The sequence below is a fragment of the Leptodactylus fuscus genome, chromosome 10, assembly GCF_031893055.1.
Source record: "Leptodactylus fuscus isolate aLepFus1 chromosome 10, aLepFus1.hap2, whole genome shotgun sequence".
NCBI lineage: Eukaryota > Metazoa > Chordata > Amphibia > Anura > Leptodactylidae > Leptodactylus > Leptodactylus fuscus.
Window position 1 is genome coordinate 33500332 of NC_134274.1, and position 104029 is coordinate 33604360.

The 104029-nt window shown below is 42.1% G+C and overlaps 1 protein-coding gene across 7 annotated transcripts; it reads left to right on the plus strand.

Moving 5' to 3' along the window:
* The first annotated feature begins 16664 nt into the window (after positions 1-16664).
* Positions 16665-77471, plus strand: PCGF5 (polycomb group ring finger 5). 7 transcript variants are annotated; one of them, XM_075258412.1, is made up of 10 exons: positions 16665-16784; positions 59023-59342; positions 62175-62271; positions 64692-64747; positions 65380-65439; positions 68215-68354; positions 68852-68950; positions 71249-71338; positions 72522-72599; positions 73933-77471. In XM_075258412.1, the coding sequence occupies exons 2-10, from the start codon at positions 59156-59158 to the stop codon at positions 73978-73980; spliced, it is 855 nt and encodes a 284-aa protein (XP_075114513.1). In that variant the 5' UTR covers positions 16665-16784; positions 59023-59155; the 3' UTR covers positions 73981-77471. The 7 variants fall into 7 exon arrangements, with proteins under 7 accessions (XP_075114513.1, XP_075114515.1, XP_075114520.1 ...); XM_075258414.1 differs by having other exon boundaries at positions 59026-59342; XM_075258416.1 differs by lacking the exon at positions 16665-16784 and adding an exon at positions 40938-41135.
* The last annotated feature ends 26558 nt before the right edge of the window (positions 77472-104029 follow it).

A 104029-nucleotide genomic window follows, 5' to 3' on the forward strand; every position in this document is an offset into this window, starting at 1 on the left:
ATAGCTCCCAGGCATCCAAATATTTTTGCCAGTGCCAGCCACGAAGCCAGATGGACTTGTGCTGAATTTGGTGCCCAAATTATTATTACAGAAACTGGAATAAGAAATAAATGCTCCACAAAGTCTAACCAGAACCCATGATAAACTTCAAGGGAAATTAATCAGGAGAATGAACATGTTCAAACAAAAAAATTGTCCAAGAGGTAATGTCAGAGCCAAAATTAGAAGACAAGCGAATTTCTAGTAACAATTAGAGATGAGCGAATGGCGTTCGGGAATATCAGGCCGTTCGAGGTATTCGATTACAATCGAATACCATGCGGAAAACGCACTAAAAATTCATATCCCCTCCCACCTTCCCTGGAGCTTTTTTTGCACCAATAACTGTGCAGGGGAGGTGGGACAGGAACTACGACAACAGAGGCATCGAAAAAAAATTAGAAAATGTAATTGGCTGGCGTTGATTGGCCAAATGCCATATAGTGTACAGCATTCAGCCAATCAATGCTAGTTCTGCCGGAGGAGGCGGAGTCTAAGATCAGTCCACAGCAGTCTCCATTGTGGTCCGATCTCAGATGTAGCAGAGTTGACACAGCTCTGCTACATCTCAGGTATAGCAGAGTTGACACAGCGCTGCTACATCTCAGATGTAGCAGAGTTGACACAGTGCTGCTACATCTCAGATGTGGTAGAGTTGACACAGCTCTGCTACATCTCAGGTATAGCAGAGTTGGCACAGCGCTGCTACATCTCAGGTATAGCAGAGTTGACACAGCTCTGCTACATCTCAGGTATAGTACAGTTGACACAGCGCTGCTACATCTCAGGTATAGCAGAGTTGACACAGCTCTACTACATCTCAGGTATAGCTGAGTTGGCACAGCGCTGCTACATCTCAGGTATGGTACAGTTGACATAGCGCTGCTACATCTCAGGTATAGCAGAGTTGACACAGCTCTGCTACATCTCAAGTATAGCAGAGTTGATACAGCTCTGCTACATCTCAGGTATAGCTGAGTTGGCACAGCGCTGCTACATCTAAGGTATAGCAGAGTTGACACAGCGCTGCTACATCTCAGATGTAGCAGAGTTGAGACATCTCAGCTATAGCTACATCTCAGAGGTAGCAACATTGAGTGCACAGCAGTGCTACATCTCAGGTATAGCAGAGCTGAGCGGGAGCTGACTTTTTCTGATAGGAATGTATTGACCAGCGTTGATTGGCCAAATGCCATACAAAGTACAGCATTCAACCAATCAACGCTGGTTCTGCCGGAGGCTCGTCTGTGAGTAGGCGGAGTCTAAGATCGGTCCACAGCAGTCTCCATTGTGGTCCGATCTCAGGTATAGCAAAGTTGACACAGCTCTGCTATATCTCAGGTGTAGCAGAGCTGTGCACTCAACTCTGCTACATCTGAGATCGGACCACAATGGAGACTGCTGTTTACCGATCTTAGAACCAGCATTGATTGGCCAAATGCTTTACACTGTATGGCATTCGGCCAATCAACGCTGGTCAATGCATTCCTATGGGAAAAGTCAGCTCCCGCTCAGCTCTGCTATACCTGAGATGTAGCAGTGCTGTGCGCTCAACGCTGCTACATCTGAGATCAGACCACAATGGAGACTGCTGTGGATCAATCTTAGACTCCGCCTCCTCCGGTAGAACCAGCGTTGATTGGCCGAATGCTTAACAATGTATGGCATTCAGCCAATCAACGTTGGTCAATGCATTATGCACTATGGGAAAAAGTCAGCTCCCGCATTATTAGTGGTGTAATACAGGGACTTGGGCATGTTAGATGCCCCCAGGCATGCTTCCCCTGCTGTCCCAGTTGCATTTCAGAGGTGTTGTCATCATTTCCTGAGGTGTCATAGTAGACTTGGTGACTCTCCTGAGTCGAATAGTGGTTTCCCTTGAAATGAAGCATTTTCCCCATAGACTATAATGGGATTCGATATTCGTTTGGATATTGAGGGGCTATTAGAAACGAATATCGAATATTTCACTGTTCGCTCATCTCTAGTAACAATCCAAAGGTCAATAATACAGCAGTCCAGCACAAAAGTTCAGGGTATGGGAGCTTCACTAAAATTACAATCAAATATGGTTGGCAAGGAACAGGGTTTAGATTTTACAGTATATTCTTTTTCATGCAGCAGATTTCTCGTACAAAATTCTGTGCCTGTTTCATTCAGATGAATGGAATGGAAATTTCAATCACAGAAATGTTTGCAGTGAATCTGCCGCTGTGTATTTAACCTACTGGTTTCAGCATTTAACACTTATAGCCATGGAGCATCACAACGTGTGGTGTACCCGGTAACATTGACTGTCACACAGCCCTAGTTGGCGGTATTGCTACATATATTCATGTCACACATAATCATAGCACTTAACATTGTACACACTAAACACAATAGATACGGTATTAGCTGGCAACTGGTTGTTACCATAACTGACAAACCGGATAGCACGGCACCTGTTAAATCACTGCGGCTCCTCACAGTTTACAAACTGTGATATTTCACCATCTGTGAAATGTAGAAACTTACCATGAGCTTAACAATTGTAAAATATCTGTATAATAATATCCAAAATGGTATAATACTCTGTTATCAGCTGTTAAGCACATACAGGGGTCATAGGCCACACAAATGTATATGAACCTATTAATTCGCCACTTAACATACACGTCATGGAGATGGTCGGGGAGCTAATGCTTACGCTTGTGTATGCTTAGATGGGGGGTTGTATGGCCAGCTGTTTGATTTTCAGGATACATATCTTATTTCCTAGATTACACGCTGTTCCCATTCATAAACTATAAACCATTAGAGAGGAATTAGACATTTTTAACTCAGGACTGAGCTAGAACATAACTCCTACTTTATCCATCTATTAAAGCAACTTCCTAGTAATTGCTATTGATGGAGATCCAAGGTTAGAGATGCTATGAGACAGGAGAAAGATCACTAATAGGGTAAGTTCACACGGGGATTTTTGGTCAGGATTTTGAGACTGTATCAATGAGAAATCAATGGAAGCCGGTCAGTTCTTTTCTCCGGGAGCTGAAAAAGAAGCGAGGTGCTCATTCTTCAGGCCGTTTCACCTCGCAATTTGGCCTGAAGACACTCCTTCCTCCCGATTAGACCCATTCATTGGGCCTAATCCGGAGCGGAGTGCGCGACTGGACGCCGATGCAGTGCACCGCTCCTGAGGTGGGAGTAATGTCAGGATCTTGTTTTATTGAACTCTTTTTTGCCAGCAGTCAAAATGGAGTCTTTTGTGTTTCCTGTCTGTGACTTACCCTGATTTCTCGATTATTTAGCATGTGTGTTCTGATTACCCAGTTGCCTGAGTATTGTTTTCAGAAGCCTGTCTTCTGCAAGGACCTCAAGCTTAAACTGACTGTTCCAAGTTGGTTAATTACCTGCAAGATTGGTTGCTACCTGGAACCACTACCCTCAGCAAGTCCTCCTGCTACCTAAGACTTGCTATCCACCCGGTCCACAGGAGCCGTGAAACTACTGACCCCAGCAAGTCCTCCTGCTACTAAGACTTTGCTATTCACCTGGTCCACAGGAGCCGTGGTACTACTGATCCCAGCAAGCCCTCCTGCTACAAGGACTTAGCTACCCACCCGGTCCAAAGGAGCCGTGGAACTACAGCCTCCAGCAAGCCCTCCTGCTGAGTATAGGACCACTGCTTCCGGCCAAGCCTCCCTGCCTTCCACAGAACAGACTGTAAGTCAATTTGTATATTACTATTGCTAGACTCACTGTTCCCAGCCATTGGTCTCTAGAAAATAGAAAGGGTATTGTGACACGTAGTTAGTATGCGTGTTACGATAGTATCTCTCGAGCAAATATCATAAATTGCCGGAACTGGTTTACAACAGAGAGCAGTAGAACATAGCACTGAGTGATAGCTCCCAGGCATCCAAATATTTTTGCCAGTGCCAGCCACGAAGCCAGATGGACTTGTGCTGAATTTGGTGCCCAATTTATTATTACAGAAACTGGAATAAGAAATAAATGCTCCACAAAGTCTAACCAGAACCCATGATAAACTAACAAGGCAGATAAAAACCAGGGAAATGAATCAGGAGAATGAACATGTTCAAACAAAAAAATTGTCCGAGAGGTAATGTCAGAGCCAAAATCAGAAGACAAGTGGATTTCTAGTAACAATTAGAGATGAGCGAACAGCGTTTAGGAATATCAGGCTGTTCGAGGTATTCGATTACAATCGAATACCACGCGGCAAACGCACTAAAAATTCAGATCCCCTCCCACCTTCCCTGGCGCTTTTTTTGCACTAATAATTGTGCAGGGGAGGTGGGACAGGAACTACGACAACGTAGGCATCGAAAAAACATCAGAAAAAGTAATTGGCTGGCTAAATCAGGTGACCTCCACTTTATACGAATGGTGGATTTCAGATTCGGTCCATATGAGACTGTGAACTATGTGACTGTGAGACAGGGATAGATGTACAGGCAGGGTTAGCTAGGAATTAGCTTTATTTAGGGGGGAATGTTACTCAAACAGCTCTTTGGGGCTCTATCTCGTGGCAGCCCATTATATGCTAGTCAGGATCCCTGTCAGCTTACGTTATGTGGGAGCTGACTTTTTCTCATAGGAATGCATTGACCAGCGTTGATTGGCCGAATACCATACAGTGTACAGCATTCGGCCAATCAACGCTGGTTCTGCCAGAGGAGGCAGAGTCTAAGATCGGTCCACAGCAGTCTCCATTGTGGTCCGATCTCAGATGTAGCAGAGTTGACACAGCGCTGCTACATCTCAGGTATAGCAGAGTTGACACAGCGCTGCTACAGCTCAGGTATAGCAGAGCTGAGCGGGAGCTAACTTTTTCCCATAGGAATGCATTGACCAGCGTTGATTGGCCGAATGCCATACAATGTACAGCATTCGACCAATCAACGCTGGTTCTGCCGGAGGCTCGTCTGTGAGGAGGTGGAGTCTAAGATCGGTCCACAGCAGTCTCCATTGTGGTCCGATCTCAGATGTAGCAGAGTTGACACAGCGCTGCTACATCTCAGGTATAGCAGAGTTGACACAGCGCTGCTACAGCTCAGGTATAGCAGAGCTGAGCGGGAGCTAACTTTTTCCCATAGGAATGCATTGACCAGCGTTGATTGGCCGAATGCCATACAATGTACAGCATTCGACCAATCAACGCTGGTTCTGCCGGAGGCTCGTCTGTGAGGAGGTGGAGTCTAAGATCGGTCCACAGCAGTCTCCATTGTGGTCTGATCTCACGTATAGCAGAGTTGACACCGCTCTGCTACATCTTAGGTGTAGCAGAGCTGTGTGCTCAACTCTGCTACATCTGAGATCGGACCACAATGGAGACTGCTGTGGACCAATCTTAGACTCCGCCTCCTCTTGCAGAACCAGTGTTGATTGGCCGAATGCTGTACACTGTATGGCATTCGGTCAATCAACGCTGGTCAATGCATTCCTATGGGAAAAAGTCAGCTCCCGCATTATTAGTGGCGTAAAACGGGGATTTGGGCATGTTAGATGCCCCCAGGCATGCTTCCCCTGCTGTCCTGGTTGCATTCCAGGGTGTTGGCATCATTTCCTGAGGTGTCATAGTGGACTTGGTGACTCTCCTGAGTCGAATAGTGGTTTCCCTTGAAACTAAGGATTTTCCCCATAGACTATAATGGGATTCGATATTTGTTTGAATAGTCGAATATTGAGGGGCTACTCGAAACGAATATCGAATATTTCACTGTTCGCTCATCTCTAGTAACAATCCAAAGGTCAATAATACAGCAGTCCAGCACAAAAGTTCAGGGTATGGGAGCTTCACTAAAATTACAATCAAATATGGTTGGCAAGGAACAGGGTTTAGATTTTACAGTATATTCTTTTTCATGCAGCAGATTTCTCGTACAAAATTCTGTGCCTGTTTCATTCAGATGAATGGAATGGAAATTTCAATCACAGAAATGTTTGCAGTGAATCTGCCGCTGTGTATTTAACCTACTGGTTTCAGCATTTAACACTTATAGCCATGGAGCATCACAACGTGTGGTGTACCCGGTAACATTGACTGTCACACAGCCCTAGTTGGCGGTATTGCTACATATATTCATGTCACACATAATCATAGCACTTAACATTGTACACACTAAACACAATAGATGCGGTATTAGCTGGCAACTGGTTGTTACCATAACTGACAAACCGGATAGCACGGCACCTGTTAAATCACTGCGGCTCCTCACAGTTTACAAACTGTGATATTTCACCATCTGTGAAATGTAGAAACTTACCATGAGCTTAACAATTGTAAAATATCTGTATAATAATATCCAAAATGGTATAATACTCTGTTATCAGCTGTTAAGCACATACAGGGGTCATAGGCCACACAAATGTATATGAACCTATTAATCCACCACTTAACATACACGTCATGGAGATGGTCGGGGAGCTAATGCTTACGGTTGTGTATGCTTAGATGGGGGGTTGTATGGCCAGCTGTTTGATTTTCAGGATACATATCTTATTTCCTAGATTACACGCTGTTCCCATTCATAAACTATAAACCATTAGAGAGGAATTAGACATTTTTAACTCAGGACTGAGCTAGAACATAACCCCTACTTTATCCATCTATTAAAGCAACTTCCTAGTAATTGCTATTGATGGAGATCCAAGGTTAGAGATGCTATGAGACAGGAGAAAGATCACTAATAGGGTAAGTTCACACGGGGATTTTTGGTCAGGATTTTGAGACTGTATCAATGAGAAATCAATGGAAGCCGGTCAGTTCTTTTCTCCGGGAGCTGAAAAAGAAGCGAGGTGCTCATTCTTCAGGCCGTTTCACCTCGCAATTTGGCCTGAAGACACTCCTTCCTCCCGATTAGACCCATTCATTGGGCCTAATCCGGAGCGGAGTGCGCGACTGGACGCCGATGCAGTGCACCGGCTTTCAGTCGCGGCTACCCAGTTTTTGGTCTGGAACCTGGGCAACCTCCGCCTCAGGTTCCAGACCAAAAAACCCCGTATGAACTTACCCTTTGAGTACACTGGCATGGAGCTGGTATGGGAGTGTATGGAGCTTGTGTAGCCCCTATAGAATAGAGTGGATCGGAGAGAAAAAAACATAGATATGTTTGCGCTCCTGATGGGTCACTAGTAAATTGTTCAAAATGATAGCTCCGTCCAACCCCCCCCCTCCAAGTTAGACTGGAAGATAGCCATCGTCCCAAATCTGGAGAGTCCACAGTCCAATGGAGAGACGTATTAGTCTGAAATGAGGGTCGAAAAACCCCTGGCGAACCGACTGGCAAACTGCGGCCATGGGTAGTCGTGTCTTGCAACCTTCATCTGTGTTTGTGCCATTGAGGAGAGCGCCACCCCAGTTTTTCCATCACTGTGTCCCAGTGTACTCATCAGCCCTATAGAATACATCCATACAACTGGTATACAGACTTACTTGGGCTTTTTACATGGGGTGATATTCATTGTTTCCAATAATGTGCACAGCTGCAGGCCTCATCCTTACTTTACCTTTGGACAGTCTTCCAACTTTTGCAGGCTGTCCCAGCAGAGGCATAATGAGCTTTTCCAACAGTACTTATTGGCATGAATCTTATGGGTGCCCCAAAAACAGGCAGTGAGCTGGACTCATTAGTTACCATGTTCCCCTCTCCTACATGGAAACCAAGTGCTGCCACAACCCCAGAGCAGAGAGGAAGCATGTAGAAGAGTGTCGAGTAACACAAAATCCAACTCACTGCTTACTCCTGATTACTCTGTATTGGAAACTAGGGGTCTATTATACAGTGTGCAGAGGTAGTATTGAAGGGGGCTAATATGCTGTGTATGGGGGCAATGAGGGATCCAATATAGTGTGCATGGGGCTATTATACTGTGTGTGGGAGCAAAAAGGGAGTCAATATACTATGCATGGGTGTACTGAGGGGTCAAAACACTGTGTATGCAGGCACTGAGGGGGCCATTATATTGTGTGTGGTGGGAGCACTTAGGTGGCCATAATACTGTGTGGGGGCATAACAGTGGACGTTTACGGTATGTGGGGGCATAAGAGAGCATTATATTATGGCACTGAGGAGGCACATAGTAGTGACAGGGTGAAGTGTGAACAGGTTGTGTGACACTCTCCTGCAGACTGACTATAATTAGAATTTTGCAGCTAATTGATAGTTAATATGGAAGCAATTGACACAAATCATACACATAGGTTAACTGGCTTCCTGTCTCTTATATTGCCTGTATCTGAAAAGGCAGACAAGATTGTAAAGCCCACATGTAATGTAATAATTACAATCTGTGTATACTATATTGAATAAGAGTTACATCTATGAAGTAAAGGCAGTAAATACACGCTCCCTACAATGATGTCAAATTGTTAGCGATGGTAGAGGACACACAGGGCAATTCATGGGTTCACTTCTTTTTTTTTCAAAAACAGCTCCATTCTATCTTGTTCATGGCCTATGTCTGCTCTTGCACTGATGATGTGAATAGGGTTGAACAGTAATACCCATCTATGGACAAGTTGGTGTTGTTTATCTTGTCTTAATCCCATTGACATCCCCTTTAATCAGAGTATAATGAAAAGTTATTAATACTTCATACAGACATTTGTCATATGCCAGGTATTTTATCTGTGTATTTCCATATATCTGAATCTTAGAAAGCTGTGCAGACATTTCTTACTTTTCCCCTTAGGCATAAAACTCTTGACTTACAGCAAACCATGAATGAAGCTTAGAGAAATTCTAGGCATTAATTCGAGTAAATACAAATTAAGTAAACGCTAATTATCTGCTTTGCTGACTTCACAGAATAAGTGTTTCTTAGAATGAGAGCGAGCACTGTACTAAGACGCTGCCCGAGGAGATGAAAGGGATTATTATTATAACCCACTTACTGTACTTCCACAATAACTAACTGGTGACTTCAATCACTTCCTAACAGCACCGTCTACTCTCTGCTCCACTAAAAGAACGAATAAAGTTTATACACAACATATGCCTGCAAAAATCACAAAATTTTTAAAATATTCTGTATTCCTAGAGGGAAGACTCTACCTATCCTATCATAACCTATACAAAAAAAGATACAGAAGGAGTTTTATCAACTTCCAAAAAGGCCTCTAAAACATCAAAGATGGAATCCTACTGGATGTTGCTGCTAAGGACAACTACTGGACATTTGCTCCAGTTTTGAGAAATATCTTCTAAAGATTTTATTTTTCAAAGGCTGGCACCATGCATATAGTCACCCAAGTGCCACAAAAAGAAGAAATAATATGAGGCAATCTTCTAAGAAAACGGAAGGCCCTCTCTTATTATAGTCGGACCTGAAAAACGAAAACCTGAGCACAGGTGTAAACCTAGTGTTAGACCCGTTTTACGTTTGCGTTCAGATTTCTGTTTGGAGAGTCCATTTGGGAACCCCCCAAACAGACATCCAAACGCATAAAAAAGCGGTTACTTAGGAAACCCACGGACCATATAGACTATAATGGGTCCGTGTAGTTTCAGCACGAAACATGCAAGCAGGACTTTTCTCTCCACATGTTTTGTGCGGAAATCGAGTAGAAACCACACCGACCCCATTATAGTCTATGGGGTCCATGAGTTTCCCAGGTAACCGCTTTTATATGCATATAAAAGTCCCCAAGTGGACTCCCAGAATGGAAACCCGAATGCAGATGTGAACTGGGCCTTACAATGTTTTGAACTTTTGACTTTCAGAATGATAAGCAGAGACTTTAACCCGTTTATACCTAATGTTCCATTAATGGAACTCAAAACCAATATAACCTCCGGCATAAATGGGATAAGCACTGGGTGCAAGCAACATGTGAAAGAGCTGAGTGATAGCAGCAAATTTCTCCAAGTGAATATTAAGACCTAATGATACAGGACTCAACAGAATGCCTCAACAGAAGATGCTGGAAGAGCACCAGACAGCCAGCAGAGGTGAGGAATGGTTAGTATCAGTGTTTTTTTTATTTTGCCTTCACCTCTCCTGGGCCTTCACTTATTATACTCTAGTCTGATGAGACGCTACATTATAAGGGTCCATTCACACGGAGGAAAATGGTGAAGAATTTGGTGTGGAATGTCAACACTGAAAAAAAGCCCCCCACTGACTTCAATAGGTTCCTTTTTCTGTTCAGTCCAAACAACACCACTGGGCAAACCTTGCAAGCCCACTCTCATGAGGTTCGTGCACCACATGGAGAAAAATGCATATGTGAGCAGTCAAATCTATGTGCATTTGAAAAAAGTGGAACCTCCAAGAAAGGTGCCTTTGCAAAGATGTGTAACTGCCAAGCCTGTTGCTCTTTCTAATGGCTACTTTAGTTGCTTCCTCTAAGACCCTTGTAGCCATGTCTAATGCCATTTGCAAGCGTCTTTCCACAAATCTGAGTAAACAACTGTCCCTATTAACCTGCAGTGTCTGAGTTTTTGTGACCCTAAAACACACAACTTACAGGACCAGCAATCCTGGTGAGAATGGATTTCCTTACAAGTAGATCCAAAAGTAAGAAAAAGTGAGAGAAAAAAACTGAAACTTCTCAGATACTTCACTCTTTTGTAACCACCCCTGGGTTTGTTTAAAAAAACGCACGAAAAACTGCCGCAAAAACTACATATGTGATTTCGCCCTAGGTCAGCAAAATGGAAAACACATTGAAAGTTAGCAACGAATAAGAATAAGGGAAGAGATAAGTGAGAGGTGCTAGTGTTACAGAGACAAATTTACCGGAGCGGAGTCTAATTTAAAAGCTAACATTCCAGTATGGTGCCAGTCCCGGGGTCTGACCTGCCAGCTGTCTGGTGACTTTGCTCCAATGACTAGTTTGTAACTACACCTGGAAGACATTTTCCATTGAGATGCCCAATATATTAATGAAATATCTGGGAAATACCGACACAATGTCAGAATAAAAAAAATATAAAAAAAGAGTTCAGTCCAGGTGGTAGAGATTGTCATCACTGCGGTGATTTACTTCTACAGACATCAGCTTGGTGACTGGATCCAGTTTCATTGCAGAGGAAATTTTTACTCTGGCTCGAGCTGTGCAGATCTATTGCTGATAATTTAATGCTGATGATTTTTACTTCTGTTCCCCTGATTTCTTCAGGAAAAATTACAAGTATTAATAAAAACCAACACTGCTTAGATTGTATAGTAACATGCTTTAAGAAATAAATAGATAGATAGATAGGTAGATAGATATGAGATATAGATAGATAGATAGATAGATAGATAGATAGATAGATAGATAGATAGATAGATAGATAGATAGATAGATAGAAAGAAATGTTGGGACACCTGCAGGAGATTTTATGACATCCCAATAAGAATCCATAGGCATTAATATTGAGTTGGCTCCCCCTCTATAGCCAAAATTCTTTTAGGCCCAGGCCCCACATAGCGAACCCAATCTATGGAAAAACCATAGCAGAAGTTTTCCCTGCAGCGCTTTTCACAGAAAGTCCATAGAGTTTTCCTCTGCAGACTTTCTGCTTCAATTATACCTATACAGAAAATGCCAGCATTTATGTTTGTATAATTCACATGCTGCGGCTTACAAAAATGCGATAATTTTTAAAATCAAAGCATGTCCAGTGTTGATGTTTTTCTGCCGTGTGTGTTTTTTCCACACCGTTTTTTTGCTGCGTTTCGTTATGGCCTTACCCTAAAATGTGATCAAAACATCAGACATTACCCAAAATATTATGAATAAAAAGGACCTTTGCCCCTGCAAGAAAGAATGCATTATACAGACACATATAGAAATATAAAAAGTTACAGTTGTCAGAATATGGCAATTCCAAGAATTAGTTTTTTCAAAGTATTGGATTTTTTTAAGGGGCAAAATTGTACCAAAAACTATAAATTTGTGATTGCTGTAACAGTACCAACCCATAGAATTCAGGTAACAGGTCATTTTAGCTGCAAAATGAACACTGTAAAAACGAAGCCCGTAAGAACAATACGCAAAAGCAGTTTTTCTCTAATGCCATCCCATTCAGAATACAGAGTACATTATATGGAATATTAAATGGCACCATTATGAAGTACACTTTGTCACGCAGACATTAAGACCTTATACGGTCATGGTTTTTTGAAGGTGGTTAGTTAAAGACAAAAAATTGAAAAATGATTAAGGCAGGAACGGCTACTCCAAACCTAAGCCTACCACGTGCTGCCACCATATCAGTAATGTATACCCCCACAGTCTATCTCCCTCCTTTTGTGGATTGTTAGCTCTTGCAGGCAGGGTTCTCTCTTCTTCTGTACATATCATTCACTGTGAAGCTGTCATGATCAGGCTCAGGTTCACATCTGTACATGAGTCTCTGTCGTTCAGGTCCGCCAGAGGACCCAAACGATGAAGCTCTGGACCACTGAAACACCATAGATGGATAGTTCAAACCAAACTGAACAGGGTGTAGGTCTCAGAATAATGAATATAGGAGCATACCTATCATTGTAAAAGTCATTGGCTGCTATTCAGATTCTGCTTCTGTTTGACTCTTTGGTGTTTTACACTATTGTCCCTGATCTGCCTGGTCAGCTGTCACCACTGTCAACGCCGGGACCAAGAAGTATTGACCTGATGGCTTTTCAGGTGAACTATTTCATCATGAACTATTTTCACGCTAAGTTTAGGCTTGTCAGTGGGGTCCATGGCCTGAGCAAACTGTAGAAGAGAGTAGATTGTAGACCCCTTGTGCCATTACCAATATTGTCTAACAGCTAGACAGTGCAAATTTAGACTAGACAGTCTTAGGGTGCATGCACACTACGTAACGCCGGGCGTGTATGAGAGCCGTACACGCCGGCGTTACAGCAGGGCTGCCGAACACTTCCCATTCACTTCAATGGGAGCGCTCGTAACAGCGGCGTTTACGAGCGCTCCCATTGAAGTGAATGGGAAGTGTTCGGCAGTCTGCCGTAATGCCGGCGTGTACGGCTCTCATACACGCCTGGCGTTACGTAGTGTGCATGCACCCTTAAACTGCAAATAAACAGAAAAAACGGAAAAGGAATACTCAAAATACAAGGAGATTTTTCGACTTTACTTGTTTAATTCTGTAACACTTACCTAATTTCTGCTTATATATAGGAGGAGATTATTTATTACACGTTATCTCGATATTATACTTGCCCATTAATTTTACTGACCTCCAGTTTGGTGGCTTCCCCTGTGTCTGATGGTATTTTGACTTTTTACCATAATAATAATAATAATAATAATAAATTTTATTTAAACTCTGCGAACTTTCTGTTGAAAGAGCTGGGGAAAGAACCGCAGTGCATTCACACCACGGTCCTTTTCCCGTGGGGCCTTAGCCTTAAAGAGGATTTTTCATGTCCTCGTCGATGTGCGGTATTAGAGACTGCTAGAAAGCCAATAGTGCAGTGAATTCAGCACACTGTTGGCTTTCCCAGTATGCGCTCCAGTGGTGGAGATATCGGTGCTGTTAGTTTCAGCACCAATGTCTCCCTACTGTCATAAATGCAGGCCTTACAGCCTAACATCATTGCTGGGTGGTAAAGAACACCCCCTCTGACAGTAGAAGGCTATGGAAGAATACTGTCAGGGGGTGTTCCTCACAGCCCAGCTATGACACTAGGCAGTAAGGCCCACCCTTCTGACAGTGGAGAGACATCAATGTCAAAATTAACAGCACCAATATCTCGTCCACCGGGGTGCGTACCGGGAAAACCAGGAAGCTGAATTCAGTGTATTTCTTTCTAGCAGTACATTATACCACACATAGATGAGAACATGAAAGTTCTTCTCTAAACAGTGCAGACAATTCACTGGTAAACTGTATTATTCCTGGATCACTCTTTAAATATTAAAAGGACAAAACACTACACTATAGTGGACATTTGCTTTTTTGCCGTTTTCTCCGTTTTTATCTCTTGCTCTTTTTTTCTGCTCTACTATTCATTCTCAGATTTTAATATTCATTCCCACCAGTAAGTTAGAAATCCCTGAAGACAACTATCCAGGTGCATTGGGATTATTCTAGCCAAGGTTCTGAGACAGACATTCATCCTATGGTTAGTTTCTATAATGGTGTCTTTGTGTATTGCACTAGTCATACCCTTGGGCTGAAATATTATAGGAGACAGGTAGCCTATTATTAATACAGCAGGGCAGACCAGACTCTATACAGATATTATAGATATAGGAGAGGTCTTTGCATATCTCTAGAATGCGGCACCAGTTAGTACTTGATAAAAGCCTCTGTATAGGGGTCACAATCTACATAAAAAAAAAAAAATGCTACTAAACTGACTCATCAATTGCATTCATGTACCCAATTGCAGATATCTATGTTGGCTACTGGGTTTAACACCCCCTTGGCAATATTAGACAGTACGAGTCTACTGTCAAATGGGCATGCTCTGCTGTCTAGCAAAGGTACACTAATATCAGCTGTGTTTAGCACAGTGTAAGGAGGCAGAAGAGCATGGCTCAGTACACTGTGTAGTGGTCCAGATCCAAAAGTTACCATTCTAATAAATGAGGAAAAGGGTTATTAGAGGGGTTTTCTTGGCTCTCATTCTGAATGGTGGAGGTCTGGTACCCAGACCTCGCACCTATTAGCAGATCCGGCTCTGCTCCTATTCTAGTAATGCATGCAGAGCTGCAGCCCCGTCCACTGTATAGTGGTGGCACCGAGATACTGTATCACTGGTCCTATTACTTGTATGAGAAAGAGTATATTCCAGCTCCGTCCAACACTATACTGTAAGTTCCATCGCCTGTAGGCAGCCAGATCAGCAGATTGACAACTTTGCTGAAGTCTTAGTAAATGATATACTAATTCCCAATAGAATACTGAAATATTGTTTCTAAGAGTTCTGTATTGTGGCTTTCCTCTGTAGGGGCCCCAAAAGTGATTGACAAGAGAATTGTCAATTTAGCCATACATTTCCAGGAGGAACAAAGGAAAGGTAATATACAGAGTGCTATACAAAGGGAGAAAAGAAATATTTACTATTGCTAAGGCTACATGACAACATCTATCACTCAATAGCAAGTGCTAGAAACATTGCATAACAATAAATGTTTGTTAAACTTGCCCATGACTTACTGTCACAAGACTATTTCGGAGTTGTTGAAAAGTTGGCAAAGTCACATGTGACTTGTCACCCAAAAATACTACAGGTTTGGATTTATGCAACAGTAGTGTCGCAATATGACCACCTAAACAATCATTAGATGCAATGGGATCTTCACATCAAGTGCTACTTGTGTAACCCTAGCCTTATACATACATGTTAGGAATGATGACAGGTCCTCTTAATGGTTGAGGCCATACTTTTTCAGAAATGCAGTGTTTTTGACCTATATATAGGACCGCAGCAGAAAAAATATTGTGTTTAAGGTTGAGGCCCTATCATATTGCAAAAACACAGCTTTTTTTGGTTGCAGATTTTGTTGCTGTTTTTTGATCCAAAACCAAGAATGACTACAAAAGTAATTAAAAATATATAGGAGGTTCTTATACTTCTACCTTTTGATCAATCCACTTCTGACTTTTGCACAAAAAAAACGCAACAAAATTTGCAACAAAAAATGTTGCGTTTCCGCAACGTGGGGCCTCAGCCTTAAACACAGTATTTTTTCTGCTGTGGTCCTATATAGGTCAAAAACACCGCAGTTTCAAAAGAGTTCCAGTGAAATAGATTTTATTTCACCTCATCCACACATTGCTGTAGAAATGCAGCACTTCCAAAAACGTATGTTTTTTGAAAACGCAAAATGTTAATGTTACCTGAGAAAATGCTGCATTTTACCCATATACTTAGGAGGCATTCACACGATGTAACGCGTAAACTCGTGTCAGAATCAGCGCTGCAAAACAGAATCCCATTGACTTCAATGAGTTACGCGAGCTAAACGTAACCCATTGAAGTCAATGGGATTCTGTTTTGCAGTGCTGATTCAATCAACGCCGCTTTACATCGCGTGAATGCCCCCTTAGGCCTGGATCACATCTGCGTTCGGTATTCTGTTTGGGGACTCCGCTTGGGGAACGAAATACCAAAGGCATTGACAAGCGGTGAGCAATGAGCGTACACAAACCCCCTAGATCATAAAGGGGTCCGTGTGTTTTCTGCGTGGTGTCCGCACGAGTCATGCAGAGAGGAAAGTACTTCATGCCCGGACACCGCGCGGAAAACACACGGACCCCATTATAGCCTATAGGGTCCGTGTGCTTTCATAAGATCACCGCTTGTCAATGCGTTCGGTATTCCGTTCTCCAAGCGGACTCCCCGAACGGAATACCGAACGCAGATGTGATCCAGGCCTTATATTGGGCAGATATGTAAAAGCAGTGAAAAAAAGGTCTGATGTAACCTGTGCTAGGCATTACTAGAATTAAAAAATTGGATGCAGTTCTTCAGTAGAAAAAAGAAGCGCTGTGTAAACACATCCTCAAAGAGTTTATGTATCATATATTCCCTTTCCAAAGCTATATGTATAATGACTACGTCTTAGCTACTGCGGTAAGAACTTCTTGATGTATAGGGCTTGTGCACACTCAGGATTGAGATAAACAGTCCCTGTATCTTTAATACAGTGCACGCCCACTAAGAAGTCACACTGATCCAGCCCAGCAGCGTGAATTGTGTGTGTGTGTGTGTGTGTGTGAGCTGCAGGGTCTAATGAGGAAACACCATGATTCACTGCACACTTTCTGGCTTTACTAAAGATTCTGGTAAGTTTCCGGATGCTTTCTACCCCCTACTCTTACCCCAAGTTCTGCTATGCGGTTATTTGACATTCCAGTACACAGGACAAGTTCACACTGTGTCTGTGAGGATGGACATGCGCCCCCCCCCCCCCCCATCCCTATTTGCTCTGCTCATGTTTCATAACAAACTGCTGGGCTGACATTAGCCTAGGATGCTGGCTCAGAGATGGGCGCAGAAAGTAGGACAGCCAGAGTATAACTTCTATATATACCGTATAATATCCAGCTATATATTACATTGCAATGGGATCTATTTCTGTGGGAGGAGGAATAAAGCTACTAAGTCTCCTTCTAAGATGCTGACGCAGATCCTAATGTGTTGAGCTCGCTGAACCCACACTGACTTAGCAGGCAGCACAGATCAGTCTATGCTGCTGGAGGCAGAATACAATGGGCCGGCTTATCATAGACTGAGGTTTTATTAGCCTGAGATCTGTTACGTAAGATGTCAGGATGGCCACAATACCGGATCCATGATTACGTTGGGATGGCGTGTAATGATGGGGTGGAGGGAGGCTGCTCGTTGTCACCTGTGCCATGAAAGGGTGTAGTGGATGTCACTCACTACACGTTTTACGTGGGAGGTCTACACTACAGGAGAGTACCATCTATCTGCATGTTTCCTGCACAGAGGGGCTTTCCATACTGCAAATGTTAAGAATTTGTGATGAATCATATCCTAGCAAAGTTCATGAGAATTCAGTTGTCAATATCTGGTGACTAAAAATGAGGATTAAGGAGCCATCTTTAACACTTTAGTTGCTGAATGTAATGTTACGAGCGGATGAGTTGTAAAGCAGGTTACAAATTGCAGAATGACACAAAGTGTCACAGAAGTGTTATTCAGTTTACATAGGTGTCAGCTCCTGCTTTGTATAGTTTGACTATGAATCCTGTAATATTGCATAATGTTATTGTTAAAGGGGTTTTCTACCACTGTGTTTTTCGTACTGATCTGTCCGTGGATAGGTCATCAGTATATGAGTGGTGGGAATTTGACCGCCAAACCCCTCAACAATCAGGTGATCCAGATCTGCCTGGGTGCTAGAAGTTATAGAGATGGATAAAGTCAGTCTGCTCCTATTGATGTAAGCGGACCAGAGCTGCAACCCTATCCACTGTATAGCGGTGGGGCTAAGGGTACTGCGTTTGTGGTCCTGTTACTTCTCTGTTAGATCAGCTGATGAGTGGTTGGGCCATCAGTATAACAAAAGTCTGCATTTCAGAAAATCCCTTAAATTGTTCTCTATAAGGCTCTGCTGGCATGCTGGATATCCTATGATGGCGAGCATCCGGTTTCCATGAAGGGCACTTTAATGGACAAAATATTGCAGCATGCTGAGCTAACTTGTTCAGTATTTCTGATGGAACCGAAGCAGGCTCCAACACAGATAAGAGCACAGATGAAGGCTGTATGTACACATATGTGTGCTTGTAGGGGTCAGTCAGACAACAGCACGAATGGCACATGGATGATCTGTATCCGTGTGCTGCCTGTGACCTCCATTGACCCATTCCTTTAATTAATGAGTCCAGGACGCAAAATGGCCAAAAATAACACTTGTTCTAAGTTTTTTTCCATTGGGGCCCAATGGAAATAATGAGTCATAGTACAGCAAAAAAGAAAAATCCAAGTTCCACAAACCTTTCCTGGAAGCAGCTGTTTTATGCGGCCTGTAGTCTACAGTCCTGGCACAGATTACAGGATCAAATAAACAGTAGCCTATATAAGACAAAGACAGGTAATACAATTCTTATATTATTTTAGCACTTGCACTTGTTGGATGACTTCACACGTCGTAGTATCAATGCAGTAGAAGACGTGCTATGGTGGAAACTGGGGCTAAAACTATATATAATAGTAATGCAGTTTTACAGGTAGACACCAGTTTATCACATGGCATTTAAGGATCCATTCACACGGAGTAAAAGCGCACTAATTTTGGCACAATACACGTGTAAAGAATACATGTGTAAAAATAAGACTCCCATTGACTTCAATGACATTTTTTACACGTGTAAAAAAGACACGTCAAAAAACGCGTCATGTTTTCTGGCTCGTTTTTTTATACGTGCAAAAAAAAAAATGTCATTGAAGTCAATGGGAGTCTTATTTTTACACATGTATTGTGCCAAAATGACCGCGACTTTACTCCGTGTGAATGGACCATAACTGATCTTGGATGCAACCAGTCATGGCAATCGGCATGTTGGCATGGCTTTGACCACACCTTGGCCACGTGTCATCTATAAAGTGTGATCGCAACCAAAAGGTATTGGATTAACAACATTATGTTCAGGAATTATCAATGATACAATTTCCTAAGTGGAGCACAGAGTGTGTGCATATAAAACAATAGAAAAGAGTAATAAGCAGAGGTACGCCATACCAATATCTAAATAAGCCACTCCCTGATGTATATCCTGCTTTTCCACTTGGCTATTACCTGTACAAGAAATGTGCGTGGCAAATACACCAAGCTGTTTATACTCATTTGGTAAAATCATGGCACCTATGGACAGGAGAAGGTCTGCACTGGTGAAATGGGTTGGGTGGAGATACCAAACTATTTACAGCACATTCCGGATACTGTATATACATGCTTACAGTACAGATGATAGTCTCCTGGTGCCCTGAGGAATAGATAGAAGGCAATGGAGAGCCAGAAGTCTCTATTGTCAGCCTCTCCTGCTGCTGTGTATGACATCATTGACTCTGCTCTACTCTGGTTGCAGGTCCATAAAGTAGAGCACAGTTGGTCATGTGACTGCCAATTTGCGTGTCAGCAGAGGAGACAGGTTTCCCCGCTACACTCTGCAGAGACACCTTTGTCTATACAGGGAGCACGCTTAGAGTGCTTAGAGGGGAGTTTTAGATGACAAGAATGTTGTAGTAGTCTTGGCGAGAGATAAGGAGGGCAGGCACTAACATTTTTGTTGACTCAGAGTTTATAAAAAAGTGAATTTGAGAAATGTTAGAGTTAGATGTGGCAGGAGATTTATCCCCGCACATCCCCTTTAACATTGGTCAGAAGAACAGATAATCTGGCCAATCCAAGCAGAAACTTGTGTAGGTATGAGTACCATAAGGGTATGTTCACTTGGCAGTAAGTGAAGAGGAATTTGAGGCAAACGTCTCCCTCCCTTTCTAGCCCTCTGGCTTTCTATCGTGGCTTTTACTTGCTGCTTATACCCTGATAAACGGGCCTGGGCAGTGGAACGTCTCCCGCCGTGGTTTCTGTGGCAAAATTGAGCAGTTTACTTATTTTTTTCCAGGAGCCTACTTTAATCTCTGTAGATTGAATAGAATGGGAAGCAGATTCAGAACATACTATGGCCCAATCCGTCATAAAATTGGCACCAAGTTCTTTCATGTGAACTTACCCTAATAATTCCAGATACTTCATATGTCTTGTTTTACTACTTACTTGTGTACTTAGTTTATGGTTGTTGTATATGTTTATGAATGTTGAATAAGCATGGCATAAAGAAGCTCTGTCACCGCTCCTGTCTCAGTAAATGTTTATATTCCACGTGAATCATACAGCACCTTTTCTTAGTACTAGAAATGTATTGATAAATTGCCAACTTCCATACCGTCCAATCTGTGCCGATTGTATGTGACTATGTAGGCCAACACCCCTCTGACAAAAGATAATAGTGACATCCAGTTTTCAATATATTCGTACATTTATTAGGGGAATAAAAGAGGAGCGACACAAAGCAGAGTTCTAGGAAAAATGTCCTCTAGAATAGTAATTGTATGGAGAAGACATATATTTACTAAGATAGACAAGTCATGAAGGCTGAGAGGCCTTCTTCAAAGTGTAGATCCATATCTGAGCAATAGATGAAAATTTCCTAGTAAACCGTTTTGCAGCAGAATGAAGGCTGTTTTGTAAGTCTGTGTCACTGTATGGTTACAGACTAACTGCTCTGTTATATTGACTTTTCTGTCTTTCCAAGCTGTACATCTCAATCCTTACCACCTCCTGCCACATCTAACTTTAACATTTCTCGATCTCTCTTTTTTCTAAACTTTGAATAAAAAAAATTTGAGTGCCTATCGTCCTTTTCTCCCGCCAAGACTACTGCAACATTCTTCTCATCTAACATTCCCCTCCAATACACTCTCAATTCTGCTGCCAGCTTAATCCACCTTTCTCATCACCAGTGGTGTAACTAAAGTCTTGTGGGTCACGGTGTAATCTTTTGTCCAGGCCCCCTACTTCATCCCTACAGCGAATTCTTGATAGTGATGGTTACGGGTGCTAAGGAGTTTAATCCTCCTTACTGTGGTTAGGGTAATCTGTGGGTCTCCTTGGTTTATGGGCCGGAAGGAAGCTGCAATCTTAATACTGATGGCAGTGCTTATGGGACCCCCTAAAGCTCCTGGGCCCTGGTGCGATTGCACCCCCTAAAGTTACACCCCAATCTCTCCTCTGGTTACCCACTGAACAAAAAACATGAACAATAACCTACAAAGCTGTGCACAACCTGTCCCCTTTATACATCTCTATTCTAATCTCACAATATATCCCTCTATCTATCCTCTCTATCTATCAGCCTGTCACTTACTTAGTTCATTTATTGTTTTAGTATTACTTTTTTCTTTTTTATTCATACCTCTTTTCATATGTGCAGCACCCTGGAGTGCTGCTGCTTAGAATCTAGTTGATAGACAGCATGTCTTATCATGTTATATAAGGAAATTGCTATTTATGTAATTTATGTAATTCTAGTATCATACATAGATGGGGAGGGGAGGGAATAACATAGATCTGGAAGAAGATCTGCACACATTTCACACATCCAGTAGATAAGAGGATGGAACAAATCAAAGGCCACACTGTCTCCCTGCACAGTATGTACTCCCTAGCCAGAATGTATCATTTTTAGACTGTATAACGACTCAAGCCAAAGAACCGTTCCGTTATTTCTCCTGCATGGTAAAAACTTGGTTGTAAATGCAATAGGACATTAACACAAATTACAGTTGCAAAGCTGGACCTGGTTTATAAGAGCACATACAATATTTCTTATCCAGGCCAATCCCATTTCTCTCCTCCATGACATGGTCCTGCTCACTATGTTGTCATGGTGCCAGGGTAGTCTGTAAATAATAGTCCACTCAGTAGCCAAAGAAACCACATTGGCTTTCTGCCAGAAACTGGTATCTTTACTCGCACAATTCAGCAATCTGATGACAATGATAGAACCTTTGCACAGACTTTCTTCCGGATGGCAGATGTAGGTAGAAATGTGGCACAATACGCTATCACAGATATACTTATCTGGAACCACTAAACTACCTATTCTGAGCAGCGGCTACCTGTTAAACATGTATTTAAGGCCAAGTCACGGGGGTCCGTTCCACCATCTTTATGAGTTTGTGGGCTTCAGCCAGTGTCTACCCCCTCATGATAAGTGTATAGTATGCCATTCCAGAATCCAGGGAGCCCTGACCTATGCCCTGCGGCTTCCAATATATTTCATGTGTTAAACAGAACTATTTAAAATGGTTAAACATTTGGAAAGTTCAGTTTTGTAATGCGTTTTCTGCATCAAATTTCCTTTAGTCAATATGTGAAGATACAAAAAAAGAAGCTGTTTCTGTAATAATATTTGCCTTGGGTATAATATTAGATGAGAGTGTTTGTCTTTATCTATTCCACAACTAGAGGCGACAAATCTGGCTCAAAGTTCACTATTTTTGAATCATTAACACCTTAAGATGTGCAAAGTGCAGATGTTTCCTTAACCAATAAGTTACCAGCGTTCTTTCACTGGTCAGCGGGATCCCTGTGGATAGGTGATAACCCTTTAAATTACATACATAATCTGACCCTCCCACTCCTGTCTACAAGTGTGTGAGGTCTAGGTATCATATTATCCTTTAATAGTCCCACTGAATTTCCACAAGGTGGGACTATTAAAGGTTTACCTTAATTTAAAGCCAAAAATCTAAGGTAACACCCCCCATGGACAATCTTCTTGACTTGGCCAAGCATGCGTATTTTCATATTTTTGGGCCATTAGACCCAAAATATTGATATCACTAATCCTTGTTGAGCACACAGGGTACACTTTGCCCACTCTATGCAGAAAATTACTCACCGCTATACCCTACCTGCACAGCTGTCAGCCACATAGCTTATGCTTAGCAATACACATTGCTGTCATTATTTCTTTGGGGAATTGCCACATAAAACAGTGACATAAAAATTCCGGAGTCTTTTATTGCATGCATTACAGCTCTGTAAGATAGTCCTTACGGGTAACTATTTTAATGCAATTTAAAGAGAACCTTTCACCGCCTCTACCAACTCCAGGTCTTATCATCTGTTAATAGGCACAACTGTGAACCTAGGAATTCCAAGTTACCATCTGTGACAGTGTCCTCCATCTTTAAATACATTTTATAGTATTGTTGCAGCAACTCAGTGGTGGACTATAAGGCTTATGGGAGTAGTAGATGGTGATGATGGTAGCAGCTGGATCTATTAATACTCCTTACTCCTCAGGGGGCTGATGCAATGGTATAGAGGGGTCCTGTGTTGTGGATGCTGGTGGCAGTAGGGCACTCCCCTGTCTGATTGTGGTTGGGGTGACCTTGATGTTGGCAAAAGATAGAGGATTCAGACAAAATGAATAACTGTTTTGCAGCAGTATACAATATGTAGAAGACTTAACAGGCTCAATACAACATAAAAACATATTGTGGGGAAGGTAGCTTGGTAGCAGCAATGTTGCGGATCCAATCACTCAGAGACAGGGACATGATATCTGGTGCAAAGAGGTTTATTTGGAAAAACAAACCTTCACTTCAGATACAGAATAAGCAAAATAAAATACAGTCTTAACTTAAAAAAAAAAAAAATATAAAAGAAAACCCTGCTCGTCCGAGCACTAACTAAAGAGTAAAAAGCTAACTATTCATGTGGCTTTCTACCAACCACACAAACAAGCAAAATAGCACAGTACAGTCTCACCAAACTGTCAGTGTGTCAGGACAAACCCAGGCACCTCCGCTTGCTCCCAGGATTGGCCTTGAAGTGCAGGCCCTGCAGCCTTTTATGGCCCAGTAACAAGCCTAGGACCCACATCTGGGCTGAGGCCTACACAAGACCCACCACGGATCACACATATGTCAGAAACCTGGAGGAGGTAAATCGTGATTCCAGCACTCTTCCTATCACCTTCTCACAATATGTAAAAGTGCAAAAATACAGTCAAATACTTGGCATATTTATTAGCGTTGGTCTCACAGGGACACTGCACTGGTATTGGCTTAAACAGTATGAAAAATTATTTTGGGCAGTTGTAATGGCAACCCCTGCACCCCATACATATACACCTCTGAAAATATACAGAGGAGTGTCATAAATCTAAAATCTATTTCACAGACCGTAACTAATACACATAAAGATGTCATCAAGAATATAGTAAATGCAGTGATGTCATAGTACAGAGATAATGGACATAGTGATGTCACAGTTTATGGGAAATAACCAATGTGAAATAAATAACCAATGTGAAATAGCTGTACTGGAATAATAGTCACAGTAATGATTAATAACATGAATAACAGACAGTGATGTCATAATATATGAATAATTGTCATTGTGAAGTTGTAGGAAAGGGTTATTGCACACGGTGATGTCATAGTATGGGAATAAAGTCTGCAGTCATGTCACCGGACTGGGATAACGCACATAATAAAAATAGTGATGTTACAGCACAGGGATAATAAAGCATTATTTTAATGTCATGTCACAGTACAGATCGAACAGACACATCACATTACAGGAATAACTGATGCTGTGAAGCAGAGGTAGGGGCCCATTTATACGTGCTGATAGTAAGTTCTTCCATTCACATGGAGCTACCTTCAGCAGTATATGGATATAAGTGATCCTTCCTCCCCATACAGTTTTATTATGGTTGGCATCACATTCTGATTTATACAAGGGGATGGCTTGCCAAAAAAATCACTTTAAAGATGTGATCAATGACACATGTAACTTGACCTTATTAAAAAAAAAAGTGACAAAGCGAAATAGATAAATCACACAATTATGTCATAACGCTGTTTTACCATTTTACCAAAGCTCTCGCTTTGTTTGTCAATATGCAAATGAGCTGTTTGCAACAATGAGGAAGTTACCATTGGGCCAAATAGCTAATTTCCATATTGACAAAATCGGCAATAACTCTGCAATGGAGGCCCCAATTCACAAGGACGCAACACAGTTTGATTCAAGTGACTCTAACCTATCTATGTGTGGAGACTCTGGTACAAATGTGAACATAACCTAACATTGCTCCCATGTGCTTGTCGTGCTGTGCCGCACTTTAGTTTGTGCCCTGCCACATTGTAGCTCCACGTATATAGATCACTATATACTGTATTCTATATCAGTATATCGGGTGCAGTATATAGACTATACTAATTTATGTACTGCAGGACCCCTTGAGACCCTGACACACAAGGTATGACTGGGTTTGCTCTCTTATTCCCGTCCATCCCTGGCCCTCACATGGGGAATATCCATGGGCCTGAGACCAGAGTGGAGGAGGCAACCACTTCTACACTTTTCTAGTTCCCCCTCCTCTGGCTCTTGTGCAGGGTAGTAGGAGTTGGGCTCACGTCAATTGACTTCCATCTCACAGGTGATTCAGGCAGTGGGGGACAAACAAAAGTCAAGGCACAGCGGGATAAGAGCAGAACTGTCTGGGACAGCGGTGCAAATTCAGGACTGTCCCACCAGATCCAGGACGATATGGAGCTATACCCTATAAAGTAGACATCCCTCCAGTTATGGCCTTGCCTTCAACCACCCGTTGTTGCCCACTCCCGTGCCTTTTACACGTCCCAATTTCATCCCTGGGTGCCCTCTTTACCCTATCACTTCTACTATGAAGGAATTATGCAAGAGGAACTTGTCCATGAGAATGTGGCTCATATTGCACGAATCTAATTAACCAATGAAGCTCTGGCAGTGCGTACATGTGAAGTGTAGGTGTAAATGTGACAGGTGAATGGAACTTTCCCTGTTCTGGATTTTACAGATTAGTGAAGTGTCATCATATGATGGAAACCTTTTATCAATGCTTATCTAAAATGTCAAACAGGAAAGTTTCTGAGCTCTATAGTTTATATGGTGTGTAAGACCGAGTAGTGAATTGGGAATGTAATTCCGCTAGGTCATGCGATCCAATTGAAGCACAGAATTACCAAATGAATGTGTATAACCATTGCAGCAATGTATCCGGACATTATATTATCATACGGATATGTTAACACATGTTTATTTCAAGAATTTCAATCTATTTAGAACCTGCAAACACAGTAATCGGAAATGACAACTGGTTCTTAAGTGCTTGCTATGTAGGCATTTACGAACCGGGATATTTCAGATATCTCTTGTTATCTGGGATGCCATATAGATACTTGTTTGTCCAGCCATGACTGTCAGAGCTCAGTAGTCAACCTTTTGTCAGTCCTCTGAACCATTGTTAAGTAGTTTATTTGCCAGAATTGTTCAGGATTAGAAAAAACATGGCAGCAAATAGTGCCCTACCTCAATTCATGATCTGTCTGGCACTGCAGTTTAGCTCTGTTGAAGTGAATGGGGCTGAGCCACTATATGCAGTGAAACCTAAATCTGTCCTGGAAAAGGGGCGGTGTTCTCAAAGAGGTGGTCTTTTGGAGAAGTTTCACCTTATAACCTGTGAGCAAGGGTTTCACTGGTTTGGAAAAAAAAGCAGGAGTTTTTCAGAGTATACAGATTTGAAGGCAAGACGTAGCGCCTGCCAACCTGGACTGTGGGACATCACCAGAAATCCAGGACTGTCCTGCTGAATCCAGGACCGTAGGGAGGTATCTCTTATGATTTCCTTAGTATACTTGATAATAAGTAAGCACTCCGACTTTGAGTAAAAACTTCCACATGAATCTTGAGAATTACTGTAGTAATGACTTATTCTCCTCTTGCTCATGTCTCCGTTTATTTCAGGGTGGGTCACATTCTGGATGAAAATAGAAGTAGAAATAAGCAAATGAAAATACTTTCTGTATATAGAAGTATAAGTAACCAGGAATTGCTCCCCTAACTATATAGTCACTGAATAGACAGTTATCCATATGGACTATGTCTATTTGCAGCTTGGTTCCTTTAAAAGGTTTTTCCAGGACTTTACTATTGATGATCTGTCCAAAGAATAGATAATATAAGACCATTGTGGGTCACCCAACACCATCCATCAACCCACTATGCGAAGCTGCAGATGTAGTGGGCCAGTGATGTCATGATTTGGTCACATGGCCTGTTCAAAGCTCAATTCCATTTAAGAGAATGGGGCTGAGCTGCAATACCAAGCACAGCCTATATAGAGGCCACAGTGGTTGCTTGGAATTGGTGGAGTTGCTGGGTGTCGGACCCCCATTGTTGTCATATTACAATCTTATAATACTAAAAGACCCCTTCTCCAGGGAGTCTTTAAACAGTTGCTTCCTTTATGGATCTATGAGCGAAGAACTACGAGTTTCTAGGCTGGTTCGGAGTCCAGGTCACATGTTCAGAACGAACACCTGTCCCTCAAGATACTCGACCTCCTTCCCTGTCTTCTCGACTGGTTACCTGTACAATGGCTGATATGGAACTTGGGATTGGAACTAGCCCTGAAACCTATAGTTCATCTGTACCACAAAGGAATTAATTTCTGAGGAAGTAACTTTTTAAAGACTCCCTGGAGAATCCCTTTAAGCTATGTTTAAATTTAGCAGTATTTTTTCACGCCAATATTTTCTGCTACATGTGAACCCTATTCACTTGCATTGTATTGTAATACCTCAAATACCCTGCACAGCTGCTACTAAAATGACTGTGTACAGGTGTACAGAACAGTGAGAGCAACTGACGGCCCCTAAAATAGCCACCTGTGGGGTACCAAGAGTCTGACCCTCACCAATATGATATAGAGGGCTTCTCCTAAGAATAGGTCATCTGTATTGTGCACCCTGAAAATCCCTTTAAAGAATCAAACAGAACAAATAGAAATATTTGACAGCAAAACCATCACTGAGGCATAAAGTCCCAACAGTACTTATTAATGCAAGGTAAAAGAAAATATGTTCTGGCACTTGTAGTCTGCACTGTGATTTCTCTGATGTCTTTCCAAAGGACCTGGCGTTTGATGATTATGTTATTTTTGGCATGTACATTATAGCTGGCTAATAAAACAGATTATGTTAGGTAAAAATCACTCGCTGACTTATTCAGATACATTCCAGCATTTTGACAAATTTGCAAATCATTCTGAGGGTCGTCTTGTATCTTGATGTAGTGTTGTATAATTGTATGAAATTTTAGGAAACTGTTTAAGGGTGTGCTCACATTACAAAAATTTGTCACTAATTTTGTGGCAGATTCGACTTAAAAACTGAGAATCTGCCTCCCTTTGCTTTCAGTAAGCGCCCTGCTCAATCTTGACGTGGATTCTGCCGCTGATTCAGGCTCAGAACCCACAGCGCGACCTACTCAGAAGATTAGGCCCATAGGTAACCTTAAATGAAAGTGGAATTTGTTTTGTTTTTTTTCTTTTTATAATACCACCTCCATCTATGTATTGTTCACTGGACCAGGGGCAACGGCGACATAAATTTTTCTAATGTCTGAGATTCCTCCTTTACTCTGACACATTGTAACAAGCCTGTTAGCCTTGTGAGCATTACCCGGCCAGGAATATTTCACTGAGAGTGAGCAGAAATATTGAATTTGATTTAAAGAAGTATTCTTTTTTTCAACATTTACGGCACATCCACAACATAAATGCAGGTCACGCCTCCCGATTTTGTGCTTCCTGGTTGATAAAAAAAAAAAAATGTGCAAGGGACATGTCTAAACTTATTATTGATATTATTATTATTGCTTATTTATTTATACAGCACCATTAATTCCATGGTGCTGTACATTATTATATTAATTCCATGGTGCTGTACATTATTATATTAATTCCATGGTGCTTTACATTATTATATTAATTCCATGGTGTTGTACATTATTATATTAATTCCATGGTGCTGTACATTATTATATTAATTCCATGGTGCTGTACATTATTATATTAATTCCATGGTGCTTTACATTATTATATTAATTCCATGGTGTTGTACATTATTATATTAATTCCATGGTGCTGTACATTATTATATTAATTCCATGGTGCTGTACATTATTATATTAATTTCATGGTGCTTTACGATTGGGGGTTTACATACGGTACACAAAATATACAAAACAAATATAATACTAACAATGACCGACTGGCACAGTGGGGTAGAGGGCCCTGCCCACAAGGGCTTACAGTCTATGAGGGAAGAGGGTTAGAGATGGAAGGTGAGGGGAGAGACTGTTCAGATGCTGGTTTGGTGATAGTAGTGTTATTGGAGGTTGTAGGCCTTCCTGAATATTTGAGGAGTCTTCAGGACCTTCTTGAAGCTTGTGAGTGTGGGGGTCAGTCTTATGTGTCTTGGTAATGAGATCCAGAGTATGGGGGGTGCATGGGAGAAATCTTAAGAGACGGTTGTGTGATGAGCGGATAAGAGCAGAGCGGAGTAGGAGGTCTTTGTAGGATTTGAGATGGACCTTTCACCATTTTGGGGACATGCGGTTTAATACACTGCTAGAAAGCCGACGGTGCGCTGAACCACACCCAACCGATGGCTCACATACACCAGGAGTTTCACCAGGCATCTGGGATTATTGTGTCAATCAATACCATCCGTAAGGAAGCATCTGTGTCCAAATACTTATTGGTTGACAGTGCAATCTTTATTGGCCTCTTAACCCATCTCATTATTGACTCCTGAATTAAGACTGGCAGAGGAAATCCCCCCCCCCTTAATAAATCCCCCACCCCCAATATTAGTAAACAGGCCCCTATCTTAAAGCATTCACATTTAGTTCTGTATATCTCTACCTTCGAAAGATTTTTTCTATATTCCTTAATGTTATGCATTAAGCTAATACTTGCGCTATACTTTGACACAGTGATGCTTTACATTATATATTTTTTTTGGTTTCGTATCCTTCAACAAAGTAGAAAATTGAGGTTTGCTGCAGGAAAGGAGAAAAGAGTAGTAGTTGTTTAGGCGTAATGATTTCCAGGAGCTGGAGTTCAAAGCTCTCGAAGTAAAGCTACGTCTTGAATGAACTTCTTGTGTTCTCATAAGAAGCAGGTAGAGGGTGTACTACAAGAGTACAGTGTGTCAAATGAAATAAATTCAGTGCCGAAAGGGCAAGTCACAAAGCACCTTTGTTCTACTGTATGGATTTTCACAAGGTAATAAAAGCGGCTACCTGAAAGCACTGTAAAATCACATCTATCTTCCTCGTGAGATAGCTGCTCTGTGCACGCCAGTGTAGCTTACGTGAGATTTCTTTCATAGCTGACATTTTGAAGACCCTTTCCCTTTATATAAGTAACGACATAAGTTCTACTCTCAGATGTTGATGAATGAGCACTAAAAGCATGGATTACATAAGATGTCACATGTGAATGGATGTGCGCCGCAGGTAGAGTGTATATGGAGTCTTAAGTAGCATTCTGTATGCAATGACGGAAAATAAGTCCATTAGTTGTTGGACAAGAAATTTAAAAGGAACCCCTATCATCAGCAGACCCCACCAGCTATATATAGGAGAGGTAGTAGCGCATATACATGGCCCTTTTCACTAAAGTCTATGGGGCATCTGAAGACATTTTCTCCAGTGGTTTGTTCATAGTGAAGACCTATCGACACAACCAGACCACACACTAATCGGCTGGTCAGTCTGCCTCTGGCCACCAAAAGCCCCATCCTCTGTCTAGTGGTGACGCTGGGGTGATTCTGTAACTTGAATAGGAGCAGAGCTGCTTCCGTCCCATCCAGAATGGTAGCTTCTGGATGGGATAGCCTTAGTGTCAGACCCCACTGATCAGGTACTGTGTAGGGGTCACCAGTATGAGAACTGATGTGGGACCTGAAAAACTACTGGTTGTCTGTAAAATCCCTTTAAAAGGAAAGAGCTGCACATATGCATGGTCTCCTCTCTACCCCTTCTCAGCTGCATAGGATTGCCTTTGACAGACCCCCTTTAAGATGAGAATTGGGTTTCCTAGAGATGAGCAAGTTATTCACTACCCATATAAATGGTGGCTTAAAAACTTTTCCCAACCACCCATCTCTGCTTCTACCTTTTGCAGCATATCTCACCTTACACAAACTTCTTACCCTACTGACCCCAGTATTCTGCCATGCTTGTTATGCCCACAATACAATGGCATTTTGTTCGTGCAGTATTTATATAGTATGGTTAGATTGTTAAAAAAAAGTGTCATGTAGACATGGCACAAAAAAAAAAAAATAGTGGTGATAATCACAGTGTTCCCCAAAATATTGCCATAGGCATAGCAATCCCAGCCTACTGCTGTTTTTTGTTAGGTTAGAATAAAATGAACAATTCATATGTTAGCGTTAAATTGATCCATATTGAACTTGTCATCTAGATTTTAACATAACTATTAACCTGACAAAATAGGGCTGGGTTCACATCTGCTTCCGAATCTTTGGTTGGAGACTCCATCACAGTGACTGCCAACATTGGCCAGACAAAGTGCTGCAAGTCCAACTTTTTCTTTCAGAGTTTTGAATTTAAAACAAACAACTAACGGATCCTATTATAGTCTATGGGGTCTGTTGGGCTGTTATAGTGGTCTGGTGTCCGTGGCTTTGGGCTTACCCACCTTGCTGCCCGCCACCCATACAGTATTATTTGCTCCACCGTTTACCCCACACAGTATTATATGCTCTACTTTGGGCCCCGACACAGTAGTGTATGCTCCACAGTGGCCTCTACATAGCATTATATGCTCACAGTGGCTCCCACACGTTATTATATACTTCTTACCTTACCTCCTCCTTCTTCTGACTGCAGATGTGATAACGTCATTGCGCCTGCATTGAGGCAGAGGTTACACTCTGCAGTCAGTGTAAGCCATGGTCCCGCTGACCTGAGGTCTACATTAACAGTTTTCACCTGTATATAAATTTGCACATACAGTTGAAAGAAGTGATCGCTCACTAACGGGGAATCCTGTATACGAAATTCCCTGTTAGTGAGAAATCAGGGCAATGACGCGCATGCCAACAGATTTCGCTCTGAGTGCCCCCCCATCCCGGCACACGTGCAATAGGTTCGCCAACACGGGTTTATGGGGTCCACGGGTTTCTGCAAGTAACCACTTTTTAAGAGGTTTCAGTTTCTGGGGTCCCCAAGCGGACTCCATGAATAAACCCGAACAAAAGTCTGAACCTCGCTTATACCATATCCATTTAAAAAAACAGAAAGAAACCATTTGTATCCATTTTTTGCATTCATTAAACGGATAGACCTTTAGACTTTCTACGTTTTTTGACCTCATTATAAAATCACTTGCACTTTCTAAATATAATTTAACAGCTTTTTACTGGTTTATGTTACCAGACGGATGGTACAAGAATAAACTATTCTTCATTACACCATGAAGTATTACCCTCTACAGCCGGGAGGCCCATAGCTATCTCATAAAAAAATGTCTAATTTTTGTTCTGCATTTCCTTTCACTGGAAAACAGGAAGTAGGCATGCACTTACTAATGTGCGAGATTAAGAGGTCACTAGTTCCTAGAACTACCTCTATGTAAAACCTCACTTGCGGAAAAGCATGTACAAACTGTATTTATCAATGTTGCGATATGTTGCAGAATGGCACACACTACATAATACACATGCTGCAATTCATGACACTGTAGACATATTGTCTAGGAATCATGGCTGTCTTACATTTAGTACACTGGAAGTGGCTGAAGGAATCAATACATTAAATGTTCACATAAAGTACTTTCTATAAAGCTGTCACGGAGTAAGATTAAAAATGGTGCTACTGTGTGATAAATAAATATGGCACACCTCACTTGCACCATTTTTCTAATGTACATCATGTTTCTTCTAAGCATTTACTAGGACTTTGCCAGTGTTTTTAGATGGCACTATCAAAAATAGAATTTTCTAGAACTAAAGGGGAGAATTTATTAAGACTGGCATTTCCTCCACCAGTCCTAATTCATTCCCCTACTGTTGCAAGGTCAAGTAAGAAGCTCCACCACTTTAAAGCAGTTGTCCCATCTCAAGGATCCTATCTATACTGGTACCTTATGTAAATTGAAGACTTTTCCTAAATATATTGCTTTAGAAATGTTGCTTTTTTTGCCTGCTATGTGACCTTATTCCTCCCATTGTTTACACTGTGTTGCTATAACCACTGACCTGTGAGATAGGGCAAGTGATGTCACTTACTCACTGATCTTGCCGGCAAGACAATCAGTTCAGATAATTGCAGTTTGCTGATAAAGCCTGGTTTATTATCTCTCTATGTAAACACACATATAACACTGAGCCTGTTCTGTACAAGCATCTGCATATTATCTGATCTGCATAAGTATTCTGTGTCCCGTTCAGCAAGAGGGAGGGGGGAGAGAAATACAAGAAATGAGAAGCAGACACTGCAGGCAGTGTGCTAAGACGCTGAGATGGGAGAACCCCTTTAATAACGTCAGTGCATCTTGCAAGGTCCCATGTGCCAGATATTGAAATCCACATCAGAAACCAGCATAGACGTTGGGTATAACTAACGCCTGTAAATCTGTAAGGCCAAGTTGTCCTCAGATTGTCACACCTTCACCTCTGCCCTGCTCTGTTGGCTTTTCTAAAAAAGTGTTGAGCAGGTCGTAAAATTGAGAAGGTGGCAAATTTTTGGAAGCAAAAGGCCAAGCACCAAAAATGTGGCACTCTTGTGCCTGTAAACTATATTGTCAATTTTAGTAAATAACCCCCTTTTTTTAGGAGAGTCCATCTCTATAATACATTACTGTAAGTTATTGTGCCTACTTACAGCATTGCAGTATGAGTATATCATGCAATAGTGGCACACGAAAAGCCTAGAAGTCCAAAGTAAGGAGCTACAGCTCTCTGTATGTGCATCAGTGCTCCAAGTACTTGGTTGAGTCCTTAAAAATACTTTTTCTCTGCCAATCTTGAGCTTGTAATAGAAATAATACTAGGGCAGGATGACATTTTGTTGGATCATCCTTTTATTGGTGATGTTCTTGGAGATGAATGGAAAATCCGTAAGTTCTCACAATTGACATGAAATCCGAGTACAAAGTGAATGACAAGTACTTATGTCCACTCCATAGATAAGATGTCACAAGATCAGTCACTCACTATTTGTCATCTTACACACAGTGTCTGCTTTCAGCAGATGGATGATATATGTCTCACTTTCACATCTATGACGAAACCTCAATGGACTAGTATAGTACAGGGATCCTATTATAGATAAGTACAAACTGCAGGGACTGTACTGTAGGAATTTGCCCTTCATGTTCTCATACGGAGCTATTTTAGTCACTGGTTGAAAAAAAAAAGTCTAAATGATTTACAATAGTTGTAAAGTTTAAGGAAGGTGTTTATTGGGATAAAATGGGACTAGAGGAGCAATCCCTTTGAGGGTGATCAGCTTAGGCCCATTCCATTCTTCTATGTACAGCTCAACCTCCTGTGGTTCTTCTGAGCCAAACTTTTTGAACCGCCCTGCCACTTTAACCGAATTGTACTGGGACCGTCAAAGAAAAAAATTGTCATGTGGATTCAATTCAAACATAAAAGTTGGCTCTGACTAGAGATGAACAAGTTGATTTGGTATAAATCTAATTCGTTATGAACTTTTATGAATAGTTCATATTTCAGGGAATTCAAAACTTGTGGGATTTGCCCTAAATGAATTGCTCAGAATGGGGTCATTCTTGATCTTTTAAGAGTAACCTAAACCAGCCAATAACAGCAGTTGAGTCTCAGCTCACACCTGACATTGGCTCAGTTAAATAATGTGGTCTAGGTTACTCTTTTTCATTAAAACTAGGTCAGTAACCTACTTCAAGGGACCGAGAGTAATCGAATCTTTTGCCCCATGTAACTGGCAGGGGATGGAAACCTGGCGGTCAGCTTTCACACTTATTCACTTTAATGGGTTTGCAGAGATGACTGCCTGTGTGTGTCCTCTGTCTGTCCATGAGGCAACCAGTTTTTTTAGCCGGACACAACGTTGGACATGCAGGACTTTGTGTCCAGTTAAAAGAAAACGGACACAAAGTCCTGCATGTCCGGCTATAAAAACCAGTTTCCCCGCGGACAGGTAGAAGACGCACACGGCCGTCACCTCTGCAAACCCATTCAAGTGAATGGGTGTGAAAGCTGACCGCCAGGTTTCCGTCCCCTGTCCAGTTTTGCAGGGCAAAATATGGAAACCGGATGGATTGGTTAAACCGGAGAAGATGTGAACCCACCTCTAGCTGGTTTAGATCATGGTTATTTTTGGTCATTAAAAGTAATTTACTGTAATTACCAACAGTTACTATCAGATTTTTTGCAAACATAGTAGTATACCATGTGTACAAAAAAGTCCAATAAATGACTTTCTAAGGCAGTGGGCCCTTTAGTTTCAGGCTGGATTTATTCAGACTGAATTGAATCTACCTAATCTGATTTAAGTGAATTGGACTGGAAAGAGTTTTTGTGAAATTTACTAATCTCTAGTTCTGACCTTCACCTGCTATCTCAGTTTGCCGAATAGAAATAAGAGGCCCTTGTTTTCCTGATAGATATGTATGCCATAGCTACAATACCTAAGGTAGGAAAATCTGTTCCAGCTGCTGCAGCATAAAATTTTTGATCTGTGAATGTGTCAGTCTTTTGTTGCATGTGAAAATACCCTAAAACCAGATTCACACTGTGCAGTTTGATATATCTATATTAGAGATGAGCGAACACTGTTCGGATCAGCCGATCCGAACACTGTTCGGATCAGCCGATCCGAACAGCACGCACCCATAGAAATGAATGGAAGCACCTGTGACGCCGGCCGAACGCCGGCAAAGTCAGCGTCACAGGTGCTTCCATTCATTTCTATGGGTGCATGCTGTTCGGATCGGCTGATCCGAACAGTGTTCACTCATCTCTAATCTTGATCAGTGGAGTGATATAAAAACTGAACATGCCTCGTATGTCTAAGGGAGCCTGCACACGGAGTTTACGCTTGCTCATTCTGAACGTAAAACTTGTTCAGAGTGAGCGGCGTAAAAAACAGATCCCATTGACTTGACTGGGTGCCGACATACGCGCGCTCCCCATTGAAATCAATGGGAGACTTTTTTTACCTATTGCTTTCAATGTGATACGTGCGTATGCCGGCAACCATTCAAGTCAATGGGATCTGTTTTTTACGCCGTTCACTCTGAGCGAGTTTCACGTTCAGAATGAGCGAGCGTAAACTCCATATGCAGGCCCCCTAAGGGTCAGTGCAATCAGTTTTTTGGCACTGATTTTGACACTGAATCCGCCTCAAAATCAGCTGATTCCGCATCAAAATCAGCGCCAAAAAACTCTGTGTGCATGAACAATTTCTGCTACTGAAAATCTCTTCCATTGTGATAATCATTGGACTGAGGTTCATTGGGCCCACCCTCCAACAACCCCTTGGAAATGGACCATAGTACCCTCTAAATTTGTGCGCTCTCTGCCGGACCATTATTGTGTTTAAGCCTGGGCCCACTGGAGAATCTTCTGGTGGGTCAGTCCGACTCTCATTGTGATGAATGTCTGACTGCGTTGTATGAACACCAATTGGATTGGATACAAAAGGATAAGAAGTATCAGTTTTTCCTTTATACTTTTCCTTCTTTTTGGATCCATTCCAGGATTTGACAAAACAAATCTACCAGAGAGAGAAAAGCATTGGATTAAACATGTCGCTTTTGTTGCAGAGGATGGAAATTAGCAATGACATTGTACAGAATTTTTTTTTTGTATTTCAAATTTTACATATTTTGTACTTTTAGCTATAATTCAGCCTTTCGAGCTTCCTATAAGATATAGATTATGATTTTGTATTGGGTTCGGGTTTTTGGGAGACAAGAAGTGAGCTGGAAGGAATTAATTGCATCGAGGGAGTAGAAAAGTTACTGAAGCAAAATGATTTAATGAGCTTTCAGAAAAGAACAGAAAAGGTGTTTGGGAGATTCTCAAATTTTGTACAAATGTCAACGTTCTTGTTTTCTTATTCCGTATCTCTGTCTCGCTCTCTTTGTTTCCTTTTGATCAAGCTCATTATATTTTATGAAGTATGTGAGTGGGGAGCACTTGCAACTAATGGATGACTTATCTTAGAATTTTGTTTGCAAAATTGGTTGAAATTAGGACAATTTTTTGTTGAAGAGTTTTTGCCATGTCAATTATTATGCTATGTTCTCAGGACAGATCTCTCCTATGGGGATGGGTGTTATAGGACAACGATTCCCAAATAGGGTTAGGTCCTAGAAGTGGAACCCTACCTTCAGACAGATGTTTGAAGTAAACTAAGGAGGACTGTTCAGATAAAATATATGCAATATAGTTATTTTTTCATACACAAGCAACTCCAGTATCTGATAATCTGGCTCTTGCTTCCAGAAAAGAACTGTAACATAATGTGGAATTTCACAAGACCTGAAGCAGAAGAATCCGCAGAGAAAACCAATTAGGAAATTCCTCTCATTAACTTCTTAAGACCCTTACAATGTACAAGGTTTTTCATAGTATTTCCAGTGATGGCTTATTGCTAGGATATTTCATGGCTAATCTGGGACCCCAAATACCCTTAGAATGAAGAGGCCACGGCACTGTACTGCAGTTCTCTGCACAGTAAGTGTCTAGGAGTGCCATTGTGCAGGGAAAAAGCCGGAAGGGCTTTTGTCCATTTGTTCTTTGGATTGGCAAAGGTCCCAGAAGTTGCACTTCTTTTAGTTATAATGTTACGGCATAGCCTGGCAATTTGCCATGACATTATAGGAGGACCAAGGACCAATAATTTTACTTTCCTATTTTTTCCCTAGTTAGATTCCAAAATCCATAACTTTTAACTTTTCTATCAATGTAGCTGTATGAGGGCTTTGTGTGTGCGGGGTGGAATTGGGTATTTTCCATTGCCGCCACTTTGGGGTATATATCATATACTCCATTATTTTTGTCTGTTCTGCTGCCTCCCTTCTGTTTACTGTGTGGAACGTTTATTCTATATTTACATTATAGATTTTTTTTTAATGTTTTAGTGCTTTAGGACAAAAAATATTTTGTGGTGGGAAAAAAAATGTTTTTTTTTTTATTCCAAGATCCATAACAGTTTAATTTTTTTTTCATCAATGAAGTCAAATGGGGGCTTGTGTTTTCTGGATAGGGCTTTAATTTTCAGATTTTAAACTACATGTAATTTATGTTGGTGCCTTTATATAAAGGCAACCCGTGATATACAGGTATGTTATGGTGCTTGAAGGGATTAAAGGGATTTTTTGGACTAAAAATATTTGTAATGTGTATATTTTTGGAAATGTCGAGAGGTCCTATGCAACTGAAACTCAAATCTACGCCAATCAGGGACTAGTACAAATTTCTGGTCCAAGCTCAAGGGTGAAACATGGTCTGTGTGTTAGCCAGATTTTACAGCTTGAACTATGTTCTAAGAGTAGGACCCCTAGCATTATAGATATGATGGTGGGAGTCTCTGCCTCGCAACGACTTACTGCCCTGTACTGTAATTGATCCTGGATAGTATGTCGGTTTGGAGGCAGGGACTCCTAGCATCATAGATAACTATACTGCTAGCGGTCTGCTCTCAGCACGAAGTTCAAGTTTAATGCAATTTTTGGGGCTAAAAACTGGTTGCGGATCATAAAAGGTGAGACACTATAAAAGATATATAGTATTTCTTCCTGACCTTAAGGGTGCATTCACACGGAGGAAAATGGTGCTGAATTTGGTGTGGAATTTGCGTCAGGTAGCGCCATTTTCCTCTGTATGAATGCACTATAAAGGAATTTTACAGTAGATATTTCACCCTTAGTGCTTTTTTTATGTTAAAGCTACACCAGTACTTCAACTCCGTGGTCAGATGTTTTATGTTGGTGAACAGGATTTTCCAAAATCCCATTAAGGCTAAGGCCCCACAGGCCATAATCAAAGTGCTGCGGAAAGAACTGCGCCATGAACGCATTGCAGTTCTTTCCACAGCGCTTTTAAGAGAAAGTTCACAGAGTTTTCATCTGTGGACTTTCTCTTAACATTATATCTACGGGAAAGCTGCCGGGGTTTCCGTAGATATAATTGACATGCTGTGATTTGCAAAGCCGCAGTGGCTTTTCAAATCACAGCGTGTCCACGCTGCGATCTTTTCTGCAAAGTGGGGATGGGATTCGCATGATTCTCCACCCCCCCTCCTAAATTCTTAGGCTATGTTGTCTGCTGATTGCCTTATCTGATGCTTTATGATTGTTTGATTTTTACCTGTCTTTGTTTGTTAAATTTAAAAAATAAAAAAAAATGTTCAATAAAAATTACAGTTTAAAAAAACTGACATAGCAAAAGTTAAAGGGGTTTTCCAGGCAATGTCTTTTAGACGTATTAATGGGTTAATAAATGCACCCATATACCTTTCCGTGCTTTGAGTGATTTCTGTTTGTCCGTCTCTGAAAATGGGGAAACGGATTGTCACCAGATATTCAGAAAATGTCCCTGGGGTGATTATCCGGTCATATGGTTAACTATACATTTTTAATTAATTAATTATGTTATTTAGAAAGTAGGAGGGGGGTGTTTAGATTAGTGTAGGGCTTTCCATTTATCCCAGACAACCCCTTTAAGGCTGGATTTACACCTTGTCTGGAGTCTCTATAGAAGACTCCACCGCCGAATCCACTTAAAATCAGCAGAGAGAAAACTCCGGACTTTTCTCTCTGAACTGATGGAAACCTGGTGAACCCCATTATAGTCTAATACTGGTAACTGCTTTTTAGGCGGACAGGATTTCTGTCTTTCAGGTCCCCATGCGGACCTGAACCAAGGAGTATTGAACACTAGTGTGAACCTAGCATTTGCTTTTAACAAATTAAAGGGGTTGTCTAAAGTAAAGTGAGAAGGACCTTTTTTGCTCTCCACATTCAACTTGACCAGAGCCAGGATGAGCTTCAGCGGCACTCGTGGTAGTCTGTGCTCCCATTCACCTCAATAGGAGCACTGGAGATAGTCGAAGTACAGCACTAAGCTATCTCCGTCACCCCTTTAAGTAAACAATTGCTATTCAGTAACTTTACATATTTCCATTGCTTTTAATGGCTTTTCTTGTGAGTTACAGTATTACGGTGCATCAGATTAAGAGGAGCAGCGCACGACTGATAAATCTGTGATAGTATAGCACGAAATGAGTTTCATGGGTGAGACACTGCCGTGTACTGTTCCCTTAAAGGTGAAGATGGCTACAACTGAATGGTACCTGTGAAGTCCCTGCAACACTAAAGCCTACAGTAAATTTGATTAATGAAATACATACAAAACATTGTCCATTTATATTACAATTGATACACATATTTGTGCTGAATTGCAGGTTTTTATTAACCTTATTATGGTTGTCTTTGCTTCATTAGACTCTTCAGAACTACATTTTATTCTCTGTTGCTAATAATAATAACACATTTTATTTATATAGCGCCAACATATTCCATAGCACTGTACACTTTGTATGGTTCAAATACAGACAAGAAAGATACATTACAAAAGAGATAGTCAATTCACACAATAGGACGGAGGGCCCTGCTCGCAAGAGCTTACAATCTATGAGGTAGAGGTAGCAGTGGCGGCATTGGAGATAGCATTGCTTATACAAAAAAATGTAATATATATATATATATATATATATATATATATATATATATATATATATACACATATATAATGAAATGTATAACTGTGCAGAAGAGGGGCGGCATCGGAGGTATGTCACCCTAAGATATTTGATTACTACTTATAATAATGCATATTATATATGATATAGATAGATAGATAGATAGATAGATAGATAGATAGATAGATAGATAGATAGATAGATAATCATTGCTATATTCAGGAGCTGAGCAGGAAGCAACAAAGTAGGAAGTGTACAGGGAGAGAGTACTTGGCTTCATCAGAGGGTGTACTAGGAGGGGAATAATGACGCAGAGGGGACTGCGTGGAGGAAAACTACTAGGAGGTGCAATGGGCGGATGATGCCAGCGGCTGTCAGGAGAAGCACTGACAGTTCTACAACCAGGAAGTAATGCACGAGCATGAAAGCATGGGGTATGCTAAGAATGTCCAAAATACAGCGAAAGGTACCCACTTATTTGTATGTATTCAGATTACAAGCTTTTCCAGTAGTTTTCTACATTTTCTTCCACTCCTGGAAAACCCCTTTAACGAAGATGCCAACCAAACTGACTTTAAGAATTCCCGGAGACGTGAACCTGGGACAGTCCTTTACAGGGTGATACCTGAGCAGCAGGTGACGGGGAGGGGAGTCCCTCTGTAATGGGAGTAGTTAAAGGAAAGGTGTCAAACACCAGGTAACACTTCCAAATAAATTGAGACCGGGACAAAAAATTTTCTTTTTCCCCCTGTACATTGTATTAACCCCGTGTCTCCCTATACCTTGTATTACTAACTTCCAACTCTGCTTCTATCACACCTGCTTCTTCTAACTTCAATGTAAAGCTTTCTGCCAATTTTTATTAACCCATAAACTCCACACACAGCTTTACTGCACTTTCCTCTACCGACTTCCTGTATGCTATATTAACCCCTCATTGCCTTGTGTGGCTCTACTATACTCATTGCATTCTTCCTATACATAATGTTAAGCTAATGAACAGTAGACAGGGGTTCACTAACTTTTGTATTACCCTCCTGTATCTCTTATGGTCTATACTTGTCCCCACTTCTCCTGTGGCTGCCGTAGTCTCTTAGTTGTAAGTGGTACAGCTAATGGACTGTCACTGGGTTTGGGGCCCCTAAACAAGCAGCACTTCCAGGTTACGGGTCCCAAACCTGTTGACCGCAGTCCTATCTGAAACTTATGTGACCAGAGCAGCGGACAGGACTGGGGTCACCAGGTTTTGGATGCTAAATGCCAGCAGTATAAGGACATGGGTTCCCTTAAAGGGATCATCACTAAAGAGCCCCCAGCCATATACAGTGTTACAGACCACCTCTCCTTTTATCTAAGGAAGGATCTGATGGGGGGGGGGGATGACATTGCTGAATTTTCTTCCAAACTACACTGGTGAGAAACTGAACTGGAAACCAGTGTTGTTGCCCACAGCAACCAATCACAGCACAGCTTTCTTCTTGTATTCTGTTCTTTAAAAATGAAAGCTGCACTGTGATTGGTTGCTATGGACAACAAGGTCTTTCTTATTGACCAAGGGTCAGTTCTCTACAAGTCCTATGTACTGTGCACCAGCAGTGAGTGTGTACATAGTGCGAGAGTCCTATAGGAACCAGATACATGATATAAGTAGGAGACCTATTAGAGCCGGCTAAGACCAGGGCAGTTCGGGCTTTATAGTTGTTGTGGAACTACAAGTCGCAGCATTCCCTGTCAGCCTTGAAAAGCAGCAGCACAACAGGGGGCAGTACATCTGTTGTATTACTGTCATCTTGCCGTGTTCTCCTGTCATGCTGAAGGGCAGGGAAGCTGTGGGGAGCCATGGCAGCTCTTCCCGCCCTTTCACTGACAGAAACTACATAGAAAACATGAGTCACTGCAAGGCTTGTAGGAAATGTTCACATCACCGCAGAATATCAAGTCTGCGAATGTCGTCTTCTGTCACTCTCTCATAAGCTATAGCTTTGCTTTATTAATAGCTCTAAATAGACGGTGACCTTGCAGCAGGAAGGTGCGTCACTCACTCAACTTTCCCAGGCTCGGAGCAGCAAATGTGCCAATATTATTAGTGAAACTTGCTGACGGCTTAGTTTTTTCAAAGCTTGTAATTGGTGAAGCCTAGGCATACAGTGCACACATCAGACCTTTAACCTATATTCACATACAGCAGGTTTCCCGTGCAGGATTTTGTACATGCAGCGGATTTTCAGATTCATGAAATGTTCTATTTGATGCCATATTTACCAATTGTTATGTTATGGATTATATACATGACAACATTTTGCATATAGTACATATGGATAGCGGATTTTAAGCCATCGTTGGGCATATTGGGCATCCGTGACTTGCCACCTGCCCTCAAATCCGTGCAGACTTTTCTGCAGAATGTGTATTGGGTCCTTTAAGGGTCCATTCATATGAGCCCACATTTATCAATGTATTTGTACCTTTACTCCAGAATATGCCTTAAAATACATTGATTAACCATTTATGCCAGAAATAAACCAACAAACCATTTGTGCTACACATTAGCTTGTAATGGGGGGTTAAGTGGGTGGAGCTTGATGCTTAGCCAGTATTTGAATACCTATAGAAAATTCAAGGGTCTTCTGATACTCTATAGGACCTCCTATAAGATCGCAAAAGAAACAGGGCATTGGCGCCCCCTCTAGCTGTCTCATCTCAGTTATTGCATGTAGCCTTAAAGGGGTATTCCCACGTCGCATACTCACCACTCTTCGCCGCTGTAAATTCTTCTTTCTTACGGCTTTGTTGCGTCATTGGTGGGCGGGGTTACATATGCAAAGCCAGCGGCGAGAAGTCATCGCTTCTATGCCGCTGGCCCTGCGTGTGTGCTCCCGATGCAGTTAGGCATCGGACGTACAGCCTTCACAGTGCAATACAGACCGCTCCTCCGCCCCCCCTCCCATCCGGAATAGCAGCATCGCTCCTGCCGCTGCTGGCTTCATGCAGTGCAGGAGCGTAGCGATGTTGCAGGCGCCTCTGCCGGCGTCTACACTTCCCGGCATCCACCTCTCTATTACAGCAGAAGCTGGGTCTGTATTGGTGGCCCCTTCCCCCCCCAAAATGTAAACTAACCCCCCCCTCCAGGCTCGCTCCTGTGCACTTAGCCCCTCCTCCCTCTCCCCTGAGAGCAGTAGATACATCACCTGACTTTTGACCAGATAAGTCAAGGGATGTGTCAACAATGAATTGAATAAAGTAAGATATTGGACAAACAAAGCAGTTTTGCAAAAGCAGTGTATTTAGGAAAAGTTTTACATTCTCATTAACAAGCAGTATAGATAGGATCCTTGTGATGGGACAACCCCTTTAAGGAAGTGATAACTATTGTTACATGATATGGATACATTTCTCTTGTGTTTGTTTTCATTAGTAACAAAGGAGAAACAAACATTGCAATGCAATAAGAAAACACAAGGTTCAGCTTTCTCCTTTCACCTTTCTCTTCTCTCCAAAGACATACCTTTATGGCAGAACAAGGAGTATATGTTTTGTTTTGAGTATATGGAGTATATGAAGTTTCTTTGTGACCCACAAATTATCACATCATAATGGTTGCAAAAAATAATGTGATAGATTGCAACCATTGTGTTACTGCATGAACTTTTGTTAGCTGTGATGAAGGCAACACTACTGTATACTGTGATCTATTGACTTGTGGAGCAGCCATCGCCACATTGTATTAGCCTTAACAGAGAAGTAATGGTGCAGCCACTATAATACATCCGTGCCCTATGTGCCCCATTCTGGTTACTGCTGATTGTAGTGAAAGACATACTTAAAAACCTATTCATGCTCTTCGGTTGTATGACGGATACTGTATCAGGACCTGGACAGAAGAATATGGATTTGCAACTTTTTATGCTTATTGGTATTTGCAACTTTTTGCATTTTATGTTGCTCACTGGAAAAGTGGGTTTGTCTTTTCTTTGTACACTAGACTCCCAACTTTTGGAAGACAAAGGTACAAAATCTTGTGCATGCCATGGCAAATTTTACTTATGATAAGCCCTACTTTTCACCCTGCTCATGGCACCTTTGAACCCGCTATGTTACATCCAGTCCATTTTTTGCCTCCCCATGATAAAATACCCTCTTAGTGTCCCCATACAATATCATATACCTTGTGGGCGCCCACACAGTATAATGGCCCCTTGTGGGGCTCCACAAAGTATAACGTGAGCCTCACAAGGCCAGTCAGAAAAGAAATCCTGACACAACTACATATTGACTGATCTTAACATTATCTGCCACAAGACATCCCCTCCGATCAGATGATATAAGCAGCTGTGAATCCCCAAACTACACAGTGTACAGAGCTGGAAGCAGACATTTTTATACATGGTGTTGTGGCCAGGCCGAGTTATTACAGCATTGCTCCCATTCATCTGAAGGCTATAAAGGTAGTCCTATACTCTGTAACCCTCCCTATGAAGCTGAGGTTAGATTGTAAGTTTGCTGGTTATGTAGTCTGTTCTAGTTTGTGGTGCTGGCATAGATAAGGGTTAAATAAGTTGCTGCTTTGTTGGGAACCCTCTGAGAGTCCACATGAAATATACCAGCGATGGATTGTAGACCACTGAATCACAGACAGAAAATCTGTAACATTCACAGTAACAGGAAATTGGATGAGATCTCATCTACACACTGGTGTAAAATTTGCCATTGCAATCCACATATACTGTAAGATAACCTGCACTTGACAGATCTTACCCTTTGCAATGCATTGGCTAAAATCTGTGACAAAGTCATATTAATTGTGCCATAAAAAAAGGACACTATTTGGAAATCCACAGTCCCATCTGGACATACTCTCAGTATAGCTTTGAGGCTGAAACTACATTTCATTCATCTGGCATACACTTTGTCTGCCTGTGTGTGGCTCCATTTCTTGGCAGATTTGCAATTGAGTATAGCAAAAGTAAAGTCTTCCAATTCCATTTCATTATACGTATATGTGTGTAAAATTCTTTAAGTATTGTTATGTGTAAATTACATTAGCAATTGATTTGGTTGTCTGTTACCCCCATTATCTATTATTAGAGATGAGCGAACAGTGTTCTATCGAACTCATGTTCGATCGGATATTAGGCTGTTCGGCATGTTCGAATCGAACACCGCGTGGTAAAGTGCGCCATTACTCGATTCCCCTCCCACCTTCCCTGGCGCCTTTTTTGCTCCAATAACAGCGCAGGGTAGGTGGGACAGGAACTACGACACCGGTGACGTTGAAAAAAGTAGGCAAAACCCATTGGCTGCCGAATACATGTGACCTCTAATTTAAAAGAACAGCGCCGCCCAGGTTCGCGTCATTCTGAGCTTGCAATTCACCGAGGACGGAGGTTTCCGTCCAGCTAGCTAGGGGTTAGATTCTGGGTAGGCAGGGACAGGCTAGGATAGGAAGGAGAAGACAACCAACAGCTCTTGTAAGAGCTAAATTCCAGGGAGAAGCTTGTCAGTGTAACGTGGCACTGACGGGCTCAATCGCCGCAACCCAGCTTTCCCAGGATCCTGAATGGAATACACTGTCAGTGTATTCCCGTATACCCGATATATACCCCGATACCCGTTCCAACGGTGTGCCCCCCCACCTTCACCCCAGAAATACCCTGCAAGTCCCCTAGCAATAGAATTGGGGCTATATACACCCACAATTTTTACTACTGGTATACAGTGCCATTGTCTGACTGGGAATTCAAAGAATATATTGGGAATACAAATACCCTCATTTCTTGCTACTGCCATATAGTGCCAGTTTCTGACTGGTAATTCAAAGAATATATTGGGGTTACGTGCACCCACAATTTTTACTACTGGTATACAGTGCCAGTGTCTGACTGGGAATTCAAAGAATATATTGGGGTTACGTGCACCCACAATTTTTACTACTGGTATACAGTGCCATTGTCTGACTGGGAATTCAAAGAATATATTGGGAATACAAATACCCTCATTTCTTGCTACTGCCATATAGTGCCAGTGTCTGACTGGGAATTCAAAGAATATATTGGGGTTACGTGCACCCACAATTTTTACTACTGGTATACAGTGCCATTGTCTGACTGGGAATTCAAAGAATATATTGGGAATACAAATACCCTCATTTCTTGCTACTGCCATATAGTGCCAGTTTCTGACTGGTAATTCAAAGAATATATTGGGGTTACGTGCACCCACAATTTTTACTACTGGTATACAGTGCCATTGTCTGACTGGGAATTCAAAGAGTATATTGGGAATACAAATACCCTCATTTCTTGCTACTGCCATATAGTGCCAGTTTCTGACTGGGAATTCAAAGAATATATTGGGGTTACGTGCACCCACAATTTTTACTACTGGTATACAGTGCCATTGTCTGACTGGGAATTCAAAGAATATATTGGGGTTATAAATACCCTCATTTCTTGCTACTGCCATATAGTGCCAGTTTCTGACTGGTAATTCAAAGAATATATTGGGGTTACGTGCACCCACAATTTTTACTACTGGTATACAGTGCCATTGTCTGACTGGGAATTCAAAGAATATATTGGGGTTATAAATACCCTCATTTCTTGCTACTGCCATATAGTGCCAGTTTCTGACTGGTAATTCAAAGAATATATTGGGGTTACGTGCACCCACAATTTTTACTACTGGTATACAGTGCCATTGTTTGACTGGGAATTCAAAGAGTATATTGGGAATACAAATACCCTCATTTCTTGCTACTGCCATATAGTGCCAGTTTCTGACTGGGAATTCAAAGAATATATTGGGGTTACGTGCACCCACAATTTTTACTACTGGTATACAGTGCCATTGTCTGACTGGGAATTCAAAGAATATATTGGGGTTATAAATACCCTCATTTCTTGCTACTGCCATATAGTGCCAGTTTCTGACTGGTAATTCAAAGAATATATTGGGGTTACGTGCACCCACAATTTTTACTACTGGTATACAGTGCCATTGTCTGACTGGGAATTCAAAGAGTATATTGGGAATACAAATACCCTCATTTCTTGCTACTGCCATATAGTGCCAGTTTCTGACTGGTAATTCAAAGAATATATTGGGGTTACGTGCACCCACAATTTTTACTACTGGTATACAGTGCCATTGTCTGACTGGGAATTCAAAGAATATATTGGGGTTATAAATACCCTCATTTCTTGCTACTGCCATATAGTGCCAGTTTCTGACTGGTAATTCAAAGAATATATTGGGGTTACGTGCACCCACAATTTTTACTACTGGTATACAGTGCCATTGTCTGACTGGGAATTCAAAGAGTATATTGGGAATACAAATACCCTCATTTCTTGCTACTGCCATATAGTGCCAGTTTCTGACTGGTAATTCAAAGAATATATTGGGGTTACGTGCACCCACAATTTTTACTACTGGTATACAGTGCCATTGTCTGACTGGGAATTCAAAGAATATATTGGGGTTATAAATACCCTCATTTCTTGCTACTGCCATATAGTGCCAGTGTCTGACTGGGAATTCAAAGAATATATTGGGGTTACGTGCACCCACAATTTTTACTACTGGTATACAGTGCCATTGTCTGACTGGGAATTCAAAGAATATATTGGGAATACAAATACCCTCATTTCTTGCTACTGCCATATAGTGCCAGTGTCTGACTGGGAATTCAAAGAATATATTGGGGTTACGTGCACCCACAATTTTTACTACTGGTATACAGTGCCATTGTCTGACTGGGAATTCAAAGAATATATTGGGGTTATAAATACCCTCATTTCTTGCTACTGCCATATAGTGCCAGTTTCTGACTGGTAATTCAAAGAATATATTGGGGTTACGTGCACCCACAATTTTTACTACTGGTATACAGTGCCATTGTTTGACTGGGAATTCAAAGAGTATATTGGGAATACAAATACCCTCATTTCTTGCTACTGCCATATAGTGCCAGTTTCTGACTGGGAATTCAAAGAATATATTGGGGTTACGTGCACCCACAATTTTTACTACTGGTATACAGTGCCATTGTCTGACTGGGAATTCAAAGAATATATTGGGGTTATAAATACCCTCATTTCTTGCTACTGCCATATAGTGCCAGTTTCTGACTGGTAATTCAAAGAATATATTGGGGTTACGTGCACCCACAATTTTTACTACTGGTATACAGTGCCATTGTCTGACTGGGAATTCAAAGAGTATATTGGGAATACAAATACCCTCATTTCTTGCTACTGCCATATAGTGCCAGTTTCTGACTGGTAATTCAAAGAATATATTGGGGTTACGTGCACCCACAATTTTTACTACTGGTATACAGTGCCATTGTCTGACTGGGAATTCAAAGAATATATTGGGGTTATAAATACCCTCATTTCTTGCTACTGCCATATAGTGCCAGTTTCTGACTGGTAATTCAAAGAATATATTGGGGTTACGTGCACCCACAATTTTTACTACTGGTATACAGTGCCATTGTCTGACTGGGAATTCAAAGAGTATATTGGGAATACAAATACCCTCATTTCTTGCTACTGCCATATAGTGCCAGTTTCTGACTGGTAATTCAAAGAATATATTGGGGTTACGTGCACCCACAATTTTTACTACTGGTATACAGTGCCATTGTCTGACTGGGAATTCAAAGAATATATTGGGGTTATAAATACCCTCATTTCTTGCTACTGCCATATAGTGCCAGTGTCTGACTGGGAATTCAAAGAATATATTGGGGTTACGTGCACCCACAATTTTTACTACTGGTATACAGTGCCATTGTCTGACTGGGAATTCAAAGAATATATTGGGAATACAAATACCCTCATTTCTTGCTACTGCCATATAGTGCCAGTGTCTGACTGGGAATTCAAAGAATATATTGGGGTTACGTGCACCCACAATTTTTACTACTGGTATACAGTGCCATTGTCTGACTGGGAATTCAAAGAATATATTGGGAATACAAATACCCTCATTTCTTGCTACTGCCATATAGTGCCAGTGTCTGACTGGTAATTCAAAGAATATATTGGGGTTACGTGCACCCACAATTTTTACTACTGGTATACAGTGCCATTGTCTGACTGGGAATTCAAAGAATATATTGGGAATACAAATACCCTCATTTCTTGCTACTGCCATATAGTGCCAGTGTCTGACTGGGAATTCAAAGAATATATTGGGGTTACGTGCACCCACAATTTTTACTACTGGTATACAGTGCCATTGTCTGACTGGGAATTCAAAGAATATATTGGGGTTATAAATACCCTCATTTCTTGCTACTGCCATATAGTGCCAGTTTCTGACTGGTAATTCAAAGAATATATTGGGGTTACGTGCACCCACAATTTTTACTACTGGTATACAGTGCCATTGTCTGACTGGGAATTCAAAGAATATATTGGGGTTATAAATACCCTCATTTCTTGCTACTGCCATATAGTGCCAGTTTCTGACTGGTAATTCAAAGAATATATTGGGGTTACGTGCACCCACAATTTTTACTACTGGTATACAGTGCCATTGTTTGACTGGGAATTCAAAGAGTATATTGGGAATACAAATACCCTCATTTCTTGCTACTGCCATATAGTGCCAGTTTCTGACTGGGAATTCAAAGAATATATTGGGGTTACGTGCACCCACAATTTTTACTACTGGTATACAGTGCCATTGTCTGACTGGGAATTCAAAGAATATATTGGGGTTATAAATACCCTCATTTCTTGCTACTGCCATATAGTGCCAGTTTCTGACTGGTAATTCAAAGAATATATTGGGGTTACGTGCACCCACAATTTTTACTACTGGTATACAGTGCCATTGTCTGACTGGGAATTCAAAGAATATATTGGGGTTATAAATACCCTCATTTCTTGCTACTGCCATATAGTGCCAGTTTCTGACTGGTAATTCAAAGAATATATTGGGGTTACGTGCACCCACAATTTTTACTACTGGTATACAGTGCCATTGTTTGACTGGGAATTCAAAGAGTATATTGGGAATACAAATACCCTCATTTCTTGCTACTGCCATATAGTGCCAGTTTCTGACTGGGAATTCAAAGAATATATTGGGGTTACGTGCACCCACAATTTTTACTACTGGTATACAGTGCCATTGTCTGACTGGGAATTCAAAGAATATATTGGGGTTATAAATACCCTCATTTCTTGCTACTGCCATATAGTGCCAGTTTCTGACTGGTAATTCAAAGAATATATTGGGGTTACGTGCACCCACAATTTTTACTACTGGTATACAGTGCCATTGTCTGACTGGGAATTCAAAGAGTATATTGGGAATACAAATACCCTCATTTCTTGCTACTGCCATATAGTGCCAGTTTCTGACTGGGAATTCAAAGAATATATTGGGGTTACGTGCACCCACAATTTTTACTACTGGTATACAGTGCCATTGTCTGACTGGGAATTCAAAGAATATATTGGGGTTATAAATACCCTCATTTCTTGCTACTGCCATATAGTGCCAGTTTCTGACTGGTAATTCAAAGAATATATTGGGGTTACGTGCACCCACAATTTTTACTACTGGTATACAGTGCCATTGTCTGACTGGGAATTCAAAGAATATATTGGGGTTATAAATACCCTCATTTCTTGCTACTGCCATATAGTGCCAGTTTCTGACTGGTAATTCAAAGAATATATTGGGGTTACGTGCACCCACAATTTTTACTACTGGTATACAGTGCCATTGTCTGACTGGGAATTCAAAGAATATATTGGGGTTATAAATACCCTCATTTCTTGCTACTGCCATATAGTGCCAGTTTCTGACTGGTAATTCAAAGAATATATTGGGGTTACGTGCACCCACAATTTTTACTACTGGTATACAGTGCCATTGTCTGACTGGGAATTCAAAGAATATATTGGGGTTATAAATACCCTCATTTCTTGCTACTGCCATATAGTGCCAGTTTCTGACTGGGAATTCAAAGAATATATTGGGGTTACGTGCACCCACAATTTTTACTACTGGTATACAGTGCCATTGTCTGACTGGGAATTCAAAGAGTATATTGGGAATACAAATACCCTCATTTCTTGCTACTGCCATATAGTGCCAGTTTCTGACTGGGAATTCAAAGAATATATTGGGGTTACGTGCACCCACAATTTTTACTACTGGTATACAGTGCCATTGTCTGACTGGGAATTCAAAGAATATATTGGGGTTATAAATACCCTCATTTCTTGCTACTGCCATATAGTGCCAGTTTCTGACTGGTAATTCAAAGAATATATTGGGGTTACGTGCACCCACAATTTTTACTACTGGTATACAGTGCCATTGTCTGACTGGGAATTCAAAGAGTATATTGGGAATACAAATACCCTCATTTCTTGCTACTGCCATATAGTGCCAGTGTCTGACTGGGAATTCAAAGAATATATTGGGGTTACGTGCACCCACAATTTTTACTACTGGTATACAGTGCCAATTTCTAACTAGGAATTCAAAATGCGCAAGGCTCCCGGAAAGGGACGTGGACGAGGCCGTGGGCGAGGTCGGGGGAATGGTTCTGGGGAGCAAGGTAGCAGTGAAGCCACAGGGCGTCCCGTGCCTACTCCTGTGGGGCAGCAAGCATTGCGCCACTCCACAGTGCCAGGGTTGCTTGCCACATTAACTAAACTGCAGGGTACAAACCTTAGTAGGCCCGAGAACCAGGAACAGGTCTTGCAATGGCTGTCAGAGAACGCTTACAGCACATTGTCCAGCAGCCAGTCAGACTCTGCCTCCTCTCCTCCTATTACCCAACAGTCTTGTCTTCCTTCCTCCCAAAATTCCGAAGCTTTACAGAACAATAACCCAAACTGTCCCTGCTCCCCAGAGCTGTTCTCCGCTCCTTTCATTGTCCCTCAACCTGCCTCTCCACGTCACGATTCCACGAACCTAACAGAGGAGCATCTGTGTCCAGATGCTCAAACACTAGAGTCTCCTCCATCTCCGTTCGATTTGGTGGTGGATGACCAGCAACCCACCCTCATCGACGATGATGTGACGCAGTTGCCGTCAGGGCATCCAGTTGACCGGCGCATTGTGCGGGAGGAGGAGATGAGACAGGAGTTGGAAGAGGAAGTGGTGGATGATGAGGACACTGACCCGACCTGGACAGGGGGGATGTCAAGCGGGGAAAGTAGTGTGGATGTTGAGGCAGGTGCAGCACCAAAAAGGGTAGCTAGAGGCAGAGGCAGAGGTCAGCAGCTTAGGCGAAGCCAGGCCACACCCGGAATCTCCCAAGATGTTCCAGTTCGTACCCAGCCCCGAAAAACTCCCACCTCGAGGGCACGTTTCTCGAAGGTGTGGAGTTTTTTCAAGGAATGCGCCGAGGACAGATATAGTGTTGTCTGCACAATTTGCCTCTCGAAATTGATTAGGGGCTCTGAGAAGAGCAACCTGTCTACCACTTCAATGCGCCGTCATTTGGAATCCAAGCACTGGAATCAGTGGCAGGCAGCAACGGCAGGACAAAGGCCGACTGCCGTTCACGCCACTGCCACTGCCTCTGCCTCTGCCACTGCCACTGCTGACTGTGCTGGCGATGCACTCCAGAGGACGAGCCAGGACACCACTTCATCTGCCTCCGCCACTTTGTTGACTTCTACCTCATCCTCCCCTGGTCCTGTCTTATCTCCTTCTCCTGCACCATCAAAGGCACCATCAGGCGTTTCTTTACAACAACCCACCATCTCTCAGACATTGGAGCGGCGGCAGAAATACACTGCTAACCACCCACACGCGCAAGCCTTGAACGCCAACATCGCTAAACTGCTGGCCCAGGAGATGTTGGCGTTCCGGCTTGTTGAAACTCCCGCCTTCCTGGACCTGATGGCAACTGCGGCACCTCGCTATGCCGTCCCTAGCCGTCACTACTTCTCCCGGTGTGCCGTCCCCGCCTTGCACCAGCACGTGTCACTCAACATCAGGCGGGCCCTTAGTTCCGCGCTTTGCACAAAGGTCCACTTGACCACCGACGCGTGGACAAGTGCATGCGGACAGGGACGCTACATTTCACTGACGGCACACTGGGTGAATGTAGTTGAGGCTGGGACTGCTTCCCAAACTGGCCCGGTGTACCTCGTCTCCCCGCCTAACATTCCTGGCAGGGACACGAGAAGAACACCCCCCTCCTCCTCCTCCTCTACCGCCTCCTCCTCCGCCACCGCCTCCTCCTCCGCCACCGCCTCCTCCTCCGCTGTTAGATTGACCCCAGCTACGAGTTGGAAACGTTGCAGCACTGGCGTTGGTAGACGTCAGCAGGCTGTGCTGAAGCTGATCAGCTTGGGGGACAGACAGCACACTGCCTCCGAGGTGAGGGATGCCCTCCTCGATGAGACGGCAATATGGTTTGAGCCGCTGCACCTGGGCCCAGGCATGGTCGTTTGTGATAACGGCCGGAACCTGGTAGCAGCTCTGGAGCTTGCCGGACTCCAACATGTTCCATGCCTGGCCCACGTCTTCAACCTAGTGGTGCAACGTTTCCTAAAGAGCTACCCCAATGTTCCAGAGCTACTGGTGAAAGTGCGGCGCATGTGCGCCCACTTTCGCAAGTCGACAGTAGCCGCTGCTAGCTTAAAATCTCTCCAGCAACGCCTGCATGTGCCACAACACCGGCTTTTGTGCGACGTCCCCACACGCTGGAACTCAACGTTTCAGATGTTGAATAGAGTGGTTGAGCAGCAGAGACCTTTGATGGAATACCAGCTACAAAACCCTAGGGTGCCACAAAGTCAGCTGCCTCAGTTTCACATCCATGAGTGGCCATGGATGAGAGACCTTTGTGACATCCTACGGGTCTTTGAGGAGTCCACAAGGAGGGTGAGCTCTGAGGATGCGATGGTGAGCCTTACAATCCCGCTCTTGTGTGTTCTGAGAGAATCCCTGATTGACATCAGGGATAACTCAGATCACACAGAGGAGTTAGGGATAGCATCCGATCCGTCACAGCTGGAGAGTAGGTCCACACATCTGTCCGCTTCACTGCGTTTAATGGAGGAGGAGGAGGAGGAGGAGGAGGAAGAAGAGTTGTCCGATGATGTGATGGTGATACAGGAGGCTTCCGGGCAACTTCGAATCGTCCCATTGTTGCAGCGCGGATGGGTAGACATGGAGGATGAGGAGGAAATAGAGATTGAACTTTCCGGTGGGGCCAGAGGAGTCATGCCAACTAACACTGTGGCAGACATGGCTGAGTTCATGTTGGGGTGCTTTACAACCGACAAGCGTATTGTCAAAATCATGGAGGACAACCAGTACTGGATCTTTGCTATCCTTGACCCCCGGTATAAAAACAACATCTCGTCTTTTATTCCGGTAGAGGGGAGGGCCAATCGCATCAATGCTTGCCACAGGCAATTGGTGCAGAATATGATGGAGATGTTTCCAGCATGTGACGGCGGCAGGGAGGGCAGTTCCTCCAGTAGGCAACCAAGTTCTCACCGGTCCACACAAACGAGGGGCACACTGTCTAAGGTCTGGGACACCTTGATGGCACCCCCTCGCCAAAGTGCCGCCACGGAGGGTCCTAGTGTCACCAGGCGTGAGAAGTATAGGCGCATGTTGCGGGAATACCTTTCCGACCACAGCCCTGTCCTCTCCGACCCCTCTGCGCCCTACACGTATTGGGTGTCGAAGTTGGACCTGTGGCTTGAACTTGCCCTATATGCCTTGGAGGTGCTGTCCTGTCCTGCCGCCAGCGTCCTATCTGAGAGGGTGTTCAGTGCAGCCGGTGGCATCATCACTGACAAGCGCACCCGTCTGTCAGCTGAGAGTGCCGACCGGCTCACTTTGATAAAAATGAACCACCACTGGATAGAGCCTTCATTTTTGTGCCCACCTGTGTAAAGCACCCCAACATGAAACTCCATGTCTGTACTCAACCTCTCCAATTCCTCCGCATCCTCATACTCATCCACCATAAGCGTTGCACAATTCTGCTAATACTAGGCTCCCTCCAACATGATTTCCCCCAACTCTGCTGGTTAGAGGCTCCCTCCACCCTGATTTCCACCAACTCTGCTGGTTAGAGGCTCCCTCCACCCTGCTTTCCCACAACTCTGCTGGTTAGAGGCTCCTTCCACCATGAATTTGCCCAAACTGGGCTGTTTAGAGGCTCCCTCCACCATGAATTGGTCCAAACTGGGCTGGTTAGAGGCTCCCTCCACCATTAATTGGTCCAAACTGGGCTGGTTAGAGGCTCCCTCCACCATGAATTTGCCCAAACTGGGCTGTTTAGAGGCTCCCTCCACCATGAATTTGCCCAAACTGGGCTGTTTAGAGGCTCCCTCCACCATGAATTGGTCCAAACTGGGTTTTTTAGAGGCTCCCTCCACCATGAATTGGTCCAAACTGGGCTGGTTAGAGGCTCCCTCCACCATGAATTGGTCCAAACTGGGGTGGTTAGAGGCTCCCTCCACCATTAATTGGTCCAAACTGGGCTGGTTAGAGGCTCCCTCCACCATTAATTGGTCCAAACTGGGCTGGTTAGAGGCTCCCTCCACCATGAATTTGCCCAAACTGGGCTGTTTAGAGGCTCCCTCCACCATGAATTGGTCCAAACTGGGTTTTTTAGAGGCTCCCTCCACCATGAATTGGTCCAAACTGGGCTGGTTAGAGGCTCCCTCCACCATGAATTGGTCCAAACTGGGGTGGTTAGAGGCTCCCTCCACCATGAATTGGTCCAAACTGGGTTTTTTAGAGGCTCCCTCCACCATGAATTTGCCCAAACTGGGCTGTTTAGAGGCTCCCTCCACCATGAATTGGTCCAAACTGGGCTGGTTAGAGGCTCCCTCCACCATGAATTTCCCAAAACTTGGCTGTTTAGAGGCTCCCTCCACCATTAATTGGTCCAAACTGGGCTGGTTAGAGGCTCCCTCCACCATGAATTGGTCCAAACTGGGGTTTTTAGAGGCTCCCTCCACCATGAATTGGTCCAAACTTGGCTGTTTAGAGGCTCCCTCCACCATGAATTGGTCCAAACTGGGGTGGTTAGAGGCTCCCTCCACCATGAATTGGTCCAAACTGGGGTGGTTAGAGGCTCCCTCCACCATTAATTGGTCCAAACTGGGCTGGTTAGAGGCTCCCTCCACCATTAATTGGTCCAAACTGGGCTGGTTAGAGGCTCCCTCCACCATGAATTGGTCCAAACTGGGGTTTTTAGAGGCTCCCTCCACCATGAATTGGTCCAAACTGGGGTTTTTAGAGGCTCCCTCCACCATGAATTGGTCCAAACTTGGCTGTTTAGAGGCTCCCTCCACCATGAATTGGTCCAAACTTGGCTGTTTAGAGGCTCCCTCCACCATGAATTGGTCCAAACTGGGGTGGTTAGAGGCTCCCTCCACCATTAATTGGTCCAAACTGGGCTGGTTAGAGGCTCCCTCCACCATTAATTGGTCCAAACTGGGCTGGTTAGAGGCTCCCTCCACCATGAATTTGCCCAAACTGGGCTGTTTAGAGGCTCCCTCCACCATGAATTTGCCCAAACTGGGCTGGTTAGAGGCTCCCTCCACCATGAATTGGTCCAAACGGGTTTTTAGAGGCTCCCTTCACCATGAATTGGTCCAAACTTGGCTGTTTAGAGGCTCCCTCCACCATGAATTGGTCCAAACTGGGGTGGTTAGAGGCTCCCTCCACCATTAATTGGTCCAAACTGGGCTGGTTAGAGGCTCCCTCCACCATTAATTGGTCCAAACTGGGCTGGTTAGAGGCTCCCTCCACCATGAATTGGTCCAAACTGGGGTTTTTAGAGGCTCCCTCCACCATGAATTGGTCCAAACTTGGCTGTTTAGAGGCTCCCTCCACCATTAATTGGTCCAAACTGGGCTGGTTAGAGGCTCCCTCCACCATGAATTGGTCCAAACTGGGTTTTTTAGAGGCTCCCTCCACCATGAATTTGCCCAAACTGGGCTGTTTAGAGGCTCCCTCCACCATGAATTGGTCCAAACTGGGTTTTTTAGAGGCTCCCTCCACCATGAATTGGTCCAAACTGGGCTGGTTAGAGGCTCCCTCCACCATGAATTGGTCCAAACTGGGGTGGTTAGAGGCTCCCTCCACCATTAATTGGTCCAAACTGGGCTGGTTAGAGGCTCCCTCCACCATTAATTGGTACAAACTGGGCTGGTTAGAGGCTCCCTCCACCATTAATTGGTCCAAACTGGGCTGGTTAGAGGCTCCCTCCACCATGAATTTGCCCAAACTGGGCTGTTTAGAGGCTCCCTCCACCATGAATTTGCCCAAACTGGGCTGGTTAGAGGCTCCCTCCACCATGAATTGGTCCAAACTGGGGTTTTTAGAGGCTCCCTCCACCATGAATTGGTCCAAACTTGGCTGTTTAGAGGCTCCCTCCACCATTAATTGGTCCAAACTGGGCTGGTTAGAGGCTCCCTCCACCATGAATTGGTCCAAACTGGGTTTTTTAGAGGCTCCCTCCACCATGAATTTGCCCAAACTGGGCTGTTTAGAGGCTCCCTCCACCATGAATTGGTCCAAACTGGGGTGGTTAGAGGCTCCCTCCACCATTAATTGGTCCAAACTGGGCTGGTTAGAGGCTCCCTCCACCATTACTTGGTCCAAACTGGGCTGGTTAGAGGCTCCCTCCACCATGAATTTGCCCAAACTGGGCTGGTTAGAGGCTCCCTCCACCATGAATTGGTCCAAACTGGGTTTTTTAGAGGCTCCCTCCACCATGAATTTGCCCAAACTGGGCTGGTTAGAGGCTCCCTCCACCATGAATTGGTCCAAACTGGGGTTTTTAGAGGCTCCCTCCACCATGAATTTGCCCAAACTCTGCTGGTTAGAGGCTCAATCCACCCTGATTTTCAAAACAAATGTTGGTGCCAACCTCAACTTACTACAAGGGCCAAATTCACTGCTGGTGACAAGCTCTCCTCACTGCAAGTGCCAAATACACATGTTTCAAGGTGTTTTCCTACTGTCAGAGAGGTGGTATTGAGTGTGTAAAGTGTGTAGTTGTTAGGCTGTGATGTTGGGGTAATAGAGGGTCTTTGGTGTGTTAGATGCCCCCAGACATGCTTCCCCTGCTGTCCCAGTGTCATTCCAGAGGTGTTGGCATCATTTCCTGGGGTGTCATAGTGGACTTGGTGACCCTCCAGACACGGATTTGGGTTTCCCCCTTAACGAGTATCTGTTCCCCATAGACTATAATGGGGTTCGAAACCCGTTCGAACACACGAACATTGAGCGGCTGTTCGAATCGAATTTCGAACCTCGAACATTTTAGTGTTCGCTCATCTCTATCTATTATGTACAGTAGAATTAATCCTTTGTGTCTCACTCAGCAGGGACCCGGAGGTGTAACACACTATAAGCAGCCAAAGGCAAATCGAAGCAATGAACATTATTTTAGTAAGGTTCATCTCAAGGACAACCCTCACGTGGAGAAAAATGTGAGAAATAGAAGTGAGAAGTTTGATGCTCTTTAAATCCTGGTCCAGTCTTCAGTCTCTGCCTGTGTCCAGGGATCCGTTGTCTCTAGGCATCTTGTCAATGGCAACCCAAAGAAGGCGTTTTGTAAAAGAATTCAACCCGTATATCACTTGTTATATCTGCAAAGGCTATCTGATCAAGCCAACCACAGTCACAGAGTGCCTGCACACATGTAAGTATTACATTTTATCAGAGATTGTCCTTGTAGGACTGATCACAAGTGTAATGTTTTCACCCTGTGTCTGAATAGATTCTTATCGTGAATGACTTGTAACACTATATCTTATCGTTCAGGGTATGGGACAAATTTACATGTTCACGTTTTGCATGCCTCCTACTTTTGGCAGTTTGTTACATAGGCTTTTCCTATACACTTCCATAAAAGCTTCTCTTTAAGCTCATTTATTTATTAATTTGGCACTATAAAATATATCCCAATATTAAGGTAACAAATTGTATCTGCAAAAGACTGTGTGCAACCATCTATACAGAATAGGCACTTTACTAGTTTTAGTAAAGGTTCATTTACCTAGATCTGTGGCCGTGCGAAGGTCTGAGCCGATCAAAAGCAATAGGATATTGTCATTTTCTTGACATTCCTAAAACCTAACTAAGACCCCTTAACTCTTTAAATCAAAGGTCAAACTCTTAATCATATTCAAACCCTGAACCAGACCCCTATAAGGATCCATACCCTTAAAGGGGTTTGGTTGTTTAAGATTTAACATATTAATGACATATTGACAGGATAAGTAATTGATATCTGATCTGTGGGAATCTGACACCGAGGTCCGTACCAATCAGTTGATCCGACTGCCTCTGAGCAGAAGAAATTATAGAGATTGATGGAGATAGACGTAGTTATATTCTTAATTCAGTAATAGGCGCTGAGCTGCAGCCTTATCCACTATGTAGTAGTGGTACTGGGGTACAGAAGATCATTTCCAGCTGTCTTTGATGCTTCTGGCACCCAGAGGAAGCAGGATCAGCTTATCATGGTAGAGTATAGGTGTCAGACTTGCACCGATCATGTATGAAAAATGCTGGGGAGGGGGAGCCATCTAAAATGGACAAGACCTATTAAAATGAATCTGAACCTTTGATCATACAGCAAAAAAGATAACACAGACCCCAGATTAGACCCTTAAAATTAATTCAAACCCCACTCCAGCCCTTGAAATAAATTCAGGACCTAGACCAGACAGAGCAATGCCAGGTCCTCGTTTGCAAATGTTGTATATAATATCCTGACATTGGCCAATATTGAAATGTGTATGTCTTGTATTTTCTCCCACTCCTGTCTGTAGACATGCCATCACACAGTAGATGTACAGACAGATACACTGCCCTCCTCCACTCTATGATGTTGGGTCTATTTTGACTGGACAGTTGGTGTCCTCAGTCTAGATTTAGATAGTCTGCCACTGAAATAGGGAATACAATCAAAAGATCAGGAATAGAGTAGCCTTGTAGAGTGGATTTTTTAGGCTAGGTTACATATTCCTGGATAATTTTGGCAAGAATATTGAGGATTACAAAATACGTATTGACTGCCGTACATGGATCTAACATTGACTTTAAGATAAGGGTGGAGAAATAACAGCAGGTATATCTGGGAGTTAACTTTAAGTAGATAAGAAAAGCTTCCAGCGGAGTCAATATAAAACCACCAAAATTGTTACGATTGTTAGAAAATAAGAGCAGAAACATAACTTTGTAGACACACACAGATGAAGCAATGTAGAAGTAATCATCTTTTATGCATATGCAAATAAGGCTGCAAGTGTATTGGAGGCGGGGCAAGTTGCAAAATTTGCCTACACATCCATGATGCAGTCAGCAACTTCTTCAATTGACACTGCTTTGCTTCATCAATTTTTGGCCACAATGGTATGTTTCTGCTCCAACTAAAACCCCCTATATGGCACCATTATTAGTTTGGAGACCTTTTGGACCTGACAGACTCCCTTTAAATATTACAACCATAGCAAACATCTGTTTATTAGTTATTAGGGGTCAAATAATAATCTGACCTGATCTTATTTATCACCAGGGTTTCCAATAAGCTGTGAGTTTAGTATGTGCCCTGAGGATACAACAAAGTCTTATGCTGCTGCACTGGGCTGTCATGGGAGCAAGCGAATGTATTATTTGCATTAATGTGCATGTACACTTTATATATACTATAAAGTCTCCATCCCATGTCTTTCTATGCAAGGGAGGAAAAGGCAGAGTATTCACACTCCTCCCTCCTTTGGACGTAATAGGCAATAGCATGTTCCATCTTTCCTGTGTAATTGGGCCTCCTTTTTGAGTAACTTTTTTTTTTTTTTTTTTTAGGAGGGTGAGGGGGTTCTATGTCCAGCCACAATATCAATGTATAGAATCTCCCATAAAATAGTGCAAAAATTTTTTTTTTAAAAAAATAAAAGTTCTAAATCCCTCCTTTCCCTAGAATACATACAAAAGTAGAAAATGACTGTGAGACACATACACATTAGGTATCCCTGTGTCTGAAAGTGCCCAGTCTACTGAATATAGGGGATCTGCAGTGCTCCTGTTCCGTGGGGAAGGGGTTAATAGGAGCACTGCAGATCCCCTATATTCAGCCAGACTGAATTCCAAGTGGGGGAAGAAAAAACAGTCCTCAAGCTCAGGGAAGGGGCAGACAGACACCAAAACACCCCTTCCCCTTTCCCAGCATCTACTGCACCCAAAAACTCTGACCATTTTCATTTTTGAAATTTTCCAGTAGCTGCTGCATTTCCCCCCTAGGCTTATACTCGAGTCAATAAGTTTTCCCAGTTTTTTGTGGTAAAATTAGGGGGGTCGGCTTATATTCGGGTCGGCTTATACTCGAGTATATACGGTATATATCTTTTGAAAGTGTTAGTACACAAACCAGTTAGATGCTGCCTTTATTTCTAACTAAATTCAATGTATGCTAATTTAGTTTGATTTTATACTATTTAACTTTGTTCTTTTTTTCCCTCCCTCCTTCTAGTTTGCAAGAGTTGTATAGTCCAGCATTTTGAAGAAAGCAATGACTGCCCAAAATGTGGAATTCAAGTTCATGAAACGAACCCTTTAGAAATGCTAAGGTATGGCGCTAGTGAATTGATGTTATAAATTTAACATGCAGGCAGTGGCGTAACTAGGAATGGCGGGGCCCCGTGGCGAACTTTTGACATGGCCCTCCCCCCTTCCCTGACTGGTGCCGAAGACCTCGACCGACCCCCTCCTACGCATTCCTGCGCATTCTATTATCCCCCATAGTGGTCCCTGCACACAGTATTATGCCCCATAGTGGCCCCTGCACACAGTATTATCCCCCATAGTGGCCCCTGCAAACAGTATTATCCCCCATAGTGGCCCCTGCAAACAGTATTATCCCCCATAGTGGCCCCTGCACACAGTATTATGTCCCTTACTGGCCCCTGCACACAGTATTATCCCCCATAGTGGCCCCTGCACACAGTATTATGTCCCTTAGTGGCCCCTGAACACAGTATTATCCCCCATAGTGGCCCCTGCACACAGTATTATGTCCCTTAGTGTCCTCTGCACACAGTATTATCCCCCATAGTGGCCCTGCACACAGTATTATGTCCCTTAGTGGCCTCTGCACACAGTATTATACCCCATAGTGGCTTCTGCACACAGTATTATGTCCCACTGTGGACACCCATAAACAATTATTATACTCTGGGGTCTTTTCAGACCCCAGAGTATAATAATCAGAGACCTGGGGGAATAAAAACATAAAAAACTACTGTTTCTTACCTGTCCCCCGACTCCTACTCCTACGTCTTTCTGCAATGACGTCAGACATCACATGACCCGGGACGCAGGCCGGGTTCATGTGACGTCAGAGACGTCAGACAACAAGGAAGGAGGCCTGGCAGGATCGTGGAGAGGTAAGTAACAGTGTTTTTTATGTTTCTTACCTCTCCCGCTCCGCGAATCATTATACTCGGGGGTCCGAAAAGACCCCCTAGTATAATGATAGCAGCGGTAGCGGCTGTCACCGGGCCGCTAATGTCCCGGGCCCTGTGGCAGCTGCCTCTGCTGCTATGGCGGTAGTTACACCACTGCATGCAGGATATGCTGATGTTCTGTGTACCACTACTTAAAGGGATATCCCCATCTTGTAAAGTGAGGATGAAATGGCCATAGTGCTGTATCCAATCTAAGTGTTCCCTACACAGCACTACAGGTTGTGCTGCAACTGCAGCCATCCACCTTCACTTTAGCAGTACTCTACCACATCTGATGGCAGGGGTGCCACTTTGCAGGTACGGCTATGGTGATGTAGCATTAAACTGGTACTGTGGCACCTTCTTAGGATTAGTGGGGGTTTCCGAGGTCATAAAATGGTGGCATATCCTAGAGATGTACCGTCGCCTTACAGTATAAGAAATGCTTTAATTGTAGCTTTATATTAATAATTGTTAACAGTCTCGATTCCTTTGTAGTTTTTTTTCTTCCTTCCTGTTATAATATAGGAAGTCTATATATAATATTTACTGGCTAAGAATATACATTGCATTCTCTAATTAGTTAAGTATAAGGGTAGGGCCAAATGAGGCGGTGCTAATGCAGCCATGATGCCACAGAAAACCATGCTGACATGCCTCCGCTGTGCTTTTTATAGGAGAAATTTAGTTTTGTTTAAGTGACTTCCCTTCACTATCATATGGATGAAGGGAACAGTCACTACTCTAACCCGTATTTCGTGTTGGCCCTTGTTCTTACCGGTAGGGTCTCTGTGTGGTTGCTGCAGCTAAAATATATTTCCCCTGCTTTCAAAATGGCAGAGAAGGATCTGTGTATTTGCAGAGTATGGCAGCTTTGTCCTATTCATGTGAAGCTACTATGAAAAGTATGATGTTCTGAGCATGAACCATGTCGCAACCAATGTAAACACTGAAGAGGCCGTAGCACTTAATAAGCTTAAGAGCTCCTTCACACAACTGATGGGCCAAGGTACCATGAGCTAGTTTAATACAGGTAGACTGACAATTTTAAGAGGCTGCATAACCGCTTTAAAGGGGTTTTCAGGGCTTAAAATATTGATGGGATGGGTGGAGGTCTCACATTGGCACCCCCATCAATCAGCTGTTCTCTGCAGCTGATAATGTAGAGAATACAGCAGGAGGCAGAGACCGCTTCATTCAGACCAGACTAGGTGGCCAGACCAGGTTACTGCAGTTTCTATACACTTGAATTGGACATAAGCTGCAATGACTTTAGCCATTACACAGAGAACAGAGCTGTCTGCTTCCTTCTCCATTCTCTGTGAACCCCACCAATTTGATATTGACAACCTCTCCTCAATATTTTTAGCCACTTTTCGGTTGTTAGTGATGGTATAGGCCCATGTACATGTACCACTCTATGGTCTGTGGAGCCTCTGTTTACTTAAGATTTCCCATGATGACATAGAAGTTTTCTCCGGTTAGAATCTGTTAGCTGGTGGTGGAAATATAATATCATTTTTTTGTTTGTTTTTCAATTCTAGATTAGACAATACCCTTGAAGAAATCATATTTAAACTGGTGCCAGGTCTTCGGGAAGGTAGGTCTTCTTTCTCTCTATTTTGACTCTTGTGACATTACCATCACAAGCTATATTAGGGTCCTAAAGCAAATACCTGATGAAACGGGTGTCCAGGTGTGCACTAGCACCAACCAGCTGATCGCAGGAGCTGCAACTCCCTGGCAAATGCTGCAGCCTCTTTGTGGACCTGTTATAACATGTTTAGGGGGCACATTTCCATTTATGACAATTGGGCTGAGGTACAGCAATGGGCACAGCTGCTGCACAATGTACGTTATAGTCCCTGGTACTCAATGAAGAGGCTGTACCACTTACTCAAGTGCAATGGCCCCTTTCTTCAGATGATCCAGATTAAAGTTTTTTTCCGAGACTTACAGTAGATATTGATGAACTAGAATAGGTGTTCAATATCATATTGGTGGGGGTCACACTCTGTGCACCCCCATCGATCTAATCTTGATGACCTATCCTAAGAATAGGTCACCTTCAATAGTCTTGGAAAACCTCTTTATTCTTTTGGATGAAAGATCAATCACAGCATTTAGTCTTCACCTATAAATAGAAACAATGATGATAGTATGAACAGATCCTGAATTGTACGATATGACCCGTTCACATAATTTTTTTGTTTTTAATGTTATTGTCTGTAGGAGAGCAGCAGCGAGAATTAGAATTCTGGAAGAGGAAAAGGCCACAGGAGAATGGAGAAGGTATTTTATTAGTGCAATACTGTTTCTTATACAGTAAATGCCTTGCTTACTGATATCTAAGGGGTTGGTCAAAGATTCCAAACTTTACGGTCACACAACCACATCTTCCTATTGCTGCTGGAGCCATTGTGCGACACTGTTGGCTGCAGTAAGGATACCGCACAACCAAGAACAAGAACCATTGCACAATGAGGTTATATGTCACTATGTCACTATGGACACTGCATCACTGAGACTAGTATGCTCCTGGGATTGATGGAGAGTGTATTTATATAGTTACCTATGTCTTATAGGTTTTGTTGTTGTTGTTGTTGTTTGCTTTTGTTGCTGGACCTATTTATACCATTTTAATTGTTCGGCTTGCACATTGTATGTGAACAGATTGCACAAGATATAATGTGTACTGGCATAGTAAGCTTCAATCCTCACTTAAGCATCTGCACTGACACAAAGTAGCCATAGAGGCGGTGATGTGAAAACTGAAACTTAGAGGGGTTCACACTATAGTTATTCAGTGTCCGTTGTTCTGATCCGTCAGAGGAGTTGAGTATTAGATGCTAAATTACAGATGCAGATAGAGGCCAGAGTTAGGTGTCTGTCTAAATTAATGCCAATGTAAAAAAAACATGCAGCATCTGTCCTGTTTTTTACATTAGAGTCAATGGGAATGCCCACAGACAGTGGGGCTCTGTCTTTGTCCATTACTCTGCCACCATTAATGTCTGTTGCTGCCATCCTATAACAGATAACAACAGACTGTGATTTATGTCATATCCAAAGTTTCTTCAGAAAGTGACCAGCTACTATTTGGAATATTTAGCCTATTGAATTCACTTATTATATAACCAATTTAATACTGGGGGCTCATCTGTCTCCGATCGTTAGTTGGAGCCCTTAACATGAACGAAGCTGCAAAAAAAGCGAGTACACTTTAGTTTCATATAGTTGTGCGGAGTCGCTTTATAAATGCTAATATGGTAGGAAAATGTACCGTAATTCTTCAGTCTCACCAATGGTAGACAATAATGGCTTGTATTTACTAGGTCAGGAAATATCTACTTCCTGAAGCGAATGCTGAACAAATCCTTTTCTTTTCACTGTGCAGGATAATAATATATGAGCTCGAGGAAGCCAATGTTTCCTGGTGCATGACTTTCATTTTTTCTTATTCACTGTTAGCCATTAGTTTTCTTGAAAATGCACCTCATACCTTAAGGAGAATATATCCACTAAATGCTTGATTGCCTCCTCCAAACATGGCAGTCATTGGCGCCAATGTAATTGTAGAAACAAGTAGAGCTGATGAACAGATGGCGGACTGCACAAAAGTTAAAATGAATGTCCGCCTTTGAATACCATTTTGCTTTTTTTAGCCTAAGCAGGTCCACAATTCTGTACTGATGGGTTGTAGAATATATTTTTAATATGGCACGAGGTCTGCCAAATCACATGCATAGAATGTAGAAAAATCAGATACTGGCTGTCTGCAGCAACTAAAGGCTCACTTTTTACAAATTTAAAAGGGTGGTCCCATTATAGACATGAGGGTCCTGTCCCCCTCTTTATGTAACTAGAGAGGGATGGACAGGTCCTTTGTACTCCATTCATCTCCATAGCGGAGACAGATGAGTAACAACATTCAGGAGTAGAACGGTCTGCAGCAAGATCCTAAAGCAGAATGTAAGACTAGGTTTGTGCAGAGGATTTGGAGTTCTAACCTTACAAAGTATATTATGGAATAAATCAGCATCACTTCTATAGAGGCTGTCATTTTTATTTGTACATATGTTATCAGGCGGTGTTTTTTTTACAGACACAAATACAGAGGGTTTGTTGGAGAAAAATAAAAATGCAATTTATTTCACTGACTTTTAAGGAGTGAAAAAAATGTGTTAGCACAAACTAAAGTGACCTTCACGGTGTGTTTTTTTCCCCCTTGCTATTATCTCATATTACTGTACTATATCTTTTTAAATGTGCAGTTCAATGGGGCTTTGCAAGCATGGATACCCAACATATGCATACTATTGCTGATTGCCAGTAAATGAGGATAAGCCAGAGCTTTAAAGAGGACCTTTCATGTCCTCAGGCACATGCGGTTTTATATACCGCTAGAAAGCAGACAGTGCACAAAATTCAACGTACTGTTGGCTTTCCCATTATGTGCCCTGGGGCAAGAGCTATCAATACCATTATCGATAGCTCTTCACTGTCAGAAGGACATTCCTGACAGTCTATCTGGGAACGCCCCTTCTGACAGTACTATCTGTAGCTCTATACTGTCAGAGGGGGGCGTTCGTTACGGTCCAGCCATGACACTGATCGGTGAGGAACGCCACTTCCCGACAGTACACATCCATAGACTAGTACTGGGGGGTGTTCCTTACAGCTCAGCGTCATGAAAAACATAAGTTTTCTTTCTTTTTTATGTTTTTTATTCTTCTAATGGAAGAAAAAGTTTGCCATGGAAATCTTTTTTTCTGTTACAAAAGTAAACAAACATGACGGAAGAAAGTGTCCATGTTTTTTACATTAGAGTCACTGGGAACGGATGCAGGTAGAGGGGACTCTGTCTATGTTCGTTATTCTACTACCATTAATGTCCATTGCTCTGATACCATGATGGTTGAATATAGCATTCATGACGTCACTGATTTTTTTTTTATGACTATGGATATCCCTGCTGAGCGTAGTAACTTTTAGCACCAGTTTAATTCTAATAGCTGCAGCTACCTTTATAAGTGCACTTACGCTTGTCTTTTTTATTTTATATAGATGGGCTGCCAAATAAAAGATTTAAGGATGATGACGAGGAAAATGATGAAAACAAAGACTATCATAGAAGTGACCCACAGATTGCCATCTGTCTGGACTGTCTACGCAATAATGGCCAGTCTGGTGACAACATAGTGAAGGTAGGTCCTGTCTGCGTGCACTGCTGGACTATGTGAAGTGTAACATGGTTAGAACATAGAAGCATACAGCAGGTGGATAGATAGTCAGGTAAATATACAGTACATATTGTATGTCTATTTTTGGAACAATATGGTTACTAAGAAAATGATTTGTCAGGTCTCCTGATGGTTTTTTTTTCCCACAGTGGCTTCTCTAGCTGCTCATAGTAAGCTACATTGATAAAGAGAGAGGGACAAGGAGGTAGTACTATCTGTGCCACCATTATTTGGTACTGAAAATGCTGTTCTGCCAGTAAGAGGATCCTCACATTACAGTAAAGCCTGTACACAGACTGTGGTTACCTTGTGATCACAATGGTTGTGCTGTGCTTATGTGGATAGAAATGTCTACCACCACAATATATTTTTGTTATGAGACCAAAGGAGTATGCTGTGGATTAGTATATATATGATTATATAATTACTATGTAACGACTTGGTTTACTTTTTACTTGCAGGGATTGATGAAGAAATTCATCCGCTGCTCTACACGCATCACGGTTGGGACTATTAAAAAGTTTTTAAGCTTAAAATTGAAACTACCGAGTACGTATGAGGTAAGACGTTTGATATACTGACAAAGGATTGGGGTATAGTCACATAATCACTAAAGGTGCAGCACAAAACCAGCGCGTTTCATCAGTGCTCTTTACATAGTTACATAGTGGATGAGGTTGGATGAAAACACAGATGATCCAGAAGAAGGCAATAAACCCCATGAGGCTGATGCCAATGGCGAACTTCAGTCCGTAAAAAAAACAAAACCTGGATCAACGTGTCTAAAACATGTAACCTGTAATATTTCTCAGTCCCGTAACAGTCTCTTGTGAATCTTCAAGGCAATGAAGTCTTGCATATACGTCGCAAGGAATACGCGCAACTCAGAAGAATTATATAGATCAGCAGCCCTTCCTATTTCCCTCTCTTTATCCTAATATAGTTACTTGTGATATGATACCTTTGAGTTGTAGTCCATCTTGGGAGACCAAGACAGATGCAGAATAGATTTCAGAGTGAATGTCAGTCTAGGATATATCACAAAGTGTCTTATATTTGCCTTCACTACTGTTATATGTGAAACTTGTTAAAAAGCTAGTGACCATTTAAAGGGATTGTCCAGGATATTTGGATTTCCTAGGATAGGCCATAAATTTGCAGTGACAACACTTGGCCTCTATACAGATGTTAGAGCTTTCTACTTCTGGCTCTGTGTTGTGTATAGCAGGGGAGCTGGAAGCTGATCTGCGCAGGTCCTAAGGATAGGCAATAAAATTGGGTATTCCACTGCAAAGCTTAAACTTGTTTTTGAAGCCTCTAGTATTTCACGTTGCCAACGCACAGCAATAATGGTACAGTAGTTCCATTGCCTTACTATCCCTTTGTTGTGATGTGAGGTGGGTTTAAAGAAGCCTAAATATATTTTAAGACGGCGGATCAGTATGTATGTAGCTGTTTATAGAGGCTTTGCATGAGCGTATTTAGTAACCAGGCTGTAAACATGTTTTTCAATCTCTTTTAAGGAATTATTCTAGCAAAAAGTGACATTTATGTGGAATCTAACAATTTACACCCACTACCCATAACTTTCTTACCTACAGTCTGGCATTTCTAACATTTGGCAGGTCTGTCTACCCACTGTCTGTTTTTAGGCGATGTCTCAGGGGCATCAAGTTTCAGTACACAACACTGTTCTTGTCTCAGGAACAAAGACAGTTGGCAGACGTAGATGATCTCTTAGCTTCTGCCCACTCTTATTTTTACAGACAAGCTATGCGGTTTGTATCAGTAATACTGGTAAAGGCCTTAAGTTGAGATTTTTTCAGTTCCTTATATTTGCTTCTGGGAAAGCTGAGAGAGAATATCAGTATGATGGCTTCCACAGGTGTAAGTCAGCTTTCCCAGGCTCCTAAATGGTAAATCTGTCTAGTTTAGCTGTCTTCATGGCGGACCTTGTCAGATTTGATAAGATGCAGACTTTTCCCAGCAAAGCACAGGAACCTGACAAAATCCATTGTAAATCATTGGGGTATGTCAGCCCCTGGGGTCTAGCCTACAATAGATTCTGAGTGCCTTGACACAAGTGTGAACATAATAGTAGTACAAGCCTTCTGTCCATATTTAATCCACCTGCAAAAAAATTAGTGTGAACATACCCTAAAGATGGACAGGCAGTAGTGTAACTAGTAAAGACCCAAAGACCAGGCCCCATAGCAAATTTTTGGCTGGGGCCCCCCAGTATCACACATTATAGCGCCCCTTTCCTGGCACCTACAAGGTATAGTGCCCTCTTTACTGGCCCCCACACAGTACAAAGCCCCCTTACTTACCCCCACACAGAATGTTGCCACATTTTTGAACCCCCAAACAGTTTGCTCATTCCTTTAGTGGCCTTCACACTGTAAATGCCCCCTTTATGGGTCTCCCACACCATATACTGCCTTGTTATTGGACCCTATGCAATAAGCTCCCCGTTTACAGGCTATCTTACAGTAAGTGTTTTTTTTTTGGGGTGGCAGGGGCTCGACTGGGCTCCCTAAGGTTCAAGCCCATGTGACTCAGATAACTCCTATCTATACAAAACTATGGATGGGGGGGATAAGTGAACAGGAAGGGCAGGACATAAAAATAGAAAGACCTGCTTAGGTTGATAATAGAACTGAAGATGAACTTTCTATTGCATGCAAAGTACTGTACTCACATCAGTATATGTCAGTACTTCTCTATATATGTCCTGTATGGTCTTGGGGCTATTTGAATGTAAAAGAGACTATTAAAGAACAGATTCTCCTCTACTAACTGTGTATATTGAATGACAAATGGGTCATACACTACTAACAATAGCGTTTATTTTGCAGCTGGATGTTCTATGCAATGGAGAAATTATGGGAAAGGACCATACAATGGAATTTATATATATGACAAGATGGCGACTAAGGGGTGAAAATGTAAATATGCTCTCATGTTAACTTTTTTGTGTTTCTATATATATAGCTGCAAAAAGTTAGAATAAAATGTTGTGTTGTAATATATATATATATATATATATATATATATATATATATATATATATATTAATTAATTACTCACACACAGGATTAAACTTCTAATTTCAGGGAGTCCATACCACGCCCCCTTTATACCACATCAGTCCACCCATTTGCAAGTCAAAAAAATCCTCCTTTATTGGCTCTCCCACAGTATTTTGTCCCGCTTAGTGGCCCACACAGAACCTTTCCCCCTTTTCTGGTCCCCATACAATATATTACCCATACGAAATATATTGTCCCCTTTTAAGACCCAGACACAGTATATTGTATACCAAGATGGTGGGAAATATTTTTTTTTTTCCACTTGACCCTTTACCAAAGTACCGTACATGACACAATGCCATTCTTGCCCATGTGGCTGTGTGTGGTATTGCAGTTCAGTATCCTTTGCTTAGCTTTGTACAATGTTGGCTACTGCTGTTCACTTATGGTTTGGGGGGAAGGGGTGGATCCTTAGTGAGTATATATTATAACTGCAATATGCCTGTTTTAGTATGAAATGGAGCATCTCTTCCTCATCTTTGTGTTACGCCATTCCTCTTTTATTCCTCCTAGAAATACAAGAATAATTTGACTACTGGTTGTTGCCATTCCCCTTGTCAAACGGGTGGGCTCGCTTCATGATCTGATACTGTCAGCACTGAGTGGACAATGTCAGACTGTATAGCGACACGTCCCTCACTAGAAACACCGCGTAATTTACTTATACATTTCTAGGAGTAGTAACAGAGGGTTTAAAAAAAAAAATAGAATAGAAGTATGAACGAAACCAAACACCTCAGGAGAGATGTTCGGTCTTATTAAAAAAGCAATGTAGGTGAAGATGGGCAATGGATGGACTGATCTGCTAGGACCTAAATGATCAACACTGTATATAATGGATGTCATGTCATGATAGTCTCTTATGCAGATCATGTACAACCTTTGCTGGATTCTTGCCTCCTACACAAGACATAATCTTATTGTATGTATATAATATTGATCTCTCCTCCTGTGTACATAGAAACCATTTTACACCTCGCTCATTTCTACATGCAGTTGTGGATGTCTTGTTCTAATAAGCACATGATCTCCTTCACAGTTTCAATGTCAGGACAATTCGACTGCACTACATATGTCGCTCAGTGATATTGCTCCTGTTACAGAGACATCCTCAACCGTATGTATAAATATGATTTTTATTTTTTTTTTAATACCAACGCACATTGAATAGCCATTATGTGATGAAAGTGGGCCTAAGCACAAAATCATATATCCTATATATTACTTATAGCAATTTGTAATATTGTCCATATTTCCTACAGTTCCAATCTGACTGTGCTATCATATATCCTATGGTGTCATTGTCCCTCTAACTACATACTATGGCTTATATTTTACACAAACCCTAATTGGTTTAAGAAAAAGTTTTATAAAGACAACCCCTGTCCATATGTGATATTGGGGTAGGGTGGTGGTTGTCCCATTTGGGACTCTCTTCTATGACCTACAATAGAGAGCTGTATATTATGTGATTTATTCATTTGAATGGTTGGCATGTAATATTATACAAATATGGCTATCCTCGGTGATATCGTCTCATTGCCATTGACTGAAGCCTGTTGATCCAGCATTCAAGTGAATAGGAGCTGAGCTGCCATAACATGGTACAGCCATTACTCATTGTATGGAACAGTATTCATCTGACTCCATGTACTGTTCTCTGAACAATGGGAGTGATAGTTGTCACATCCTCACTGATCCCATATAGATGATTTATCCTAAGGACAACACCTTTAATTCTATAATTAAAACAACAAATGGCTTAAAGAGACCAGTCACCAAGTCTGAAAATCCCAATGTCATATATCATCTGATGAGCGCTGTTACTTGAGCATTTTGGTGTTTTTTTTATCCAGGTCTATTCAGCCATTCCAAAGACATAAGCCCCTTTATTGTTAATGCAAATTACGATATACTAGAAACCACCACAGTGTTACCACCCACTTGACTAGTATACTCTAATATGCTCTAAAAGGGGCTTATATCTTTGGAATAGCTGAATGGATTACGATTAAAAAAAACAAACAAACAAAAAAAAACAGAAAATGCTCAGGTTGACCGCACCTGAGATGATGTATATCATTGGGCTTTTCAGATCTGGGGACAGGTCCATTTAAAGGCCCATGCTCTTTTCTAGAAGGTGTGATTCCTTGATGTACCTTGGTGGAAGATTGTTCATTCACTTCTGTGAGACTTGTGACTACAACTGTGTTTGCCATGTGCGGCTATCTCTCTATTCAGTGCATTCTCAGCACCATTCAGAACAGTGGTAATAATGACATACAGTATATATACAGTACATATATAGACACTATAATGCTCATCTGATATGAAGCGCCCGCCCTAGTCTTGCATATACTTGCTAGAGAAACCCTTAGTAAGAAGGCAACTTTACAATAATTTAGTGCATTTTACCTATTTCTTTTTGTTCTTTCCTTTCTTTTCTTCAGTCTTATCCCATGGTATTGCAATATCGACCAAGAATTGACTTTGGTTAATTGGTCGGGAACACTGAGAAGAATCTGCACTATACGTTTACTCATCGACAGATTGCACAATGAATGGATGTGCCTATATACATGGACTAAAAGGACACTGTCTACTATACAGCATGCAAAATATGGATGTGGTCTCTTTCCAACCTGTCAGTAGTGTCATTTGTAGCTATTGTCATGAAACCAAGTGCCAGTCTGTTGTGAAGCATCGGACTGACCTCTAGGTATGCTATTCACATGCTGCAAGACCTAGCTATGGTGGATGTAATAGTGTACACACATCTTGTGGATATCTGGTTAGAGCCAACATTTTTGCATTACTGCTAATTCAACCCCTTGTGGTTTTATTGTTAGCAAGTCTTTGATATAATACTCTTGTTTAGTAGTAACACAGTGAAATCTGTAATGGTTTCCCATACATCTTCGTGACTGACAATAACTAGAAACTACACGACTTAGAATATTGATTTGTATATTGTCTTCTACACCAAAAGCATATAAAGTGATATTCTCGCTAGAAACATGTTCACTAGGTTGGTGATAAATGTTAGATCAGTAGGTGGCCAACCACAGAGACCCTTGTTAGTAATACAATGGGTGAGGGGTTCTGTATGATAAAATGATTGAGGATTTGACCGCTCTACACAGGGTTGCCCTCCATTCTGTTCATTGGGGAGGTTCTTGTGGTCGGATTCCCAATAATCTAACATTACCTACATGTGGATGGGTGATACGTTTCTGGCTAGAATACCCTTTTAACCATTATTCTGTTCTTTATATTTATAAATTGTTATGATCAGAATGCTTCCATTTCCACATATCGATCGTAACGATTTCAGATAGGTAATCCAGTGATTGTTTCATTAGTATATATTCATTTACTACATGGTTAGAACTGGTTTTATCTCACTCATACAGGGCAGTTATTACAAACACACATTCTCTCTCCAATTGGATCATCAATCCCTTCATGTAAATGTTCTTTTAGTAAGGTGATCTTATATGGAATTGAAAGGCCAAACTTTTTTTTATTTTTTTTTTAACTTTTCGTGATTGATTTTTACATAATCTAGGTATCCACCTTTCTTAATAGCTAATGGGTCACAATGTTTTCAAAGATGTGGCCATGTTGTGCTATAGCCTCTTATGCTAGCCTTTGGCTCTCCTTCTTTCGAGTCCACATGGGACCCAAAGGACAGAGAACCTGTTTGCTTAAAAAGCGGTTACCCACGGAACCCATAGACTATAATAGGATCCGCCGATTGTCCGTCAGGATTCCAATTTTGTACTAAGACCGGAGAGAGAGAATTCCTCCTGCAGGACTTTTCTCTCCGCTAATTTTAGGCAGAGTCTCCTATGGAGACTCCAATGCAGATGTGACCCTAGTCCTAGTGAGTACTCCCTTCCAAGGGATTTTCAGAGACTTTAAGACTAAGGCTACACTGAGACTTTGGCTACGACTCCATTCATGTGACCAAAGATTTCTCTTGTGACTCCTTCACTAATGTAAGTGAATGAATTCTCATTGTAAACCCAAGGGTGCTGCAACTGCAATTCTAGTTGCAAACAAATTGAGCAATGCTCAATCTTCTTGGGACCAGAAGTGACAACTTCCTTCAGGTCACAATGTGATTTCATTCACTTACATGAGGGAAGCAGTTGCAGGGCGGCACATCGATCATTGATCGCACAACAGGAGTTGCAGAAAAAGTTTTGGTATAGCTCTAGCCTAATATTTATGGCTTAGGATAGGCCATCAGTATTATTTTGGTGTGGTCCACCTCTCGTACCTCCAACTGATCAGATGTTTTAAAGGGCTTCTCCTTGATTGCAATATTGATGACCATTTTTCGGACTTATCCTGGCATCCAGGACACAAGCCGTTTAGTTTTTGGAGACTGTAGCATTTTTTTTGAATACCCTACATAGTATAGGGGCTGTGCTTGGTATTCCAGCTCAGTTCCATTCATTTGACTGGAACTGAGTTTCAAACAGGCCATATGAGAAATGAACATGGCGTCACTGGCTTGCAAAGTGGAAATGGTGCTCAGCTGAGTGGAACAAAGCTGCAAAGCTAGGTAGAGCTGCTATGGAATGGGTGCCGTGGCTGACAAATGGTGAAGAGGTTGCAGTGCTTATCTGAGTTGTACGGCTCCTCCAAACAGCTGATTGGCTAGATTCCCGAGTGTCGATCCTTACTGATCTGATATGTATGATCAATATTATAGTCCTGGAAAATCTTCTTTAAGTTCTTTGGATAGGAACGGTGTACAGTGTGTATTTTGTCACCTCTACACTGAAAACAAGGACAGAGTCCCCTTCTGAATGATAATGATAGAGAGGTGTAGCTTAAAGCACCTGGCCCCAATACAAAATCTGTTATAGAGCCCCTACCTATCTCGTGCCATTTACAATAGAGGTATATTTTATGTAGCAGAGGGACCTTTGGGACCCCCTCAGAGTCTAGGGCTATCGCAGCACCTCCTATAGTTACGCCCCTGCTTCAGATAGTAACTGGACCACATCACCATCATTTGTGCTAGCACGTTATAAATAATAAGCATCCTATGACATTTCAGTAGTCCAATTTACATGATGCCTTGCCACCTCCATTGACCACCTAGGTATCCACATCTCCATATACCTCTTCTGCACTTCTTCCTTTGCCAAATGTTTAATTTGCATTAGACTTCCATTATATTTTTTTTAAATAATTTATTAAATGCAGATATAATGCAAAAAATCCACGAAAAGTCCATGTAAAAATGTCCTGGGCATAGGTGACCTAGTAATATGTGTGGTCTCTGAATTCCTTCCTATAGTAATGATAATGTATTGTGTACTTTTATTTATACACATGGTCTGTACTGGTGCGTCTCATACAATCCGTAGGTAAGCATTTTACAGAATAAGTTGGTAGCACTTATTAGTATTCTATAAAACTGTGTGCCTCATTGTAGAATTATCTAATATAATATACAGTCTGGTTTATATATAAAATATACATAGAAATGTGTATATGCACTGTGAGCGTTTAGGAAAGATACTGTTGTTATTCCCTGTGTGGTGAGCTGGGTATATTTTCTTACATATATTTCTTTGCAGAGGAATAGTAGTTGTTATAACTTTGCTGACAAATATGCTATATAATATGTGTAAAGATGCCTTTAAAAATGTAACCAAAATAACTGTAAGACTGCAGAGGAGAATCTCTATTATAAAGGATAGTTTCATGACCAAATTCCTTGCACTACCACGTCTGAAGAAGGGACTTGATGTCAGGAAGTATATTTTTCTAAGTTATTTTCAGTTAAAATTGTATTTTGTACCTGTGAAAGAAGTGAGGTCGTCGCATAGTCTCTCATTTCCTTTCAGATTGAAATTTTGTAACGAAGCTCAAATTGAAATGGATTTTATAAGAAATGGCACATTTTGTAAATAGTCTTCAAGAGCTGAACATCTATCTAAACGGTTTACTCTAATATAAAACTGGATTGTTGGTATTACATCTGTGCGTCTTTGTGTTTTCTTTGCATTCTTGGAAATAAGATAAGATAATCCTTTAATAGTCCCACATGGGGAAATTCAGTGTGTTACAGCAGCACGGATAATACAGTAATATATTACAAGAACACACACAAGATCATAGCAGATAGAAAAGATACTAGGAGTCATAGCAACTAAGAAGAAAAGAAAGACTTCAGGATCATTTAGTTCTCTGTGCGGAGTGATCTTCACTTAGCCTCATGTTGATTATACAGCCTGGCCACGGTTGGGAGGAAGGATCTCCGATAGCTCCTTCTCACACTTGGGGTGAAGCAGTCAGTCACTGACAATACTACACAGTGCTATCACGGTCTCATACATGGGATGGGAATTGTTCTCCAGCATGAAGCTCACCATGGTCAGTGTCCTTCTGTTACCCACCACCTGTACTGGGACCAGAGGGATCACCAGGACAGAGCTGGCCCTTTTAACCAGCCTGTGAAGTCTATTTCTATCCCTGGCTGGTATGCTACTCCCCCAGCAGGCCACTCTAAAGAAGATGGTTGATGCTACCACAGAGTTGAATAAAATACTGTCATGAGTCCTTGTCTCTATAGACTCCCATACAAAGAGAAAAGTTGGCCAAACCCAATAATTTCGGTGGGACTGGCCAACTATGTAGTATGACTGACTCTCCCCCAGTAAATGATGATGGAGAGATAAAGTACTAGTACACACTGCCAGTCGTGTACACCCTTATCTCCACTGGAAACTCGTACATATGGTCTTACTAAGGCCTCGACTGTGTGTAGTGTACGTATCAGGAAAAATGGCATGGATGAAACACAGAGTGATATGTGTCCTCTATGGTTTTAACTGACCAATACATTGAAAATGAGCTGACAGAGCCACAAATGGGGACAAGTATAGGACCTGCTATATGTTTTGCGGGTCTTCAGTTCGGACCAGACACACAGCCATAGTGCATGGGCCCATTTGAAAGGAATGGGTCCAGATTGTTATCCCCAAATGTGTCATGTGCATGAGGCCTAAAGATCTTTCACTCCTTTTTTTTTTTTTTTTTTTTTTTTTTTTTTTAAATATTCCTACAGAGATTGTTTTAATGTTTTTTCCATTTAACATAGCCATATGATGTTTTAAAGAAGTTTTATTGAGTGGTATACAACAGACCTGATTTAAAAAAAAAAAAAAAAAAAACACGTGTTGCTGCACTCACAACCTCCACCCATCCCCCTCATCCACCCATCCCCCTCAGTTCACAATCAATCGATGACATAATCATAATGAGGTAAGTCAGCAAAGAAGGCACAGTGAGACAGAAAGGGTGTGCTAAGATCATAAGATGGGGGAACAACCCAACATCCCATTTCAAGTAGAGTTATGAATTTAGTACATTAAATTGGTTGTAGATACTCCTGTGGTCTCTCAATTTATCACGAGTTGAACAAATTGAGGGCCAATCGAAAGGAAGGGGCTGTGTATTGAGAGACAGGAGAATTGCACCATTGTTCTCATACCTTATGGAACTTCAACTCCCCTTATATACCAAGTGTGCCTCAGGTCCTGGCAGTGGTTCAGGAGTGAGCTATGGCTTTAAAACACAGAGCTACCCTGCTAAATAGTATAGGAACAAATCTGAACATGATGACCACCTAGTTGCTTCGGACTTTGCAAGGATAGTCTTAACGTAGACCTTGAATTGCCCCGTACAAAGGATATAATGAGCAAACCCATCTGTTTGAAGAATCTAGGGGACACTAGAACTGCCGAATGTCCCAAAGCACATAGACACTTAGGTAATACCACCATCTGTACACAGTTAATTCTACCAGCCACCGATAAAGGTAGGGTAGCCCACGCCTGAAATTAAGCGCTAAAGTTCGAGAGCAGGGGATACATTCATAGAAATGAATATATTGAGATATTTACATCTCGAGACAACTTAGAATCCATAGGTGGCTTCCCCCTTGGTAACGTTGGGTGACCATAACCATACTTAAAATTTTTGCAAATGTAAGTGATTAAAAAATTTGTTGAGTTTATAAAGATTTACTCTAAGCGTCGTAGTGGTGACATCTTTGTTCTTCATTTGTTGCCAATGGATATGACCATGAATGCGCCAGGTCTCCGCTGTCTAAATCTGCAGACACCCTGCAGCTCCTTAGAGGTGAAGTTCCATCCAATGATTGACATGACTACATTGTTCCTATCACAGCACCAGCACAGGGAGTAGAGAAGTGCTAGTGGGACTACACAGCACAACATAAGTAAACCTACTGTAAAGATCTGCACTGTCCTTATGTTGCTTCACCTCTCAACTTTTAATAATCTCTTCTTATAACGCACCTACACCCTACTGAACCACATGTTTACGACAAGAACATTTTAGCAAACAGTTTTACAAACTCTCCTTCCTACAGGTTATGTATCACAGGCGTAATAACTGAGACAATTTGTTAGTTTGTGTATAAAGTGACTTATAAATTTAACTTATTCACAATCCGTGCCCACTGTTTGTTTATTCTGCTCTGAGTTTTTCCTAGGTCTTAATTCGTCCCAACGTCTCATACACATGCACACTCTCCTCCCCGGTGCTAAACACAGTGCTCGCTGTCAGTGAGGCGGTAAGCATTTGTCTGTGACAAGAGGTTAACCATTTCAGCTTCCTGTCATCTCAGAATTCTATATAATGGCAAAGGGCTATGCAGCATAATCTACCATTAAAGTTAGGACTATAGATATACTGTATATCCTAGCTGTACAAGGAAGATACTCTCCTCGCCACCACCACCACTCTCATTTCAGTACTACTGTTTCCCGATCCTTCTTGACCTATGGCTAAGGTGGTCAACGATTAGCAGAGCGATCATTTCCTATGTGAACAGGAAGTAGTGGCCAGCAGGAAACCTAGAAATCAATATAAAGAGATTGTTGAAGTGAGCATGACTTTTAATATTTTTCAGCATTCTGAGCTAGACATCCCCTTTAATGTATACTTGTCAACTCTTCCAAGATGTCTGGGAACCTTGGCGGCGTAGGTCCTGGCAGTATGTTCTTGTCACTGCAGGACTCTTTCTTCTTTTTCAGGTGATATGAGCACTTTGTGCCAGACACTTCCCAAAAAAGGGCCCTCCAAATATGGTGTGGCCACAGAAATAGGATGGCTATACCTAAAAATTTCCACAGCAAACACTATTCTATCCACCCCTGCTATACCCATGTTGACAAAGTCTATAAAACAAACAAACAACTTTTAAGGGCTCATGCACATGGCCTTATTGCAGGGGTAATAGAAAGCTAGACTTCAATAAGGCTAGGACTACACAGAGCCTAGGGCTGTGACTCTCGTTGCGTGACCAAAAACTAATATGAATGGATTTGCATTGCAACCCCCTAGTGTCACAAAAAATCCTGAGCAATGATGCTCGCAGTACACTAAGGGTCAATATGTGAGTCCATTGACTAGTGTGTGGAGGAGTCACAAGGTAACCTGGTGGTCTTTAGTCGCGCATAGGGAGTTGTGGCCAAAGTTAAAGGGGTTGTCTGGGATAAAATGATAATTTAACCTTAAACTAAACACCCTGCCTAACTTCCTGCTAACTTACTTTATCAAAAATGTATGGTCACTCTGGCTCTATTGCGAAGGCACTGGCAGAGGAGAAGGACAGAAGGATCTTCCATGCCCAGAAGATCCAGACAGGAAGACAGGTAAATATGATGGGGTGGGCTGAGTTAGTTAGGTAGGGGGAGGGAGGGGTTGTGAGAGAAGGAGGGAGGGAGAGAAAGGGGGATCTGAGTGAAGAGCAACACATCATGGTAGTTGTATGATAAGATAGTAGGAAGCTACCCATGTCAACAAATGCAGAGGATACCAGGAGCTCTCAGAGAAACCCAGAAATCACTTAAAACACTTCTAAAGGTATTTGGCTGCACTTATTAACCCATTAATATCACTAACAGACATTTTTTTTCCCCAGAAACCCCTTTAACATGTATCCCTAGCCTAATACAGTGCCATACTCAGCAGCATGCTGTGCCTCAAATCCTATTCTATAGACTGTATGGACGGACTATTCATAGAAAACATAAAAGTGTTGTATCTTCATATAGGTTTTGCAGCTCGAGGTACTCAATGAATGGGTTTTTGTTGAAATATTACAGCGTATCAGCTGAGGCGTGAAGAAGAAAAGGCCTGAATTCTATAAATATAGAGTTAAACAGCAGGTGTAAAAACTTGTTCATTTCTCTCCATCATTTTACTAACTGTTTTCTCCTTCTCTGTTTATTGTACTCTGCATGCTCAATGTTTTAACTGCAAATTACAGAGCTGAGATATATATATATACTGTATATACATATATTCTTTTTTTCCAAAGTCCTCACGGTGAAAATTATTACTGACAATTTAATTACAAATTCAGCAAGAAAGGTAAGACCATTAACCCGCAATTTCTTTTCTATAGCCTGGATTTCTTTGTGAAGAAATTGAATTTTACGTTTCTTAATGCCGGGCAGGCTCTCTAATAACATGTTATGTAACAGCTTTTATATGGGTAATAGAATTTTTCCTAACATTTTCCCTAAAATGAGAAGTGATTTATGGGTCCAGTTTCCATTAAACAAACTAAAATCTTCTGGCAGTCTGTAATTTGAGCACCTCCTTTTAATGGCAGAAATCCAACAACTTCATTTGGAAGGTATGTTGCTGCATTTATAATTCATAAAACTCTTGGCATTGTTCCCATAAAGCAGCGTAGGGAAGGAAAATGTTCTCATGCAGTCCGAAAACATTGCACACTCTATTTGCTAAGCTGCTAACTTTTTTTTACAACCAAAATATACAAGAATAAATTATAATCTAAGATAAAAAAGGATACTGTGCAAAAGTTTTAAACAGCTGCAAAGTAAGAATGCTTTCAGAGATGGATGTGTTAATAGTTAAGTGACAAAAAATAAAGGAGACATCTAAATCCTATCAATATTTGGTGCGAGCGCTCTTTGGAGGAGGAGTCCTAGAAGTGATCCGGCCCCCGCAGAGTCCTGGTCTCAACATCATCCAGTCTGTCTGGGATTACATGAAGAGACAGAAGGATTGGAGAAAGCCTACATCCATAGAAGGTCTTTGCTTAGTTCTCCAAGATATCTGGAACAACCTCCCTGCCAAGTTCCTTCAAAAACTGTCTGCAAGTACCAAAAAGGATTGCTAGACAGCAAAGATGGTCACACCAAATATTGATGGGATTTTGATTTCTCTTTATTCACAATTCTCTGCAGTAAAGAATGGTCATAACCAGGCCTAGGCCAACAGATACGGTAGAGTCAAAGCTCACAGGTGCCATTCTCCACCATGATGTAAATTTGGTATAGGACAATACTCCTTATGTAGGACTATGACATATGCTACAGACAGCCATGATGAAGGCAGAAGCTGAAAATGTCAACCATGGCTAAAGTAGATACACTGGGCACCAACTGCATAGGAGACCTGGAGAGTTTTCAACTGTCTGTAAGCAAAATCATGGATTTACATATTCATAGAAAGATGATTTCTCTCTGTAAGATAGCTCCGGTTTGTAGCTTCTGCCCCTATTAAAATTATAAACCCCTACTTGACACTAATTTTGGGAGGCATTTGGGGTTTGACAGGGGTTGTCCATGGAGCTAAATGTACCTTAATTCATCCAGTGGATTCTTCATAGTGACCCCAGTGTCTCAGGCTGGTTCCAGCCCCATGTTTGGGAACCCTAACCCTGGGTCATTCTACCCCTATCTCCTCTCTTGAGCCCACATGTAATAACTGGGGGCTAGTCCCGATTACTTGGGGTTAGAACCAGGTTGGAACGCCTGGGTCCTTCATGAATTAAGATAAACTGAACTCCCCGGGCTACCCCTTTAAGTTTATTCATTTCTTCCTGCAAATAAATACATAATGCAATAATCCATAGCTGGATGTGTTACATCATATACCATACCACACCACAAAGTGTATGGTTCTATAGTCTCATTCCTAACCAGCAGGAATGGATTTAATCCACAATCTTATCTGGAAACGTTGCAATCAGGAGCATTGTTGTTATCTACAGATAAGTGCTGAACTCTTTTCATTAAACATTGAATCACCTGCTATTCAGAATTTCTCATATACTTTCCTGTTTAGATTTATGCTTAAAAGCGGCAAATATCCTAATCCCTTTTAAGATCAGGCTCCATTTGTGTGTCCATACAATTGCCACAACTTGTGCAAAACCACAACATTTCTGCAGCAGGGAAATAAGTTACAACAATTAGGGCTAGTTCACATGGCGGAAACCTTTTCCACCGTATGATTTCTCTGCATGGCTAGCTGCATTGCAGTGGCATCCCGCTCCTGATTAGGCCTGAATGGATGGGCCTTATATGGAGCGAGACACCGCAGCTGGGTCAGCGGAAAGACAGGGCATGTCGCTTCTTTTTCCGGCTAGCGGGAAAAAAGCGAGCGGCTCCCATTGAAGTTAATGGCAGCCTTTTTTGCAGGCGGATTTTGAAGCAGATTCCACGTCAAAATCCGCCTGCAAAAAACTCTGTGTGAACAGACCCTTTAAATACCTGATTGCAGATCTAATGACTCGACCTAACTTACCGTTAGACTAGCATCTTAGCAGTTTCAGGGTGAGGTGAGGTGAGGAAGGAGCGGATTCAATGGATGTTCTTGAGTTGGAGGTGGCAGGAAATGTTGAGGGTTTGAACGTGCGACTTGAAGGATAGGTCGGAGTCCAGGGTTATCCAAAGACATCGACCCGTGGGACACGGGTAAGTGTGGTTCCGTTAACTTTGATAGATGGGTCAGGTAGAGGGGCCATACGGGGTGGGGTGAAGATGAACTCTGTTCTCTCCATGTTGAGTTTGAGAAAGCAGAAGGAGAGGAAGGAGGCAACAGCTGCTAAACAATCTGGAACTCTGGCCAGCACGGAGGTAATATCTGGTCCAGAGATGTATATTTGAGTGTCATCGGCATAGCAATGGTATTGAAAACCATGAGGTTCTATGAGATGGTCTAGGCCATGGGTGTAAATGGAGAACAGGAGGGGTCCTAGGAACCCCATCATCAATTCTAGAGGACCTCCTTATATTTCAGCATAGACTTTATAGGGAAGTATTTTATCATCTCCAAAGTGAGTGCTGAGACCAATGCGGAGCAGAGGAGTAAATGGTCACTGTTCTCTACAAGTATTTGGCACGGTCTTAGAACTGTTATTCTTGTCTATGTAGCAAGCAGGGTGTGTTGTCTGTCCCAAATGAATTGCGGCTTAATTTTTATTATGTTTAGGCCCTTGCTTTTCCCTCCTCTGACGGCCTCACTTGTCACATTCTCTTCTCCCGTGCTGTTTGTCATACCAGCGATTCTCATCTACTCATCACTGGTTATTTTTAGCTGTGTGCTCCAGTCTAAATAAAAACCGTACATGGGAATTAAAGCCCCACCTCAGTCTTGAGCGAGTCCACATGTACGGTATTAGCTGTAAATACAAGCCCAGGAGATGACACAATAGGCGAAACCCTTAAATGTATCCTTATAGATGAACCTTATACATGAAGCTATATAAATAGTCCTTAGTGGGACCTTCTCTGTGTAAGGTCTGCACATTTACACCATGTAATAACCTTGACATTCAACAACAATTATATTTGTATCTCAGGCGGCTGCTGGAGACATTGCTGAAATGCAAGGCATTATTTAGTCACCATGCACTTACATTAAAGGTCATACTAATGAAGAAGCTTGGCATGTCCTCAAAATTCACTATAGGATCTGATTTAGCAAAAGACTTAACAAAGTGCTAAGGATGATGGATTCTTGAGGCATTACGAGCCTGCTGAGGTCATTTTGGAAGCTTTGTATAACAGGTGCACTGGTTTGTATTAAAGGAAGGCTTGTAGAAGTCAATTGCAGAAATGCTGAATCTAGAGGAAATGACATCCTCCTTTGTGGATATTCTTGAAAACATAATACAGACAGTAGATTGCATGATTGTCAGTGTTTCGGTCTCATGGGATGGTTCTTCTAGACTGGTCTGGGTCAGTGCGGGGTCTGTGAGTAAATCTAAGTAAAGGGGTTGTCCAAGAGTTGATATTGTTGGGAATTTTTTAGTATAGGTCATCAATATCTGATCCATGGGGGTTCAGCAGCTCTCACTCCCATCAATCAACTGTTTGGAGCACAGTGTATGCAGTTCAGCTCCATTCCATGTAGATGGAAGATGATTTACTACTTCAAGATCAGACTTTCAATGTTCCAAGATTTTAAACCAAGGTGCATTAATACAGATATGCAAACTTTAAAGAAGCTCTGCAGTATTTATTTTTCCTTCCCCAACCTTCCTATTGAAATTGACATGTCGGTGATGTACTGTTACTAAATAACTTAGTGACAGCTTTATTGTTAAGTTATGTGCTTTCGCCTGGAGCACTGAACTCCTCTTTATTCCTCTGATGCACAAAGTGGGGCAGATAAGCTAATACTGTCTAACTTTTAGACAGTCCAAAGTAAGACTAGACCGTCTTAAACTGCACCAGAGTTTCTAAGGTGTCTCATGATGTTTGAAAATCTGGCATACTTTTAGACTGTGGGTGCCGAGCTGCAATGACGGCATCTGGCTACTATACAGGGGATGGAACTAGGGCTATCGGCCCCTACCAATCCACTATTTATGTTCTATCTTAAGGATAGACTTTGTTACCCCTTTAAACTTGCACCTAATTTAGTATCACACCTATAATATCGATATCAGCCTTAAACAACTGTGTTGTGGAGATCTGTCCATACTACATTTCTACAATTTGGGAGCATAAGCAATGTGTTTTGTGGAAGGTTTACAGCCTGTTTGCTCTCTTTTGGTCTATGGAAGTAGGGTTGTGGAAGAATTGAAGTCATATTATGTCACGCCACCCCTCTACACTAATGGATCTACGCTATCACTTCCTCTCTCCAATTCCCTTCTGATGGACTTTCTCTCATATTAGTAATGTACTGTTCTTCCCATTGGTATGGTGGACACCAGAAGGGATACTATGTCTCGTTAAGGAAAGATGGCAAAGGGACTTGCACGTCCTGCTAAGAATAATGGTTAAGGAAGATTAGTGATTTTTTTTTTTTATTGCATAATCTGGGAGTAAAAGCCAAGCCAGAAAAACTCCTCCAAATGGAAGAACTTTCCATCCACAGACAGCTATTTATTTTATTTTTTTAAAATTATTGCCTCTCACCAGTGCAGAGCTGGCTGTGTGAGAACTGTAGACATGAGTCCGAAGGCTTACTATGTCTCAGATTTGCATATTCTTCCCATATGTCTCATTATGGAGAGATGGTACAGGTACAATGCCTGTTATTATGCTATTGGGTCTTTTTGAAAACCATGCATTGATCTATAGGGAGACACCTTCCAAAAGGTGGTGCTAGAGCACGTTCCTCTTTTCGACAAAGAGGTATTATTTGCATAATCCTTACTTAGGACTTTTAGCAAGGCATGTATGGTTTAATAAGTCCCTGTTCCATCTCTCCCTCATAAGACACAATACCCCTACCGGCCCACGTCTAGACCTTTCACACAGCCATCTAGTACTCTGTTCTGCACTGATGAAAAGCAACAGGAGCTGTCTGTGGATGGGACTCTCTTCCTTTTTGGAGGTAATTCTTGCTTGGCTATTATTCCCAGATGATGCTATTAGGTTCTATAAAAAACATGCATTGATCTACCCTCCCAAAGGGTGTTTGTAGAGCACATTCCTATTTTCCACCAAGGAGGCCTTATTTGTATATCCCTTCAGAGGAACATGAAACAGAAAAAATGGAAGCATGAACAGAGTCTACAGTGTTTTAAGACCTGTATTACTAAATGTTCGGTTTTAATGAGCATCCTCCCTTGTGGGGCTCTGGGGAAGGTTGGCTGCACTTATGTCTAGTTGAGTTGTACCAATATATGCAAAATAAATTGTTTATATCAGCTTCAGAAGTCTTCTGTAAAGGCACAAAGGTCACATTATGAAGGAAGTTATGGAAATGTGGATTCACATTTATGTATTAAGAATTTCTTCCTGGATCTCATTTTTATCACACTTCATAAATTGCTTTTTACTGTATTTCAGAAGATGTAAGAAACTGCAGGAGAAGTAAGGGTTATTATTTCTGGCTGGAAGCGTAAAATTCAAAATTACTTTCCTAGTTAAATCACTCAATAAATTTACACTTTTTTATGAAAATTCCTGACCCTAACTAAAACCCAGTATCGCACCACACCTATGTGATCCTGCCTGAAACAATGGAAAAAATGGAGCTTAGAAGTTTGGACGTTATGAAATAGATTTCTCGCCTTTTAAATGTCTTTTTTTTTCTTTAAAAAGGATGGATGAACACTCCCTTTATACACCACTGTGTCTTGTATAGTTACCATTCAGCACTGTATATTTGTAGCCAAGGGTTTAGCTATAGGGTATGCAGGGGTGGCTGTCACTAAAGGGTCCTGGACCCTGAGGGGGACCCAGGTTGAAATGGTAATCTTTGGGCTTGTGACGGGAGTCACATCTAGCATAACCATGTATAGTAGCCCTAACCTAAAATATCAGTATTTTCGGATTTGTAAAAGCTGACCACTTCTTTGTCCTCATTTCAAGTGAAATGAATACTGACTGGGGTTGAGACGATCTTCAGATTTCAGGATCATTTTTAAAATCCAATTTCCAATCATTTTCCATCTGATCCCGATCCTAATGCAAGTCAATGGGATTTTTTAAAGATCGAAAATCGGATTTCAAAACCAATTCTATTCACTACACAGCGTGGAGTCCAAAAATTGGCTTCAAAAATTTTCTGGCTACTTAGTCCCACCTGCTGTCCAGTTACCTGCACAGAACCGCTGCCGCCTCCACTTCCGGTGTGTATGCCTCTCCCCGGAGCTCCGGGTCGTTGTTCTCTGTCCATTTCTCTCCTCTCTCTTTCAGATGCTGGAAGAGCGCCATATGAGCCCCTGCCTCCCTAGTGAATCACTCACGTCACCCCGCCCTGTACCTGCCCACACTCTCCTTTGCCACAAAAAGCCCCGCCTACTCCCAGCATAAGTAACACTAGCCTAGGGAGACAGAGGCGCGCACAGCGCTCTGCCGGCGTGTGAATGAGAGAGGAGAGGAAGAGAACAATGGCCCAGAGCTCCGAGGAGTGGCAGCGGTTCTGTGCAGGTAACTAGGGTTGAGCGATCGGGATCGGAATTCTGTTCCCGATCTTTTTTAAGTGGGATCGGAACCCGATCGCGATATTTACTCAATCGCCGATCGAGATTCGATCTTTTCCGATCCTGATCCCTCAACCATAATACTGACAATTATGCTATGTTCACACCTGTAGTTTCTATCCCAAACAATAAACAAAAACAGAGCCATTGGCACTTTTTCATCTGCTGATTACTGTATAGATTTAAATATTTAGGTATAGATTTAAAGTAGTAGAAAAAAAACTGAAATTTGGCTGGAAAATTGACCCTTTCAAGCCTCAACCTCCTCTAGGCATCTCAAGTTTCCTAGAAAGTCAGGGAGAGGTAAGTCAAGTTATACTAACATTTGTATCATTAGTGGCTGCCTGAATGAAAGACCCCTGGACCACCTGTAATATTGGCTGGAGGGAATCGGTAGTGGTCATATGCCCTATGTCATAAAGTATTTTACATTTAGACTCTGCTTTAATTCACCTCCTTGAAGTTCAGAAATTAAGCTGTGAACATACGCTTGATAGTCGCTGGCCAAATTCCTTTAATTGTTTTACTTTCGCTAACACATCCCTCCCTAATTCTTGGCTTAGGTTTCCCTGCTCGCACCCACCTATACTCTCCCAAAAAACTTTTCCCTCACTGAACCTCTCAGTGCTCCCTTAAAAAACAAGTTTCGCCAGGAATGTAAAGATATTAATCTTCTGCTGGTATTCAGAATGGGAGGAACCCACATTCCAGCACAGACTGTCCTACAGGTTCCTTTTTACTGTCCTTCTGGATTTTTACACCATTACAAACATTTGATGGTATAAAATGTAAGGAAAAATGCAGATGAAGTTAAAACCTTTGCCTAAGAAAGATTGATGATATCTAGGGAATGTCATGATGATATAAGAGCCAAGACACCAATCCCATTTAAATGCGATATATGGGGATGCAAACAGAAGGACTTTGCAAAGCACTGCCAGGGAACCAGTAGTCATTGTTTGCAGCCTAATTTCTCTTGACTCTTCTTCATGTGATTGTCGGACTCTTCTTCATGTGACTGTTGGACTCTTCTTCATGTGATTGTTGGACTCTTCTTCATGTGATTGTCGGACTCTTCTTCATGTGACTGTTGGACTCTTCTTCATGTGACTGTTGGACTCTTCTTTATGTGACTGTCGGACTCTTCTTCATGTGACTGACGGACTCTTCTTCATGTGACTGTCGGACTCTTCTTCATGTGATTGTCGGACTCTTCTTCATGTGACTGTTGGACTCTTCTTTATGTGACTGTCGGACTCTTCTTCATGTGATTGTCGGACTCTTCTTCATGTGACTGTTGGACTCTTCTTTATGTGACTGTTGGACTCTTCTTTATGTGACTGTCGGACTCTTCTTCATGTGACTGACGGACTCTTCTTTATGTGACTGTCGGACTCTTCTTCATGTGACTGACAGACTCTTCTTCATGTGACTGTCGGACTCTTCTTCATGTGATTGTTGGACTCTTCTTCATGTGATTGTCGGACTCTTCTTCATGTGATTGTTGGACTCTTCATGTGATTGTCGGACTCTTCTTCATGTGACTGTCGGACTCTTTATGTGACTGACGGACTCTTCTTCATGTGATTGTCGGACTCTTCTTCATGTGACTGTCGGACTCTTCTTCATATGATTGTCGGACTCTTCTTCATGTGATTGTCGGACTCTTCTTCATGTGATTGTCGGACTCTTCTTCATGTGATTGTCGGACTCTTCTTCATGTGATTGTCGGACTCTTCTTCATGTGATTGTCGGACTCTTCTTCATGTGATTGTCGGACTCTTCTTCATGTGATTGTTGGACTCTTCTTTATGTGACTGTCGGACTCTTCTTCATGTGATTGTCGGACTCTTCTTCATGTGACTGTCGGACTCTTTATGTGACTGACGGACTCTTCTTCATGTGATTGTCGGACTCTTCTTCATGTGACTGTCGGACTCTTCTTCATATGATTGTCGGACTCTTCTTCATATGATTGTCGGACTCTTCTTCATGTGATTGTCGGACTCTTCTTCATGTGATTGTCGGACTCTTCTTCATGTGATTGTCGGACTCTTCTTCATGTGATTGTTGGACTCTTCTTTATGTGACTGTCGGACTCTTCTTCATGTGATTGTCGGACTCTTCTTCATGTGATTGTCGGACTCTTCTTCATGTGATTGTCGGACTCTTCTTCATGTGATTGTTGGACTCTTCTTTATGTGACTGTCGGACTCTTCTTCATGTGATTGTCGGACTCTTCTTCATGTGACTGTCGGACTCTTTATGTGACTGACGGACTCTTCTTCATGTGATTGTCGGACTCTTCTTCATGTGACTGTCGGACTCTTCTTCATATGATTGTCGGACTCTTCTTCATATGATTGTCGGACTCTTCTTCATGTGATTGTCGGACTCTTCTTCATGTGATTGTCGGACTCTTCTTCATGTGATTGTCGGACTCTTCTTCATGTGATTGTTGGACTCTTCTTTATGTGACTGTCGGACTCTTCTTCATGTGATTGTCGGACTCTTCTTCATGTGACTGACGGACTCTTCTTTATGTGACTGACGGACGTTTTTTTATATGTATAAATCCAATAATTGGGCTCAAACGATATGGCCCCTGGAAGGTTATATGTAAATTAGTCCTTATTCACAAAATGAATGGTAACCTTTTACTTTCTCTGAGGAAAACAATATTGCTGCATGTCAGGGAGTCAAGCACATGTGACCCTGAATGTGAAATTAAAAGAGTGACTCCACAATGTTAGTGGGCCCGGGGCATCCTCCCCCTCTGCCCTCAGCTAGCTACCCCTCTGCAGGCATACCAAACATGACAATGAAATCATAACCCTTGCAGCAGTTGCATAAATTGGGGTGATCTGAAGAATATTTGTGTGGGTGCTTAGGTCCAGAAAAGTGTATGTGATTCAGGAATTACATAACCCACTTGGGCCCTTCCATGGCCATATATTTTGGTGGACTAATTAACAAAAAAAAAAAGCTGCTTCTCATGTACATTTGAGCCAATTTTAGTTTTGGAGGATTTCTGTGAATTTGCTTTTGGAGAACACACATTCTACATGCACGTGTTGGCCTTGCTCAGATTTGAAGACAGGACTCCGGTGATGTAAGGCACCATTCACCCTCTCTCATACATGACATATGTAACACAGCTTGGCGATTACAGGAGAAACTGTGCCAACACTTACCCAAAACCAGGTTCAAGGAACATGGCAAGAGTGAGGCACAGCAGGGCAGCACCTAGTTAACTATCCTGACACTGAGTGGCTGATAACACTGACACAGCCATAAATCCGAATATGAAAGCCTCTCACCTGGGGCAGGACAAGCGCTCTTTTTTGCCCAGTTGTTGGTTTTAGATTTATGCTGGATTAACACCGCCATAATGCGTCTATATTATACAGACTGTTATACCTGCAAATCCTTTTTCCAACATGGGTTTGAAGACAAGACCTAGCTGCGTCATACCAATTTATGGTGCTGTATGTTCGGGTCATTAAACCCATAATCTGCTGCTCATTAGACCCATAGTCAGGACACGTTTAGCGGCTGGAATACAGACTGTATTATATGGATACATATAGTATCCATATAGAGCCTTAGTCTCTGCTTTTGATCCCTTTGCATAGGTTCACACTATCGTTCGGGTTTCCGTTCTTCAGGTCCACTTGGGGACTTGTAAAACGGAAACCTTATCGGCTTAAAAAGCGGTCACCTGCAAAGACGCGTGGAATTTATAGACTGTAATGTGAGGAGCTCATACTCTATTCAAACTTCAGTGTAAGTTCCAGCATCATGTTAATTGGCATTGTCCACTAGGTGGCAGCATGTACACATTCAGATAAAGCCAAGCTTGAGTTACTTGCCATTGCATGTACCCAATTACCTATAACTTTCGGTCATGCATCTTTCATGTGTGTATGTAGATTAGTAATAAGGATGTTACAACGTTTTCAATGTAACTGGATTGAAACAGACAAAAGTAAATATAATTGTGAGCAGCACATGGCCATGTTATATCCCTGTGTAGGAGTACGTTTAGTGCCAAGGACATGATAAAATACTCTTTTTGAAATAAGGTAACCTATTATATTAATAATAATATTATCAAGCGAGAACCTTTCCCGCAAGAACATACACTGTATAAGGGGTGGGGAACAGAGATGATAGGTGGTGGTTAGGGTTGAGCGATCGTGTTCTTTTTGGGTGGGATCGAGATCGGTGATTATTTCCCACAATGCTTTGCTACTGGCCAAGCATTGTGGGAAAAGCTAAGAATGTTAGCCTTCACACTGAGTATACGCAGCGCCGCACCTCTCATGAGGCGGCCTGAAGCTACCGCTTCAGGACTGGCTTAGCGTCGCCGTCTCAGTTGCTCCAGCAGCCGCCCCTCACGCTTGCAGAGAGCAGGTCCTCCCCCTGCCTGCTCTGTGCATACTAACTCACTGTCGGCTTTCACGATCTGTGCCCCCACTGAAGAGCTATCGTTGCCGGCACTGTAGCTCTTCACTGTCAGAAGGGGGTTTCAGGAATGCCCTTCCTCACAGTAGCGCCTATAGCGCTGTACTGTGAAAGGGGGAAGGAACACCCCCTCCCCTCCTGATAGTACTTGTCCATAGACGAGTACTGAGGGAGCGTTCTTCCTCCTCTCACAGTACAGCGCTATGAGATCACCGTTCTTGTGATCATTTTGACCCCACGGGGTGAGATTTTGCGTGGAGCCCCAGATGGAGGGAGATTATCAGTGGTCTTGTATGTCTTCCATTTTCTAATTATTGCTCCCACAGTTGATTTCTTCAATCCAAGCTGGTTGCCTATTGCAGATTCAGTCTTCCCAGCCTGGTGCAGGGCTACAATTTTGTTTCTGGTGTCCTTTGACAGCTCTTTGGTCTTCACCATAGTGGAGTTTGGAGTCTGACTGTTTGAGGGTGTGCACAGGTGTCTTTTTATACTGATAACAAGTTTAAACAGGTGCCATTACTACAGGTAATGAGTGGAGGAAAGAGGAGACTCTTAAAGAAGAGAAATCTTGATTGCTTGTAGGTAAACAAATACTTATTTTCCACCATAATTTGCAAATAAATTCTTACAAAATCAGACAATGTGATTTTCTGGATTTGTTTTCTCATTTTGTCTCTCATAGTTGAGGTCTACCTATGATGTAAATTACAGACGCCTCTCATCTTTTTAAGTGGTGGAACTTGCACTATTGGTGACTGACTAAATACTTTTTTGCCCCACTGTATGTTTACAGATCTAGGTGGACATTGGTTGTACTATGTGTACAGACGTCGATATATACATTGTGTTCTTACTGCAGCCTACACAGACCAGGGCAGGTAAATAACAATGTACATTTCCCAATCTCTTCAGTCCCTGAGACCAGCACCCCATCACAGGGGATATCCCTTTCTATGAGAATAGACTATGTGGAGGCTTATTACACTGCAGCTCTATAGAAGGAGTAACACATGTATATAGAAAGTTATTGGAGGTCCTCAGCACTAGATATATAAAGGACTTATCATGGAGGATGGGAACTTACTGGATGTCGTGTCATTTACTTCATTAATGGAAAATGCAGTTTGCCTAAATGGCTGAGAACAGGGAAATAAGAAAGAAATAAAAAGTTTTAAAACTTACTTGGCCAAAGCTGCCCCTACCCAACTCCTGATGGATGAGGAAGCGGTTGATGTAAAAGTCAGGGTAGGGGCTGGTTGTTCCGGGGTCCTGGCTGTTGCCTGGTCTTGAGCTGTCATCCTTCAATATACTGGCCTCTCCTCCTCTCTTCTTCTTCTTCATACATCCGCTCTCTCCATCATCTTCTCTCTTCCTCTTTTCATCTTCCCTCTTCTCATCTCCTCTAATCTTCTTCATCCTCATAAATCCGCTCTCTCCATCCTCTTCTCTCTTCCTCTTCTCATTTTCCTTCTTCTCCTCCTCTCTCTTCCTATCATCTCTTCCTCTTTGTCCAATGAAAGCCACTTTCCGCAGTATCGCTGAGATCCAGTGGTACAGTCTGGTTGCCGCCATCTTCAGTGAATACTAAATGACAATTGGTCGTGTGCAGGTGACATGATGTCAGAGGTCACAGAATCCTCAGGTGTCACCTGCCTGCCAGTACTACATGTACCAGCTCTGCCATATGTGATGTGGGCATCATGACTGATAGTCTAATGTCCAGAGGAATGGAGGAGGTCATGGCTGGTTCTTCTAGTGCGCTATCATCTGTAGATGGGCAGGAGATGTGACTCTATGGCTAGTTCTGTAGTGGTGTCCATAGTTCACCAAAATCTCAGCTGGTATTGTAGAATAAGTAGAGTTGTGTAGAAATTCAATGATCCGGGTGAAGGAATAAACTATACCTGTTAGGTGTGAAATGTTAGGAAGGGTCATCTAGAATTTATAGGAGTGGTTTTAGCTGTAAAATGTTTCAGTCCAGTGGCATAGCTAAAGTGTTGTGGGCCCCAGTGCAATCTGTGACTGTGGCCCCCTACCCCATTCCTAAGACATATTCCTGATAGCAGCAGTTATGGGGGCTGCAGTGGTGTTCAATAGACTTGAAAGGGATACAGGTATAATACCCTCAACCAGTATTATCAGGAATAGGGAGTGAGTAGCCAGTGCCCAGCATGTAAACTTGCAGGGAAACAGCTGATTTTCAGGGGTCCCAATAGTTTTATCTCCATTGATCTAAAATGTTAATGTTAGGCCATCAATTTTTAAAAAGTGGATCACTGCTTTAAAGGTGTATTCCAGTAGATTTGTATTTGTGACCTATCCTCAGCGTTGCAAGTGCCACAGTCACTTCAAGCAGATGATCAGCATGGGTCCCGGGTGTTGGATCCTCACTGATTTTATATTGATGACATATCTCAGGCTGATGCTGAATGATTTTCTATTCTACATTGTATCTATAGGTTGACTATGTTTAAGCAAGAATTATATTCTGTAATTTTACAAGTGTACAATAGTTTATTTCCTAGGGGTTGTTGGAAGGTAGGCCATTTTAGCTGGCGGGTCCAAGGTACCTCAGTCTTACACTGTCTGCTCACTTTTAATGATATGTAAGCCGAGGGTAGACCTAATGTCCATTACAGTGAGTACAGATTGCCTGGCACATGATATACACCAGGCGGCAAAAACTCAAGGAAACCTAGGGGCGGCACTTTGGTACACTATTTCCTTAACTTAAACCAGCCCAAGACAGGCCGCTTTAAAAACAGGGGATTGTCTAAGAACTTCCATTATATGGCTCAAAAAACAAAACAAAAAAAAAAACGCAGCAAAATCTACAACAGAAAATGCAGCATTTTCACAACGTGGAGCCTCAGGGGCTCTCTAACTTATGTAAAGTGATGTCCCTTTGCTGCAAATAGTAGTAGGGAATATTTGCTTGTTCCTTTCTATTCCCGATCCCTCCAGATGTTTTCACATGACTATTCTGTCTGTGTCAGGAGATCACTGCAGCCAATGACTGGCCTTAGCAATATAGTGGTGGCGACCTCTATGGTTAGTAATTGGCTACTGCGGTCTACTGACACAGAATGATCATGTGCTAACATCTGGAGAGATGGGCAATGGAAAGGAACACGTAGTGGCCACTGAACCCAGAGGACCAAGGGAATGTGACTACCCCCCCTTCCCCTACACACTATTTACAGAAAAGTGGCATCTTTGTAATAGAGTCGGACAACCATTTATTCACAAAAAATGTATGTTGTTGTTAATGATAAAAAAACTCCGTCTGAACTAGGGTATGTTCATATGGAGACATTTGGAACGTATTCTGCCTCAAAATCAGCTCCATATTCTATCTGAAACCTACCTCGCGTTCATTTCAATGGAAGAAAGAAGCAGAAATGTTCTGGCGGCTGATTTTTTTTCCATCTAGCAGAAAAAGGAAGCATGCTGCGTGTACGTCAGGTAGATTCGTAGTGGTAGACAGATTGTGGAACTGGTTTTTGAAGCAGAATTTCAGAAACAGCACCAACAGCATTGCTTCAAATTCCTGCAGCAGAAATGATCTGCCTGACAAATTCAGCGTCAGATTTCTCCGTGTGAGCATACCCTTAATGCTACATAGGAATCCCTGCACTAGCTACGTTTCAAGGGTTATTCCTAGCCAGATTCAAATGAAGCCACTGAAGTAACTCACCATCAATATGCCTGTGAGTAACCCGATTGCATTGAAGTGTTAGATAGGGGTGGGGGGTGGCAGGGGGAAGCAGGAGCTACTGGGAAGACATTGGGATTGACAGACGGTTTTTCTCGGTGTCTCTCCATCCTTGACAGACAGTGAATGTGTGAAAGGACCTTTTTCCATAATGGATCCATGTACAGTCTTATTTTTTTTTGTCTGAAAATGAGCCTGTATGTAGTACAACGTTACTGACAGCTTCACTGTAAAGTTATTTAGTAAGTTATGGTCTTCCCTCCGTAGCACTGACCTACTCTCAATGTCTGGCATGAGATATAGAACATTTATTGTGGGATGATAGGAGCATGTGAAGTTACTAGGATGTCAACTCAAAATGTTATTTATTTAATTGTTTTTTACAGCGTTCAATTGTTAGATTCCATGCTGTATAGTGAATAGGATTGTTTTTAAAATTCGATCTCCGATTAGTAAAAAAATCCCATTGACTTGCATTGGGATTGGAATTGGGATCAAAATCGGGTTCGAATGAAAAATGATCAGAAATCGGATTTCAAAATCGATCCTGAAAAGTCAAGATCGGCCCAACCCTAGTGGTGGTAGAAGCTGTTCAGATAATGGTGGGGTGGCAGAGGGGTTATTGAAGGTTGTCAGTCTTTGGGGTCTTCTTGAAGATTGTGCTTGTGGAATGTATAGTAGTAGTGAGTTCCAAAATCTAGGGGATGAGCAGGAGATACCTTGCTGACTGTTATTTGAAGAGCCTATAAGAGCAAATCTAAGAGAGGATCGGAGGTTACATGTGGGCAGGTAGCGGAAGATGAGGTCAGAGATATTTGGAGGGGACAGGTTGTGGATGGCTTTGTATGTCAGCGTTAGTATTCTGAACTCCATTTGCAGGGTAATGGATGGCCAGTGAAGGGATTGGCTAATGAGTGAGGCCGATGAAAAAATGGAAAAGAAGAGGAGAATTAACTAGGTAACAAAGGTAAGAGTGGATTGTAGGGTAACAGTGAAGGATGTTGTAGTAGTCTAAGTGGGAGATGATGAGGGTGTGGATGGGCATTTTTGTGGACTCATGGTTGATTCAAAACATGTTTATGAGTCTGAGGCAGCAGGAGGTGTTGACAGCTTGGATGTGTGGCTTAAAGGACAAGTATAGGTTTTCCCAAGGGCTTGTGGGACTGGGATAAATATGAAGCCATTAAGTTTGATTGACATGTCAGCTGGGAGGGCTGTTTGAGGTGGAGAAAACCCTGGTTTCCACCTAAGTGTGAGAAAGTTGCTAGACCACAGATTGGTATAAAGAAATATGTGAGTGTCATCAATGGTATTGAAAGTCATGGGACTCTATAGGTTCGCCTAGGCTGAAGGTATGGATGTAGACTAGTAGATCCCAGGGCTGAGCCTACAGAGAGAGAGTGATGAGGAGGTGCTGTGTACATGGGAGATGCTAGATGTTAGGTTGTGATGGACAAAGAGATCCTGGAGAGGGCCAAGTCTGTAATGCCAAGGAATTAGTAATAGGAGGGAGTGATTGACTTTATCATAGGTAGAGGACAGGCCAGTAAGGAGGAGGTCAATGTCTTCTGACTTTGGCAGTTAGTCTGCCATTTGCAACTTTGGCTGTTTCCGTGAAGCAATGGAGTCAGAAGCCAGACTGTAGCTGATCATAGTGTCAGATGGATTAGAGAATGGAAGATGGTTCAAGGTGAATGTTGTGTTTTGAGGCAAACATGGGTCAAGGGGTGATAGTGAACAGTGAGGATGGATTGTGTGTTTCCTAAAGGGGTTGCACCACTGTGTCTCAGCCATACCTCCTCCTTGTTACTGTCCTGTGTTTAGCTGTAAGATAACTGGCTGGAGCATGAGCCTCCCTGCTGTTCCCTGCTGGGTGCTAAGCACTGCCCCCTGTAGGCAGCTCCATCCAATGATAAGACTAATCTACAGGATTTCTGCAAGACTGTGTCATGATCATGCCGAAAGTTCAAGCAATGAGGTCAACTATATTTCCTGCTACTTTTATCCTATACTTCTAGCTTTAGTGTTCCTTTAAATCCCTTTTGTATTTTTTATGAACAGCACCATGGTAGGTAATGGTTCTTTAAAATGAATACTAACAATTGGCAGGGGCAGAGGTAATAAGTATCTGCTGAACAACTATTGTTTGGCAGTATTCTCATGTACTCAGGAACAGTGGCTGCTTAATAAACATAATATGGCCTGTCATGAGCCAGTTCATTATCTTCTATAGGCACACAGAAAATGAATAGAGAAATCTGTTTGCAGCCCTTTTCTGCGGCAGAAGTTCATGATTCACAAAGACATCAAGACATTTCTTGAAGCTGGAACAAAGATTCTTTTACCTTGAATTACTTCAAGGGTATAGCACTGTATGTCACTGAAGACAGAATGGTATTGAGTGTACTATCCAACAAACAAACATCCACTAACGTCACAGCACTATAAATAGGATTGTATTCACAACTGCAGAAAATAAAAAATACCCGATAAAATTAAGCAAAAAAGTTCTGCAAAGCAGATTCCCCACCCAAAGTAAATGACTGTATTCATAATATCATAATATATATATATATATATATAGTGAGGGGATTTGATCCCTTGATTTTGTATGTTTGCCCCCTGACAAACACATGAACAGTCTATAGCTTTAAAGGTAAGTTAATTTTAAGAGTGAGAGATAGAATATCAAAAGTGAAATTCAGCTACAAAGCAAGCCTAACCATTACATGACATAAAGCTATACAAAGTGTCTACCAGGTCTACTAAAATGCACCTAATTTATCACACAGACATGAGCATGAGCCACAATGATAAACTTGTTGCACCTTTAGTCTGCTGGGTTTAAATTGACGCTGCCTAGTAAATACCCCAATGTTTATATCTGATTTGCAAATATACTTTCAATGCAGGTTTTTTTTTTTTTTTTTTTAATAGGGGTTACTTGAAGTAGGGGGGTGGGAGATGGGAAGGTCAGGAGCTTCCAAATACACATAAAAACCCCTCATTGCCTTTCAGAATAAGCCATCAAGTTAAACTAGCTGCACAAAGTGCATTCAAATTTATGATTGAGTTCAGTTCCTCTGCAGTGAGCGCCCCCTGGTGGTGGCAACAGGCAGGCAGAATTTTACCATTAAATATTATGGTTGTATAAAGGAAAGCAAATAATCTGGAGCTGTAATAAGTAAGAATAAATTAATGTAATTAACAACAAGTACATATAATAGATAATAAAAAAGAGGCAGTGTTTTATTTCTTATAAAGAATTATAGACACATTTTTATTGTATTAATTTAAATGTAGGTACAATTTTATGCACATGACCACCACTATTAAAGGAGTTGTGCAGGACTTCGAAAACATGGCTGCTTTCTTCTTCTCAGCAAGTGACATCATGTTCACTGGTCACATGGTCATGCTGCAGCTCAGGGTCCTTCATGGCATATAAAGGGTTTATGAGAAATTTTGGTGGTGGAACTCTGTATTGTACCATTTCTTGGTTATTTCTCCCGTAAATCAAAGATGAACACAGACATCTGAAGATTCCAGTGTAAGAGTAGTCATGGGCCCCTTTTTTTCCAATATCTCAGCACAGAGTACCCACTTATGTCTACATAACAATCCACTAGGAATGCTTAGCCATAAAATCAATTAGATTACCTGAAATCTAATAGACAGTGGAAAGCTGCTGCTAATATAATAGGGCCCCCAGACCTACTGGGGCCCGGTGCAGCTGCACCAATGGTATGTCCACAATGCTGTAAATGTATAAATTGACAACCATTCAAGTTGTAAGAAAATAAGACATGTCCTCTAGTGTGGACACTGTCAAGATGCCAATACATATAGCAATTTGTGCTACACGTCTGACCACTGCGCAGTCAAAACTGTGAATTGCTGCAGTTTTGCTACATGGTTTTAAGCCACACAGCAAACAGTTGAGAAGCATGTAGATATTATGTGGTGAACTTGTGCTTGACACACAGCCAAAAACCTGTGGAACAGATTATACTGTAATGGACTACTGTGGAGCAAATTGTACTGTGTGGGGACCTCTGTGAAGCAGACTGGACTGTGTACGGGTCACTGTGGAGCAGATTGTACTGTGTGGGGGTCACTGTGGAGCAGATTGTACTGTGTGGGGGTCACTGTGGAGCAGATTGTACTGTGTGGGGGTCACTGTGGAACAGATTGTACTGTGTGGGGGTCACTGTGGAACAGATTGTACTGTGTGGGGGGTCACTGTGGAGCAGATTGTACTGTGTAAGAGCCACTGTGGAACAGATTGTACTGTGTGAGGGTCACTGTGGAGCAGATTGTACTGTGTGGGGGCCTCTGTGAAGCAGACTGGACTGTGAGGGTCACTGTGGAGCAGATTGTACTGTGTATGGGCCTTTGTGAAGCAGACTAGACTGTGTGAGAGTCACACTTCACTATTTATATCACACAGTATCTGTTTTATAGCAGACATAATAACATTGCACGGTCACTATAAAACAGATCTGTGCGATGTAAATAGTGAACATTACAGTACAAAGTTGTTTATATTATTGAAAGCTCTGTAAAGCCCCATTCACACAACCCTTTTTTTTAGGTCCCTAATTGTCCGCAATTGAGGATCCGCACCGTTTTAAGGTTAAATTGCCGTGTAATAAATTAGTGGGTTTTGGGTTGCAGTTTGGGCACTTGGTCTCTAAAAGGTTCGCCATCACAGTTCTAGGGCATGGCGCCCGGGGGCTCCTAGAGGCTAAAGGGGAAGCGTAAATGGTCGTGGACGAGAACAGAGATCAGTAAGTAAATAGTGGTCATAAGCTACTGGAGTAATTCAGCCGGTAATGGTCTATTAAAAAAAAAGCAGCAGCGAGCCTAAGGTTATAGGCCCCATAGCAACTGCTACAGTTGCTATGGCAGGATATTTGCCAATGGCCCTGTCATCATTTTCATTATTTGTTTCCAGGTGGAATAACAGAGGAACTACACAATGCAGAGTTTGTATAAATCAAGTATCTACTGAGACAGACTTTCTGTATCTGTGCAGCTGAATGCTTGGACAGCTCTGCATTATACAACTGTTTATCCTTAGCAATAACTAAAACAATACATCATCCTGGCAATTGGAGTGGGATGAAAATAACACAACGCCCCCTGTTTTTCTGTCTCTATTGTCCTGTTCTAAACATGGAAAGCAAATTGCCTCTCCGAAGAGCCATCAATCAATAAAGTTGCACATATTTGTTAGACTAGGGCAGCTGTCCCTTTATGTGTCCGCAGATAAAATCAGGACGCCGTCCAAGGCTATGATCTCACTTTTTGTCTCTTCGCGCCAGGATAAATTCATCTTAAAATGTGATGCTTCTGTAAAGTGGCCCAAGTTATAAAAGACAGGAGTGGAAATGTTCTTCTCTGTAATTTTTTTCACTTCCGTCTGCACAGTAGGACATCTGAATAACACTTTCCATAGGGAAAATACAGCTCTCCTCGTCTCTATTCATGCATGGCTTGCAAGTGGATATGAAAATACACTTTCCATTTTGTGGTGACGAAGCTTTCCAGATACTAAAACTACTGGAATACCTGCCCTGAGGTTTACATGCCAGGGTAAATATTCGTCTTCTACGCAGCCCACACGTACACTTAGCATATACATATATATATACAGTCTATACAATGTGTTTACAACGTATACAGGGGTCCCACACACCCTCAGTAGGAGCACTGCTTATAAATAACATGTTAGTCACACACGATGACTTGATGTCTCCCACTACTGTGGAGATTAAGTGGTTATATTGCCTTTGGCTGGTCAGGATATGAGCACAGGCTGAAACTATGTCATCTCCCTGGCCGTGCCAATCTACCAACCCTCATTCTTACCAGGGAGAAGCTTGCAGCAATTACTTTAATGTACTCTCTTTGAGGAACTATACAATTTAGAGACGTGGTATGGAAAGGGTGAGGACTTCTGGCTCGGCCCCAGGATGAGCAGGCTGGGCTATCATCACATGCTGGCGGCCACATCTGCAGGGAGGGAAGTATGCAGCGACTCCAGCTCACGTTACGCACTCTTCCTATTCACTACTGGAGTCTACGCAAGGAATTTAGGATATAGAGTAAACTAGAGGGGAAATGGCCTTGAAATATCCCAATGTGTGGTGGGGTTGTGTGTTATAATGGATCTAGTCCCCTCACCAAGTAGGGTCACTGCTGGGATAAAGGGACCATGGCTTTTAAAGGGGGTTTCTAAGAGTTATATCTTGATGATCTATCCTTAGGTTCTGATTGGTAGACACCCAGGACCACCCCAGATAAACTGCATAAAGTGACTACATTGTTATTCTTCACTGAATACCAAGCACAGTGCCGTACCTTATATAAGGGAAGTGCTAAGTATTAAGTAAGTGAAAGTGACTGAGCCACAAAAAGCCACCTGATGGACGAATGTGACATAACTGGACCAAGCGCCACTGCTGTATCGACCTGCTGATCTGTAGGGGTCCAAAGTATTGGATTCCCATCAATCAGATTTTGATGACCTGTCCTATGGAAAGATCATCATTACGGAAAACCAATTTATAGGATAAATTGCTTATTGGTCTGACTGCTAAGACCCCACCAATCCTGAGAACAGGGGTGTCTTACTTCCACTGTGAATGCAATGGTGGATGCAGACGCGCCCCAGCACCATTCATTTCAATGGGAGTGCTGCAATTAGTGAAAGTACAGTGCTCGGCTTTCTCTGGTTTTGCCATTGAAATGAATGGAACAGTGCACACGCTGTTTGGCCGCCGTTCTATTCACAAAAGGGTCTGAGCAGTTGGACCCTCCTGATCTACAAGTTATTCTCTATACTGTGGATAGGGGATAGGTTTTTTTTGTGGGGAAAACCCCTTAAATATATAATTTACGCACTGGATGTGATGGTGAGATTTAGGACTTCATCACAACTCTCTAATACACACAATAAATAAATAATATTAAATAAAAAACAATAAACACAATAAATAACATTCATAACTAAATAATAAACACAACTTTCTAATGCGCACAACATCTAATATACTAAACAGACAACATCCATATTATTAACCTACACAGTAAGAGC

Bases quoted from the DNA above. Each gene is read 5' to 3' on its own strand.
- PCGF5 (XM_075258412.1), top strand. From the start codon at position 59,156: ATGCTCTTTAAATCCTGGTCCAGTCTTCAGTCTCTGCCTGTGTCCAGG. The intron at 59,343-62,174 runs GTAAGTATTACA...CCCTCCTTCTAG, and splicing joins CACAGAGTGCCTGCACACAT to TTTGCAAGAGTTGTATAGTC. The intron at 62,272-64,691 runs GTATGGCGCTAG...TTTCAATTCTAG, and splicing joins AACCCTTTAGAAATGCTAAG to ATTAGACAATACCCTTGAAG.